The sequence below is a fragment of the Amphiura filiformis genome, chromosome 17 (genome assembly GCF_039555335.1).
Source record: "Amphiura filiformis chromosome 17, Afil_fr2py, whole genome shotgun sequence".
Taxonomy (NCBI): domain Eukaryota; kingdom Metazoa; phylum Echinodermata; class Ophiuroidea; order Amphilepidida; family Amphiuridae; genus Amphiura; species Amphiura filiformis.
The window spans coordinates 45,210,661-45,354,839 of NC_092644.1; the positions used below are offsets into that span (position 1 = coordinate 45,210,661).

The window sequence follows — 144,179 nt, forward strand, 5'->3', positions numbered from 1 at the left end:
TTTTGATTTTTGAAATTAGCAATTTAATACACATTTTATGGCAAATCATTAAAAATTGATATTTTTGATATTTAACAGTACTTGAAGTAAACTTTATAAATCTGATGATTTATACTTAAAGTGTATTTAGGTGGGATGAAAAGCCGACGATCAATTGAAAATTTTGACCTTTGGTATTGAAGATATGGATTTTTTTCCCAAAAATTAGGTCTTTTTGGGAAAAAAATCCATATCTTCAATATGAAAGGTCCAAATTTTCAATTGACCGTCGGCTTTTCCTCCCTGCTACATACACTTTAAGAATATATCATTAGATTTATATAATTTACTTCGAGGACTGTATTATATCAAAAATTTGAAAAATATCAAATTTTTATAATTTGTCATAAAATTTGTATTATATTGTGATTTTCCAAAAATGAAAATTATTTGATATCAGAAAGACATGCTACGTATTCAGAATGCAATTCGATAGGTCTGGGGTGCTCTCAGGTCCCACAAAAAATACTGTCGAAACCCAATAAACGCTCATTTTAGATCCCTTAATATACCAAAATTCAAATTTTCAGCCAAATGTAACACAAATTGTTTTAGATTTTTAACCAAAAATTTTGGCTTGCAGTGAGGCAAAATTGGGGCTAAGGACCCAGGTCATTTTGTAGTACTGAATACTCACCCCTTCCCCAGGCTGTATCCAAATTCATCAGAAAACTTAATCTAGATTTACTGTATGTATGGTACTGTACTACTGATCCAATTACATTCCCATGCTTTTCATTCTTCATAATGGCTGTATAATGTAAAGAATGGTGGGGTATGATGACTAGTAACTAGTGACTAGCATAATATAGACAAGTATCTTAGCACCTTAGCTTCATGTCAAGATTGAGCCTAATAGACTTTGAACAATGCTGGGAAAATATATCTAATATTCATCTTTTATTACAAGAACTGTTTGATTCTGGCAGATTTATATACATATATGACAAGTTATGTAATGTTATACTTAATACACACACTATGATGACTGTCCATCAAATGGCTCTATTAAAGTCGGCAAATTTAAAGTCATATTTGCGCACAGTTCAACCAACCAAAACGTCAAGAGATATTGTATATTGTATGAAGTTAAATGCCATACTATTTTAAAGCATGTGACATAGAGGTCAGTCGAGTGCAGATCCGTTGGAACATGCTTTTCAATACGGAATAAATGCTAACCTCATCGTGACATCATCCAAGCAGCAAAGTTCATTTCCCATTGAAAAAGTGTTATCCGACGGATCTGCAGTTGACCATTCTGCATATGTTTTAAATATGAAGTCAAAGAACATGGTGGCCGACTTTACAAGAGGTTTGTGATGGATGGTCATTATATTTTTGCAACACATAATAGCATAATAGTGTTCTGTCACATGGGGTCAAATCAAATTCACTCGCAGGTCTGTCATAAACACAAACATGTTTTAAGGTGGACATGCCAGATGCATGCATTAAATAGATATGCATTGACCTTATTGACAGCACTAGTTAAAAGCACTACTAGCCCAAGTACATGTGACATCAAAATGTATTTCTGCTTTGAAGTTCCAAAAACATAGCATCCAGGAAATATCATGTAATTTTGTAACACAAATATGGTGTTTCATAACCCTTGCAAGTAGTAATGAGGGAAAATTAAAAATATATATGTGAATGCATGGGAAAACTACATACATGTATATCAGAACACAGAAATTGACATACAATGTATATTAGAACACAGAAATTGACAAACTCGGGACTCTCAAAGGTGGGTGACTTGATTGATACATGTAGCTTCATTTCCCCACTTTACCCCATCAAAAATATTTTTCTCATTACCTCAGTAAAATTTTAGGCCTAAGATGTTTCCTGAAGCTGAACAATAATAGTAGAGTAGCGTACCACCCTATGGGCCACTGTATTACACATTTTTGATTCTAGTATCCAAACCATTGGAGCAGTTTAACTTGGAATATGCATGTTTAGGTGATGAAATAAAACGGCATATGATACAATCAGCCCACCAATAATTGTTAGAGTGTTTAAATTACATAATATTTTTCCATCCAACTTCCAAGTTTAAATATCTGACATTGTCCTTGTCAGATTGTTTTTATGATTGTCATTTGCAATGTTTTTATTACACATGTATGTGTGTTAAAAAATAAAAAACAGGTGGTTCTGGTATGATATCTCTGAAAGCACCTGTAATAAATAATATACAAGTGATATATCACTAGGGCTGTTGTCAACAGTATTGTCGATAAAGCAGTTTTCTTGATTGTCATCAAGCATGGAACAATTGTTGACAAAAAAATAGTCAGTAAAATATTAGAGATATGCTTAACATCGCCATTATTTACCATAAAATAACTGCATTAGTCTTCTATTTCATTTGTAAGTGGTGCAGATTATCTTTTCATTACAATCCCAATTTTCTGATGATGCTAGATGTGGAACTAGTATATTTTGAGGCAAATAAACGACGCACAATGTGGTTTCTGAACTTAATATTTTTACTTTATTACTTTGATGACAACTTGTCGATGGCGGGCCTTGAGATTTGACAATGTAAACAACAGCCCTATATATCATACTTACATTTAATGCAAACTTTCAGACCAGCAGTATCGCAGAAATAATATAAACATTTTGTGTAATTAAAAATATTGTGTATAGAAGACACAAAAGTCAAAACAGCCACTTTAAAAATATTCATGGATGTACATTCTGTGGGGTTAGCAATGCACTAAAATTTCAAAGCCTAGCTCTTACAAACATCAGTAACGCCTCTATCAATCATCGAGACTTTAAAGCAAAACTGCAAATATTTGAATTTCTATGTTTTTAGGCTATTTCAGTTCAATGGCAAATCACTGAATACTAGTGCTGTTGTCGAGATGATTTTCGACATGTCGGAATAACTCAAATCCAGATCATTCAAATTTCTTCACATTAATCACTAAATGAATGAAATCCATCATAATTTAGTTGAATATCCAATTGTATATTAAAGCTACGAGTCGGCAATTCACTCATGCAATGCTATATCCCACTCGTTCTGGCACTCATTAGCAGCAATATGCAGCACTACAGCCTGAGGTTTTTTGGCACTTCTTAGCTTACTCAACTTCTGCTCTTTTATGGCGGGATATTCTTTATAGCGACATATATCCACATAATACTGCATGTCGTCGACAACAGCACTACTGAATACATACTGTTATAGCTACTGCAAGCATGATGTTAACTTCCTCTTCTCACAAGTAAATGCTTCGGTGAGATTACAGGATTCCTGAAATACGACATCTTTTCTCGGGTGATTAAACATTGGGGTGTTCATCACATGCAGGTCAGCGGTCACATATTCATACACAGCCATAATTACAGGCCCCATGATGAAGGCTCATGTGCTGAGTTTTTCAGATGCAGCGTCACTGTAGTTCCTTGCAAGATTCAGGATGTCATCGGCAAGTTCTGGGACAGTTGTGTAGCGACACTTACGTAATGAGAACATATCTCTGGAGAAGCCTAACACATGATCCTGACAAAAGGTAAACAAATATATCAAAACACATGGTTAAAACTCACTTCACTTACCAGTGAGGTGACAGTGGTACTACAAACATTTTCTTTTACCCAGTCAATGAACAATTTCTACCTAAAACAAAGAAATCTTTACTCATGGCAAAGCACTGCATTAAACTTGTCACTATGGTCGCTTTGTGAAATGAATGAATGACAAAACAGTATAAAATGACTTTTGAGCTATTGAAACTTACTGGTATGAAATGGTGGCCATGCGCATATTTTGAGGGCGGCTTTGGGGATGCGGGTCCCCGGGGTAAAAGCAGGGGGTGGCAAAAATGAAAGGGCGGTGGAAGATTAAGGGGCGGCAAGAAGAATTATTAAATGGGCGTGACAGAAGGGGCGGCAAGAAGAATTATTAATGAAAAAATGAGGGAAAATTATGGAAAACTAATGTAACTATACCTTTGGCAATTTAGGTGGTGGTGGTAATTGTGTGGGGGGATTCTTTAATGAAAAAAATTGGTTAAAAAATTTTGTGCTAATACCCCCTCCTCCCTCCCTTTTTAGATTTTCGAGGGCCATCCTGGCTGGAAAAAATTGGTAGAGCCTATTTTAGCGCAGTAACATAGCTAAACATTTATCAAAGCAGTGTTTATGAATAATATTGTGAATATCGGTAGCCCACCATACGGTTCTTGGTGGAGTCCATGGGGCAAAGATTTGAGCTACTTTAGATACATGCCATATGCATGCTGGAAAAAATGATTCACATTGTTGATTCAACAGCCTCCCCACACACACACATGGAACTGTCCCTTTATCCACACCCCCCCCTCCCCATTTGAATATGCCACTGGATTAACAGGCTACAATGTGATGAAAAACTATTGAAATTGAAAATACAGTTCCTGACTCATGATTATCTTACAGAAAGTAAGTTGCAAAAAAAATAAGGCAATACAAATTAAAAGATACTAAAACCACTTTTGGTCATATATCTCAAAATCAAATTCAATGATAACTACCTCATGCTCGGGGAGCCAAGACCACTTTCTGTGCACTCCCCACAGGATCAAACCAAACGAACTTTTTTAGGTTCCTGAGATTACCCAAAAACATAATCAGGATGTTCCCAAAAATATAAACTGGCCTCAAGAGGGGTAAAAGGTCATCTAACTTTGCATAGGGTCAAAATTTTAAACTTGTTCAAATTGTGTTAAAAACCATTCCAATGTATTCCCCTAGTCGCAAGGATTCAGAAAATGTAGTTTGACCTATCTAGGACGTATTGTTCTTGAGTTATAACCAAAAAGGTCAAAGGTCACATTTTTGTCTCTATAGGGGTCGAAAACAACAAAGTGCTCCGATTTTGCCAAAAGAGGTGTCAAATTGTTCGTTTTGGTTAAACAAATCAAATAAGGATAGGATTGTAATATCTTGGATGCTTTGTTACCTAGGTAACACAGCAAAATAGGTCAAGTAGGCCCGTAATAGAATTCAAAGACTGGATAGTATACTTACTCTGAAGAAGTTCATTAGCTGTAGAAGATCTGGATCTGAGCCTAGAAACCCCCATGCTAATGCTGGTGTGACATGATACGATATATTGTACACTTTGGCCAGGAAGCCATTAGGATTCTGTAATTAAGCAAGAGATGGGATTATGTTATTAGAAAGTAATTTTCACCTTATCACCTAACAATGATGCACATATATGCACTGTAAACAAACTTACGGTGATAATAAGAAGTAGTGCTAAACATGTTCTCCAATTTGACACACACACACTATAAGTAAAAGTTTATTTGAAAGAGTAACATGTGTTTTACACATATGATAAGTTTGGTGAATTTTATGGTGTCAGAGTTGGCACTGACTTTCAATGTTATAATTTCATGAATATTCCATGTGTTTTGAAAGACCAACTTATCAATTCCAGATCAACAGATTATGGCAACTTACAAGTTTGAAATAAATCCGCTTCTGACAATCACTCATGATGCTGATATTCACTGCCTCCCACTTTATAGAACAAACAATGTATTTTTCTTTTCTGGCCCTTTTTCTTTTACACTCTTTGTTTACAATTTCTATCTCAACTCACACTAAGAATTTCATGGCTTTTCCAAGACATTTGACCTCTCTTTGGAATTTCCATGACCAATATTAACATTATAATAATGACTTTAATTCTGCAATTTCTCCACAAAATACAACGACCATTAAAGAGTATGTGGAAAACCTGCATAGTAATGTGTCCTTTGACCTTCCATACTGTTTAACTGTAAAATGCTAAATATGTGATTGAGGTATTGTATTGCTCCTTCTATTATGGAAACAGGTTTTCAAGTTGACACCCATACATTGCCTATGACATAACCTTAACCTTCCACACACAGAGTGAGTGTGAATTTCAAATAGTGTTACCTGAATGGGCAACTCCATTTGAAATTCACACCTCCTATGTGGGAGATTACAGTCTTATTATGGGGTTTATGGATTACAACTATAATAGCCCAATTGTGGTGATACCCAGCTTCAATATTTGAATCTCTAACATCTGCCTCAAAATTTGATTTACTAAAAAGAATCCAAATTCTAGTTATTTGGACAGACTTACTGACCTGTAACATTCTTCTCTTGGCTGCTAGCACTGACCACACAGCTGTTGATAAGGCCTGAGAAAAGAATATCAACAGCAAAATAGGTTTAAAAATCAAATTACAGATGCCGTATTGTTTGTAATAAACACCCCCAACGGTGTTGCATTTGAAGGGGGACATTTATTAGAAGTGAATTTCAGTGAGAAAAACTGCAAAATTGGGTTCAAATTCCTGATGATGCTCCTGTAGAGCGGAGGGATTTACAACTATATTAATACTACTTTCGATTGCGGCGCCCTCGTAATAGCGTGGAACATGATATCTTCATGGAAAATACAACGAAATTACATCCATTAATCAAGCAAGAATCTGATGAAATTAGTGAAATTCTACCATAATTATGCAACAAACTGGATGGTTATAGTTTCAGTCATAATAGGTTTTGTCTATGCAATTTAGCGATCGTCACTGACATGACTGATGAAAGATTTAAGCTTACTCACATGATATGGCATGAACATTTTTGTCTATTAAAGGTGGAGCATTTAATAGGAACAATACGGGAAGTGGGGTATGAGTATTTACATTAAATCACTTACCGTTTCTTTGACCCTGTTAGACAGCCATCTGTTCTGTGTAATACAAGTTACTGATGTAGGTGGTGATTCTAAATCATCAAAAGCATCCAGTAATAAGAAGTCTAATACAATGTCATAGAAAGACATGAACTGCACCTACATGAAATAAATATGGACAAAATGTTTTAATTGCTCCTTCATGACTTTTTAATCAAAAGACTTATAAAACTGGCTATATGAATGCTATGGCCAATGTTACTTACTATACTAATAAAAACAAGAAGCAGCATGTGGCCTTCACATGTGACATGATCTGATCTACTCAGACCACAGTCTGATATTGGCAATTCTTACCATTTCTAACAGTTACTTACTCAGTACCTACACTTACTGATGTTGAAATCCCCATATACCTGGCACACTTGGGTTATACAAAGTCATGATCTTTTATATCAGTTCATTCTCATTGTCAGAGAATGCACTTCACATTGATCTGCGTCAGATGAAATTGCACCACAGCTTTTAAACTGGTGTGCAAAAGTGCACCCCAATGTAAAAAATTCATTTGAAGACTGATTGCAATGCATACACCCTGTAGTGTGGCCCTCTATAGCAATACGCACATACGCATACTGTACAGAATAAAGCGTAGTATCAACCCGTCTGCCAGATAGCTTCAGATAGCTTCAGATTGAGCATGTTATGCTTATGTTTTATTGTATTTTGCTCCTTATTTTTGCCTATATTATATACATGTATCTCAATTTCAATATTGCCAACATTGGTCTGATTAATTCTGCATATATGTTTATATTAAAACAATTATTTCTGAGTCTATAAAATTAATATGTGGAACATGCACATGTCCTCTGATTGAGTATACACATACTTCCTCACTAACCAAGTGATCGATCCAACATCATTGGGGTTTCCTAAATTACCTCTCCTTCTCGTAGCTCCTAAAGGAATTTTAAAACTATGTTAAACTTGAAGTTAAAGTGCATGAGTCAATCTTGTGTCAATTATCAACTTACCCCTCTCCCTCTGAGCTCTGCTTCAATCTCTTGCCAACTCTCTGAAGCTCTACAGTATTTCATCAAATCATCAAATGTTTCCCCAAATTCTTCCGCATCCTGGGGATAAAAATAATGTTTGAATTAAGAATTGAAGTATTTGATGGATTGTTGTCAGTCAGTGCATCACTACTTATTCTAGACCAGGTGTCCAATGCATTTATTCCCGCAGGCAAATTTCAGCTTTAGATTAGGTCCTGGCAGGCCACACTTTTCATTAAAACACCACCTCAAAATGAGTAACATTTTATTTAATAAAATATAGGATTTTCCCCCAAAATACAGGTAAAAAGAAAGAAAAAGTATGAACACTCACAAAACAGATAAAATCACTGTTCAAATATTTGTTATGGTACATAAGTATTTGTTCAGCTTGAAAATATTATCAGTAAATTGGTAAGCTGAAATTTAAAGTAATATTATTCATTTTGGGGGCTCAGACACACTCAGCAGGGATGTGAGTGCAGTGAAATGAAAAAAGAGGAAAATGCGAAGCGTAGCTCCCGCCCATTGCGGCCGGGGGCCCAGGGGCCCGCTCAAGGGCCCCTGGCGGGGGTCGAGGGGGCGGAGCCCTCCGAAGCTCATGGGTTTTAGCAATATTAAAACCAATTTGATGATGTTGTGAGCTACTTTTTAGCAGAATTTTGTAATAAAGCATAATTAACAAAATCAATTCATCACTAGTTCTAAATGATACATGTAAAATATCACATCCAAAGATATCTACTTTCAAGTGGTTTACAACACGGCACTCACAAAAAAAAAATTATTAAAAAATAAATAAATAAAAAAAAAATAATTTTTTTTTATTATTATTTTTTTAACATTTCGAAGTGGATGATGATATTTCATCATAAAAAGAGCAAGAATTTTTTTTTAGTAGGACGGTACCCTCAAAGCCTATTCCCCAAGAATAGGCGCAAGAGCTTCGCTCGCTACGCTTCGCCTTCAATATTTTAACCAGTACTTTTTTGGTCCTGGTGACAACCCTGATCATGAAATTCAATTCAAAACACAAAGTCATGATACTGCACTACAGTACAAGAACATCGTATACATAAGGCACAAACATCGTGACGTACGCTTTATTACCTGGAAGTAATGTATTTGATGCTCTGAGTTTCAACACTTTCGTGTGCGCAACAGTCCAAGTTACTCGAACTATATAATACGTTCAGATTTACCTCGTTACGACAACCCACAACAATTCAGCAATGGCATCGTAAACAAAACATCGATCCCAACGGCAACGTTCGATGACCGCTGCCATTATGATATGATACTACACAATGCTACACATCCTACCACGGATCTCTATACATGCGGTCGTCTTTCGCAAATTAGTCTCATATGCAGGTTTAATACACGCAACGTAAGCAACGTAAGTTAGTCTCATACATTAAATTAATGGCAGACAGACGGACGGACAACGTATAATGTATAAATCATTGGGGAAAAGCAAAACGCGGATTTTTAGTTCGGGAAACATAAAAACGCGACGCAGGCAAGCTAAAAACACATGCCTGACTCAGGGCAGGCCTATCTGAATGCCAAGCCAGTTATATTGTGCACTCATATTCTATAGGCATCAGTAGTTATTTAAATTTCACATGAATTTAAGTTCAAATTTCTATTTGTATAAATTGTTTCTTTGGCCACTTACAACAACCAAATCTACAAATCCTCATATGTGATGTGATAATGCAAAATTGATATTATGCAAGAAATAACTCATTCAACTTGATTACATCAAATATGACCATCCATCACAAATAGGCTGTAATGTTGGCATTCTTCATTTTTGGGATATTAGACAGGCAACATTTCCTCAAAATATGTGTTACATTGATATACATGTATTACATGTCTCTCTTGCTTGTAAGCAAGGTTGTAAAAATCAGTAAGTGTTGGGAAATATTTTGTTTTCTGCTTTTTGAGAGGTTTAATGGACCACATCTCAAAACAAGTTCTACCAACATTATGACCCATTGGATGGGCATATGCTTGATGCATGTGAAACTTACATAATTTGCTTTAAATAGTACATCTCCTATAATTCCTTTGCCCATTGATATAAACCATTCTAGTATAGTAGCATCTTGTAGTAGTATAGCCATTGCTTGTCTAACACAATGTACTTTGGCTAGGAAGTCCTCATCACTACGGCATCGGAGCATCTTGGTCCTGTACAAATATAGATCCATTATAGATGGTGAAATATTTGATATTATACCAAATGTACAGAATTGTGATCTTATATTATCTCCAGGAGAGCACACATGCCTAAAGGAATCTACAAAGCACAGTATATTGTGATGCAAAACATCAACAATTTTCAAACAAACAAAACACTAAATATGATTCTAAAGACGAGTGTGGACTCGGCATAGGCCAATGAGTAACACCATGTGAAAATCCACCATATTTGATATGCATGGGTCCCAAAGTGTACCTCCAGTATTCATTAGCAAAGGTTCAGAATCAATATATTAAGCACTTTCAAGTATGAGTATTCTAAACATGTTTGTGCATGTAGCGCTTTGTATGCATGTATCAGCCCAACATATTACATGAAAATTGTAAAACAAGAAACACTTACAAATATGAAAGTTTACTAGGCACATGTATTATCACTCAGACAAAGGGGGCCCACTTCTCAAGTCAAGTGTATGAACCTCTCCTAGCTGATAAATACAACCGCTTCAGTCAGGATACATCCAACCGGAAGTACGGAACTAAGGAATAGCAATCATCATTGTGATGATGCCTATCAATCATGATAGGTGAAAACAGGGTTCCTGTTAAGGTTTTAAAAATGTGCGTCCGTAATGACGCAAGTTTGCTGACGAGGTTGCAAAAACTTGCGTCCAGACAGATTTTTAAAGCGCCCATCTGAAATTCACGATTATGACGATACACACGCATTCCCGGGTCTACACCTCATCAAATGTTGATTGTTAAAAAAAAATAAAAGTGCATTTTCGCCGTGATATTCCATCTCCATTCGCTATAATAATTTTTCACATTTCTGTGTCAGTTTTGGTGCGAAACGTGGTAAAAAACAGGTGCAAAAACATGAGCAAAGTCTGTCAATCTTGACCAATATTCGTTCGTACTTTCACTTCCGCGTTTCTATTTTTAAATTAACGTGCTGTTGATGCTACAAAAACTAAAACACGCGCTGCCACAAATAATACTGAAAAAGGGTTATCATTTAGATTTTGTCTTTAAAATTGCTTTTATTCATTGTAACAATAATACTAATAAAGGAAACCTAGATTATTAATAATGAGAAAAAAAACTTAAAATATTAAAAATTGAATATTGTCAGGTTGTGATAAATAATTAAATAAACACCGCACGTTAGCGGCACGTGCTAGTAAACAAATCAATCGGGACTCCCCAGGCCATGTGATCAAACAGCTGTACAGCGATCGCTCGAAAGCATGCAAAAGTGCACGATTTCCTGACGTTGCATTTACAAATATTGCAGAATTTACTTCAATTCTCAGCAGGTGGGTCAAAATTTTGGGGCTTTTATTATCTTAAAATATAAAAGAATAAAAATTTCTTATTTTTATCATCAATTAATGATACAATTTGAAGTTTTGTCTGCGTCCAAATGCATGTGACATGGACGCAAAATACTTGATTAGCCATGTGAATTTGCGTCCAAATTTGTAAAATACGCGTCTGGACGCAATGACGCACACTAACGGGAAGCCTGGGTGAAAAGTAGTGAATAAATGTTTTGACTTTTTTTCAGAAGAAATCTCTTGTAATGATGCTTGTGGTGACCGTTTCTAATTGTTCAATGATACATTTTCATGGAAGTTGCTTACCGTTTTCTCCTGCATTGAATACCACCTTCCTGTGCTGCCTGTAAAGCTCTCTCATACAGATCTTGTTTTCTATTCAGGGTAGGTGATTCCAATCCACTAGCCATTTCCTCCAATTCTGCAAGCTACACATATTGTAATAATAATAATACACGGAAAAATTATTTAGTTTGTCAATGTACAAAAACACCTGCCCTAACATACTGCTTCACTTATGCTGGTTTCAAACTTTCCTGCCGCTTGCCGCTTTGAAGATAATTTACTTCATTGCGCACTGGGCAGTCGCACCAGAATCACTAGCGGTGACCATCGGCAAGCCGATATATTGATCACTCCACCGCTTTGCTGCGGCGGCAGCACTGCTGGGAGTTGAATTCAAATCAACTCGGGATGTGCCGCTCTGATGTATGAGAACAGAATATGATTTAGGAGGCGTGCTGAGTGGCAAGAGAGGTTTTCAGAGTCACGCCGCTGCCGGTCAGTAGTGTGCCACTACGCTTGATGAAGCGTCACACCGCTCAGCAGCAAGCGGCAGAAAGTATGAAACCAGCATTAGTGTGTTTGTAACTATTATATATAATAACGTTTTTGTTGAGAGTGTCTGCCTCTTGTCTCTTGTGTCAAAAAAACCTCGTTTAGAGGCATATATATGCTTGTAGACGGAATTTTATGGTATAATATAAACAGAAATCCATACAACACCTATGGAAGACATGACCTTAATCTCCCACACAGGGGTGTAGATTTCAAATCAAATCATCCATTCAGGTAACCCCATTTGAAATTCACACACCCTGTATGGAAGACATGACCTTAATACTCAGCACAGGGGGTGTAGATTTCAAATGGAGTCACCCATTCAAGTAACCCCATTTGAAATTCCCACCCTTGAGTGAAAGATTAAGGTCATGTCTTCCATAGGGGATGTGTGGATTTGACCTGGAATAGCCCAATCTCTTGTACAACTTACCTCAGTTGCTGACACAAATGAATCCGTAGTTGAATCATTATCACTATCTGATAACCTCCTCTCTTTGTACAAGGACAGTTCACCACTCATCTCATTCAAATCTGATGAACTCAACACTGATACTGGCAAACTAAACACAGTCTCTTCATACTCAGCTTGCAGTGAGTATGCATCACTTAGGATTCTTTGCAATCTTTGCTCCATATCTAGTGGCATATTAGGGCTATTTCATTATAAATGACAACATTGAGTCCCAAAAGGGGTCAAAATTCAAACTCATTTATTTCATGCAAATTCATTATCATTTCAAAGTTCAGATGGTGTGTCAATAATTCTCAAAATATTAGAGCGTCAAACCCTCAGGAACCATTAAAAAATTAAATTGAATTTTTGCTGTGTAAAACATAGCTGCCGTCTGGAGGGACATTTTTTAAACAATTTAATACACAACTTTGAAAGAGTATATGTAACCAACATTGGGTTCATACTTATTCATATTTAGTCTGTAATAATTGTTGTATGTTCCTTTACACTTCAGTGTCTTAAATATGCCAGTTTCAATATAAAACAATTAGTAAATTGATACTAATCCAGATAAATGGTGCAAAATTACTACATATTTTAAGGATAAACTTTATCTTCAAATGAAAAATTCATGAAATAGTCATTTTGTCCTGCCCAATAGCTACACTGATGCATAAGTGAGTATTCTGCGTCAATCTGTTGTACTAGTCATGGAAAACCTAAAATAAAAGACCCTCCTGTGTCATTTGTTCTGGATAGGACACATTTTTTAACACATAATAAAGCATACTTTAACTTTAGAAATAGCTGCATCAATATTATTGCATCAATATTATTGCATAAAAGATCCCCAGCATTTAAAATCCACTACAAACAGGGTTAATATTCTGGTTAAATTAGGAATATTGCAATTTTTAGCTAACCGAAGTTCAATGCAGAATAATATCATATGTGTTCTCAACAACTGGACAATAATTTGAACACTAAAGTGGTTTGTAAGCATAATTTGCAATAAAATGCAAAAATTTCTTGTGGGTTTGGCTCTTTGAAATTTTTATTTTTTTAGTTTGTTTACCAATTCATGGAAATGACATAATTGTGCTGGAGAGGACATTTGTTAAATTGCAAACAGAATCGTGGATACAGGCTTGCAAAAATGCAACAAATACCAAATCATGTGCCACATTGGTAGAAGGAAGACCACTCTTCCTCTACAAATTTCACATTCTATGATATAATCCTTCTTATTTCAACAATTAGTAATTAACTTCAGTTCTGGAGAGGACAAATTTTTAACGCGGAACTGTGGTATCAAGAACAAGTGGTCTACTGTATGTAAAATAAATGAATTCCTCAATCAGTGCCCTGTCCCATCAATTGGTAATATAACACAGATTATACAGGTAGGGTAAGGGTTTATATTTCCTCTTTAATGTTAACAAAAATGGAGGCATGAATTGGAGAGGACACTCATTTTTTATTTAACGCAAAAATGCCAATTTTGCAAGAATCGACAGAATTTTAACATTTTTGCACCAATTTTCACCATTCAACTTGCATGATGTTCCACACATATCATATTTTCATTGCAACAAGCACATTGCCATAGAATGTACCTAATTTTTCAAAGAATTAATTCAGAATACATGGGCAAAATGAAATGGGACTCAAAAATTGGGTTAAAAATGTACCTTTTGGCAATTTTTTATACAAAAAATAGACAGAATTCTGTAAAAATGCTCATGTAGCTTGTAGTTTGTGGCATACTTAGAATTAAGTTAATAACACTGCATTATCACCCTAATTATATCAACCAGATATGATAAAAGCCATTTTTGTGAACGTGTCATTTATAATGAAATAGCCCATTATCCTGAAAAACACAATGAGAATTATTATCTGTACAAAGAAAGTATTGTTACACTACAGTAGGAATTCCAATTGATTGAACGCAGCTTTCAACAGCTGTACTCGATCCAACTGCGATCGTATATCACATATTTCAAACTACAACGCGAAACGCACGATCTTGGATACAATACTAACCAATCACAAGTGCGTTGGCATGGTTGGATTCACTTCCGCATTACTAACGCACACATTGGCGTACATCGCGCATTGTATGCAAAAAAAGTCACGCTATGTCAGGCTGTATTCATTGTAGAAGAGAACAAGTTCTTGATGAACAAATCAATACCAAAATTTGATACCAAGATTTGATACCAGACTAACAATGTGACTAATTAATTCCTGCAATTATTTTCCGATTCTTGCTCTAACTTATAAGAGATTAATTTCATTTGACAAAAAATGCCATGAAAATTTGGGAATTGCATTATTGCACAGTACTTTTTTCAAAATATACTCGCTGCAACTCCAACGTTATAGGGGGTTAACAATGACTTTGGAAAAGACATACAAAACAACAAGAAAGACAACAACAATAACAAAATGACATTTCTATTTGCTCCACCTTTCATTCCTTCCTATGTTTGACAACTAATTTTTTTATCATTTTTTACATTTTGGATTCAATATTGCTTCACTTACAGTTTCATCCAATCCATATTCCTCTGTACCATGCTGTAAATCATCTACAGCATGCTCCCAGTATGCAATTGCAGATTCAAATGACTCCACTCCTGCATTGTAAAATAAACACATAAATGGTAAATACTCGATAAATTATTAGATTCTTCCAGTAGAAACAACATGCAATAATTTCAACCAGCCCCTCCTAATACCACCAACCAAAATCGTTGTGTTAGTGCAAGAATCTGCATTTTTGTCATACAATTTACTTCGTTCCATGCGTGTGTATCAAGCATAAAATCAATAAATATGTTAGACATTCATGCAGGGCTCAATTTGGTACATATTTAATAATATTTATTTATCACCAGGGCTACATATGGATATTATTTGAATATTTCTGAACAGAACTAATATAGCCCTTACATTTCGCATGCCATGGTGGCAATCTAATAGAAATAGGGGACAACAACATTTTGCTATATTGTTACGACCTCTACATACATACATTATATCTAAGGACTGTATTACCTAACCGAAACAGCCTTTGGACGCTGACAGGCTCATTTGTTGGTGTGTGTTCTCCACTTCTTAAAGTTGATTCACTGGCTAGTGAGTTAACAGAGCCAGCTAAACTATTGTTGGCACTGGACTGGCCAGATTTTTTGGACAGCAATGACCTATTTGACCGTGAGAGTCTTGACATAGCTCTGGGTGAACCACCTTGTGGGCTGATTAGTGGTCTTCTGTAGGCAACCTGCATAGCTGTTGGTAAACAGTAACATATAAATAAAGTCAATGTGAGTAAAAGTAAAATGCAATACATTCAGAGTCTGTTGTAGTTTCCGTTTTTACACACATGTACAAATTTTGGGCATTTTCAATGTCATGAAAGGAATAACATTTTACACTGCACAATTTGCCGACACAAATATTTTCTTTACTTCAACATAATTTTCTATAGACTTGACTGGTTGAAACCTCATTTTAAGCCTAATTTTATATTCTTTCACTTCAGTGCAACTAAAATTTAGAACAATAGTGTTGTTGTAAATGAAAAATGCCACACGTGACCGTGTGGATGTGGTAACAGTACCTTGTGGTAATGTTTTTGAGTATGACCTAAACATAACCTTAATTTTTTTATAATATTCATATCGTTTCAAGAATACTCACGTCCATTAGAACTCCTGCAACTGAGACTACTATGTCTTGATAGACTGACATTCTTTCCTTTCTTTCTTTTCTTTCTCTTCAAGAAACTTGCTGCAATAATCAGACTGGCTACTGCTGATACAGCTACAGCAATAGCAATCCTAGCTCGAAATCCTAATGGCATTTTTCAGCTTTCCTGAAAACTGAATTTGTTTAAAATAAAAAAGTTCCATCAATTCAAACTTTTAGCATACCGTAATGTTAAATATTAAATTCCATACTAACTATGCCATTTTCACCCACATTAGGGTGACAAAATGGTAAAATTCTATGATCAGAGCTCTTTGTGTGTGTAGTGTACGGTACAAATGTACATGCACAGATGAGGTGACATCAAATACAAAGGCTGAGCTGTAGTCTATGCTTGAGAAAACGGCATGATCATTGATCACTGTACTTGTATGTGGATCCTGGGTTTCTCTAGTCATTGCTAGGCATTACATGAGAACGCATACTGTGCAATATGCTCATCAGGTGTGTGGTATGCATAATCACATATATTCAGTGTTCGAAATAAGCACTTATCCTCTTGTCCTCTTGTCCAAAAATCACTGGGGACAACCATATTGAGATATGTACTTATCCTCTGGACAACCACTATATTTTACCTCTTAAGTATGACACATTTTGGGGACAACCAAAATGTTTTGAGGACAAGCAGAATTTATGCTTTGGTTGTCCTCAGGACAACCTCTATATTTTATTTATTTCGGACACTGCATATATTGTATTGTGGGAAAGAATTTCCCTCAACCTGACTTCCGATAGAGAAACCCAAGATCCATGCCTTATTCTCCTTTAATCTGATTCAGCGTCAATTTTAAAAGCACAAGAAGTTCAAGAGCCACCCCAACCAAATATGTCAAAACAGACTTTCTAGTTTCTTTTCTAAATTTTTTAATAGTTCAAATCGAGATGAGCCATGTGTCAAGCATCACACACAGATGGCAGATGCAGAATTGATAAATAAATCATGCTAATCAACAATCATGGCAACAATCCTGCACCCCAAAAAATCCATGACGGTCCACTTCTAGCTATTTTCTCCAATAAAAGGTTCAAATTGAAAAGAAAATTGACAAAATATCCACTTTTTTTTGATATGGAATTCAAGAAGTCCTAAAAAGGTAATACATTATTTAATTGATTAAATGATCTACTGACATCATTTAGAATATTTTAATAATTGGTTTGCAGCATTGCTGAACTCACAATATGGACAATCATCACCCTGTTGTGTTGGCAGCTGTGTTCATTCAAATGACATGAATGAAATTGCTTCTCGATCAAATTATTAAATGATTTTAAAATATTTTTCAGCAAGGTAAACACCTGAAGTGGGGTTCCGATTGGCTAATTGAATCACTGTCATTAGTGTTGGCGATCCAGAATCAGTAGATTGGGGATTGGTGAATTGGGACTCAATTGGTCTTGATTCTAAATCGCGGACAAATCCCCTATGTTGCCAATCTTCATACTGATCCAGACCTGCCAACCTACTGTCAGAAAGAGGGACATTGAGGCCAAAACCTTGTGCATGTACAGTACGGTACCGACAATTTCCAAGACTTAAGGTGTTCAATACTTTCAGAATTCAGGGAAGGTTTTGCAGTTCTGAATTTATCACAAGAGACTAAAGAAAATGCTACCGTATAGCCAGGGTTCGATTTAACTTGTGTCATGGAGCAAAATGCTCCCCATTTTGGACAACCTGCTACACAAATTCCAGCTTGTATAGCAATTTTTTACAATGTAAACATACATGTAAATAAATGTAAAAACAGCAGAAAATGATGCAAATTTCACCTTGAAATTTTGCTACACGCAGGGTTCGATTTACTTTGAAAAATGTGCGTAGCAATTTTTTAGCGAAAACCTTATTTAGGTGATGTTCCATGTACCTCCATGTATGTAGTTACTCCATTTCCGGAGGTTCTGCGCCTGAGCGCAAAACCTCCAAAACCGGAGGTTCTGCGTGATAACGTCTTGAAACTCCGTTTTGGAGTTTTTTATACATCATAAAACCTCCGATATTGGAGTTTTTGTGCATCAAAACTAATGTTAAAAAATTGTTTAAACATGCTTAAGGTAGCTGCCTCGGATACAACACCCTTGCAGAAAAATAGCTCCTGTGTCTGATCAATCAGGTCTATCCATTTAAATCTTTTAAACATAACAAAGAAAAGTATTTTCCCCACCTATTTTAAGAGTCTTATAAGAATTGTAACAATTCTTATGTTTTTCTTTATTTTTTGAAAATTCCCTTAATTTTGACAGTTTTTGATTTTTTTTGCCCACTTTGGAAGGAGCTATGGTTACCAAACTTTCAGAGATGGTACCGTCAACCAGTGCTGTACGGTGCGACCAATTTAGGCGCATTGGCGACTAGATTTTTTCTAATGCGACTAAACCTTCAATTCCTGGCGCCAATGGCGACCAACTAAAAGCTTTTAATTGCCAGCAATTCTAGTATATCGGTCAAAAGTTTTGATTGTTTTTTAAGTACTCAAGATGGCGTCATAATCAAAAAGAACTTTGAATTTGATGAACTTTTTTGGAACAAGGAGAAGGAGGATGAAACAAAAAAAAGCAGGGAATCCAACAGCTATTAATGATGCAAGTTGTACTAGTGGTGCTATGTAAGGTCATGGAACTGGAAATGGAAGTAACTTGAACGTAGATTTAAACCATTGTGGCAGACTTCGAGCGGTTGGAATACGAGTTGGCGCCTCTTACTTAGGAGCAAAATTTGGGCGCCTAAATTTATCAAGTTAGGAGCCATTGGCTCCTCAATCAGTTTTGGCACCGTACAGCACTGTATATAAGCTTAATATCTAAATTCTCTCGTCAGTTTTTCTGGATAAAGTGTTTACTTTTTGAAAAAAATTATTTTTTCCATTTTTAATTTTAGGGAATGTTAGAAACACTGTAGCTTAAAATAGAAACACTTAATTGGAAAAAACTGACGAGAGAATTTAGATATTATTTACCACCCCTGAAAGTTTGGTAGCCATAGCACCCTTCCCTGTTGGCTAAAAAAATCCTAGAATTTAGGTAATTTAGTGTTTCTAGAAAAAATCAAAAAATCATAAAAAAGTACCAACATTCCTGTTAAATAAAGTAACACTAAGTTAGAAAATAAACTTGGTTTGAATTATTCTGTGATATATTGGCAGCAAAATGAAACTTAAAACTTTTATATACAACTGCTTTAAAGGAGAGAAAAATCAGTTTTAATAAAATCTTTGTTTTCAAAAATGTTGCTATTTTGAGAAATTGGCAAAGTGCCAAAAGCCCTTCCCTGTAGTAATTCAATGGGATTTTGAGATGACAAAAATTGCGGAACTGAAAAACGCTTTGTTGGAAAAAATTAAAACTTGGCAAGTAAGGTTTTCTCATCAAAACACACATCCTATATCATTTTCAAGGAGTTCTGAGCATGACACCATAGCCGATACAGCCACCTTAATCTTAATTACTTTTAGTATACGCAAAACTCCAAAATCGGAGTTTTTAGCCGTCACTGCAGAAAACCTCCGATATTGGAGTTTTTAGCATCAAAACTAATGTTATAAAATTGTTTAAACATGTTTAATCTTAATTACTTTTAGTGTGGATACGCAAAAACTCCAAACTCTGAGTTTTTGCGGCCGTCGCAAAACCTCCGATATTGGAGTTTCTGCGTATCAAGACTAATGTTATAAAAATTGTTTAAACATGCTTAACTTCATTACTTACACAAAAACTCCAAAATCGGAGTTTTTGCGCCCGTCGCAAAACCTCCGATATTGGAGTTTTTGTGCATCAAAACTAATGTTATAATAAATGTTTAAACATGCTTAAATTCTTCATTATACGCAAAAACTCCAAACTCTGAGTTTTTGCTCCCGTCGCAAAACCTCCGATATTGGAGTTTTTGCGCATTAAAACTAATGTTATAAAATTGTTTAAACATGCTTAATCTTAATTACTTTTAGTATGATACGCAAAAACTCCAAAAACGGAGTTTCTGCGAACGTTATACGCAGAACCTCCGGTTTTGGAGGTTTTGCTCGGCGCAGAACCTCCGGAAATGGAGTAACTACATACATGGAGGTACATGGAACATCACCTAAATAAGGTTTTCGCTAAAAAATTGCTACGCACATTTTTCAAAGTAAATCGAACCCTGCGTATAGCAAAATTTCAAGGTGAAATTTGCATCATTTTCTGCTGTTTTTACATTTAAATTTGCCTTCTTTGAAATTTTCAGAAAGCAGGACTGTCCCTCTTTTTCACTTTGGAAAACCCCAAATGAGGACCAGGCCCTCAAAATGAAGGGCATGGAAAATAATATTTTTTGTAGACTTCATCGAAATTTGAATGCGCCGCCAATCTTTCTGCATATCTTGCGTCCGTGTGGAATGACGCAATAATGTTTCCCATGGTAATTGGTGTGTTGTGCATAGTTGTTTACAGAATTCATGTGTTTGGAGATTAAGAGGCGATAGTTATCTGAATCAGGCCGATCTGTGAAAATTCATTGAAATCGGAGATTGGCACTGCCAATCTTGGGGTGAATCGGCCAACACTAACTGTCATCATCACATTCATATCGGCACCTCATTTTTGATGATCAAGCTGTGTAGCAACGTGTGACATATAATTCTTTTTATGCGATAATCAGGAAGAGTAGTAGGCAGTGTTGGACGTAAGACATTTTTATGCGTAGCATTATCAGCTTGCACTACTTGATTTTTGTTACATTTGCACACTTCACTGTACATATAAGTCTATGGCATATAGGCCTACATGTAATTGCTAGATACATTTCCAAAATTGTGTAGCAAAGTGATACGAGCTATGGCCCACGCTGGCAGTCAGGCAATCGTGCCGCCGTTTCCGTGTCGGTGCGCTCACCCCGCTCACTGTCTTTATGACTATCCACTATCGTCTTATAATGTATAGGTCATGCGAGCGCCCTGTTAATGAGCGACATACAGGGAGCTTTTGTGTTCCCTTTAACTTAAAGTTTAAGGACGCTGATCTGCACCGACCAACGACTTCACACACAATCAGCCAATCAGATTATTTTCTCGCCGGTCGGGGCCAAGTCACATGCATCCATTCATGCATTGGAGTGAAAACAACTTATCGCATATTTTTATTTGCAGTGCCAGAGAGTCGAACCTGGCACAATAGTGTGATAGCTTGTGATACACTCCAGTCCAGAGTTCAGTGAATGCGAATGTTGTTTTCACTCCAGTGCTATTGTCAGCGGTTCATGCCGGATGTCCGACCGACATAATTGGTCTGTTGCTAGTATGTCTAGTTTTGTCAGACGATTGATTCAGTCTTCTTCTTCTTCTTCCTTTGAAGTACAGTAATTGTCGTACTGTGTGCAGCATGGCAGTGCAAATGTGGTGAGCAGGAACACGACTTCCAGTGATGCTCTTGGAGAAACTATTTACAGTACAGAATAAATAGTTTCTCCAACAAGAGCATCAGCAGTCAATTCAGTACCCACTTCCGTGTTTACGCTCTGCATGCTCTCAAAATGTAAACAAGTGCCTTTTTAAAGTTTTTTCTCTGACAAAAACTTTGGGTGAAAAACCAATCAAATTGCGTGAATTCTTGACAAGAATTCATGTATTCACTGAATTCATTTACTGAATTCATTCAGACTGACTGAGATGAGTCATGCATCAATCAATGCATGCATGACTATGACATACATGAATTACCGTAATTAGAATTTACAATTGAAGGTTAATTTGTAGCTAACGTATAAACATCTTACCAAAATCCAAATGAAACATGCCTATCTATATTCACTACCGGTATTGTCTGATTACATTATAACAATGTTAGTACAGAAAATAATAGCCTAAATAGGTAAGCTTAAAATTTGTGTTACACCACCTGACGAATTAATCCACCTGCCGTTCCTGCACGTCGCGCGTCGTCTGCAATGACAAACATAACTTAGAAACACCAATTGGGACCAATTGAACAAATTCATATCTCAAATTTCACACATTTCACATAAGATTTAATACAGTCAATCATTTGAGCTACAGGTTACCACGGATTGATAATGCACTGTTTGTCAAAGTCTTTAAAAGACGTTGATAATGATACAGAAAGCTACATACAGGTGTGAACTTAGAAATAAAATGTTTTCAAAAGATTAAAAGCAGCTTGGGCAAAGTTTATACGCATGCGCACATTCACTATACGGCCCATGGCGGCCATATTGAAGGAAAACGGACGGGTTTGGACTACGCTGGTCATTTTCATCAAAATTTAACAGCTATTTGGAAGCGTCTGTGCATGTTTTGTAAATCTGTACGTTCTTCATAGAACCAGGTATATTGTGATGTAATTTGTGGGTTAAGGTTTGCCATGAATACATTTTTTTACACCTGTTAATATTACCGTTTTTGTCCGAAATGAGAAAGGTTGTCGAATTCTATGCCCTTGCACTTGCATTTCTCTGACAGTGACAGTAAAGTGTAAGCTTATAATATTATATACATGTAAATATGGAGGTGTCGTGATGAAGCTCAAACTACTGCTTCGGGCCATAGTATATGTATGTCCAAACCTGGGAAGTGTCAGGTTTGCTAAATCCATTAGCATTATCAGAATACAGAAACATTGTCGTTGTCGTTGTAAAATGCCGCGTGCCGGCCCATCGGTTGTTCTGACCACCATGCATGCATTGGCATGGGACAGCCACACGCATATCCAAGGTTGCCAAAACTTTTAGCCCAAGTTGCGGGTATTAGCCGTGAAATGTCGCCCAAATAGCCAAAAAATCACCGAAAATTTTAAGTCGATTTAGGGGGTTCTACACCCCCGTTTTATTTTGAAATTTTTGGAAAATGCTGAAATAAATTTAAAAAAAAAAAAAAACTGAAAAAAAAAAGTGGAAGAAAAATTTAAAATCGATTTGAGGGTTCTACACCCATCTTGGAATTTTAGGGAAAAGCTGAAATAAATTATAAAAACTAACAAAAAAGGAAAAAAGTTTTAAAAAAGAAATTAAAAAACGGCTCGGCCTCGGGGGGGGGTAAATTATAAAAAAACTAACAAAAACTGATTTTTTGTTATCTAGGCCTACTTTAAAAGAAAAATTTATATATTTGTGAATTTTTGTGGAATTTGTGGAAATATTGAAAGAAAGCACGCCCTTTTGTGATATTTTGGGGAAATAATGAAAAACTAACAAACATTTTCAAAAATTAAAGCAGGGTTCGCAGGTTTTTGCCGCAGGTGGAAAAACCGCGGTTTTAACCGTGGTTTTTTCCGCTTTCCAAAAACAGTTTTTGCTAGTTTTTGCCAACAAAAATGGCAAAAACTAAAAAAGTGATAAATAGTTCACTTTTTTCATCTCAAAACAAGTTATTAAGTTATAAAAATAATTTTCAGAGTGTAACAAAGCCATAACATACAGAATTTCATCTGATCAAGACCAGTCAAAACTTATGTTTTCTGGCGTTTCATCAACCATCGGTTGACTTCATCAGCAGTGTTGCTATTTTGAAGTACTGTGTGATATTGAACCAGTAACTCTAAATGTTAGACCAGCATCAACCCCTGTGTCAAAGTTCTTAAATGCACTTCAAAATAGCAACACTGCTGATGAATTCAACCGATGGTTGATGAAACGTCCAGAAAATGTAAGTTTGGAGTGGTCTTAAGGGCTGGGGTATGAACGTTTGGACAGTAGGGGAGATTGGGGTTAGTTGGAACGCGGGGTAAGTTGAAACATTGTATTTTTTTCTGACACAAACAATTAATTTGGTAAAATACTGGCACCTAGTAATAGGTATTAGTAAGGGTCATCCACCAAATTAGCAACAGCACTGATGCCCCACCAGTGTTGGCTTGGGAAAGGAATATCTGTTTTTTGACTTACTGACTAATTTTTATACCCCTCAGAAATGATGCGTTATCTCCATGTTGTTTGAAGATTCAGGAGATTATTTTTTGAGTATCATAAGCACTAGTAGTGAGTCCCAGAATAATGTTAAATAAAAGTTTTATTGTATTTCTTATTTTGTGTAATGAAGTTTGAAATGTAAAAATAGGCATCGGGGTTAGTTGAAACTTTTGAGGTGGGGTTAGTTGACACGTGAAAATCGCATAGAAAAATATGGTTAAAAATTTGACTTTTTAAAATTTGTAACATGTTTACCATTTCTTCAATATTGCTTTAATATGGTTAAAAAGCAATAATACAAGCAAAAAGTGCACACAGAAAGTACATTTTATAATATTTTAGGCTTCTCATATTTTGGTCCATGGTGACACTCGTCACCTTGTGTCCAAAGTATTGACCCGCACTCCCACATATTTATTTATTCATTTTTTCACACTGATTGTATGTTAAAGGGAAGCAGGGTTCGCAGGTTTTTGCCACAGGTGGAAAAAACCATGGTTTTAACTGCATGTTTTAACCGCTTAGCAAAAAACAGTTTTTGCCGGCAAATATGGCAAAAACTAAAAAAGTGATTTAAAGTTCCGATTTTTTTTTTTTATTCTAATTATTACATTCAAAAATTAATTTCCATTTACTGAAATGTGGTATATCACATTCAAAATATTTTCATTTTAAGGACTTGATGAGACAAAAAATAAGTTGAATGATTCATTAAAAGATATATGTTTACTGTTTATTAGCTTTCTGTGCACTTGTTAACATTTGAGTGACTATAAATGAGTTTTTGCCAGTTTTTGCCATTTTTGCCGGTTTAAACCAGGCAAAAACTGGCAAAACAGGTTTTTGCCAGTTATTGCCACTTTGTCGGCAAAAACAGGTTTTTGCCGGCAAAAACCGAACCCTGAAGGGAAGTATAACCCTAACAACACAATAATAATTATTCTGAAATTTTTACAAGCTGTGTTTCAACTAACCCCACCCTATGTTTCAACTTACCCCAGGGGTGGGGTTAGTTGAAACACTTTTTTTCAAATTTTCAAATTGGATTATATGAATAATCATAAGCAGGTCCAATAAAGTTTAAGGCTGTATTTGTAGCATGTATGTATATGTTTATACTGATATGGTTAGTGTTTCTTGAAAGTAATCGGTTTATGCGTTAAAAAAGACGATTTTGTGAAAAATGTTTCAACTAACCCCAATCCAAGGGTGAAAATAAGAGAGCTTGAACCAGGGGCCACTTCGGCAGAAAAAAGTGGCCCCTGGTTCACCAAGATTGGAAGAAACCAGGGGTTATTTCCAATTACCAAGGGGTCAATAAAAATAAAGATATGCTGATAATGCTGGATTGGTTAAATACGCACTATTTGGTTTAAAATTTGATATTTTTGGTTCACTATCAAGGGGGCAAGTTTTGTGAGAAAAGTGTCCCCTGGTCAACTACAAATGAGATGGAACCAGGGGCCATTGCAGAGTTTCTGGGGGTCAAACGGCTCCTGTCTCCCGCTTAATTTCACCCTTGCCCCAATCTCCCCTATTTATTGTGGGACATTAGAGCACATCAGACATATCGAATTGTATTCTGAATACGAAGAATGTCATTCTGATATCAAATAATTTTGATTTTTGAAATTAGCAATTTAATACACATTTTATGGCAAATCATTAAAATTGATATTTTGATATTTAACAGTACTTGAAGTAAACTTTATAAATCTGATGATTTATACTTAAAGTGTATGTAGGTGGGATGAAAAGCCGACGATCAATTGAAAATTTTGACCTTTAGTATTGAAGATATGGATTTTTTTCCCAAAACACACAAAAAAATTGGTCTTTTGGGAAAAAAATCCATATCTTCAATATGAAATGTCAAAATTTTCAATTGACCGTCGGCTTTTCCTCCCTGCTACATACACTTTAAGAATATGTCATTAGATTTATATAATTTACTTCGAGGACCGTTATATATCAAAAATTTGACAAATATCAATTTTTTATCATTTGTCATAAAATTTAATATTATATTGTGATTTTCAAAAATGAAAATTATTTGATATCAGAAAGACATGCTTCAGATTCAGAATGCAATCGATAGGTCTGAGGCAAGGTCTTAGCCAGCCATGCGTCCACCAGTCTTTAAGATGGCCTAATCTAATTTTAGACGGGTGGATTTAATGGATTTTACAGATGTGATAGCTCTAAAACAGATGATTTTAAGGTTGTATGAACTTGAGACTAATTCAGAGTGACATGTAAAGGCCAAATCAGGACATATTTGACCCTAGTGACCCTTCCATGGATATAGACAAGTTGTTTTATATTTGAGGGTCAAATTTTGGTATCTGCTTGGACGGGTGGTTTCTGATTTCTGGCTAAGACTCTGGTCTGAGGTGCTCTCATGTCCCACAAAAAATACTGTCGAAACGCAATAAACGCTCATTTTAGATCCCTTAACCAGATGAAATCCTACAGACCTGATGGAATTTATTCAAGGATGTAACAAAGCCGGATTTTATAATTATAAGTACCGTAACATATTAAGAAATTTAAGGCATGGGTTTTCAATTTTTTATTGCTCTCTAGTGCATTTAACTGAAATGTGGCATATCAAATTCAAAACTTTTTCATTTTAATTAAGGACTTGATGAGACAAAAAATATGTGGAATGATTCATTTTAAGATGTGTATTACTATTTATCAGCTTTCTGTGTTACTTTTTAATACTTGAATGACTTTACATGGGTTTTTGCCATTTTTGCTGGTTTAAACCAGGCAAAAACTGGCAAAAACAGGTTTTTGCCGGCAAAAACCGAACCCTGAATTAAAGAAAAAGATAAACTGCAAGGAAAATAAATTTCATTTGATTTTAGGGAAAGGCTAACTTTTTAGACCTTTTTGGTCTTCCAGCCTTTTCCTCCATATGTACATGTACCGTGTTTGTATATATTATTTTTTATGTAATGTCTTTGATTATTTTATGGAAATAAATATGTATGAATGAATAAAGAGTTGACTTTTGACAGGGTTCTGCACTACCTTCTTAATTTTGGGGAAATGCTGAAACAAATTATAAACAAACTACCGTAACAAAAACTATTTAAAAAAATGCTAAATATTTTTAATCAAACCCAAAACGGTCGGGTCCGACTGTCCGTGGATAATGACTGGTACTTATTTTTTGACTTGTTCGGCATGATTTGTACAGTTTGTCTTCGCTTTTGATCATCATGCCGTTTCAAAAGAAAATGTGCGGTAGGTGTTTGCACATTTTTATTTCAAAAGAACTGACAATGGAAAAAAACAAAAACTTATGTTGAAGTAGAAACTTGGCACCGTCCCCGCAGCGCTGACACTAAGAAGCTACTTTTACGTGCTTAAGACGACTTAAAAGTCGTCTTAATTGTTACAAACATGCTGAGGTCATGGTTGTGTCCTAAAAGTATACACACATGTGGAACCCTTGTTGTGAGGTTACATAATGTTGTGTGGAAAATTTTAATTGAAAAAGGACCACTCCTGGGCACACCTGTTATGAGGATGTTACAAGTAGTCTACCATGTCACATGTTTATATGTCTGGAGTAGGACCACTCTTTGGGTGGGTCTGTTTACTTTTTGAAGTTTATACTAGAGGGTTGGACATGTGACTCGTTATGTCTGGAGTGGGACATGTAGACAGAGTGGTACTACATGTACTACTAGGCAATAAAATCACCAAGTATGGTACAAAAAACATCGTGCAATTTTTTTTTTTTTAGATCAACCATGAATGATCCTATCATTTAGGTCTAGGTCCAGGACACTCCAAAACCAAAAAATAAATAACTTAAAAAAAAAAAAATTAAGTATAATCCCCTCAGAAATGGTGTCTCCTGTAGTGTAAAATGTGTAGAAACCCTCTGGCTTGACCCCCACCAGGGGCCCTTAAGCGGACCCCCGGCCGTATGACACAAGAGCTCCACTCGCTACACTTGTTACGCTTTGCCAATTTTCAGACTCAAAAAATTCACATCAGATTCAAAAAATTTGGTATTCAGAAGGGCTCTCAGATGAGTCTGAAACCCTGGAGCTCCAGGGCTCTGCCCCTGGATCCCGCCAGGGCCCTTAAGTGGGCCCCTGGACCCCAGCTGTAGTCATAAGCGCTTCGCTCGCTCCGCTCGCAAGTGTCCCTATTTCTAGTTTTTAAAAGTTACAGGTATGCCATTGCCTCTTCTTTGCACGGTTGTTTTTGTGATAGGTGCTATGGTACTACTTGTTGACTCTGCATAAATTGCATAAAATCTATTTCAGGCAGAAACTAACAATTGATTTTCAAGATTCAAAATCATTTTCTAGGTAAACAGACCCTGCTCTTTCAATCTGCAATACTTTTAGTGACAACAAGGTGATCTACTTTATCAGGCTCTCAATTGACGTTAAACTGAATTTTTTTAATGTTCATCATCACTAACTAATCTATCGTCGATCTAAGACCGAGTGTCCATTCATGTACTGTCCACCAGAGCTCTGTTAATGTTATAATATTTTGCAGATTTCCTTTTACAAATTAAGGGTACTGGTAACCGTCCATCGTGTATTATTGTGCACAAGCTCCTAGATGCACACACTTGACTAAAGGTTGGACTAAATCAATGTATCTAAAATTAAAAGAAAATGATCCTAAGGAAAATTAATCATCAATTGTTTCATTTATTTATTTTTGTCAACAGGTGGAGTATTAGAAGAAGTGAACCATGTCTGGTTTTGAAGAGGTTGGAATAGCCGGTAGTGATCACCTGAGAGAGGCATTGACTAACTGCACTGATCCACAGCAAGCCATAGAAGATTTTCAAGCTGAAAATGGGATTCTATTACCAACACTACAGCATGCTTTACCCTTGCTAGATCTACATAATATCAGGCGTCTAGAGTTTCACCAGTCCATTATGGAAGAGCTCAACGAAAGACTGATAAAAAGAACAGCTGAGCTAGCAGGAAGCGACGACAAGAAACGCTACAAGAAGATCGAAGATCTGCTCTCAAAATGTTTCCCGTTAATAAGGAACAAAGTTGTCCAACCAGTGGTGATGTCAGTTATGAAGTGCTTGCCAAAAGTACCAGAAAAGTACTTGTCTGTTCTTGTAGAAGATAGAGAGCTTTATGAAGTTGCAGCACCGGAAGTGAAGCGGCAGATCTGGGAACAGAATCCTTCTTTGTTTGGTGATGAAGTGTCTCCGCTGTTGTCAGAATACATCAAAAACAAAGAAGCTGTCTTGTTTGGTAATGACAGGGTGAACTCGCACATGTTCTTTTCAGTCCCACCAAAAACACGTCGTCAGGGAGACGTGGTGCAGAGACTGACACAGATGGTTGGGAAGAGCATCAAGTTGTACGACATGGTACTGCAGTTTCTCAGAACTCTCTTTCTTAGGACTAGGAATGTTCATTACTGTACTCTGAGAGCAGAGTTGCTCATGTCTCTGCATGATGTGGAGACAAATGAAATAGTTAATGAGGATCCTTGTCACAAGTTCACATGGTGCCTGGATGCTTGCATCAGGGAGAGGTTTATTGATGAGAAAAGATCAAGAGAACTGCAAGGGTTCTTGGATGGAGTAAAACGTGGACAGGAGCAAGTTTTAGGGTAGGTGTACTAGGGTATTGATATGTAGCATGATCTGATTCACTCGGACCAAAGTTGGTTATTAATTTTTAATCAATGTTGAAATCGGCAGGGAATTGGTATTTTTTGCTTCCATCAATTTCGTTATTGGCAACTTTCTTCTGATTTGATCAGATCTTGTCACACATTGCTCAATTTGTACCGGTTTCAGCCAGGATGTGATAACCAGTTTGGAGCATTTTTGGAGAAAGTCCCTGCTCATTATCATCACTGCATAGTTTCATTTGATCATCATAAATCGGGGGAGGAAACAAATGAAGTCATGACAACAAGAATAGAAAAGTCAAATTCAAGGGCAATATGGTAGGATGAATTCCCAGGCATGAGAATTTTCAGGTTAAAACCTGAATTCAGGTTTTTTTGTTGTCCAAATTTAAATGCAATTTCATTTATTTTTAACCCTTTAAGTATTTTGGGCCATTTTCATGCTACTTTACAATGTTCCAATTTTTTTTAGAATAGTTCATTCTCATGCCTGATTACTGCATCACTTGTGTGCATAAGTAGTACTATTTTAGGGTGGCAGATTTTGTCACTGTCAGCCATCATGGATGCATGAATAAACCAAGTTTTCTCTTTGTTTGTTGACAAAGATTCGACATTGGAGTCTAAATTTTGGTGATATGCATATAGCCAAAGAAAAATGAAACTACAACAATGCTAGTACTGAGAAGCTCAAACATAATTGTGTTCATAGTGAAACTTTCAAATAGTTACATTTTGGCAGCTACAACATTGTGTTTTTTATAAATTTCAAAACATTCAAGAAGCAAAACTTTTCAAAAGTGTTGTCTCCATGCATGTAATTCATATCACATTTTTCTTCATGTCACTTACAATGGCAAAACATTTGATCCTATTTTACAGGGACCTGTCTATGATCTTATGTGATCCATACGCAGTGCATACCGCAGGTCTTAGTACCATCAAACTTCTGGTGCATCTTGTCAGCCAAGAGAAACTACCAAGAGTAAGTCTTGTTGAGCTAAAGTAAGTGATTACTGTCAGTGTAACAATTTGAGTGAACAAGGTGAAGTAAATTATATTTAAAAATTCTTAAACATTTGAGATTGTTCCTGCAATCCTTTTGGTTCTTGACCATGTGATATGACACAATTATAAACATGATTCAACATGTGCATACTCATTATGTGAACCAATCGGAGGTGCATAGCATCAACGGGACTGATTGATTTTTAAGACCTAGGTAATTCCTTGTAAAATGTAGGGTTTCATTTGCTTAAAATTTGGCATACTTAAATACTTATAAGTGATATTTTTAATTGAAGTGTTTAAAAATGGCGTAAAACAACTTGGCTTTGCCTCATTGTTTTACTTAAAATAATGATGTCGCCTGTGTTATATGGTCATTTTCACGGTAAAGGGTGTAACTTTTGATTTTTAGGGTCAACATTTCAAACCACTTAAATATGTTTCTGTTTACTGAAATCATGCATAGAAACAACTTAAATTCCAGTAAAATAATGTTTCAAGGCTTAAACCTTTTGATTTCTAATAAAAATTTGACATTTGCATAACATTTTGGTTAAAATCTAAGAAAAAATGTATTTTACATAACCTCAGAAAATTTTGACATGAAAGCTGGAATACATGTGAAATTCCATTCCAAAGTAAGTCAACAGATATAAGTTAAATTTTATACCATGTTTTGCTATGTTTGTAATTGCAGTTTTGAAAATTTTAACATCAAGTGTCATTTACAATGGAAATTTCCAAACCTTAAACATATTTTTTAAGTTTTAATTGGGTTCCTAAAATAATTTGAATGTCTAACTTCATGTACAAATACTCAGGATTGAGTTTTAAGGCGTGCAGTGCGATTCTGCACGCGCCTTGCGCCTGAAAATACGCCGAGGGGTGCGATTTTTCGCACACCTAAAAAAAAATAAAAAAAAATAAATTTTTTTTTTTTTTTTTAAGTTTTATTTTTATTTAGAATGTCCCTGAACTTAAAAATGTCCCTGGAAATATTTTTAATTTTTTTTTTTAAACTTGAAAAAAAAATTACAAAAGATTAAAAAATTATAAATTCATGTTCAAAATAGGCAAATTTGTAATTGATGTTCACATTACAACCTATTTATGAAGTAAAGAAGCATATAAAACAAATGCATTTTAAAATCATTCATAGATTATTATGTGAACATAATTTACAAATTTGCCTATTTTAAACAAGAATTTATAATTTTTTAAATCTTTTTGTAATTTTTTTTTTTTAATTAAAAAAAATTCCATGGACATTCTAAAGTTCCTGGGACATTCTAGGGACATTCTAAATCCAAAAAAAAAACTAATTAAAAAAAAAAAAATTACAAATGACACTAGCAATAAGTCCAAAGTCCAGGGACATCTATGCAGTATACACCATTCATTACCCCAGAGCTTTTACCATGGCCATTAAAAAAAAGTACATGTATGTTGTCACAATTGCTAAGTTTTAGCTGAAAATGAAATCATAGTCATGTATACCAGTTTTGAAAAAAGCACACCTTGGTTTATTTAGGTGTGCGATTTGCAGCACACCTAAAAGCACACCTCGGGTTATCCAGGCGTGCGATTTACAGCACACCTGTCATATTGCAAAACTCAATGCCTGAATACTACTTGATGAAAGGAACCTCCCAGCCAAGTTTCACAGAAATTGGAGTTATTTTTTAGAATTGGCAATTCAAGCGATTTGTGTTTCGGAGGCTTCAGTTAACAACACAGGTGATCATAAAAGTAAAATATTTAGCTAACTACTACAAGTTGACATAAAAAATAGGTAAAAATATCACAATTACCAATTTTCATGCTTTGCTTCTAAGTATTGAATTTCAGTTGTGACAAAATTAAATTATCACAGCAAGTCATTTTTTTGTTTCGGAGGCTTCATGTTAACAATTGTTAAACATTGCAGAAGTAGTTGTTTTGAATACAACAGTGTTGGGATCATCTAAGCTGTTATTTTCTTGTGTGTATTGAATCAATGATTCTATGCGGCAGATATTGTAGATTTATCACACATTAATTTTTTCACCCATTTGTTAAGTATGGTGTTTTTTGCATGTGAAGCCTCCGAAACAGGCTTTTTAAGGTATCAATATATTTTTCAAACATTAACCATAATGTCAATTTTTTTTTAAATTTATGACATTCTGCACATATCAAGTAATAATTACAATGCAGATATCAGTATGAAACACACCAATTTAGATATGCATAGATGATAATTAAGTTTATTGTTGTTTCGGAGGCTTCATTTGTTTCGGAGGCTTCAGTTGTTAACGGAAAGTTTGTATTGGGTCCCATTTTCAAACGGTGATATATATCTCCACGATTTAAAAACATGTGACTTGAGGATCTACTTTGCTACATTTTGATAAATAGATTGGATGAGCTCTTTTATTTATATTTGCACAAGCTTGCTGAACAGTTTGTTTCGGAGGCTTCAAAAAGTTAACGGAAAAACGGCTATTTGAAGTCAAGATTTTATAAAAATTTTAAAAGCTTGCAAATCGGCTAATTTTTGTTACCCATTTCAAGTTAAGATAACAACTGTTATGAATCAAGAAGAAGTGAAGAAATAACCAAGAATTATGAACCAAAGCTACACCCACAAAGTTTGTTAACAATTGTTAACGGAAAATGAAGCCTCGAAACGACAAATATTGAAGTCCGGTTCTCAAAAATACAGGGCCGTTCACAATTAAATCTAATGTGGCAGTGTTTACTGAACATATGACTGTACTTTCAGGATAAGAAAAATTATCCATGAACTAACTGAAGAAAACACAGGGTTTTACAAAAATGTTACTGTTTTTTATAGTTTTTCAAAATGGCAATATTAAGTACATTTAAGCCTGCTAAAACTGAACGCAGTAACTCCCAAAGCTGATTATGCTACCCAAGGTAGCTGCTAACTAGATGACTTATGCGGCCAAAAATCATGGAATTCAGTGGCTTTATTAGAACACTACGGTTTAAAATGTTAAAAATCCAAAGTTACACCCTTTACCGTGAAAATGACCATATGAGACAATAGATGCAGGACAGCGGCTACAAACAATACCTTTATTCTCTAATTATAATAAAGGAAATGCTTGTCATTGTGTTTGGGAACAGCATTTCAGACTTATGGTACCGTACAAAAATGTATGTAAAATTTTAATGAATTTAAAAAATAAAAGTCATGATAGATTCTATATGTTTATTATCAGAGTTTGTAGTTCATCACAAAGTAATTGTAATTGTGAGAATTAACTTTGATTTACTCAACTCCATTCAGTTCACAGATTCTTGCCCAAATTGTAGTTATAGTACTTGGCATAGTAAGGAAAATCATGAGTTCGACAACAATAAGCTTACAAATACAATTGATATTTCTTGTTACTTTGTATATATTTGTAGAAAACATTTGATCTTTTATGAAATCAAATGTTGTTTGATCTCAATATATTAAATATCTTAAAACATAATAGATTGTGTTATTTTTCCTCCAATGTTTATAGGACAGTCAAGTTTTGATGCTACTTCTCAGAATGCTGACACTGGGCTTGGGAGCATGGGATATGATTGACAAACAACAATTCAGAGAACCAAAGTTGGTGAGTATTTTGAGATAAATAGGACAAGGTGGAAATTTGATATGGTGGAGAAAGCCTTCCAATATATGTTATCCCTATCTCTAGCAAATCCCAGACAATCCTGTACCCTGGGTGTTTCCACTGGAACAACGTGGGGCAGGGTAACAAACATTAAGATTTATATGTTCACAGCTTGTCACTTCTTCTTCTTGCTGCTGAGCAGCCAGTCTCGTGTGGAAACATCAACTTCAGAGAGTCCCTTGGCTCAATTTGGGGTCAATGAAGGTGACAAGCTTTGATGATGTGGTCTGCCGTCTGCTCTTCCTTTCCGCACTCACAAAGTGGGCTTTGGGTGAGGCCCCATCTATGCATACATCTAGATGCATACTGGACCTACTCCTGTTCGCAGGTGGTTGAGTTTCACCCATGCATGGCGTGGCAAATCCGAGCCAGGGCTTGTCACAATAATTATTAATAGAAACTTGTACTGGAGTGGTCACTGAGAATTGCATTGTTACACTTATATTTGGATAAGCTGCATGTCATGTGACACAATCTGGTCCATGGAGACCAACGGATGCATTTTTGAAAATTTTTGGCCTGCATGGATTAGATCGTGTCACATAATTCGTCGGTCGCAACACATAGTGGCGTACGTGAAGGACAAAATACGTCTCCGAGCAAAACGTTTTTGAAGGATATGCTACCAGTAACGGAGTCGATACTCCTCCACTGTTATCTCTCAGTGGCCCGATTCCATTTGAAATTAAAGTTAAAGGTTCAAACTATTAAACTGTATCTTAAATAGTTAACAAGGAATAACTATTATAGGATATTAGCTAGCTCTAAACCTATACGCCACTATGTGAAACGGAAAATTTGGAAAATGGCTATACGCCACTATGTGTTGCGACCAACGATATGTAGTGTGAAATGGTGTGGTACATCTGCTCATATGCATGGCGGTCTTCATTCTTTCTCAGTGGTAAGACTAATTTTTGTCTGTTTTTCAGGAAAATGACCTTATACTGAAATTCATTCCATCCTTGATGTCACTCCTGGTTGATGACAATATGCGCATCATCAACAGGCGTCTCAACGAGAACAACCTGGAAAACGAAGCATTCCAGCAATCTTGCCCAAATTCATCAAGAAAGATCGCATCGCAGCAACTCTGGTCCTGTACTACGTCCTACACGCGACCAAAATGCGCAACAGAGAGGCGCTGTGTCGCATCCTACCCAACATTGTAAGGACTGAAAGTAATTTGTCATACGATGACATCTTTCTGCATCCATTCCCATCCCAGCTTGTGCCCATGGTGGAGGATTTTACACAAGAACAGTTTTGTGAGGCATTGTTTGACCGGTTTCTTTTGGTGCATCTTGGTTCACAAGAGAATGTGACAAGACATACGTTGAAGCTGCTGGAGCATGTTTTCCCAAAGCTGCCATCTGAAAGACTGACCAAACTTCAGGGGATACTAGAACCAAAACCTGGGGTGAGTGTTGCTATCATACATCCACTATCAAATCATTGGCCCTATGATTTTCCCTCTCATTTCCCCATGACTCTGAAAGGAGTAAGTGGTGGCCAAAGAAAAAGGCAAAGAGCCAGAAGTAGCTATGTCCATAATTACATGTTACTCATTTCGGCAACAAATGGACGGTTAATTTTGCCCTCTATAAAATATAATGTAAGTCACTTTGGGGGTATGTATACATGGTCACTTGCGTCTAACTAACCATGCTAACTGTTTAAGTGACCATGCATACACCCCAAAGTCACTAGCATTTATTATGGAGAGCAGAATTAACCATCCATTTGTTGCCGAAATGAGTAACATGTAATTGTGGACATAGCTACTTCTGGCTCTAATCCAGTTTTTACAACGACAATATATTGTACTATTGCCAAAATCCATTTGAAGTCACTGTTTGCATTTTAATTTAGATTTTATTCTGTGATTTTGTGCAGGCAGTGTATTTTTGTAAAAGAATAAGGGCTCATTTTTTTCGTTTCTGTTTTTGTATTTTTACAGCACAGTCAAGATGTTCGTGAACTCTACACAGCCATCATGGACAAGATCAACTCATACACACCAAGTCCAAAGACCCCTGCAGCAGAGCCTATTGACTCCCCGCTCATAAGTGTCCCCACGCCTGCGCCATTATGACAAGTTTTGTCAGCTATTCATAGTTACCAGGTGTCAAATATGTTTTCATTTTTGCTATGTACATGAACAGTCAGCATTACTTTGAAGCGGAACCTGTTGCCTACCCTTTCAACAGTGTCTCTACACCATCATTCTAGCAGGCTTCGGGAGTGACAAATTTGCTAATGATCAAAGGCCAGAAGTGATTGTACAAAGCACACCATTGTTCAATCGTGGCTAGCAACTGCCACTACAGAGTTACCTTTGAAGTAAGCTTGTAGCATTTTTGACAATGGGGTAGGCTATCGACTTATGCTTGTTATATCAGCTATCGTAAACGTAAAATTTTCACAAACGCAACATGTTTTGCAACTGCTTAGGCCATCTTAATTAAATCCTGTGTCTCAAAGCTGCCGCGCGCGTTAGTAAAATCGTGCACATAGTCGTCTTTGAAAATCAAGAAATTCATTTTTTTATCTCTCTTTATTTATTTTTTAAACAAAAAGGCAAAAATAAAACTCAAAATTCGTATTTGATTTCAAGTTTTTGATTTGTTCGCAAACTTTGGACACAAAAAGAGAAGAATAATAGTTTGTAACAGTGACATTTTTGTCTGTTATTCCAACATTGGATATTATTTGCACAAAATGCTTGTCCGAAATCCTGTACTGACACATCAAAATTAAAATTTAAAAAAATACAGTAAAAAACACAGCATTCCGCATTAGGTTTTGACACAGGATTTAATTAAGATGGCCTTATACATTTTTCACTCGGGTGTGGCAGTGACATCAGTGAATATTTCATTGGGTGCAGCCTCAAATCAATAGCATTCACTTAAAGCGCTGGTGTACACACACACATACATGTTTGACGCTGCATTGATGCGCGAGCGAAACAGCTGCTTTAACACGTTGACATCACTGCCACATCAGGGTGAAAATTAGTATATGATGCAGGCATAATTAGTCTCATGTAATAGATGTGTTTGAACCTGTTGTTTGTAACATGTACGTTTTGTGGGAGTTGGTCACAATTGTTTTCAATTTTGAATGGTGATTTGCATGTGTGGGTTTCCTACAGGTTCTCATTAACCCATAATGCAGTACTTGGCCTTATATAGTCCATCAACTTAGAAGTGCAAAGTAAATAGGCTTCAGAAACTGGAGGTACGAGAATAATTATTTCAGTGCAATGCCTGCGAAATGCTTCTTTGGCGGGCCAACTGCTGCACGATTTGTACTAACTTGCCGAGCGCACCACGCTCTTTATGTGTCATGTTTTTTAACACGCAGTGCATGTGATGCAAAGCATCAACCCCCGATGCCACAGATTTGGTTTGTACTTCTAGGTTGAAGCAGTATATATGGGTTACTATCAGGGCTCAAATTTTTAATTTTTAGGGTACCCATTTTCAAGGTCACTGGGCAAAGACAAAGAAGGGCACCAAGGCCAACAAATGTTGAAGAATGCCTTGGACGTTAACAAAGATATGAGGCACCAAGGCCAAAACTGAAAAAGGGCAGGCAATGGCCTTGGTGGCCTCCCTGAAATTCAAGCCCTGGTAGTGTCATGATTAAAGTCACTAAATCATAGCAACAATTTGTCAGCATCATTAAAGCCAGTGAATGACATCTTTATTTTTGGAACAAATATTATTACATCAGAGAACAGTAAATGCAGCGTATATAACGAAGGAAACCTATTGTAAAAGCACTACCTACCTACCTACACTAGGAAGCCAGATTCAATTTCAAAAATATTGGCATACTTTTTATGCATCTTGTCTCCTAGTTTGTAAGTGCTAAGGGGGCGCGAGTGTACTCTGCCTGAAGACTTGCACAGTTTACTTGTTCTGAAGAGTAATATAACCAAATTTATGGATAGGACTGTGACTGTGAATTTATCTTCCTTGCGAGGTGAATACATATACATTGCTGGTAATTTTTAATATTTATAGCGAAAATTGTTTTTTTGTTTGTCAAGTATTAAATATTAGGTTAAAAACTGTATTACATTTACTTATGTGCTAGAAATTGAACAATGCACTTTGTGCCAGGATCTTAGCAAGGATTTGAAAAGTGCCAGTCATTTTCACCAAAATGCCTTTCCAAAATTTGACCCTGAAAATAAAAACCAGACCTCTGCCCATTCCAAGGATTCAGTCAGAACAAATATTTATTGCTAGAGCCTTGATTTATTCATCTGGTATTGTTTTGGTTCACAGAACTTATTCAAGCATTATTTTTAGAATTTAGCATTTGTCAGAGGTATTAAGTTTGCCTATCCCAGGAGCATTTCATGAGTGCAATTGATTTGTGACATTTTTTTTCTTCCTATAGACCTTTAAGTTAAAGGAAATGTACCAAATTTGTGCAAATGTCATGTTGCAGAAACTATGTCGGATTTGATTGGGGTATTGGTACATGTATTTCAAAATTATTTTACCTCAGCCAGTAGGTTTGTATATGTTAAGAATTTCAACTGCTATCAATAACCTTCTAATGGTTTGTATTGCATTGCCTTCATTTAAGTGCCAATGGATTTTAAATGTAGTCAGTTCCAACAGAAAAGACAAGTCCTACCTGTAAGCAATGTGTAAGTGTATAACTAAGTAATGTAAATCAGCATTCACATTTATGCAGCAATCCCTTCAAAAATCTTTGTATGAAGTGACAGCCATTATACGCTGGGCAATTACATACTGAGGGAAATAGCTTGGAAATAACATTTCTGGGGCGCAAAGAATCTTAAGTAGACTGGAGTGATAATTACCTACCGTGGTGACTATTTTATGTTGGCACATTCAATTTCATTATGTGTTCTTGGTCCTTGTTTCTCTAAAATACTCATTGAGAAGAGTTATCGCTGGAGGGAAATACCAGTTATTGCAATGTAAGAGAGGACCCATTGCTTATTGCTCTATAGACCTTTTTCTGATGACGTCACCTAATCGATATTGGGGTCTCAGATGTAAACAAACAACACGTGCATTGCCCACATGTCCTGCGTATATTTTCTCCTCTGTTTTGTCATCTTTCACATTAGCTATCATAAAATATTTTTTAAAGGGAGCTGTATATACTGGTTACCTTTCTTTCAGATTGTTTTGATAACACAAAATACAAAAGACACGGAAAAACCGCCATGCTATTTGAAAATTAAAATTTGTTTTGTTTCACATTTTTGTTTACTTTTTACACCATGATGAACAAAAGCAGCGTACTGCGAGCTGGCAATTCAGCGCGGGGCGCCTAGCGTGGCGCAAAGTTGATCGTGCGCGCCGGTGCGGCATTTGCGTTTGGGTGCTGATGACTCAAATGCTGGACCCCAATATCGATTGATTGGTGACGTCTGAGAAAAAGGTCTATATACAACAGTGTACTGTCGGAATATTGATGTTAAATGGTAATTTGCTTCACCCAAGGTGGAAGGTTAAGACAATGCCAGACATAAAAATGTAAAATTAATGATGCATTTCTAAGAAATAATATATGAAAGAAATTAATTTCTCAGGTATGCATCCTTTATTGTACAATGATTTAATCCTTGCATATATTATATTGACCATTACTGTCTATATTGATGGCTCAGTGGCACAAAGACATGGCCATTAGCTACTGTATGTATAATTTCCTGTGGTATACTGTGCTTGCCTTGTGTAATTAAGAGTGTTTGTACTATGCATGAGGGAACTTAACGTTTTTCACAGGATATCGTAAATACAGCTGTGAGGGATATATGTCTTTGTGGCACTGAGCAATCTAACCTACTAGATGAAACTTATACAAGCTGTCTGTAATGTGTAATGAGATGTATCACAAACCAAGACCTGTATGGTACAATGGTAAGATCAAACCTAAAGAATGCACTGGTTTAAGTGTCTTTAAGGTTAGCAACTACTAGTATCTTAAACTGTTGCGATTTGGTAGTTCACAGCATCTTGCGAATAGTAGTGAACTTTGGCAAAAATTGCATTGATCATATCATAGCAAGCGTGTAGAACAATTCAAATATCACAGAATACTTTTGTAGGTCCTGTGGTTCTTGAGTTATGTTGTAAAGAGGGCTGAAATAACACTTATAAAACGTACATAACTCATTAATAACAATAAATCAAGCACATTTTCAAAGTATATGATTTGTAGATGAACTTTTGCAAAACAGCAAAGTGTTATTTTTCAATATTGATTTAAATAATGAAATTTTTTTTGGCTGCTTCGACCAATAATACGTCATGTACCCTTAACCAAATAGATTCTGGCGTCCTTTTCTTTCTTTTCATTACTACAATCTACATGCAGACATGTGTCAGTCTCTCCCAAGTATCAAAATGTATGCTAATGTCTTGAATATAGGCCAGCTTTAGAACAAATATTAACAAAAATACCTGGTTACTCAATATTATTGTAACTGAAAACTACTATATATTATGTATTATAGTTTTTGTAAGAAATAAATCTATTATGTATATTGCAAGTGGTATGTCAGCTAGTCATTCTTTGTTAAGGATGTTGTGTAAAACAGGGGTGTGGGAATTCAGATTAAAATCTGAAGTCAGATTTTTTTATCTTGATTTAAAAATTATCTCTTTTTCTTCACTTCTTCTGTACAAAAGTATAGGAGGTTTCCAAATTTCAGACTTTTTCAGATTTTTTCATCTGTGGTCACTCACACCCCTGGTAAAAACATATGATATACAGTAAGCAAAAGAATTAAGGTAGCAGTTGTGTTCACCCCTGTATATCCTAAGACAAATGTGTCAACATTAAAACAAGCAGCCGATGCCTGTACCCTTAAGCTCTGATTTAAGACCTTATTTGTTGGAATTGGTTGAGAATTAAAGAAACAGTACTTTTGTGATCTAATCAATGAAAGCACAAAGCTAGTTTTTCGTGCTAATCAATAACAGCACAGCGCTAGTTCTCTTGTTTGCGAACGCATTGTGTACAAATCAATAGGGCATGCAATGTGGCAAACTGCCAACTTTTAAATTTGAATCTTTCTTAAACAATTTCAACGAATGAGGTCTTAAATTCGAGCTAAAAGATGCAGCTATTGGCTGTTGGTTCCAATTATGACATATCTGCCTTTGTTTAGGATATACAAGGGGTGAACGTAACTGGTGGTACCTTAATTATTTGGCTTACTGTATGTATCCTTCACATGTCCAAATAAGGTTCTCAAAATTAAAGCCATATTGTAACATTTCCGTAAGAAGTAGATTTGCTTTTACACCAAAGTGGTCCTCCAAGGGACTAACTTTTGGCTTTTGCATACTTGTGGGTTTTTTTTAACATCCTTTGAATGAGTAGGAATTTAAGATAGGTTGCACAGCATTCTACTTCCATTAGGAAAAGAGAGCATTGAGTGTTGATATAGCTGACCCTTAATTGGTAAATATGTTGATGACTGTGGATACTAAAAATCCACACTTTATAAATGGTTTAATTAACAGGAAGCCATCATTTTGTTCTATCCTGTTTTTTTATGTTAATTTAATACTTTGGCTAGAGGGGCGATGTGGGTCAACATGTTGTTTATTGGTGAAAAGGAGACTAGCTGATTTTACAGAAATAAAGTGCTGGGGCTTAGCAAACATGCATTCATAGTTCATTGAATAGAAAATAAGGAATAAAAATTAATTTTGAGCATTCCAGTTGAATAACACACATGATTTGTGTGGGAGCTTTGAGACAAACAATTGGCCTTAGTGGCAGTGGTGTCAGGAGATGTTAGCATTCAGATTGTTGACTCAGTGCAGCAAATTAGAACAGTTTCATTTATATGTTCTTCAGAGACTTGGAAGTTTTCAGTGATTTTGTGATGATAATCATGAAATAGCTCATGATAATCATGAAATAGCTCACAGGCAATATAGACTGGTTCTATTTTGGAAATATGTGCATATCAAATGTCAAGCTGCAAGTTTGCTTAAAAAATGGCAAATAAATTATTTTTGTTAATTTGGATATAATATGATGAATTCAAATATTTTGTTTGCCAAGCTGTATTTGAACCCGAAGGACTCCCAAAACCGCTAGAGTACAGGATCTTACATGGTAAAAAGATAACATGCTCCAAGTTAACTAAAACATATAGGACATATAGTTACCAAGTTATGAGGCTCAACAGGTCCAAGGTCTTTGCATATTGTACAGGGGGTTAAAAATTCCAAGTTACTCTGATTTTTGTAAAAATTGAAGCAAATTGTTCCTCAAGTTCAAGGAATTTAGAAAAAGAATAAATACTATGCAATATGTGAAGTTCAAAAGATAGGTGATAAATAAATACAGTGATTATTGAAGTCTATTGAATCCAACATATCTTGTTATATCTTGTATAATATATTAACTAGACATTGCACATAGTGCCAACTATTCTTTTTCTGAAAACTTAAGTTAGACAAACTGCCTATACATTTTTACAAAAATTGGAGCAATGTTGATATTTGACCCATTATACAAGCAAACTGACCTTGCACCTTAAGTGCCGTATAATATCTTGACTAATAGGTCATACGCACACAAACTTTACAAATCTGGGATTCATAGGATCAAAGGAATATTTTGACATGTTTGAAAGTGATTTTATGCCCCAAACAAAAAGGTTCAAGAGCCATTTAAAGAAGAGAGCTATTTTGAAAGAATCGTGTTCCAAGTAAGTTTCTGTAAAAGTGGACAACCAGCTCATTTTTAATAAATTGGGTATGCTGAACTCGATTCTCTTGTCTACTAAGCAATATTTTGAGACAGTGACCCTGAAAAAGACCCCAAAAATGGCCCACAGGATCGTATAGCTTAAATTTGGATGCCATTAATGAAAATTGTTGATTATTATCATCCAGAATTTGGATTCCTGGGATTTGTCAAGTACAGATCTTGGTGACTACATGCTCTAGATGGCCTTTCTTATATGACTGGAAACGCATACAATAAATAAATCACACATCAACAAAATTATTTTCAGTGTGCTCTTGTTAAAATATAATTTTCACATAATACAAAATCTAATATCCATGAATATCATCCAGCAATAATACAAAATGTTAATAGAAATACACAAACATAGGTAACTATTTATTGTTACTGCACTTACCAACTGATTTGGACAAATCATATTTGAACAGAAAGCGATGGACAACAGAGTTTTTGTACATTCTACTATACTTCTAGACCAGACTTTAATACACAAAAATGGATGTACTTCATAATTAATTGTAAACCCGCCCATTCATTCAGCTTGGTGTTAAGGGCTCTGATATGAACATTTCGACAGTATTTGTTGTGGGACATAAGAGCACATAAGACATCGAATTGAATTCTGAATACAAGGAATGTCCTTCTGGTATCAAATAATTTTGATTTCTTTTTTAAATTCGCGATATAAAAGAAATTTTATGACAAATTATTATTATTATTATAATTTATTTTTGATATTTAACAGTCCTCGAAGTAAACTTTTAAATCTAATGATATGAACTTAAAGTGTATGTAGCTGGCATGAAAAGCAGATGATCAATTGAAAATTTTGACCTTTTATATTGAAGATATACATTTTCCCAAAAAGACCTAATTTATTTTGGTGCTTTTGGGGGAAAAATCCATATCTTCAATACGAAAGTCGGCTTTTCATCCCAGCTACATACGCTTTAAGTACATATCATTAGATTTAGAAAGTTTACTTCGAGGACTGTAAAATGTCAAAAATATCAAATTTTAATCATTTGCCATAAAATGTGTATTATATCAGGAATTTCAAAAAATCAAAATTATTTGATATCAGAAGGACGTTCTTCGTATTCAGAATGCAATTCGATATGTCTGATGTGTTCTCATGTCCCACAAAAAATACTGTCCAAACGTTCATACCCCACCCCTTTTTCTGTTGTGCTAAAAGAAAATCCCACAGTGATTTCAATGCATATGGCATATCCACAATGCCACTACACAATACAGCCTGTTGCTGAACACCCACACCATAAACTTTCGCAGTCATGGTCAGCTATATGTACTCAGGTTTTATAAAAGTACACTGATACAAGGCTATTCCAGTTGAAATCCATATGGATGACATGACCTTAATCTTCCACACATAGAGTGTGAATTTCAAATGGGGTTCTCTGAACAAGTGACTCCATCTGAAATCTACACCATCTATGTGGGAGATTAAGTTTATGTCTTCTGTAGAAAGGTGTATGGATTTCAACTGGAATAGCCAAATATTGCATATTAAAATACTATTAGCTGTTCTTTCTTTAGGAAAATTTTAAACTAGCTCATTTCTCTTTCATGAGAGCATACACTTGCAGGTCTCAAACTAGCTATATAGAGTCTAAAATACATTTCCTTATTGTTCAGAGTTTATAGTGAGCGGATACGAGCATAAACACTTTGTGATAAACAATCACGCTAATTAGCTCCAAGCTGATCAATAATCCTGACAACCAGATGGTTGGTCTATTGTCATTGAGCGCATGATCGACTATCATTGGAACTCTGAAGAATTAGGAAATTTACTTTAGCTCCTTTATAGCGATTAATTGAGCTAGATCAACTGCTAGGTGGTTTGAATATAAATTGTACACATCGTTTTGAAATGAGGACATGGTGTACACCAATTTACGTAAAAATATGATACGTCCAATATGTTCAAAATCAAATTACGTCAAAATTAATTCAGGTTTTATACAAATGAATTTGGTTTGGATGGAATCCTAAATGGAATGCTATACAGTGAATACAAAGTGAATAACAGACAAGCCAAGAAAAGAGATCTGAGCACAACAAGAATAACAAGAAGCTACAGTTGTTTACAAGAAGCCACAGGTTGTCTCTAGTTGCAGAGCTGCCAACTCTCCCTCTTTTCGCAGGAGACTCCCTACTTTTAACCCTTCAGAACCCTTAACTTTTGGTCATCTCCCTGAAAAGGAAATAGTTTCGCCCATTAAGATGTACACATTTTGACAAATCTCCCTGATTGCAACAGGAAATCTCCCTTTTTTCAAGATTCAAATGTTGGCAGCTCTGTAGTTGTTACACTGGGTTTCAGAGAAGAAAGACAGTCCCTTGCCCAGATTGATGCGAGCGCCCTGTTAATGAGCGACGTACACGGAGCTTTGTGTTCACTTTAAGGGCGCCCATCAACGATTTGATGCACAATCGGCCAATCAGATTATCGGTCTGTTGCTATGATTGTCAGATGATTGATTCATCCAATCAGAGCCCCATTCCATGTTTACGCTCTGCACGCTCTCAAAATGTAAACAAGTGCCATTCTTCTCTGACAAAAACTGTAGCATTGTGTAACCCTTTACCTTGTGGGATACAGTCATACAAAACCACTACTGTATGGCAAAGAAGAAGATTTGTGACTTGTAAACAGCATGCTAGTCAGGGTACCATGGTGTATATGCATCATAACTAGTGTCACATACTGCAGTTACCGTATATGAACAAATACACCCACCTTGCATACAAGGTATTGCAGCAAAATAAATCTGTAGCAAAGTTTTAAGAAAAGTTTCTTGAGATGTCTTAACTATATGTGACACGATATGGTCCATGGAGGTCAAAGGCGGCAAATTTGATATAAAATTGGATCGTTGAGCCCATATTTATTGGTCGAGCTATGAATTTTAAAATATTGGACGAGACGTAGTCGAGTCCAATATTTTATAACTCATAGCGAGACCAATAAATAAATATTGGGCGTAAAGCATCCAACTTTATCATTATTATGTGTTGTATCCAATATTTTCACACACTTGAATCCATCAAAACATAATAATGAAGTGGACCTTTGGTGTTTTCAGTATATGATAGCCTAATGTTTTGAAAAGGTAATAATTACAGTAACTCAATTTTCAAAAATGCGTCCTTTGGCCTTGATGGACCAGATCGTGTCCCATATTTTTATGAATATAACAGTAAAAGCATAGATTTTGTACCATTTTGTACACCCTTAGCCATTGAAAAAGTCCAATAATTGCATATTTTTGGAAGATTGAGTAATACCAAAAGCTCAATCATTCATTTCAATTAAAATTACTTAAAGCATTTTTTTTCAGTTCAATTTTAATCAGTACTGCATTTAACTGTGGTTACACATAGTACTATCAATATTATATATATACACATCTTTAAGAGTACTATGTTATTAGTTTATCATTTCATTTAGTACATATAGGTATTTTTCTAGAACCTGAATTAGCAGCTTTATACAATGTATACTATACCTTGCACACTAGTTTATCCCATCTGTTCCCAATTCAAAGCCATAATATACAATTTTGGTCAAATTTTTATTTTGCTATTCTTTGCCAAAAAGTATGCAATAATAATTATTAGTAACACCTGTCAGGATTTTGGGGCATTTTAAGCTGAAATAATGAGATAAATTTAAGAAAACTTGCTTACCACTAACTTTGGCTGATTAACTGTGGTGTCCCACAGGGGATTGAATCTCTTAAGACATTCATTCAAAATTACCCTTTTTGTCCTACACACACATAATTTATATGCGACCATCCACACAAGCCCAGTGTAAAATCGACAGTGCTTAATCAGAGATATATGGACCAATAATCATCATTACAGATATCAGAAGAAAACAAAAGAATTTCAAGAGCAAAATTAATTGTTAAGCACCTATTTTCTGAGCAGTTATGAAAAAGTGATATATCATTTTAAAGCTTGTTTAATGAAGATATCAACTGTTTAATAACCTAAGATACTCAAAAGTGTGACTTTACACTGGTTTCGTCGTGGCTGGTCACATATGCCAAAAAAATCAGGTTTGAAAATGAATAACCAAATTCATTTAAAAAGATCGTATATTATGGCTTTAACTGTACATTGTTACTGTCAATAAATCATAGAAAAAAAATGCCATATGTGACATTCAGGAATTATTTCAACCCACTATCACCCATGTGCATGTTTAATAATAATGACTGGCATTAAAATATACCGAATAGTAGGAAATCTGTGTAATGGGTTTTGTTTCATTAGTTTTTTGTGGTCAATTTCAAACTCTAGATTTCATTAAAAATCCTGACTAATAGGGTTTAATATATAGGAGGTCTTTGAAAAACAAACAGTAAAAATATTCAGGTCATTGAAAAATTCATGATAATACCCCTAAGATGTCCTGCTATACAGTATGACAATCTTGGGATATACAAGTACCAACTGCTTTAAACATCACATTAAAAGTAAGGGAAAAACATTGACATTCTGTATTAAGAAGTAACCCATTATAGAGTGCCATATATAGTCAACTAATCGGATAAATATTAGGTTATATTTCTTACTAACTAGAGTCTTTAGTCTACAATAATATAACAATGATATAATAGAAATCAACCCTGCAACCCTCAATCATAGTAACAATAAAACAACATTACAATGTTTTATTTGGTACCATCTTACTACACATCACATGTGCTAAAACATACATACATTATATATCGACATAACAACTTATTTGGTTTAACCATTATAGCAAATATCAAAAATCAATCAATTACAAAACAAGGCACCAACTCACAGACACTTATTATAATCATCAAAAGGCATATTCCCTTCCCACTCCCCCATTCCCAAACCTTTTAGTTACTTTCAATTTCCCTATTCCATTATTATGAATACATTTTACTCCTTTCCTCTATTTCACATATAAAGCAGTATTATGCTTTGTGTTAAAATTTACAAATATGTCAAGATTTCAATTTCCACACAACAGCTTTAACATGTAGCCTAAGCTGCATAATCCATCATTCAAAGTTTTTTGTTATGCTTTCTAACACAGAGGACATGCAAACGTGAAACTTCAGTTCCACTCCAGTTATGGTTTATATGGATGGTGGAAGGAAAAACTTGGTTTTATGGAATCTGCAAATTGCATTTTAATTGAACAAATGAATCAAGTCATATTAATTATAATTTCATTGACTGATACAGGGCATAATATAACTGGTATCAAATAGCCAAATCCTCCACCTTTTGAACAAAGTGCTACACAATTTGTTGATATTTTGAACATGCAAAATGATACAATTGTTATACAAATTCTAAAATTTGTTAGTTTTTGTTACACTAAGTTCCCACACTATACATTATGCTCTGATAGGAAATCACAGCACATGCTCTGCCTATTATGGATACCAATGAAAGCATCTACAGGTGCTTTTAAGATTCCAAATGTCTGCTCAAATATCACACCCGGGCCTATCACATTTCCCTTATGAAACCGTATCAATACAAACTGTTAACACTCATCATATTTTTAAAATACATTTTTCTACAGTAAAAATCTGAGTGATCATTGGGTAAAATGCAATATTCATATATTTACAAAATATGTGGCTATAAAAATTGAATGGAAACTTTCAAATTCATTTTGTGCAAAAATAATATTTAATTTGTGAGAATAGATAAATGTAATTCATGGCAAATTAGAATACATATGATATCACTCTCAGAGTTGATCATTTATTTAAAAAAAAACCTCCAAAACATCTGGAAACCAATTCAACAGTGGTGCCCATTATGGATACACTCTCCAACTTGGACAAAACTGCTGTTCACTTGTAATAAATTTAACCCTTGAGACTGATGAGATACAGTTAGGAATACAGACATCTCTGTACCCAATGCCCATTTTACAAAGACATTAGTACATGTACTTTAATAAATACCATATAGATGAACCTCATAAAAACATGGATTGGCATTAATATCTATTAGATTAAGTTTTGCACAGAATGACTGCACCTGTAGAATTGAGATGATCATATGATGTGTGTTAGGTTCTCTCATTCTTCATGCAAAACAAATTTGAAGGATATCACTTATGTATCAAGGGCTCAGTGCAACACTGCCTCATCTCCATTTTGACCATTTAGGGCTCATGTTCTACTCGAGTCTATGATACACTGACAACTTTGAACTTATGCCTGTTGCAGATAAATGTTTCACTGGTCTCTGGCTTCATTCACCTTTTGCACAGATCCACCATCTTGCTACCAAAATGAGGTTGTAACTGCAAAAAGCATGCACAAAAAGTGCATTTTTGTTTCTTGTGCTTTTCTAGCAACGTGCCAAAGGTTTTTGCAAAGCAAACACGGCAATTAAAGCACACATTTGTCTGGTACTGCCAAAAATGTAGACGAGGCTATGTAACACTGAGCCCTTGATATGTCCATAATAATATCAAGTGGCTACAATCAAAATATGATTTAACTGTAAGCTCTTTGAGAATACGGACAACACACTGGTTAACATCCTCGGGTTGCCATGTTAGTTTGCCAATACACTTTCAATAAGTCCACAGGTGTCCTTATTTCAACAATATCTACTTTAGTAGAAGATAGTTTGCCTTTCCATACATATATACAATATTAAGCAACTACTGTTTTCATTAGTAATGATTGTCTCCAACACCGTGTACACAAATCTTTATGCTAAGACAATTTACCTTCAACAGAGATTGTTAACTCTAGTATAGTATCATTTCAACATACAAGCATAAGCAATCACTTACAAACCCTTGAAATTCATTATTTTTTAAACTAGAGGTACTATGAAGATTACAGGTGCTACTATTATCTTACAACAGAATACAATCTATATTTCATCCAATTTGAAGAATGAAATTCTTCCTTTCCTATGTACAGATCTATGTACTTTTGGTAGTGTTTGAATAAATATTGAATTGGTAGACTATAATAGGAATTCCAATTGAATGAACACAGCTTTCAACAGATGTATTTGATCCAACCACGATTGTATATCGCGTATTTCAAACTACAACTCGAACGCACGTCCTTGGATACAGTGCTAACCAATCACGATTACGTTGGCATGGTTGGATTCACTTCCACGTTACTCACGCACAGTCGCACACGCTTGGGTACATCGTGCAGTGTACAAACGTCACGCTATTGAAAGCTGCATTCGTTCAATTAGAATTCCTACTATAGTGTAAAATTGTATCAAAATTTAATTGACACTGTGTGTAGATATATTACGTATCATGTCACTCATATATAAATTCTTATCAGTTCATTACTATCATTCATGTTGATACTGTCAAGTGTTTGATAGAACCCTAATCACACTTATGACATGCAATCTGTAATGCTTTCCATGTCCTAGCTAGCCATACACAGTATCAGAAAAAAAACTGCTGCTTTACGCTTGCCTTACCTCTGAGGTACATTGACGTAGCAAATTATCGGAAATTTGCATGTTTTTAGTGCTACATGTACTATCTATTCTTATGTATGAGTGATATAAAACAAATATCAACTTGATCCATGAATAATTTTTGTTGAAAACATAATCACTGGGTGTGTGTGATATCACTTGATTTAATATGAATACAAAATGAATACATATTTAGGTCAAAGGAATGGATTTCTACTCAACAGGTAGATTATCTACATAAGGCTGCGATCACATAGAAGTATACGGTATTCGCTATACGAAATACGCTCATTCGATCAGGCCTTAGGAATGACTAATGGATGGACTAACTCTGGAATGCCTAAATGACTAATTCTGGAATGACTAATCATTATTTGCTAAACATCTGTCCTTGGGCAGGAAAAGCCTCCTATATACTTGTGGCCCTTGAACATGTGTAAAACAAACTTGCCAAGAGGTTACATAGGAGGTTTTGCTTTAAACGTGTTCAAACGTGACACATACAAGGTTTTTCCTGCCCAACGACAAAATTCTGAATCTATATTCATGCCACTTAAATTGTTACAAACAAAAGAAATCACTTCTTATTACTGTTATTAATAATGCACCACTGAATTACAATGGAAACTTTCAGTCATGTAACTCTTTGTTTCTTTTACACCCATACAATTTCTGATTCCTGACACCCTGGTCATATGTCACAACTGCTAATAATTTACTAAAATATATATATATGTGCTTGTGTGTTTTTGGTGTATTAAAAAAGTGCTATTTTATATTGCAAATATTAAGTTGAATCATTAGATTGATAGGAAGTTAATACAGGTGGTTCCGTTCATTCATAACTCAGTCAAACATGCCATGTCATATCTAAATATCTTGCAAATTGTGCCGATTCTTGCCCAAAATGGCATAGTATTAAGGCAAACTAGTTGAACAAAATATTTTAAATTACTGTGTACTTGAAATTATGCATTTATTGTTTTGGTACTGTACATACAATTTCCAATCTTTTAAAATGAGCAATAAAATGTGACCAATTTGAAATGTACAATATTTTGGACTTTAACCGTAAAAGCAATAAAATATGACCAATTTAAAATTTACAATATTTTGGACTTTAACCGTAATTCTGTACATAAAACATTGCCATTTATATAAATAACAGGTACAGCATGCACCTTTATATTAAACATTCAATTATCTTCGGGCAAAAAGTTAAAACATTTGACTCTAAAATATTTTACAGATTTAGTTAGATTTGTGCATAAAAACATTTAAAATTTAATTTCCTTTAATTAAATAAAACACTACAACTCACACCTTATGTAGGTGGATGTAGGAAAAATTCATACAACAACACAAACAGCTTTGTTAAATCTCAACTGATGACCACAAGATCAAAATGTCAGCCTGCAACAAATATGACAGGCAACTGATTCCATACAAGGGACCGTCTTTTAAAAGAGAGTGGAGCACTGCTAGCTCTCCGAGAGTGAATTTTAGCTTCTCTCAACAAATTGCTTCTTAGTGGTCAATGGTCTTAACTCTTCTAAACCTATCTTAAGGTACTTTAGGAGAGCTTTTTACAGAGCTCTCTCTCTTGTTTCAAAAGAGGGTCCCTGTCAAACTGTTGCAATATGCCAGTACCAGTACCACCCCTTACACTTGTGAATTACAACAGACATATAATTTCTACCAAAATTGGGAATGTTATATTACAATAGGCCGTTCCAGTTGAAATCCACACACCCCCTGTACAAGACAGGGGTATGAATTTCAAACTACTTATATGGGTGACTCCATTTCAAATCTACACCCTGTGTGAGAGATTAAGGTCATGTCGTCCATAGGGGTGTGCATGGATTTCAACTAGAATAGCCTAGTATTACATATTAAAATACTATGTTTCATTCTACAACATTCATTTGTGACACTGTCACTGTCTTTATCTGGATATTTCAGACAAAATATTATATATGATACACGTTTTTGGCAAACTCAAGATAAGAACACTTGTACAATTTGGATGGAAGTAGTGTTCAGACCTGAACCTTTATAATAAAATACACAGAATATCTAGCTGTGCCACAAGTATTTGTGACACATGCGCACATGCTATAAGATTTGAAAATATCAAATCACCAAGGTTATACTTATACAGGCATTTTAATGGTTTTCAAGTTGATTTAGATATCACTGAGATCGGGAAGATATTCTTTCTTCATTAAAGGCACTCTTGTTTGTTTTGACTCTTCCCAAAGATATTTGGTATTCCAAATTACATCAGTTCTTCATGCACACATAGTTTTAGTAATTTGTGTTGAAATACTAATTCAGCTTGGGGCTTTATCTTGATGCTGGTCACTTTTGCTCATACAAATTAATTGAATTGCAACTTTGCAGCAGTTAGAGCAAGACCATCCTAGACCATCCCACCTACAATACAATGGTACTTATTTTTGTTTATTTCTTCTAGTCCAGGGGATGCTCATGTGGTCCTTAAATGAGCCACTTTTAGTGATAGTTATAAGCTATGGAAGGGGCCTTTGTGACCAGCATAAGAATATATTTCCTAGAAAACAGTACAATACTTAATAGCATGGTTCTATTTCCCCCAAAAAACAGTACAAAAATACTTAAGTCACATGGGTCTACACACTAATAGCCAATAAATATTTTTAAAATGCAACCCAGGCTCCATATTTTCATATAAGACGTTCCTCTGGAGGCAGTTTCAACACATTGTCCATCTCCACTCTGGAGCCAGTAATCTCCTGCCTGCTAGGACTATAGGTACCTTGAGTTGCTCTCTTGTTCTTGACAACCACAATGAATGCTATGATGATGATGATGAGAATCAGTGCTGCTACCACACCTATGATGGAGCCAATGACTGGCCAGTTGATTGGTGCTGCAATAACCTGAAGGAAACAACAAAATTTGTGACATGGTGAAACTTTGTGTACAGAAAACAATGGTGGGATGATGATGCTTTTGACATCCATCTCTTTGTTCTGTAACTCCTCTTATTTTAAACTCACTTCGGATATGTGAAATTCAAATACAGGAATGATGGACCTAGAAACAATAAATAGCATTTTTTTAGACATTTTACCTAAAATATAGGCCTAACCATCCGAGGCCCACCCCTCTTGTAAATGTCCACAAAGATTTGGAGGCCAAAATATATGGCACTTAATATTATGTGTGCCCTCAAATTTGAACCATATGCATGTTGTCACATTTATGTGCCATCAACGTCAAGTGTTCAAACTTAAAAGCTCCTTTTCTCGACACAGCGATTTTCAAGTTAGATCATTTTACCAAATCAGGACCGCAGGGCACTTGATCACAGCTGTCAATCACAATGTTGAATACGCCACAAATGGGCCAGTCTTCACATAATCAATGGCAGAAATAAATCTGACATCAGGGCAGCGGCGCACTATGCTTGGTTCCGATTGAGAAGACATCAAACGCAACAATCCAATTTCATCTCTAACAGCGATTATAGGAATTGTATACGTCTGCTACATCCTATAACCCTCTGTGTAGACTTTGTCATGGTTAAGCTGCAGGAACACTTGTCATGTTGTGTTCATGCAGTCCACTTTCGGAATATATACCGTATTTTGTCAAATAGTTGCACCCCCCTCAAATAAATGCCCCCCACCACTTTTTTCAACCAAGATGTTTCAAAATGCCGATATTGTCATGCTATCTTGTGTAGTAAGCTTGTACCAGCTTATGGCGAAAATCTGGATTGGAAACCCGGAAGTGAACCAGAAGTCAGTGTTATAGTTCATATTTCGTCATTTTAGCGTTTTTTGTCGTTCTAAAATTGACCTTGAATAAACGCCTCCCCTTGGGAAAATGTAACACCCCAGTGGGCGTTTATTTGACGAAATACGGTACTCAATTTCTAGTATTGATTCAAAATTTCCAAGATAAGATGAAGTAAATACAATACCTGTGAACACTTGTCTCCTTTGTATCCTTCGTTACATTTACACCTTGGCAATGCTAAGGTCTCATTCTGAAACACTGGCTCACACTGCCCATTCTTGCAAGGCTCCTCAGCACATGGATCTTTAGCTTGGCAGAAGTCACCAATGTAGCCAAAATCACATTCACATTTGAAGGACCCTCAGAGTTTTCACAAGTGCCTCCATTCTCACAGGGTTCCTGCAAGCATTCGTCGACGTCAGATTCGCAGTTGGTACCTTCGTAACCTATAAACATTGATTAAATATAGGGGAAATCAATAATCTGACATTAATATCCTTTCAATGACACTGTTGAGATCTGTGCCTTTGTGATGCAATACAGCAAAGCAAGTCATTTGTTGCTGATATTAATTTTAAGATTTAACTAAAGAAATGATGAATTTCTCAGCAGTTTTATTTTTATGGTTTTTCTTTTCTTTGTTTTCTTCCTTCTGTTTCCCTGGCATGATACAGGTATGTGAACATGAATTCTGTAATATCAATGGTTAAATACTACTTGGATAAAAATCTATATTACAAATATAAAACTACAGCACCTCAAGTCTTGATTTTTGCAGGGTATGTTTAATACAGGGTGAGTCAAAAAAAGTGCAATAGTGAAAAGAATCCATTTTTATTTAAGAACCGATTTGAACCTTTTAGGTTTTAAAACATTTTATCAATGATATATCCATTAGTGACCTTTTGTGAAAAAACCAAGGAATTAGCATTTACCGTTTTGTTTTTATGATCCATTTTATAGCGATACCCAATTTTAATGTTTATCCAAGAAACGTCTAAAATTTGAATGTCAGCCCACTCTGTGTAAGGTAGATTTGGAACAACTGCTATTTTCTTAACCTCATTGGCATTGAAATAAAATGGAGCACCCGAATTGTTATTGTCCTTGGTCTTGTTTAAGAAAAAGAAACATTTGTTGTTATTTTCATTTTACCTTTACTTTAAAGATGATTATTCTCTATCAAAAACAAATACATTTTGTAGGCGGATTTTTTCAAATGTCGAAATGAAGTGGAGTGAATTATAAAACATCCAGTAGTTGGACATATTGGGATTTAAAAAGCTGGAGTTGGAGTCGAGTGAGGTATGAAGGACTTATAAGTAATGTTAGAAAGTTTGTTTGAACAGAAAAAAGAAATTGAAATAACGCAAAAATCAACCTTATTAAGGTAAAGTCAGTTTCAGAGCTGGTGCCTTTATCGTGCATTGCAATTGTGTGCTCCCATTCAAAATACATGGTACCTCGTGGACAAATAATGAAATTGGGTATCGTAGCAAAAGGACTCATAAAAATTAAACGGTAGATGTGATTGACTTCATTTTTGCACAACATGTGACTATTGAGTGTGGCATTTATAGAAACTTTTAATAATTGGAAAGTTCAACGTGGTTCTTACACAAATATCGATTCTTTGCTCTATTGCACTTTTTTTGACTCACCCTGTAGTTTACTAAAGTACATAACAATCATGTAAAAAACATGTATAACCCAGAGTCCTCATTTGATCTGTTATTTTTGCCTTTTCATCCTCTATTACAGGCTTTTACAAACACACATACTCAGCCACCCCCTCTTGTACCGTTATCGTTTGGGGACACTTGCCTAAAACTGCAAAAAGAGGACACATACTTCTAGCCAAAAACCCACCAATTGGAGACATTTGTGTGTCAATTGGGGACATTTGTGTCTGTCAATTGGAGACACTTGCCTAAAACCTACAATCAGGTACATGTCCCGACACCCCTGACAACTGGGGACTTCTTAATTAATGCAATTTTTGCCACTTTTAGCAATAGGGGGTGCAGGGGGAGAAGTTTCTACAACAGGGAATGTCCCCGTTCGTCAGATGTCCTCCATTGGTGGGTTTTAGACCAGAAAATGTCCCTATTACAAGCCCAACCCACCCTTCATGTGGACACAACCCAACACATAACACACTAGCACTCCTTACCTGTTCCAGCGCAATCACACATGTACTCGTTCACCAGATCCTTGCATACCCCGCCATTACGACATGGTTCACTAGCACACTCATTAATGTTAATCTCGCATAAGGTTCCATCAAAACCTGGTACACATTGGCACTCATAGCTGAAGTCATAATCTATACAAGTAGCATTATTCTGGCACAGGCCACTTGCACAGTCAGGTAGTTTGTTCTCGCAGAATGTCCCTGTAGGAAAATTTGGTTCAAGTCTTAGCGGTTAACATCGTATCAAGTATGTACAGAACAACAGGTGCCATATTTAAACTAACTAGTGTCCCTGGTGTTTATGGCAATTATTTTAAGGGGCATCTTTATTGAAATCTTATCAAGTCAAAAAAATCTATGTCAAGCAACTTTCAAAGAAAAGTGCTGTGAACAACTTTATACTAACAAAAGTGATGTGAACATGGACCAGGGCCACCAGAATACAGTATGACGGTCTCTAACCAGTAACAAGCATCAATCACCAGACATCAACCAAGTGAACAAGGTATAGTGATACATTCCGAAAGCTCTCAGTTGAGCAACGTATGCTTAACTTTCTTCAACACAACTTTACACTATACTTGACTTTTGCCATATCGCCATAAATTGGTGACACCAAATAGCTGTGGTTGTCACTGTTAACATCAACGGTTTTGTTGCAATTTTGTGAAGATTTGTGACAGGGTTTTTATGATAAAGTTACATCCAAATTAAAGGGGCACTTAGACAGGTGGAGATGTTTGTAAGGGAGTGTCAATTATTAGGGTAGGGACACTAATTAGGCCAAATATGATCATATGTTGCAATGATCTAAACAATCTTAAAGTTAGATGGAGGCAAAATGTAAACATGGTAGAAATTGGAATAATAGTATTATATTTGTATAACAGTGCAAGTCCATATGAAGAAATGGTTATTAGGCATATTTGATATAATATTCAGGTACATGATATGTGGATCAGGGGACTACTGCTCTGTAAATAATAGATGAAGATATGTATGGATGATATTCATGCACTGCATGCTGTATATCAGAGCTGAAAATGTGGCAAGGAAATAGGGTGGGGCAAGAGGGTATAAACACGTAACACAGAGAGTTTAAAGAAATTGTTTAAGAACTTTGATAAAACACACATTAAAACAGTCATATAACATTACAGGGTTACACAATTGGGGAAAAAAGTGTGACTTGTTGCAAAGTATTTGGTCAAAAGAGGTAATTGGTATGGGAAAGAAGTCCCTGTACCTTATGGAAGAACAGAGGATTACTAATTATTCAGGTTAATGAAGTAATAAAACAACTAAAAAAAAATAGGATATGCATTTGGCCATCTTCAACTTTCTTTCCAATGCAACCTGCCCCTTAAGTGTCAAGCTAGTAAGTATAAGTCACTGGTTCGATTCTGGTACATGGGTGATTTGTCCTGCTCACTGATACTCTTAAGGAGAAGAAATTGTTGAAATGTTAAGCGTACTTACCATCATAGCCAGGTGCACAAGTACAATTCAAACCAAACCTGTCACTATTGCACGTACTACCGTATTGACATGGGTTACTTGCGCACCAGTCAATCTCGTTCTCACAGTGGGTGCCGTTGAATCCAATCCGGCAGTTGCATTTGTACTCAAATTCTCCATCCCCAATCAAGTTTTGTTCGCAGGTGCCTCCATTTTGGCATGGATCATTGAGGCATGGACCATCCCACTGGCAAAGATCACCTGAATTATGAGGTTTAAAAGGTGTCAAATATTATGAGAATATGCACATGTGTTAAATATTGTCAGGCACAAGAAACACGAAAATAGCTCAAGTAAAAAAAGTGATGTCAAGATATGAATGTATGTGTGTGACCCAGCCGTAGTAAATGAGACTTTTGCATTACCCAAATACTGGTCTCACTGGTCTGACATTTTCCTTGCCCTTTACACTTCACTTTGTATAAATTTGGAAATAAAGTTGATTTGATGGATTTGATTTATAAATAAAATACATATTTCATATAAGACATTCAAATTTTGTTTAAAGTCAACACCAATGAATATTTATACTTTCAAAAAACTTCAGTCAGGACTACAGAATCAAAAGTTCATATAATTTGATCAATAGATAAAATGGCTGGGCTATAAATTACAATTACTGCCATCAGCCTCATTTACTTGTGTCAGGTCACAAAAGTTTTTGGTATCATCGATTTAGGTCAGAAGCAGTTCATTTTAACTCAATTCACATTACATTAAACTGTCATAATGAACTTGTTGAATGACATACAAATACACAATGAACTTTGCATGTGCTCAGTGTTGCTTGATACAAAAACAGGCATTTTATGTTGCAATGATTAAAAAACTGTTCATTTCAAAACAAAACTTCACTAATATAAACTGATTCAATTACTTCCATAATGTTTTAATCATTTACAGGGGTGTGAGTGACCACATTTAAAAGTCTGAAATTTGGAAAGCTCCTATACTTTTGTACAGAGGAAGTGCAGAAAAAGAGATACAAATCAAGATCCAAAAGTCTAAATTCAGATTTTAATCTGAACTCTCACTCTCATACCCCTGCATTTGGGGAAAAATCAAACTTTTCAGATTTTCTCTCTTTTTCACTTGTCCTAAACAATTGCTATATTTAATCAATCTACTTTACAATGATTAAAACAAAATTTCATTTCAAATGGTCTACAGAAATGATTATAATTAATACTCACAAAATGAAAAAATACCCACTTGACAACATGAACAAAACACAACTTGTTTGACTTCAAAAACAACTTCAAATTACATAAATACAGTGGAATAAACATATCAGTATGTCATACATGTAATGCAGTTGGAATCAACCATTGTGTTTAAGACATGGGATAATAATGTGATAGAAGACAACATACCAGGGATACCACAGTGGGAGCCATCTTGTTCAAAATTTGTGAAAATGTATATGACAATAACAACAAACAATGACACCAAAGTGTAATTTGCTTGCCAACACCAAATCACTGTGCTTGGAATGGAGTGGAATGGAAATGAAGGGACATATAATCTTCATACTGATAGTCCTATAATTTAATTACAACCAAGATAACTGTAACATGTGAATTGGTCAGGAATATGCGACCAAGCTACATTAGAAAAAATAAATACTAGTAAATCAGACGTCACTGAAAATTCACAAACTATAAACATTGATACACAAATTAACACAAAACCAAAATTTGTCAAATTTGCAATTATTCAAATTTTTCTATTCAGTGTGGTGTCTACAATAGCCTCAAGAATTTTGAAGTCCGAAAACTAAAATGATCATTTTGACAGAATTAAAAACCTGGTGCACATTTTGCACTCTAATACTTGAATCGATTGTAGGGTATCCATAGGATATAACAGAAAATATTAGTATAAAAACAAAAATACACACAATATTATCAACTGTTATGGTTCCATAAATATATTACCATTCGGTCATTTTATCATTAAATTAATACCATATTACGGTGATACTCGGAATAACCCTGAAGTCGGAAGGTGTTAGAATAATTCCATTACACACATTAAATTAGGTAATTTATTTGCATGTTTTCCCACCTTTCTATGCATTCACCCATGATTATTGTACACAAAGGTCAATTCATAGGAGGACAAAGTGCCCCCTTATGAGACCAATCATAATTACCTCGGGCAATTGAATTTTAGCACCCACAATAATATTTTCAAAACTAGAGATTTTGTTGTGATATTGAACGAAACTATTTGAGCATAATAAATACTACATATTTGGCATTTTATACTATATGTGATAAAAGTGTAATATATTAGATGTGTGATCAGTTTTGGTGACAAATTTAGATATATCGGACCTAAGCTAGCACACTAACTTTTTTAAATATATATCTTTAAAAGTTCAAGGTGAACTTGTGATTTCAACATTCTGTGCAAAAATAGTACAACTATTATTACCCTAATATATGTAGGAAGAGAAAAAAGTTAAATGGGGTGAAATTGATATCTACAGTAGAACATCTAAAAAGATCTATACGGAAAGAAGAGAGAATGAGTATAATTTTTTTTATCAATTATTTTAGTTCTGGAAATGAAAAACCCAACAGCTTACAAAGTATTTTTCTTTTTACCATATTTCTTTCTTTCTTATTCATTCACTTGTCACATAAAAAGTAGTGAAGCTTCAAGGTTTGTTGAAATTTAAATTGTTTGTACACACAGAATACCAAAGTAAGCAAGGATGGTGCTCATTAAATGCCTAAAAAACAGAAAAACTTAAACAAGTATGTGTTGATTGAAATGACCATCTTCCAAATAATTGAATAACCACAACAACTTAGGGCATTATCATATAATGCTCCATAGTCTATACACCTACACGTATCACACAATTTACTGGTTTGATTTTTGCATTAAATGTTTGGATATTGTACTGTCAAGATCCCCCACGGAGCACATCACTGCAATCAGGCAATTTGCAATGGAGAGATTTTGCCTAATTTAGGACCAAATTTTAAGATATGTTTATTTTCTATCATAATACATATATATAGGCCAGTTAAGTTCAAAACTTGAATTGATTTAGTTTTCGGTTTGATTTTTGAAATTCCATTGAACGTGATTGGCAGCTTATGCAAGATCAGATCAACTCTTTCAGAATTACTTCACATTTGGAGAACACTTCTGTAAATCTGGTCATCCTTCTCTTGAATAATGTCAATTTTCAAATCTAGGCAGGAATTTGGAGTTTTATTTGCAGATGACTTTCACATCAACTCCAAAACTAGTGCAACAGCCACAACTCCCTGGATTAATATTTTATTTTGTAATTGTGTTGAAAATTGAAGACTTGAACAGACCAATAAGAAGACTATCATCAACTCCTATATGATAGTATCTTTCAATTTAATTACAACATTAAAACAAATAACTCAAAATCTACTCTACATTACATTCTCCAATTATTTTTGATACCTTTGTCAGTTAAAATGTGTAATTATTTAATGTTATTAGTTAATTAATCACCTGAAATTGAAATTTAGGCAATTGCTAAGCATGAAAGAAATTTGCTTTAAATACTCTAATTATTCAAAGAGATTAAGAAGATGATACTTTGCAGAATTTTAAAAGCAATGATTTGATAAGCGAGGCATCTTGTTACAATTGTCATTATTTATTTAGTGGCCCTAGCAAAAGCCCGGCAAAATCTCCCCTGCAGCTTGTATAATACACATAGTCTGTTGTTAGTACAGAAAACCAACAAAATATAACAGACATACAAAGACACTCTTATTCACAACAGATGTACTACTCCATATTCCACAACAATACAGCACTCATTTTTTGGAATTAAAAATATATTTTCTTGTTTTGCCAATTGAAACAATGCTAATCCTTATCCTTCAGTTAGTTCTACCTGCAGTAAAAGTCAAATTTTAACATTTTTGCAGTTTCAGGTAAAATGGACCAAAACATCAGTACAATTTTGCATGTTTTCTTACAATTGTAGTCACAAAATTCGTATCTTAAGGGATAGGGTATGAACGTTTGGACAGTATTTATTGTGGGACATTAGAGCACATCAGACATATCGAATTGCATTCTGAATAGGAAGAATGTCTTTCTGATATCAAATAATTTTCATTTTTTGAAATTCACGATATAATACAAATTTTATGACAAATTATTAATAATTGATATTTTTGATATTTAACAGTACTCGAAGTAAACTTTATAAATCTGATGATTTATACTTAAAGTGTATGTAGGTGGGATGAAAAGCTGACGATCAATTGAAAATTTTGACCTTTCGTATTGAAGGGAAAAAATCCATATCTTTAATATGAAAGGTCAAAATTTTCAATTGATTGCCGGCTTTTACTCCCAGCTACATACACTTTAAGAATATATCATTAGATTGATCAAATTTACTTCGAGGACTGCTATATATCAAAAATGTGAAAAATATCAAATTTTAATAATTTGTCATAAAATTTGTATTAGGCTATATCGTGAATTTCAAAAAATGAAAATTATTTGATATCAGAAAGACATTCTTCATATTCAGAATGCAATTCGATATGTCTGATGTGCTCTCATGTCCCACAAAAAATAATGACAAAACACTCATTCCAGATCCCTTAAGCATTCAAAATCTTGAGTGTGGGCTAAGAGTTAGCTCATAAGTTTAATTATATTATTTTTGATAATTGGTTATGAAATAGATCAGAAAATGTGTTTTCCAAAAATTAGAATGCATAACTTGATATTAGTCTTTATACAAGACTTTGGGCTTGATTGTCAAAGCATATGAAAAATGTCCTAAAACACAGATTTTTGATCCAAATGTCCAAAAATTGACACAAAAATTAAAATTTGACTGTCATTGCCAGAACTAACTGAAGGATTAAGGTATAGCTATGTTTCATTGGGCAAACCAGGATATTATTTTTTTCAATCCAAAATAATTAGTGCTGTATTTTTCTGGAATAGGGAATGAATGCACTTCATAGGGAAACAGACCATTTTTTTTATAATTGACACAATTTGGACATAAATGGTTCTTGGGGTTACATGCACAAGGTTTCAACACTGACTTGATTCACACAAAGGTTCTTATAATAGTCACTTTGCAAAAGGTTAATTCTCCCAAACCATCACAGAAAACACACATCAAATTGGTTTTTTATCATATTCCTTTCAGTGTGCAGTGACATTTAACATGAGTGAATATAGGATGGTATGCTCAGACCGGATCACTGCAAGCCCCACAGTTGTTGATACCTTGCATGCAAGGCTGTAAATTTTACAGTACTCCCCCTCCCAAGCTCACTACCTCACACGGTCCCCCTACCCTTTTATGTCTTCAAATTATGTCAAAAATAAGAATGGTTTATACTAGACAAAACGTTATATGGTGGACAAGGATCAAATACCTTCAAAAAATTGTGGACACAAACACTCCCATGACGACTTGTCAGCAGCTTCAGAGCATGTAGCAGAATTTTGGCACTCCACCCCAGAGCAACTAGCCACAGAGCATACACGGCCTTGGTAACCAAGGGTGCAATTGCATATAAAGTCCCCTGGCGGTTGGGTATCGCAAGACGCGCCATTGGAGCAAGGGCTAGGGGCACAGGGGGTCACATCACACAGTTTGCCATAGGCATTGGGTGTGCAGTGACAAGTGAAATCGCCGACTGAGTTTTCGCATCTGGCATTGTTTTGGCATGGATCGGACAAACATTCGTTTGTATCGGACTGACATAAAGTTCCTGAATAAAGTGGGGTTAAGTGGTGGAGATTCGGTGAAAATAGGAAAAAAATATCAACAACGATTTTGTTCAATTAATAATCAAATCACTGCATGATCTTTATCAGTCATGAATGCAACATGTGATCATGTTTTTTACAATTTTGTCCGCAAGTTTCTTTTTTTAAATGTCCATATCGTTGGGTTCATCACAGAGTGACCAGATACATGTGCAATCAGATCTGTGCAATCAGATAAAATCCATAGTGACGGGTGATGAGATTTAACACACCAAAGAATTTCACATAGTGACGGATAACTTTGGCCATCTATTACATAATTATTTGAGATGTACAATTTTACCATTTTGCCAATCTATTACATATGTGAGATGTAAAGCTTTAACATTTTGGAAGTACCTTTCAAAGTTCTACTTTTAAGAGACACATGACTGAACATTATTATCATTGATGAGCTTATAATCTATAATTTATGCCCAATACAAATCATCTTCTCAACATTTTGCTGTTTTTCATTTCTTGATCAATTTGCAATCACCATCCCAATGTGATACACCCTGCAATGTTCACATCCATCAGAATGTGATTATTCCATCCATCACTTTATGATTCACCCAACGATAATGACATTTTATTGTTTTGAAAAGAATTCGACAAAAATATATTGCATTCATGACAAATGAAGAACTACATCATCAAAGGTAACAATTCTGTTCAATTTTGCATTTTGATCAAATAATGTTAGTAGTAGTTCACTTTGAGTGAGTAAATTTATTTTCACGGCAGTACATTAAAGTTAGTATTATCCCTGATATTTCAGGTAACAGCAGGACACAACAGGTTGGTTTGTTTGGGATTAATTTAAGCCAATTATAATGCAGGTTATAAATAAAGCATTTTGTTTATGAAGGTTGCATTGAATTCATAGCAGGCACATGGGAATTGATATAACTTGCTCTACATGGCAAACTCATTTTATGACACTGTAAATCAAATTTCATATCATATTTGTTTTTTGGTTATGTAACTTGTAAGATCAGAACAGAAAGCCATTATTCAATTATAAGTTGACATTGGATTCCTTGTAAAAAATTGGAAAACATTGTTTTTTTTCTATCAAAATTTGAAGCACACTAAAATAGATCTAGGCTTTCTGTTCTTACCCTGATATAGTTAGTTTTTTGTTTTGTTTTGTTTTGTTTCTTTACTTATTCAATTTTAATAAAATACTTCAAAAACACTGCAAACCCAAATGACTTAATGTGCATTGATTATTAACTTTAAACCCAAATATCTGGATAAATTAAGTGAACAGTGCATGTTACATTTAGTGATTCAACGACTAACACCAATTTAGTTAAAGACCCATTATTAGACCCCAGTTACACACTAACACTGACTGTAAAGGGTTTGCAAACTCTAGATCAGATATCCCAACAACAAGAGAACCACACCCAACTTTTATATTTAACCAAAGCTTTCATAGAGAGAATTTAGAAAAAGCTAAGAAAAGAAAAGTGTCTTGTTACTAATCTTCTAGTTCTACAGAAAGAAAGTAGTCGAATTATCCCTTTTCATTTCTCAGTTTTGTGTAAAAAGATAACAATTGATGCTTATGCTCTTTTAAAGTTTTAAGCTGACAATATCATGCAAGACCTATAAAGCCATTTTATACCAGAAAAGGTTGGTTACTTTAACATTTATAATTATAACAAAAAGGCTAACACAAAACAATTAATACAACTGGTAGGAGTCTTGGATTGGAAAGGTTTTCATGCAACTGATCTGGTATGGGTGAGAAGTCTGTTTTGTTATAAATTCACTGAATCATATGTTGACAGAGGATTTTGGGTTTGATGAAGACATAGCAGATCAACAATGTGATGAAGTTTAGTTGTATACAGTGAAAGCTACCAATAAATATGCAAAACCATGCCTATTGGGGTACTCTCAGCCAATTTCAGCAAGTCAACTGAATCGAGGGAAAGATTAAATAATTATGATTATACCATTGAGTACTCTAAATCAATTTAGCCCTTTGCTATAGGCAAAATAACGAATTCTCGATCATGAGAGGATGTACCTTCTGCATCAGCGTACTTTTCATAGAATAACACGATCGCACGACCTGCATGACTGAACCTGGACCTTGCCTAGCAACAACCGTGGGATTGGTCAATTCTCAAAAGCTGTGTTTGCGCCATAAGCGCCGGTCTTTGCGTGGTACGCTAAACGCAAATAACTGTGCGTACCCAAGATGACTCTCATGATCAAGAATTTAATATTTTGACTATAGTTTGACAGTGTTTCAAATGCTGGGTGTGCCGGTGATGTAAATAAAAGTTCAATAGCTAAACATAATCAATTTATTGATCTGCTCTGTGATCATTCTTTAAGTTTTATGTGTCTTTCAAACTGAACAATTGAGGGACTGCAAATTGCATAAATGTATCCACATGTTGAAAACTGTTTAGAGAAAGCTTATGAAAAACACATAGAACTGTAATAAATGAATGTGGTGGGGTATACAATGAGATTTCATTGCAAACAGATCAATACCATGCAAATTAGACATAGATTATGATATGACATGCACAAGGCGAAATTGGTGAAAATAATTTGCATACAGATTATGATGTGACATGCAAAGGCAAAATAGGTGAAATTTTCTTTTGGATGTAATGACATGCACGTGCATATGTGTGCGCATGCACTAATAAATGTGTGCCAATGTACTGTGAACATAAAGAACAAATTAGTACCAATTTCTTGAACAATATTGAGAATACTTCTTTCTTTTCATTATTTAATAGCACATGTCACCAAACATTTGGATTGTAGACAAGATTTAAGTTAATTGTCATAATAAAAGCTTTCATTACTGCATACTTTAAAATGCCATCATCAGTACTATGTATCCTTTATATTGTTCAAGAAATTGAAACATGTAATGGTTAGAACTATGTTTGCAAAAATCTAAATGTAAGAATATATTTTGATTTGAACATGAAAAGATAATTAAATAGTTATAATTATATAATAGATGTGCTTGAACTTTGCACACACTTGATGCTCGTGAAGTGATTTTTAAGCACGTTGCAATTTGATTACAAAGTTATAATGGTATAAACTCAGTTCAAGAAAAAGTATTTTTGCTGAATTATTGTAAGCAAAAGTGTGATGATCAAAATTGTTAACTGATTTATTAGACTAAAAACAAGATTGTTTCCTGCAAGGTGCACAGATTTCAATTTTTGGAAGAAAATTTTACCGCATTTAGATCTCTTTTTATCCAGAAAAAACGCCCAAAATTTTATACATATTTTTTCTCATACGTTTGGTCGTTTAATGGCATTATGAAATCAATAAAATTTGTGAATTTAAGCATAATGTTACAATAAATATCGACTCCAAAATAATTTGAAGTAAATAAACAGTAAAAAATAATGCATAAATTTCGTATTTTGGTTTTCAGGCCATCTACAGGAATCAAAATTGCTTTTTTAGCCTTAGACTGCATTATTTGATATGATAAATAATAAGAATTTACTAACATAAATGAAATTTACTGATTTGATTCTAGCAGATCACAGAAATATGATCAATCATTTAGCTTATCTTCATAGTTTGGCAACTTTTGCAAAGCAGTTATGATTTGAGTATGAAAGTGTTTTTACAACATTCAAAGAATCACTTTTATACAGCATATTAGAATACCAATAATGCATCAAGTTACATAGACCAGTCAGAGAAGAAATCTTACACTTCCCACAATGCATTTCTTCCATTTCAATTTTCTGCACTGATTTGAAATCAAGTGCAACATGGGTCGATAGTCACAAAAAGTACCACAATGAACAGAGTACATCAAGATCTTACAACAAAATGTTTCTTTCTTCACTATCGACCCATGCTTGGCCAGTCTATTCTCAACATGGAACAAATGGAACCTGTACAAAGCAATAAGAGTCTCATTTGATATGAGGTGATGCATCATGTCGCAGAGGATTCTGGGAAGGGTTAGATATCTTCTCTGGAGCAAAATAAGATACATGTAATAATAGAGCTATTCAAGAGCACAGATAGCAGAATCATGTTATATAGCAGCACCTACCTTCATAGCCATCTTGACAATAACATATGAACCCATTGAGTATATCTTGACATGTTGCTGCATTCTGGCATGGGTTTGAGGCACACTCATCTATCTGTCGCTCACAATGATCACCTTCATAACCTGTAATGAAATTAACGCATTATAGCAATCCTTGAAACCTGAACATATAGCCTAATCCTTAGGAATAACGTTCAACGGATCAACATTGAACTCATAAAATTGAGGTATTAGTGTAGTTTTTCCCTGGGCCTCAAGGAAGAACAGATGATTAATTGTGTTTTCAACTGATTGAGTGTCCCAGGTTAAAGAAGAAATAAATCAAACAAACAAAAAACAAATTGTTTTGACTAATCACTGACAAAGAAATCTTCACAGCGACTTTTTGGCATTAAGTTAAGAAGCAAAAAACACTGATGGATTGAAACAAACAAACAAAAAACTTACATTTCCCAAAAATATTTTAGGGAACAGACCAAGAGATTGATAGAGGGCTAGCCCAACAAACCAAAAGATTAGCAAGCTCTATAAATGAAACTATTTTCATTAGGGAGAGGTTAAACATCTTGATTGATTTTCTCTTATTCTCTCAAAATAAATACACAAATGTGATTTCGATCATTATTCCTGTGCACTGTGCACTGTCGTTGATTTAGACTTTGGACATGTTGAGCATTGATTTTGCTGTAGTTAAATATGCGTGTGACACCAGTTAATGGATAATCTCAAGTGTCCACTTGTGAGATGCTTATTAAAAAATTAATGTAAACTAGGCAAAGCTCACCTGGTACACAATTGCATTCATAGTCATTGATCATGTCTTCACAAGTTCCTCCATTTTCACAAAGCACGCCCTCACACTCGTCAATGTCGACCTCACAGAATCGTCCATCAAAGCCAGGGAGACAGTGACATATGTAGTCCAGCAGTTCCAAAGAGGAATTACAGGTAGCACCATTCATGCAGGTGTTGTTGACACAGTAGTCTATCTCGTATGCACAGTTGTCTCCCTCATAGCCTGGCACACATTCACATATGTACGCATTCTGTAATGAAAAAGGGATTCTTACTTTAAATCATTATGAAAGATGTCTGTACCATAGTTGCCTGGATGAGCTTGTTGAAAATCATGGATGGATCCTAGTGGCTGCAGAGAGGGTGCTTGTGCGCAGTCTATTTCTGGTTACTATAAATAATAATGCAGATTTGAAGTGCCAAATGAAGCTCCTGTACTGAACTAGATGTGTAAAGAATATTACTAATAGGATTCACTTGATTGAAATTAGTGTATAAACTATGTAATGGAAGGATGACCACATGAGATTTTCAACATGTCAGCAATCACCAGATATTACCTGCAACCCCTCTGGTTGAGTGCATTTACAATTGCTTCCTGATGAGAATGCCACTTGTGTACCTTTTTAGCACATACACTGCGTTTATACAGAAGTGGGGCTATGATTGGCTAATAAATCACATCACGAAAAATTATGATACATTTAACACCTCAATCGCTGAAAATAGTGAACTAAGCTGCACATTATTGTGTAATCCTGGTGGGCCCAGTCCTTTTTATGTGATAAACAGGGCGTGTGCATCAATCAGTACACAAGAGTGAGTACTGTTCTCCTCTGACAGCTGCTTTAAGATCATACTCTCATCTAAAATTGGATCTTACCTCTCCTGGCATTGTGTCATTCAGTGAAAGACAGGTAGCTCCATTCTTACACGGTTCATCATCACATGTTTGAGAAACCTGGTCAAAGAAAAACACAAAACATTTTCAAATAAATCAATAATCCAAGGTACTAAATCTACGATCCAATTTAAACTCTTTAATTTAATTTAATTATTTTAATTTAATTAATCCAATTTAAAATCAAATCAGTGGATGACCATGTTCATAATATATCACCTAGCAATTTGCCTAAATGAACACAGTACTTATACTTCATACCAGATTGTAGAGAAATAGCGGTGTCACTCCTACCATTCTACATTATATTTAGTGAACCTAGATGGTAATCTGTCTACAAGACACTTAGATCTAGCGCTACTTTTGGGCTCTGTCGCCAAGTCCGTGAGGGCCACAGACTGCGGCTAACATGTAATGACATAGATCATGTAATGACATACATAGCATTTTACATCCACTTCTTGTCTGTTAGCTGGTTACAATGCATATTATCTAGCATGTTTGGGTATTGCGGCATGATGACATGGTCACATAGCCTCTTTCTTTGTACTTGTTAGCTTTACAATAATCTGATCATTATAATTACGGTTTCAAGTCATGTGCTATTATAATACCGTAAAATTCCGTCTACAAGCATATATATGCCTCTAAACGAGGTTTTTTTGACACAAAAGACAAGAGGCAGACACTCTCAACAAAAACGTTATTTGGAGTTTGAACAACTATATTACTGATAAAGGCGGCTGTACAAACATGTATATTTGTAAGACCAATCTATTGCAATGTTTTTGAGAAGGGTATTGGCCTTTCATATCTTTCGTGAAAAAGACCCCTCGTTTAGAGGCATGTATGCTTCTAGACGGAATTCTACGGTATGTGACACCATCTGGTCCATGGGGACCAAAGGTGGCAAATTTGAAACTGAGATAAAGGTAAAAATATGGAGTAAAAAAAACAATAAAAGAAAAAAGAAAATTGACATAAAAACTCCATAACTTTTGAATCAAGTATGCTAGACCTTTGGTGTTTTCAGTAAATGATAGCCTATTGTAAGTATAATGTAATAATTACAGTAACTCAATTTTCAAAAATGCCTCCTTTGGCCCCCATGGACCAGATTGTGTCACATATTATGTTATTTTGATTTGATTTGATTTGATTTGTTCGGGTTTTGACAACCCTGGATAACCCAAGAAAGCCTCTATTGAAGCTTATTTCCATTGGGGTCCATTTGAACACCGGACGGGTTGGGAACAGTCAGGCATTAACACCCTACTCTTTTCAAACTGGCTGCGAGATACATGTACAGGTATGGCTCTCTGTACACGGGACCGACGGCTTAACATCCCCTCCGAAGAACGGAGTACTTTAATGATTCATTTACCCAATTCTAAATGAACCATGGGGTGAGCGGAAGTCTGAATTTAATCTACAGAAGTTGCCAATTAATTTCAGACTTTTTTTTTTCCAAGTCAATATCCCAGCAAATCGCCACCGCCGGGAATCGAACCCGGGACCTCATGCACTAAAGGCAAGTACCCTAACCATTGCGCCACGCTCTCCCTATGAACTGATAAACAAATAATGTTACTTACTGGGTATTCACATCTCATACCAGTGTAATTTATGCGTTACAGATGCACTCGTATCCATTCTCCTCATCTATACAGCCAGTGGCATTGTTTAGGCATGGATTGCTAGCACATTCATCAATATCAATATCACAGAGCCGACCTTCAAATCCAGGCTTACAGCTACAGGTGAAATTATTGATTCCATCCTCACATGTAGAACCCTTCAAACATGGATTGCTGGCACACTCATCAATATTGATCTCGCAAAAGGTGCCCTCAAAGCCAGGAAGACACTGGCATTCATACGCGTTCCACAGATCCGTACAAGCGCCCCCATTTTGGCATGGGTTTGAGTCGCAGACTGCATCACCTGTACAGTATATGCTCACATCTGTGATTGTCGCATAAAAGTTTTCAATGCTAGTGCTGTTGTATGTTGTTTCATTGAAGAATGGAAGAAGAATCTCTCCTATACGGACTTCATCCATACAGCCATCGAAACCGTTGTAATTTCTGAAGTACGTATTGTCGGTGAAGTCTGTATCAGCAAGGTAGACATCAGAACTACCATCTTCAGTGATGATACTTGCCAATGGTGCTTGTGTACTGGTACTCACAGTAACATTGTAAGACCTATCAATCACACCGGTAGTTTGATCACTTTCAACTATCAGTTCAATATAATGCCATTCACCATCATTTATAGGATAGTCCATGATCAGAGTGCTCTCAGTTCCAAGATCGAAACGGAATTGAGGCTTTCCTTCAAAGACTTCTAAAGTGAAGAAGTATCCCAGTTGTTTGTTGTTGGAATGCAGAATGATGCCATCATCTTGCCTGGTCCTCAGCTGTAATGTAATGGTATCTATAGGACGACTGTCATTGATGCTGTTGTGATAACGGATGAGGCTGTCTCCACTAAAAGTCGCTTCTGTTACACCTGTTGAACAAACAATACCCAAATAAGATGTTTAAAGCCACTAGCTGGAAACAACAGAATGTGGAAATGGGAGTATAAATTGACCAGTTGTAATCCTACTAATTCATGGCACATTGGATGGCCCAGGGAAAAGTTTCACACATATGTGCAAGACTATCCATGTCTTCAAGGTGAAACAAACCTATTTCGTCAAATAAACGCCCCCGGGGGGCGTTACATTTTCCCAAGGGGGGCGTTTATTCAAGGTCAATTTTAGAACGATAAAAAACGCTAAAATGATGAAATATGAACTAGAAACACTGACTTCTGGCTCACTTCCGGGTTTCCAATTCAGATTTTGGCCAATTATTGACGCTATTATCGACCATGTGGGGAACTTGGTAACCTTACTACACAAGATGGCATGGAAATATCAGCAGTTTTGAAACATCTTGGTTGAAAAAAGTGGTGGGGGCGTTTATTTGAGGGGGGGGGGCGACTATTTGACAAAATACGGTACTCAAGTTACCATCTGGCCATGGTCTCGCCTGCTGTCTAATCTTTCCCTGAAAAATGAGGTTTTCTATTTTGGACTTTTACAGGAAAATTTGCTGTTAAGATTTTTAAATAAAAGGGATTAAGCTCCTGATTCAAGGCCTACAATATAAAAAGAACACTCCACTTAAAAGGGCATTTTGTGATCCCCACCACCTTTCTTTAAAAAAGTTGAGATTTTTATACCACTGGAAACCTCTGGCTACATAATGTTAATGTACCAAAATATTTCTTGCAGATTAATTTGTTTAGCAAAGATATTGTGAAATTTGAATTACGTTCTGGTACACCAGAATGAAATAACAACACGCATTGTCTATGGAGCTGTGAAATACACATACTCATCTCACAAAATCGGAATCAACTGAAATTTTGGGAACAAGCTTTTTTGTGGATATCTAATGAAAAATGTCATAAAAAGATGATACTAGCATCACGAAATCCTCCCTATAAGATATGAAAGTTAACAGGCTCCCCAAGCTGGTCATGAGAACCTATATCTTAACTCAAATAAAGCATTTTAAGACAACCCCAAAAACGTATCAGAATATTCTTCCTCAGATACTCACAATCATAACCACCATCATCCCTATCCCAGCAGTCCACTCCAAATGGGCATGGATCCTCCGCACAGATGGTAAGCTCCGAACAGTTCTTGCCTCCGAATCCATTGGGACAATCACACACAAAGTCATTCCAAGTAACCTCGCATGTGCCGCTGTTTTCACACGGGTCAGTACGGCACACATCATCACTCTGACAGTCTTCCAAGACGCTCTCGTTGCGAGATATGGGGAAGTTGTCAATGATGAATCCAGGGATATCCAAGGGGAAGAATTCTAGAGAGTAGCCATTGTATTTCACATCTGTGAGACAGCCTTTGAAAGCAATATCTGATGTAACTGAATTCGGAATCGGTACAGAGTTGAAATCCATACCACCCACGTAGAAATCGGTAAAGTCTGGAAGAGTCCCGTTGGCAAATGGTTTGATTACCGCTTCCACCCTGTTCACTTGTAATGAAAGTTCATCTCCTATTCTTTCTAGAGTAACTTGATGATACCTGGCATTGGCAAAGTCTTCTCCTACTTCTATATCTGTCATGCCATCACTGAAATCGGCCCTTGCAACTAGTTTACCATTGATAAGCTCAAGAGTGATGTAACTACTGCTGTCTGTGGTGTAGAAGATGAGGCCATTTTTCTCTCTGGTACGGAAGATGAGACGGATAATGTTTTCGTCCAGATTGAGAGCTGCGTTGGCTGTGAATGTGGCATAACTTGTAGTGTCCTCAAAACTGAATGTTCCGGGTACAAAACCTGGTGAAATAACAATAAACATTATGAAATGTTAAAATGTTTTATGCATTATTTTAATTCCAGCCCACTATGGGCTAGTATGGCATGGCATAATTGCCTGGCAATCAAAGCTTTTGATTGTAACAATAAAAGGAAGAAAATTACAACGCATACAAGGCAGAATTAAAATCAATGAACACATTTTATATAAACTCCTCAACAAAAGTTTGGAAAGTTTTTTCAAGCGTCTGTATCTCCAATTATTTGTGACATATTCATATCGTGTTGCATATCACTGGATAGCTACAATACTCCCCTTTACAATGACACCCTATTTGAAACAACAACATTTTTCACGGCTGAGTACACGCCTTGTGAATGTAGTGGGGTCTCAAAATGAATTTGCCAAATTGACCATTATTCTGTGCTCAAACAAAGCTAGCCACTAACCTCAATAGCGGGTGGGAAAACCACAGGCAGCCACAATAGTCAGGCACCTTCTCCTCATGCTGCTCACCGACCTGGTTACACGTTACTGTGGGATGGAATTCCATTCTTCCACAAGGATTCGTTGCAGGTCATTCAATGTGGCTGCCTATGGGCTTCTTTGGCACGCACAGCACGATCAAGCTGGTCCCACAAGTGTTCAATCGGGTTGAGGTCTGGCCTGATGGCAGGCCATTTTGACTCTAGGCCCCTACTCCCATATTCTGTAGGTAGTCGTTGACTACCGTGGTTATGTGGGGCGAGCGGTGTCATCTTGGAGGATTGCATTAGGTCCCAGATTGTGAAGCTATGGGATTGCAGCTTGCTGCACAGAATAATGGTCAATTTGGCAAATTCATTTTGAGACCCCACTACATTCACAAGGCATGTACTCAGCCGTGAAAAATGTTATGGTTTCAAATGGGGTGTCATTGTAAAGGGGAGTATTGTAGCTATCCAGTGATATGCAACACGATATGAATATGTCACAAATAATTGGAGATACAGATGCTTGAAAAAACTTTTGTTGAGGAGTTTATGTACAATTGTACATACTTAATACTACAAGCTGGCAACAAACCATTCTCTTATGTTTTGTCAATCTACAATAAACAAACTTCATTAATTTTTCAAAAATATACTCTTGAAAGTTCACTTGAATCGGCAGTACTGACAATGCAGGTTCTACTGTTCCAGGAACATTAAAATATAACAAAAACTAAGCCACAATCAAAGAGCAACCATGCTTACATCCTGCAATTAATTTGAAATGATCTGAAACTTGAGGATAAAAATAAAATTAATAATATTTTTGAACTTACTGTAACTGCAGTTAGGACCAGTCCAACCCAGCTCACATTCACAATCATACTCCCACCATAGGTCAGTGCACTCTCCTTTCCCAGAGCATGGATCTGGACTGCATTGTTCTTTCCTGGCACAGCCTCCTTCAGCATCTCCTGCAGCCGTTATATCACCTGTCTTCCCAGTGACTCCTGCCGGCAGCACATAGTTGCCATCATTGGTGATATCATGCATACAACCAGTGAACAATAACTTAGATCTCGTCAAGGCGATTTTACTGCTGTGACTGCTATCTAGCCCACCGATGTATAGACTGTCTAGAACAACAGTATTGGTATTCCTTGAAATAGTTTCGGAACATCTTCCATCTGAGCAAAGGCTACTTAAATCATTTCCATCACTTGAACCAGTAACTGATAATGTGATGTCTGTATCTGTGATGGTTAATTCAACATTGTGCCACTCTGCATCTGCTAAATTACTGCCAAGTTGCCTGATTTCTAATGCTTCAAAAAGTGAGTTACTGTCCCTGTATGTGAAGTACAGTTGACCTTCAAACAACTCCAAAAGGATGTAGTCTGCAGAGTCACCACTATATAGAAGCAGTCCAGATGGCAGAGTCGTTGCAAATGAGAAGGAATAGCGCAGGGTTTCCATGTTGTTGGTACCTGAATCAATCATATGTGAACCATCTTTGAACGAAGCTGATGTTGAAACTTCGCAGAACTCGCCTGTAAACCCAGCCACGCAAGAACAGGTAAAGAAATGTGAATCCTCATCAGTGTCATAAAATGGTATACAAGTGGCACCATTTAAACACTGTTCATTATCCATGCAAGCAGTTAACAACACTTGACAACTCAGTCCACCGTATTCCGCAGTACACTCGCAAGTATAGCCATCCACTATATCAGTGCAAGACCCACCATTCAGGCATGGTGCTGAATCACATTCATTGATTTCATTTCCACAATTTGTTCCTTCCCATCCAGAGGCACATACGCACCTGTAACTGTTGATCAAGTCTTCACACGTCGCACCATTCAAACAAGGATCCGATTCACATTCATTGATATTAGTTTCGCATTCAATGCCTTTAAATCCATCTGCACAGACGCATACATATCCGCTGGCATTGGCGTATGAGAAAGTATCAGGGAATAGGTCACGATGCTCAAAATCATCTTCATAATTTGCTTCATCAGACATCTGTAAGCACAAGGCTCCATTTTGACAAGGCCCACTTTCACATTCATTCACATCCACCTCGCAGTTTTTTCCAGTGTAACCTTCATAGCAATTACAGTCATAGTCTTTGATTTTATCTGAGCAGGTGGCGCCATTCTTACAAGGTAATGGATCACAATCATCAATGTTGATATTACAAGAGGGCCCAGTAAATCCAGTGTCTGTACAGTTGCATACATACCTGTCATAAATGACAAATCATAAGGAATATTGTTAGAAGCAAATAAATATATTTGCCAATCTTTGGCAATGATTTTGATGAAAAAGTTTGTTGGTAAATTAGCTTTGTTAGTAAGAGACGAAAAAGTTAACATCAATTAAGTGTAACATCAATCATTTTACTATATATTTAACACTGGCAGGCAATTTTCTTTTCATAACAACAAGTAGGATAATAACAATATGTATGATACTCCAAGATAATTTTACACCTTGTAACCAAAATCAAAACACAGAATAGCATTATATACCCTAGTGCATTAAATAAAGTCATTCATTTGAATTGTTACAAACAGGTATCCATTTAGTGTTCTATTTCTGGTATCCCTTCAGTGAATAACTTGAAATGAATAGAGGTAAATTGTACTGACCAACAGACCTTATGCTACAGCAATCAAAAGGAATTGTGTTTTAAAATATTCAATTAAGTGAAAGTAAACTAGCTTTCATAGCTTTTTTTTCTTCTTTTTTTTGCATCCATTACAGTTGTTACATTGCAAGGAGGGAAACTGTAAAGTAATAATAATTAGGCCTATATAAAGTTCCCCAATATTTGGTAGGGGAAATGGTACATGCAGCCATATACCTCCTCTCCCTAGGTTATATGTATCTGACTATATTTGATCATTCTAGCATTACAAATTACAAATGAATAGAGCCATTTTTACCAAGAGAGTTTATTCTGGGAGCAAACAAAAGACATTACTTTCACTCTGCTTAATGGATTTTACACCAACCTCCATCCCCCAATCAATAGCATAAAAGAAATGTGTGGTAACTGGTCACAGTGGTGTTAATGATAATAAACATATTTCCTATTCTATTGAATATCACACAAAAATTCAAAGAGTAAAATACATGTAACATTAATACAAAGCATGCATATTGGGCTATTCCATTTAAAATCCACCTTCCCCTGTGCAAGATTTAGCTAAAGTCTGCCACAGAGGGAGTATCAATTTTGAATAGAATAGACAATTGGGTAACTTCCTTTTGTAATACTCACTCCAGTTGTGGAAGCTATAGGTAAAGCCATAATACAGGGGGAGTATGGGTGTTTCAAAATGATTACCTCTGACGAATTACATTTGAAAAACATACTCCCACTGTGGAAGATATTTCCAAAATCTTCCACAGGGGTAGTGTGGATTTCAACTAGAATAGCCCATGTTTGTGTAATGAAACAAACCAAACACTCAATGAAACCATCAACATAAAAACATGATGTAGTTCCATTCATTCACCTTTTGGTATGTTTCTAATCATTACAAAGAAATATGTACATGTACAGTCCAACATTATCCATCTGTAGAATACAATACTCATCATGCATTATGTACATAATAACCACATCACAGATGACTTTATACTCATAATTGTACATCAAATAAAATACTTCCACAATTCCATTATACTGTCAAGGCTTTGTACAAACTGTCCAAGGACTCGAAGGTTTAAGGGGAACAATTTATAACTCTCCTACAAATTCCCTGAGGGTAATTTATGATTCATCTTAAATGATGCTCTATAGGCCTACATAAGTTATCATGAGCACAATTTGCCTGACAACTACAATACCAGATAGTGACTACATTTTACATGAAGTGGGTATCTTATCATTTTGTCAAACTCAAGTCTTGCATTCAATTACTGCAACATGTACCGATAGTATACCATCATTTTCCAAATTTAAAATGATTTTCTGATTTGGTCGGTCAACTTTGCCTGACCTGTTCCAGTATCAATTGATGCTCAATTGTTCACTTTAATTGTTCACTTTAAATGTAGACCAACATGATCAATGTCTTTGATAAAACCTTGACAATTTCATGGCAGATGGGGGAAAAGGGTGTTATATAATTACAAAACAACAAATTGTGTCTGTACATGCTGAAATGTGAAGCTATCAAGATGACTTGTTACAAGTGATTAGGCTGTACTTGTATATATGTGTATCTCAGAAACTCTACACGTCCAATTTTATCTTTGTTTTGGGCTTTTTTTTTTTCCATGTTGTAGCCTGTTATAATGCGCAAAAATCTTGCTACACAATTTCACACAAATGACTCATTATTCTTAATTGCATCACATTAATGTATTTCACCATACAATGAACATTGTACAGAACAAAATATCCTCAATAAAGGCCATATCATACTAAGCAATCGCATTGAGTGTATCATTTTTTGTGATGCAACCCTTTCCCTTATCGGAAAAGCAATTGCCAATATCTGATCCATATGTCGCTAGCATAGTCTAGCATCAAGTTTCTAGCAGTTGACTTAATTACGATTGAAATTACTTGGTACTCTAGGTTGGTAAACATGAGTTATGAGTAAGGTTTGATCTTTCCCTAGATTTAAATTCCTTTTCAGAGGGCTGAGCTTTCGGAACTCTAGCGAATGCCATCTTCAGAGCAATTCTTGTGGCTCTGAAGATGGCACTCACTAGAATTACGAAAGCTCAACCCTCTGAAAAGGACTTCTCTAGGGTAAGATCAAACCTTACTCAGTTGACTTAATTGAAGATAACTTTGTTGCTATGTCGCTAGCTATGACTAAACGCTGGTAGTGATTGTACACATGCTACAAGCCTTTGATCAGTCACTAGTGAGATTTGAACCACACGCTGCGACTACTGGTATATAGCCTTTAAAGCAAGTTGTAAATTTCACAAATCAAATAGGTGAAAAATACAACAGGGTGCCAAGCATAATTACCATAAATTATCTTTTAAAAATTTAACTTTTATAATACAAGAACACAATCAATTCATGCAATTATCATTTTATAACATCAGTTGAATACAAGAAGATTGTAAGTACATGTATAGTAATAACAAAGCAATCTTTTCGCATTCAAGCATCAATTATGAAATACAATCAAACAAAACGAGTCATTTCATACTAAAATAATCTGATTTTGAGATCTACCAGATTTAGTCAAATAAACGCCCCCCAGGGCGTTACATTTTCCAAAGGGGGCCTTTATTCAAGGTCAATTTTAGAACGATAATTCCTGTTAAAATCATTCTAAGGTAAACTAAAAACACACGCTAAAATGACGAATTATGAACTTTTTTTTTTTAGAAACACTGACTTCTGGCTCACTTCCGGGTTTCTGATCCAGATTTTTGCCAATTATTGACGCTATTCTCGACCATGTGCGGAACTTGGTAAGCTACTACACAAGATAGCATGGAAATATCGGCATTTTCGAAACATCTTGGTTGGAAAAAGTGGTGGGGGGCGTTTATTTGAGGGGGAGACTATTTGACGAAATACGGTATATGTGTATCATTGTTTCTGTAATATGGTAACAGTATTCCATAGATCAGTTGTCAAAAGAATTTTGAACAAAAACATGGTAGTTTAGTGGGTACCACCATGGAAGTAATGTACTGTTCTATGGATCACTAACAAATTTGCTTTCATAATTCAATCTTTGCTGGAGCAATAAACTCAAAACTGGGAATAAGAGTGTTGGGTGATGGGCCCAATATGAAATAGAAAACGTCCAATGTAGGTGTGACAATCAGACCACACACCTTTACGACTTGGAATGGACAAAAAATTGTAGGAATTATTTGGGATGAAATGACACAAATTATTTGATAAACTCACACAATAAACAGCATGACATATACAGGCTGTATCAAAATGATTGTTACACAAATATTAGTTGTGATTTTAAATGACCAGAATTAATAGTTTTATAACCTGTCGTTCTACAAATTAGGTGGATCGTATGTTGCATTTTGATGAAGTAATTGTACATATTCACTGGAAACTGTTGGGTAACCATCATTTTGATACAGCCTGTACATTGTAAAGATATTGACATAAACCTCATTTGGTTCACTTCTGCTCAACAGAGAATTGTTTTAACTTTGATGTTACATTATGCAGCCAAACAGGTGTATTCAACTGACACTATCCAATTTATAATCTAAGAAACTCTTATCAACCCTTTTTTGCAAACAGAATTTCAATGCGATATTCACACAATTTGTCCTGTTCTCCCCCAAAATGGAGCCACTTCAAACAGGTGGTTGCTGAATGAAAATGATGTCAAGAGTGGTCAAATGAATGTATCACATAATTTGGATTATAATTATCATTTGTGACCGTACAGCACGAATGAGCCATAAATTCCCTAAATTGTATTCTGAATTACAGTGTAAAACATGTATGAAGGTCGTATTCATCGGTAATTCAAGCTGGTGCGACATCTATCTCATTTTGATAGTCAAACACCAATCAATAATCCTAAATTGTTGAAGAGGATAAGCTTCTAGCTTAGATGGTTATAGAATTTTGAATAGCTCTGGTCTTTGTTTGCTTTGGCTAAATCCTGTTCAAGTGGTGGGTTACCAGGCATTGTATTTTGTATTGACCTCATTGACTTGGGGATGATTTGAAATGACCGCCAATTATGACTGGTTGATATTTATTGCCAGCAATGTGCAAAAATGACACATGTAGAAACAAAAAAGCTACCATTTTGGATATCGTTTGAAGTCAAATGATATACCATTTTAAAGCTTATGATGTATATTTTCTAAACACGAAATAAAACAAAATTAACCGGGGAGGAATTTACGGCTCATTCGCCGTGTACGGTCACATTTATGATAATAGTGGATTGGAAATTGTCAATGTTAGCGCAATAACACATATAGCACAAAATTTGATAAAACCTTGTGTTTTGACATGTGAACAGCTTTGTTTGGAAATTAGACTTCACTCATCCCTATGTCAAAAAATGCCAATATTGACTCACTAAGGCTGTTGTGAATAATATATTATTGATATCTCCAAATTTAGCATGACTGACTATTATAGCAAGCATTATTATATTTGCAAATATATTTTTCAACTCATATGTTAGCTTTCTATCAGGAACAATATTAGTTAAATTAGTAGTAATACTTATCAGTAGAATACCTATTCCTACATGCATGTATGTGAATGTTTTGTATTAATCATTTCATTTAAAAAAAAACATGAACTCAATGTGGTATCTGGGGAATTTAACCTGCACAAATAAGTGAAACTATTTTAAGATGGTTTTATGTAAATCATATTGTACTTATAATATGTTCTATATGTTGTATTTATGTCCACAGACCACAGCCCTAAGGAAGAAAAATTTTGTTGATTTGGGCTCCCATTGTGAAATAACGCTTCTATCCTATACTTAAAAAATCCTCTGACCCACCTCAAATGAATCTCTAACCCCTCAAATACAAGGAAATTTGCCTTCATATTCATTTAATTTGAAATTCATTACCCTCCCAATTTATTTAAAGACCACACTGTATGAACTTAATTTAAATCTGATCTTGTTTCTGAATTGTAAACTTCATAGTACTGGCAATTCACACAATCAAATGTTGCCATTATTTCTTTGTTATTTCACAGTTGTGAACCACTTTGGATTATTAGTTATACCGCACACTTTAATAAATCATTGTAAGTTTGATAATATCTTCTTAGAGAAAAAAACATAAAAAAACCCAGTACATTAACATTAGAGCCTGGATAAATTCATAAATCCCACAAATCAGCTGCTTTGGTGTACAAACATATAACTCACCAACAGGGACAAGTGAAAAGTCTGGACCTGGGTTGGTTGGGAAATCATAAAGTTGGAAAATGGAGTGAGAAAATAAAGTCAAAATAAAGTAAAAATACTACATGTACTCTACTCTGCTCACAATAGACAACAATGGTGAACATTTGTGCCAATTTGTACATGTGGTGAACATCTTACAACTACATTATGATAAACAGCTCTCTGACATACTACATGAACCATATTCAACCAAATTTACCATCTAAAAACTTGCTTAGAATTATGATAATTTTGACTTCAGATACACTGTATTTTTAATATTTATGTGAGTCAATTATGAGTTATGACTTTTGTTTCATCATTTTAATAAGCTCAAAAAAGTGATAAGAACTGGTGCACTAATTAGGATGAATATGGTTATTGATATGTTGATCAAAACTAATATAAAGATGTGTAATATAATATTATTATATAGTCCTAAAGTCCTGAATAAATATTATCCTGAGATACTTGGAGTTTGTGTGTATGTTCACATATGGAATTGGTTCAAATGCCAATACAAACTTGAGCAACAGATTATTAAAAACAAAACAAAAAGAGACACCGGCAAATAACAACACACACATGTGAAATCGGTATAACAAAAAACACATGAGAATCTTGGATGCCCACAAAATTCTAGAGAGCATTAGTTTGAAAATAGAGTAAAAAAAATGCATTTTAAATACACAATGAGTGCAGGTGTGAAGCGAATCCAAGGTACTGTGAATAAAACTTAAAATATTTTCACAGTTCACACCTGATCAACACTGCAACTCATCTACAAACTTGAAAACAAACATTTCAGTCATAGCAAAAAAACTAGCCATGAATCTGCATGAGATATAATAATTATTGTTTAAATAAAAGAATGCACAACTCAGCAAATATTTTAACATCTTTGAATTAAAGAATGATTCAGCAGCTCATAAAATCATCACAAATGAAATTTAAATTATCCCTTGCTTAATTATTAAAGTCCTGTCCTCCCAAAATCTAGAATTCAATGAATTTTTCACTCCAATTTCTAATTCAGTTGTATACCTACATAAAATCTGATTCTTAGTTTACTGCTTGAACTGAATTGTGCCCAGATGTTGAACAATCACAAAGTTACATATAAATAAAAATTCACAACAGAGAATGAATTTATTCATTTCAAAATATCGTCATCGTGCATACAAGGAATACATGGCAAAACTGTAAATAAAATCGCATGCAACGAAAGTCTCAAATGGAAAAATTAATCACAACAGAATGGAATTTTGTATGAACACTCACTCACCCTGTTTCTGGTAAACTTTCTCTATTAAAAGGTAAACCAGCATAGAATTGTAATTAATCACAGATTTCCTAAATATTATGTTTTGTCTTCTAAGGGTATATACTAGTGCGAAGTGTGAGTAAGTGGAAACAAACCCGGAAGATCTTTGATTTTGCCCTCTTATATTTTTTTATATTTTTTTAAGGTCAAGAAGGGCTCTCCTTGAATGTAGTCAGTATGTTTCATCTTATTTCACAAGAAACGCAGAGTTTAGCAGACTTAGCTGGACCAATACCAGTGATCACAATATACTAAGTACTTGAAAGCATACCTACTGACATTGTTCATGTACCCAAGCAACTTTCGAGTGAATCATTATAGCATCAACTACAAGATGAAACCATCAGGGATGTAGCTATATGGCAGGCGGTGACAGGCAACAGACCCCGGCACTCAGATTTAGAGCCCACCACTGAGAAACTATTTAAGCTCTAGCACCCAGCACTCAAGTGTCAAAAATTGCAAAATCACATAGAATTTGGCCAAATTCAGGCAATTTTCAATAAAATTGTCAATTTCGCGAAAAATTCCCTCAAATACCACCGGCACTAAAAATTCTCTAGCTACAACTTCAAACCATATTCACTATTTTATTTAAAAGACCGCCCTCACAACCGAGAGCGAAAAAGAAGCCAGAAATCTATGAAACTACAAACTACATTTCTATCAGCATGGGCTTGGATAAGGTTGAGCAGAGAAAGCAAAGATATGCCAAAGGCAATTAACAATACTGAAATAAAGCATAAATTCTGTGGCAAGACTGCTTTTTGATCCTACTGTAAACGAAAATTATGCGGTTTTAAATGTACACTGTAAATCTACTAAAAATAAGAATAATCAAAGAGTAGGCAACATAAGGGTTTCCCCACTGTATGTGGCTTACAGCAACAGTTTGGATGGGAGGAAGGGTGAATTCTGATATGCCGCACAAGGATCAAAAGAAAAGAAGCTGAAAGAATCATACCAACTTTTACTAAGTCACTATCTATGCAGGCCCTTTGCACAAATACCAATTTAAAGGTAGAGTAAGATGGGGATCCTGTGCAGAGAAGCACCTAGTCTATACTAAAATGGGGATATGTCACAGATTTAACATAACATCTTTACTTGGGAGAGAAGAGCTGTTTTCATAGCATTCTGAACTGCTTCTTTTGCTTTTCTAGTTTTCTTTCTCCAACTTACCCATTTATTTCATCCATGCAATATCCACCATTGAGACACGGCATACTCAGACATTCATCAATTTCAATCTCACACTCTGTCCCATTGAATCCTGGTTGACACTGGCAGATGTAGCCATTGATCTCATCATTACAAGTCCCATCGTTCTGACATGGGTTGGAAAGGCACTCATCGATGTCATTTTCACAGTTTACACCTTCAAATCCAGGAGCACATTGACATTTATATCTGCATAAGTGGAGATGAAAATTTGCAAAGACACACTTCTAAAAGCTTACTTTAAAAAAAAATTTTATGTCTGAACCATGCAATGGGCGAGGCATTAACAGCTGCTATCGCTGCGATAACGCTGATGGGTCGGCGCTTATCGGATAACGCTTTTTTAATGGGAAATGAACTTTGCTGCTTGGACGATGTCACGATGAGGTTAGCATTTATTCCATACTGAAAAGCGTGTTCCGATGGATCTGCACTCGACCGGCCTAATTTACAAAATTTACAAAATATATTAATTCATATATCCATACCCAAAGGTGGAAGGTTAATCAGGAGGGTTTTAAAAGGTGTCCAGTGAAATTTCTTTATTGATCCACATTTTTTGCTTTCAAGAGTAATTCAGTGTTTAGTAAATAGCCAATCATAAAAACCAACAATTGATGTTACCCTTTACAAAAAATCTTCAAGGCTATAACATTATGCAGCAACATCATCATATATCTTTGCATTTCAATGATGTTTATCACAATCTTGCATTTTAGTCATGATGATATATAATCAGAGATATAATGTCAGTCGCAACACATAGTGGCGTACGTGTGGGACAAAATTCATTTCCGAACAAAACGTGTTTGAAGGATATGCTACTAATAATGGAGTCAATCTCCTCTACTGTTATCTCTGAGTGGCCCAATTCCATTTGAAATTGAAGTTTAAGGTTCAAACTATTAAACTGTATATAGGATATAGTTAGCTCTAAACCTCTACGCCACTTTGTGAAACTGAAAATATTAAAACATATTTGCTCCTTCACGTACACCACTATGTGTTGCGACCAACGATATGTACAATTTCTTACTTTAACGCCTCATCAATACATGTAGCTCCATTTAAGCATGGATCACTGTTACATTCTAGCACCTCAATTTCACAGTTGTAACCAGTATATGCCGGATTACAGTAACACATATATCCTGGAGGTACAGGTGGGTCAATCTCTTGACAGATGCCACCATTCTGGCATGGAATTGGGGTACAGAAATCAATGTCATTTTCACAGTTGATGCCATCATACCCATAGGTGCAGTTGCAGGTGTAATTCCCTGTCATGGATGAAAAAAATGGGAATTAGTTATTACATTTTTTAAAATTGCACTAAATTACAACTTTTGTCATTTGTGCAATTCCAAACTCATTCCATATATCCTGCAGAAGAAAATACTGAAATTGATGGTAAACTTAGTGCTCCACTGGAAATAAATGCAAGGGCATTTGCACAGATGTTACTTATTTGGTCTTCATACACTCTCAGATATTAATGAGAGCAAAACGTTCAAAAATATGCGAACTATGCATTGTGTATAATTCAAGGGCGCAGATTCTGTATACTACACACAGTGCTTTCGGACGAGTTCACTTTTCTTGTGGTTCAATGCATTTATATTTGCTTGTATTTTCCAACATTTTCAGTGACAACATTTTCAATGACAATTTTGTTATAATGCATATTTTTGAGTTTCATATCAATTGTTCAGGTGGTGCCTAGTACTGACTACTGTGCTAGCTATACCAAATGTTTCTGTTATGTCTGATACTCTTTGGTACAGGAACCATTGCAATAGAGTTAGTATGTCTCTATACATGACAAAAACCTAAAGTGCTCCTGCCTTGTAACAATTAGGACTCGACTTTCTCCTTTACTTCTGCATTTATATAAATTATATATTATTACGGAAAGGTCTTGAACAGTACAATATTGTTTGGTTTAATATCACATGAATTAAAACATTAACAATTTTTTCAAGAAAATGTGTATTGTTTATCCAGTAATAAATGGGGATTCTATATCACAAAGTGCTAAATACATTACCTACATGCATACTAAATGTACGCCTCTGAAGCTTCACCAACCATTTGACCCATCTAAGGGCCTCTAGTATAAGAAGATTGATTGGCTGGACCCCAGAATTTCAACACTTTCCATTTTGTTCATTTCCTCATTACTGATAGCATGCAGGGTAAATGGAATTATTATTATCATTATTTTTCATCAACAGAAATATTATTTGCTACTCATCAATCTATGTTGCGGTGAAGTTACTATAATGTTTTATTTACATAATTGTTATTATCAAAATTCTTTAGTTTAAATTATCGTACCTATATTGTCAATGCACTCTCCATTCTGGCAAGGACTGCTAGCACATTCATCAATCTCTGTTTCACACTGGTCACCGTCGTACCCAACGCGACATGCACAATAGTAATCATTGATTAAGTCATAACAGATCTGGCCAACTGGGCATGTCACACCGGCACAATCATCAATGTTGTTCTCACAGTTTTGTCCATCATATCCAGGTACACATACACATGTATAGTCAGGTGATGGTGGTGTGCTGGAACAAGTTGAGTTGTTTACACAAGGATCCAGATCGATGCAAGGATCATATGTTTCGGTGCAGTCTTTACCCATCCACTCTGGAGTGCAGTCACAGTCATAATCATTTATCAAGTCATTGCAGGTGGCGCCATTTTGGCATGGTAGTGACAAACACTCATCTGTGGCCGTCTCACAGTTATCCCCTTCATATCCAGACACACAGGCACAGTGATAACCACCAGATATATCAGTGCATGTCCCTCCGTTGAGGCAAGGGTTATTGCGATCGCATTCATCTATATCCGTTTCACATCGTAGACCTAAAACAAAGGCACAACAACAAATAGTCAAAAACCATACTACACTACGCAAAAAAAGTTTCTTTATGGTTAGGAAATTTACCCACTATTAAAATCTAGCGACTAATTTTGTACGTTTGCTAAACAATCGCATGCGGATGATTGTCCTGCGTATTTTGACACCTCAATCACTACTCTACGTCACTCCTGAGAAAAGATATGAATGTTTAAGTAACACGAGGTCGAAATATGAAAATTGCAAAAAGGCCTATTCAAGTTTTCAGCATAAAAGAACACAAAAAACAACAAACATGCAGATAACATTTTTTGTTTAATTGCTGAGCACATTTCAGGCATCATACTGCCGCTTCCAACTTCACTTGAGATTAATCTCTTTCTTTACCAGTCTTTCAATACTTTGTGTGTCCACCGTTGTCTTCCCTTCCAGCAGCCACGCGGCGTCTCATGCTCCTAATGAGGCGTCGAATGTTACCTTGCTCAACCCCGTTCCACTCGTTGATAACGATGCGACACAATCCCACCAGAGTTGTATCTGCCTTTATCTTCTTCTTGACTCGTCTCTTGTGCTGATCCCAAAGGTTCACCAAGGGGGTTAAGATCAGGGCTTCTGGAGGGCCACTCAAGTGTCTCAATTCCTTCTGCTTCCAGGAATGCAGCTGTAATCATGACCTATTTTGAATCCCTTTTCCAAATCCATCTCTCAAAACGTAAATGTCTTAGTACCCACTCACCTTTGTCTTTGATCATTTATCTGCACATTTATCCAACATGCATCAATTAAAATGCTTTAAATTAAAATTGAAAAGGCGGGAATAATGAAACGGTCTTGGATCAGTGAATCAGCTCTAAAACCATTGAATAGGCTTCTTTGCAATTTTCATTTTCGACCTCGCGTTACTTAAACATTCATATCTTTTCTCAGGAGTGTCGTAGGGTAGTGATTGAGGTGTCAAAATGCGCAGAACAATATATCCCGCATGCGATTATTTAGCAAACGTACAAAATTGGTCGCTAGATTTTAAAAGTGGGTAAATTTCCTAACCATAAAGAAACTTTTTTTGCGTAGTTTATATTAAGATGCAGAACATCATTATACTATGACTGACTGGGACAGCTACATGTATAGGGCCCAAACTTTATTTCAAAACTCACTGCAAGTTAGATTGTGATTCATTTATTTTATTGCTCATTGCTATTAGAGTGTACCAAGGGGCTGCACTCAAAATACATGGGGCGAAGGGCAATTTGACCCTAAATCCTACTACAAGTACTAATATCCCTGGTCAAAATCAGAGATTTCATCATTTTATGTCACCATTATTAAATCAAACAATTACACATGCTTACAAAATATAGACCCTGAAAAAAAAATGATTTTGACCCCTGCCCCATGGTAATCACAATCCGATTTAAAATAAATGGATGTTTCCCTCAGTCCAATACTATACACTACCCAGGCATGGTTTGAATCATACAATAAGAACCAATGTTGATTCTTGTTTAAGTGTTCTTGCAAATTATTAGGCTCAGAAGACTTGTACAATCACCACCAACTCACATTAGCAATGAAACTTAATTAGCAGATGATTCTTGCCAACATTACAACCCTGCTGCAAACTGAACCCAAAATGTGGCATAAAAAAGTCAAATAATTTCCTACAATGTACATTACCTTCATATCCTGTTCCATTACAGTTGCAGGTGTATTCATTGATGCCATCCACACAGACACCAGCATTTAAGCAAGGACTGGAGCCACATTCATCTATGTTGATATGACACTCATTGCCACTCCAACCTGTAATATTACATTCAATTCAACAATAAATAAAGAAAAACATGTAGTTACAAATAGATGTGGTTTTCATCCATTAGGCAAAAAAAAGATTGTTTGCTTGTCCTTGTTCGTTAATCTAATTTCCTCATTGAAGACATTTGAAGATGGGTTACAATTCAATTTTTCTGCCTCATCTGGATCTGGAGTATTGTAATGTTGTTTGCGGAAATTGTAGTATTTCTGTAGCAAAACGTCTGTAATCAAAATATTTGAAACGTTACCCAAAAATTTGGGGAAAAGTTGTGAAAACTTTTTGTGTTAAATTTGGATGAAAAATATGACTTTCGGATTATCAATGGGTCCAATATTCTTGCAAAATTGGTATATCAATTGGTCCACTTTCACATTCTAAGTGGCACACCCCTACCCTTACCCAGTCCATGGCCTCACCCACATTGGGTCTAGGGAAAACAAAGGGGGAAGAAGATTTATCCTCAGCAGAGGCCAACCTTAGTGTGACTGTGAAGTCATCAACCTCTATATGACCAGTCAGTGGCAATCAATTTAATTACAGCCAATATGACAGATTATTATGGATGTCTACATGAACCTTACTACCTCAAATAAATCACTGTATAAGTAGTGTTATTTAAAAGTATAACAGAATGAAAGATACTGTAAAATATGAAAAATTTCTATTTTAAAAATAAATTTGTCAATTACAACCAATACACATAAATGGGAACAACTAATGCACAAAATACTAGTAATTGAAACCCAAAATCTATAAGGCCAAAAAAAAATTTTTTATTTCAAAAAAAAAAAATTTTATATTTTTTTCCAGAAAAAAATCGCCAAAAATCATACCATGGAAAAAAGTCGGGAATAAAAAAAAAAAAAAAAAATTGCATTTCGCATTTGTTTTTAAATTTCTTGTGACAGACCTTTTTTTTTTTTTGCCTAATCTTTTAGAATTGGGGTATCAAGCAACTCTGTACTGAAGTATGTAAATATTTGAAAGGATACTTGAAAAATTAACACTTGCAGTCATAGACCCCGTTTACACAGAGAGAAGTCGACTTCAATTTCGACATCAAATTCAGATTGCGACTAAGGATTAGCATAAATTATTTCTTGCCGGGGTGTTTACACGGTAGGTGACTTCAAAACAAATTATGAATTCACATTTTATGCCATCACTTGCTCATGTTTCTAATTACCATTATGAAGTCGACTTCTAATTACGTGTTCGTTTACACTGCAAAAGTCGAGTTTGAAGTCGACTTTGAATTCGACAAATGTTGCTCAGGGTCATCATTCGAAGTCGACTTCTGAAGTCAAGTTCAAAATGCGCCGACCCTGTTTACACACAAATGAAGTCGAGTTCAAAGTCGTAGTCGACTTCAGGCTCTGTGTAAACGGGGTCATTTTACAATACTTCACTCATTACATATTAGATGTAGACAGAATAGTTGAGGGTCTTGAGTGATTACAGGAAGCTGAATAATGCAATATGCACCCAAACAAGCATACATAAACACAGATTGGCATTTAAGTTCAGCCAAAATTGCAAAGAAAAGGGTTCTCAATTTCCTTGATTTTTTTCAGCATAAGTGCAGCAAAGGGTGTTTCAGCCTTGTCCCCTCAGGACACTCAGGATCCAAACGTGTTCCTAGATCCTCACAGAAAGGTAAGACACATTCCCCCAGGTGTCATCAATGTTCAAAATATCTACTAAGTCTTGTCCTTAAAAGAGACAAGAGTAGTGAAATCTATTATACATTTGGTGTCAATTTATCAATCGAACAGATTTATTAAATTGACTTATCAATAAATTGTGGAATTGATCAATTAGGGAACAAACCAAAAGATCGACGATTTCCTATCAATGGAACTAGTTTTATTAGGGAGGGAGGTGATTAAAAATTCCGGTTACATTTCTCCTAGATGCTCTTATAAAACATTTAAATATTCTAACCCACTTTCAATTTTGTTAGACAGGTAGAGAGGGAGTCGGCTATGAAAAAAAACTATTTAGGACATCATCAGCTTTTTGGTTTGTTCCCTTAATCAGTCAATCCCGATGTCCTGCAAAATAATTCAGAATACTTAGATTTAAAATTCCAACTTCTATTTTCATTTGATTAAGTCTGATTTGTGATTCACAACCTACTTTATTGATGCTCTAAGGTCACTGACAAGCAAATTAGGCATGACCATAGCATTAAACAAAATCAGCTTACTAGAGCAGCATAGAATACAATTATGCTCATCTATATCGGCTTTTCACTGGACAAAATTGACAAAACTATTATACCGTATTTCGTCGAATAGTCGCCCCCCCCTCAAATAAACGCCCCCACCACTTTTTTCAACCAAGATGTTTCAAAAATTCCGATATTTCCATGCTATCTTGTGTAGTAAGCTTACCAAGTTGCTCACATGGTCGCGAGTAGCAGCAATAAATGGCGAAAATCTGCATCCGAACCCGGAAGTGAACCAAAAGTCAGTGTCAAAAGGTCATAGTTCGTCATTTTAGCGTGACTTTTAAGCTTACCTAATGATTTTAACGGGAATTTTCGTGCTAAAAATGACCTCTAATAAACGCCCCCCCTTGGGAAAATGTAACGCCCCCGGGGGCGTTTATTCGACGAAATACGGTACTCAGCATGAGGTAAGTAAGCACCTAATTAATGCAGGCTCCTAAAATCTATATTTCTATGAAAATCAACATGGGCCTGCGGCCTGCATGACACCCATCATGCTTTTCCAGATCTGTCTTTCACTTCCATCAATCCTCTTAAAACACAGGAACTTCACCCTTTATCCTGACATTCCTGATGTTGATCTGAAGTTAAATATGTTAAATGCAGCCACTTACAGTTCAGACCAGTGAAAATTAACACACAGCTATTAAGCAAAAGTTCTGACCAATTTGCCTAAACAGACATTGAACAATTTTAGTTTACTATGAATGCTACAAAAGCCGATTGCTTATTTGTTAGTGCAGCTAAATGCCACTCTACTATATTTTTGCTCTGCAACACATAACTTTAAAGTATAGGGCAAGAATGGTACATACATGAATGGCTATAGTGTGTCTTGTCTCAAGTAAAGAGTAACGTCATGTTGGATTTCGCAGTGGTAGATTCAAATTGCGAGCTAACCTAATCCACGAGGCGTATACACACATGTAGACTTTGTCCGTATGCTGGCGACGCAACCAAGTAAACGCACTGATTTCAGTCTGCCACTACAAAATCCAATATGGTGTTGCTCTCAACGGTATAGATTTGCTTTGAAAAACAAATTGTCACATATTGTGGCCTTGATTATATCCAAGTTGCTCCTGGTAGGAACACAAGAACCACTACCCTCAGAGAGTCAGACTTGATGAATAGTGATACAGTGTTTACAAAAACCAACCTTTGGAGATGAACCTATATTTTTTGGGGGATGAACATTTCTTTTAAATTCTAAACTCGCTTGCTTTTGCACAAAATGTTGTTTCACTTTTCCCTTGCATTTTTTATAGCTCCTTTTCACTTTTCTGAAAATTTTCAGATTTTATCTCCTTCCACCCAAAAAAAATATTAGTCCCCACCTTGCATTCCCCCTCTGGTATTATGTACTTACCTGGTAAACAGTCACACCTGTAGCCATTGTTACCATTATTGGTGTAACATATCCCACCGTTCTGACATGGATTAGAAGCGCAATAATTGGCTGGTCTCTCACACAGTTCTCCTTCCCATTCTGGCGGACACTGACAGAAAGTATAGTTGCCTGTTGAGTCTTCTGTACAGAAACCACCGTTTTGACAATCTTTTTTGTATTTGGGTTTCTCACATAATAGACCTGTTTGTCAAAGTCACAAATCATTGTTAGTTATCTTTAATTGTTGGGGGTATTGCACATTGTGTTTTCTACCATACATGGAAGCCCAATGGCCAAACATTCTTGTTAAAAAAAAATCAAAAAAGAATTGTCAGTAGCAGCACCAGGAATTGTTTCTTAGGGAGGGGGGTCAAGGTAAAATATGTTTTGGCCAAAAAGTTGGATTTTCTTTGGTTTTTAGTTACAATTAGGGAAAAGCTCAATTTGGAGGGAGAAATGCCCCACGCCACCCCTGACAACTATTGCTCAACAGTTAAGATATTGTAAGCGGTATGTACATGTATCACCCTGTTACCGCTTTCTGCTTACAGCGTCTAAACAAAAAAATATTTCTGATCTAATATATTTTCTACCAGTATTAGGTACAAAATTATAAGGAGCTTTAAATTTTCTTTTATTCAGATGCCAAATTCGAAATTTTGCTGGGGTACAATGAGGGATGATGCTGTCTAAAGGAAATGCGCCCACCTGGTACGTTAAATATTTACAAGAACATTAATTGTTCCACTCTCCAAGTTTAATACAATGACATAAATGTTTCCATATAAAATATAAAAATAAAATGCTGCAAACGGATAATACTTAATGCACACCAAACCTTCAACATATAAAAACATATATTCATAAAGTGGTGTTTGCTTTCAGGATAACTCTCAATTTCAGATTAAATAGAATATGTACATTAAAAGGTTGGTCAAAGTGTAAGTGTACATTATGATTCACTTTACTATGACAGCAGTATTTGCTACAAATGTATATTATTACATTATGAGAGTGTAATATTTCTGTCTACATTGTATGTATCTAGGTTTTGCAGCACTATAAACAAGAGTAACAGTCGATAGAAAAAATGCCAAGTTACGACTTTCCACAATTTATCCTGCAACTATTCACTCATACCATTACCATCAAACTTCAAGGAACCACAATAGATTTAAAAAGAATTCCATCATGTTACAAACATGTAATGATTTATGATTGTTCCCATATTAATGTTGACACTGTGACTTTTCCTATAGCTGTTGTTAGGTAATACATATGTTGACAGTGATGCATGATATGTGATACCAACACTGCAACATAATGCTTACCAGAATTATTTGTCATGAATTGTGATTGATTAGGCCTCCACAATTATCTTTGTATTCTTTTGATTTGTTGAAATTGAAGAAAATAATGCAAAGCAGGAAATAGAACTTTTAAAATATTTTTTCTTTACTAAATATACAATGTTCAGCTATTAAACTTGTTATTGTCAGTTCACAAAATTGTTAGGCCATGCAAGCAATAAAGCATATTTAAATCTACAGGTATATATGAAATACAGTATTTGACAAGGGAGTACACAACTAATTTTATATTTTGTATTAGGAAAATTAGTAACATGGCTTAGTCACAGAGCACTAGCAGTTTTGACTATATTTGAAAATGTTGTATGTTACAAAACAAAAATTTGACTTAATTTTGTTAGCAACATGTAGGCTTTGATTAGTGGTAGGCAGCATTTGTAAGCAGCTTGTAACTTTTAACATTATATGCCACTCATGTCAAGTTAGAGATGAGTGCGGCATCCCACAAGCCTAACAATTTTCCAAATCGATAATTGGGACAGGTTGGCGGGAGAATCTGTCACCGGGTTGGGATTGGTTCAGTTTTGAAAGCCAAATCTTAACTTGATTCTGTTGGCTTGTTCCTTTTAATTATCTAGCCCAACTTACCATTTCAGCTGCCTTTGAGCTGTTAACCTTCTAAATGAAATGATCAGTGATGGTGGAATGAATGAATACAGTTTTATTGATGATATTTTGTGGAACTTGGCGATTAAATGAATTGGTAAAATATGGGTGAAGACATGTATGTGCATTGTGTAAATGATGTTTCATTCTTATGTATGACAGAATAATTCCCTCAACATGATATGGTGATAATGATGGAAACCTATATGGTCATTTTCACAGTAAAGGGTGTAACTTTTGATTTTAGGGTCAAAATTTCAAACCACTTAAATATGTTTCTGTTTACTGTAATCATGCATAGAAGCAACTTAAATTCCAGTAAAATAGTGTTTCAAGGCTTAAACCTTTTGATTTCTGATAAAAAATTTGACATTTCCATAACATTTTGGTTAAAATCTAAGAAAAAATGTATTTTACATAAGCTCAGAAAATTATGACATGAAAGCTGGAATACATGTGAAATCCCATTCCAAAGTAAGTCAACAGATATAAGTTAAATTTTATACCATGTTTTGCTATGTTTGTAATTGCAATTTTGAAAATTTTTAACATCAAGGGTCATTTGCAATGGAAATTTCCCAACCTTAAACATATTTTTAAAGTTTTAATTGGGTTCCCAAAATAATTTAAATGTCTAACTTCATGTACAAATGCTACTTGATGAAAGGAACCTCCCAGCCAAGTTTCACAGAAATTGGAGTTATTTTTAGAATTGGCAATTCAAGCGATTTGTGTTTCGGAGGCTTCAGTTAACAACACAGGTGATCATAAAAGTAAAATATTTGGCTAACTACTACAAGTTGACATGAAAAAATAGGTAAAAAATATCACAATTACCAATTTTCATGCTTTGCTTCTAAGTATTGAATTTCAGTTGTGACAAAAATTAAATTATCACAGCAAGTCATTTTTTGTTTCGGAGGCTTCATGTTTACAATGGTTAAACATGGCAGAAGTAGTTTTTTGAAAACAACACTGTTGGGATCATCTAAGCTGTTATTTTCTTGTGTGTATTGAATCAATGATTCTATGCGGCAGATATTGCAGATTTATAACATGATAATTTTTTCACCCATTTGTTAAGTATGGTGTTATTTGCATGTGAAGCCTCCAAACGGGCTTTCTTGGATATCAGTATATTTTTCAAGCATTAACCATAATATCAATTTTTTTTTAATTTATGACATTCTGCACATATCATGCAACAATTACAATGCAGATATCAATATGGAACATACCAATTTAGATATGCATAGATGATAATTAAGTTTACTGTTGTTTCGGAGGCTTCATTTGTTTCGGAGGCTTCAATTGTTAACGGAAAGTTTGTATTGGGTCCCATTTTCAAACGGTGATATATATCTCCATGATTTAAAAACAAGTGACTTGAGGATCTACTTTGCTACATTTTGATCAATAGATTGGATGAGCTCTTTTATTTATATTTGCCCAAGCTTGCTGAACAGTTTGTTTCGAGGCTTCAAAAAGTTAACGGAAAATCGGCTCTTTGAAGTCAAGATTTTATAAAAATTTTAAAAGCTTGCAAATCAACTAATTTTTGTTACCCATTTCAAGTTAAGATATCAACTGTTATGAATCAAGAAGAAGTGAAGAAATAACCAAGAATTATGAACCAAAGCTATACCCACAAAGTTTGTTAACAATTGTTAACGGAAAATGAAGCCTCGAAGCGACAAATATCGAAGTCCGGTTCTCAAAAATACAGGGCTGTTCACAATTAAATCTAATGTGGCAGTGTTTACTGAACATATGACCGTACTTTCAGGATAAGAAAAATTATCCATGAACTAACTGAAGAAAACACAGGGTTTTACAAAAATGTTACTGTTTTTTACAGTTTTTCAAAATGGCAATATTAGGTACATTTAAGCCTACTAAAACTGAACGCAGTAACTCCCGAAGATGATTATGCTACCCAAGGTAGCTGCTAACTAGATGACTTATGTGGCCAAAAATCATGGAATTCTGTGGCTTTATTAGAAAACTACGGATCAAAATGTTAAAAATCCAAAGTTACACCCTTTACCGTGAAAATGACCATATGCAATGAATGGGATGGGAAGATGCATGGAATGAAGTGGCTATGGATTTTGTAGAACATTCACAACCCAATGTCAAAATTGTGTCACCTGAACCACTAACATAACTCCAGTGACAAATGTAATGCACCAGCATAGCCTTTTATGGTAAGAGATGGGGCATTTGCATTAAGGTGTATTTACCACTGCCACTTCTATTGTTGTCCAGAGACAAATGAGAATGAACTAGGCCCATAGTAAATTGCTGAAAACTTTTGACGAGAGTGTACTTTACTATTGTACATGTATGACACATATTCACTGTGTTAAATGCATTTTTCTCTGATTAGCTGCTAACACGATCTGTTAATTCACATACTACTCGTCATATGCGTTATTATTTCCACCTTTTTTCAACATTGTGGAAATATCGTCAAAAGTTTACAACAATTTACAATACCAGCAGTACTATGGTCTAGTGGTTAATAGATAGGAAAGAAGGTATTAAGTTGCATTAATTAATTACCTGTATCTGTCTCACATTGTGAGCCATTGTAGCGCGCTGTGCATTCGCAAGTGTAGCTGTCGCCAAGGTTTGTGCAAATGCCACCGTGCTGGCAAGGTATGCTATAGCAAGGGTCAATTATGGGTGCACCTGATAAACATAGAACACAAAAACAATGTGTTCAGGGCTCATGACACTACAAATTCTTGCGCAAGAAAATTATGTTTTGATTTTTGTCAAAATCTCAGCTTTTATTCCGAAAAAGCACAACGTTAATTGAGCTATGCCCAACAGTTTCAATTTGGTTCAATTTTGTTCTACCAAAAGTGGCACTTATGGTATGTACATAGAAAACACTCATGTAATACCATGGCAATGTAAAGGCTACATGGCTATATACTATTCAAAGCTCATCATGCACTTGACATTGTTTTAGCAGTCAGTACTTTTTTGAAGAACTTTGTTACTACATACAACCAACCCTTACTGCGCAAGCAACATCATCAAGTGCCGCAGGTTGACTATCAAGAGCTTGGTTAGTATGTGCCACTTCGGGAACAGTTAAAAGCCAGCATAGACTTTCCAATCAACGGCTCTTTAATATATCTAAAAATGCCTAACATATTTTTTTAATCTCTTCTGATTGCACACAACAACCAAAACTTACTTTGTTGGTTGGTTGGGTTGCAAAACAAACCATGCAGATTTTAAAATATGACTGTAGATATGTGTCATGAGCCCTGTACAAAGTTCACATTCATGTATTATGCAATTGAAACAGTGTCACAAAATTAAAATAATTGATGGGCAAAACTTCAAGGCAAAACATCAAGTAAATATATTGTTTTTATAGTTATGTACATGAATACATCTATGTACGGGTACAGGAAATGCAGTCCACTCAGTATTGCACTCATGCTAAATGTAAATTCCAAATTATATCTGCCCACTTTATAGCTCAATGAAGACAATTTTGCAATAACAAAATATACAAAACATTTGCTGCTTTAAAATTACAGCTAAATAGCTTTTCATAATTTGCATTATGATGCAAAAACAACTGTAATTCCAAAATATCATGGAGCAAAATTAGCGTGGCCAGGCTATCTAAGGACTAGCAAATGGAGAAGAAAAAAAGAATTCATAATAATACATCCTTTTCATCAGCACTGCTTGGGTTGCAAAAGTTACTATTTTCAACTTATTTGCAAGAAGGAAAGCTCTGGATTATTTGGAGTACAAATTATTTCTATGCTTGGGAACCAATTATTAGTATGATCAAGTATCAAGATTTTAATTACATGCATGGAATGTTAACAATTAGTCAATTAGTATAATTAAAATAATGAAGCCAGCTCAGTACAGGAAAACTTTTATAGGAACTTCAAAAAAATAAAGTTTTGTTGACATCCCGATGAGGCTTTTGCTTACATCGCTCATGACAATGTCAAATTAAAGCCAACAAGACCATTTTGAATTAGACTGAAGTACATAACATGCATGCAAATTGATACAATTAATGTTTGTGTTATTTTAAAATAGCAGGAAAGAGAGGGGGATTTAAGTTAAGGAATAGCTGGGAATGAGTAGTACTACACATAACACATAAAAATTTATTGTGTTTTAAATAGTGATGTCCAGATAAAAAGCTATGACAACTGCTTTATCATTTTTCAATATAATATCATTTTCAATTGAATCACATCCAGGCCATTAAGACCCTCAAGAGAGAAACTGTGGTGGGCTAACATTTTTTTGCACTACATGCATAACACCACATTATAACACTTCAAAAAAAGTAAGTTCCCCTTTCTATTATTATTCTGTACATCAATTAAAATGGGTCTTGGCACACATCAAGCGCATCATACCAACACCACTGAAAATTATAACCTAATAAGTGCTTTATTGCATGTGTGAGCTCATATTGAATCAGGGTTGGTGATTTATTTGATTTAAATCAGAATTTTTTTATTTAAATCAATTTTTTTGATTTTTTTATCCCAAGAACTGCTATACCACATGATAAAGTCTAAAGAGACCAGTGGAATTGATATGCACAATGTGAAAATTTCAAAGAAAAAATTTTGTAAAATCATGGGAAAAAACCTGTTGAATTCTGCACCTTGAAAATGATTTTTTAGCAATAGATAAAATGATATCATAGAGGTATTTAATTGTATCCAATAGGTGTAGAAACATTACAAATGAAGTAAAACAGGCAATTCAAGATAGAAATTAACTTAAATTGATCAAAAACTGCAAAAAACTGAAAAAGTTGATTTTAGAGATAAGGTTTTTTAAAAAAATCATTTGATTTAAATCGTGATTTAAATCAATTGATTTAAATCACGCCAACCCTGTATTGAATGATGGAAGGCCCATTTCAAAACTTGTACAATAGTGGAATACAGTATGTATTGATTTTAATAGCATGTGCCCCCCCCCCCCTCCCACCACCCCACCACATGATGCTGTATCACTTGACAGCATTGATAGAATTTTGTATAGTGTTGATGAGGCCTGCCACTCGATGATGCGGAATGGCATCCCACTCTTGTTGTACTCATCAACTTTACAATCCATGGTCTGCTTCAGCTGAGCCCACAGATGCGCCAGGGGTTCAGGTCTGGGGAGTTCACTAGCCAAAGCATGCGCTCGATACATTGATCAAGTTGATCCTCCAAGAACTCATTACACGGATTGAGGATAAAATAACTTCACACACGCAAATTAAAGCCCCAGACAATGAGAGTCACACTGCTTAAATCATCCTCCATCACAAGACATGTTTAGTAACTTCTGAAGTGGGTCATTTCATCATTCAATATGAGCACACTTGTGTAAGAAAGTACTTTTAGGATTCAAATTCTCAGTCATTCTTATTCAATGGGTGCATCTTGTAAAGAATTCACATAATTTGATTGGTTTTCTGGTGTATAATATCTCACAATAGATAGTGATATTAGTCAGGCTGCGCCGCCACGCAACGGCGGCACGCTTGTTGCTCTAGTGGATCCACTACTCAAAATATTGGCCAGCCCATCCATTATGACACAATATTGGATAGGCAAAAGACAAAATCCTATCTTTTATTCTCTAAGTGTTGGTATGATCTGCTTAATAATATGTGCCAAGATCCATTTCAATTGAAGTATTAGTTTTGAAGATATAGGGCCAAATAGAAATGGGAACTTACTTTTTATCAAGTGTTTATACCAACTCTTCACAAAACAATGCTAACTGAATACTTTAGTGTTCTAGCTAGACACCACCAGTTACCACAGAAACTTTAAGTTCACAGGTCATAACATGCATTAACTTTGTTTTTAAAATGTGTGCATCTGTGTTCAGACATACTTTCAAATTGGACAATAAATATAGAATGTGTTATGTGCAATTGAATGATATATAAGTACACCCCACATTATTACAATGATGCAAAAAAAAACATGACTGGGAAGGCATACATGATAGTGTTTGTGTGTGTGGGGTGTGTTTGTACTTTTTAATTTCAGAAATTGACAATTATACAGTGGTCAATCAATTGATTGATCGACTTGATCATCAAGTTGTAACTTACCACATCCTTGCCTATCAGCTAAGGGACAAAGTCCCCACACAACATTTGTAGACTGATTAGCAGAATCCATGCTTAAACCTTTCACTTCCTCTATGCATCCATCAAATGTTCTTCCTATTAATAAATTACCACCGCTCAAAGAAATACCTGAACCAATGTTTAAATGTGTGGAATTATCGCCCACAGTAAGTACTAGCTGTCCAAGCGGGTCTTCTACTTTTGCTAATGTCCCCATATTTGTGGCATAATCTTCATCAATGGTTGCTGAGTCTGAGACACTATTGACTGTCCATTGCACTAGGAATGCCCCTGTTGAAGGGTCTACCCGAAATTTAATAGAGTCACCATTGGCTCCAGTTTGGGAGAGGAGTTCTCCCCCATTACAAGTCCTAAAACTAAAAACAATATCATTTTGCAAATCCAACACTGTGTTTACGGTTGCCTGTGCAGTGCCATTGAAGTAAGCTAGTGTGTCTGGCTGATTTGTTGGATCTTGTGCAAAAGTTTGGCTTGACTGGAGCAGCACCCCTGCATGGAATAGAAAAAAAAATACAAATATCAAATTATTAGCATTATTTTATTACAAATATATGTCCACTCAACAATTATCTATCAAAATAATTAATTCACTATTTTTGAAATCACATGCATCATTTTGCATTCCTGATACACATAACAATGACCAAGCCTCAAAATAAAGGTTTCAGGACCATGCAAAGCCACCCCATGGTCATTCTTAAAAATTAATCTTAAAATACCATGAGCATATAGCGGCAATGTCTTGATAGAATTTGCCTCACAGATTATTATGACTGAGCCTGGAGCAAACAACCACAAAAATCACGGCATGATTCCACAGAATCAATTCTCTCAAAGATTCTTGCCAACAATATTAGTGTAATGAACTGTAAATTGTCCAAATCTGCACAGTGTATTTGCAAGAAACTCAAAGGCAGAGTTTGAGTTTCACATTTTTTTCATAATGACCAAAACATACTATATTAGGCACCGGAGTTTTGCGCGATTTAAAACAGCAAAATGCGCTGGCCACTTTTCAAAATGCGCGAAAATGCGCCAAAAAATAGGTCAAAATGCGCTAAAATGCGTGATCCCCTGTTATCAATGCAAAACATCGGTAAAACGATGGCATGTCAATCAATTACGACCGATTTCCAGTTCATTTCGGGTTCATTTCAGTTTCTGGAAAAATAAAAAATAAAGATGGCGACCATCACAAATCGTCGATCGAAATGTCGAAAGCAAGGGTAAATTTCCCACATTATGCTTGGTTTAATGATCGTTTTTGTATTTTGATGTACATAAGTGAAGTTAGAACCAATATTATGTGAATTTTCTTGTAAATGCTGCCGATTTGGGGCATAAAATCGTAAGTTTTAACTTTAAGCTTATCGATGGGTCATAATCGTGAACATTCTCGATGGAACCCAAAATGCGCTTTGGACACCCAAATGCGCGAAAATGTGCGCTTTTGCGCGAACCACGCAAAACTCCGGTGCCTATACTATATATTGTATTTCAAAATTTAAAGATGATAAAAAAAACATTTTGGCATGTCACATGGATCGCTTTTGTCATTTTAATAATTTAATAATAACAATGTACCGGTACATTTCTATCATGCACAAATCCGCAAATTTTACAGTTATTTTATTTAACGTCAGAATATTATCTTGCAACATAATGTTTACAGAAAATAGCCCAGACCCAATCACAGATCACCATACACCTAGAGCCACAAGTTCTGCTTATCCTGGGCAAGTTGGTTCTCAGTTCTATAGTTTGTGGAGGGCATAAAGGGGCATAGTACATGTAGTAGGGCTATGACTGTCATTACATGCACACAATTTAAAAATGGGCAAATACAAAAAAATGAATGAAAATATTTTTGAAAACAAGATTTATAAAACCTTATCTCTAAACTCGATCCATATCAACAAAAAACATCTGGGTTTGTAGGTTACAAAACTTTAAACCATATGTTTTTAGCCAAAATAGCCAGAGCATAATGGGTCAGGATTAGATTGACAAGTAGGATAAGAGATGTGTACAATTAGCACCTTTAGGGCAACAGAATGACAGGTCTCAAAAGGAAAGGTTATTGTACTTTACTCTCCCAGCTAATTCTAGAATCTGTGATCAAATCCCGGGGGGGTTCACTCCCATTGTGGCCTGTACACCATCCGCGATAATGAAAACGCGTAAAAGGGTCAAGTTGGGTAGGGTAGGCACGACACGCTGGCAGATTGCGTTTAGGGTGTCAAAACATGAAAAATTGGGGAAAAGGGTAGCAAAATTGCAATTTCTAAATCGCGAAATGAAATTTAGGGTATGAAATTTGATGTTAGGAATGAAATCCCTGTTTAGGGTGTCGTTTTAGCCAAGGGTTAAATCCTTGTTTAGGGTGCTTTTCAAAAGTTGATTATCGCGGATGGTGTACAGGCCACAATGGGAGTGACCCCCGGGATCAAATCCCAATTTTTGAAGGTACGGTACTTTTTTTAAAAACTGGGTGCAGCTAGAGCTGGGACACTGATACCTGTGCAATATGATCAATCTAAGCAGGGAAGTGAGATCTTCCCCTGATCTAAGATATTCAAACAAATTAATACAATCGCTATTTGAGGGGCTTTGTGCTTTGCGAACGGGGCTGGTGCTAGAAATTCCATTTCTAATAGGGAGCTATTTAAGGTTTTTGGTTTTAATGATGTTTTTGATGTTCATGATCTAATTTTGTATTACCGGTATATGTCGAAGTATGCTGAAGACATAAATTTCTGACTGCACATTTAGTTTTTAGGCCTAAACAAAATTGTTTGATTGGCGTAACCTGACCTACCCTAAAATTAAACCCCACCCTAGACTTTTTTTTCTTTTCTTTTTAAAGAAAAAAGATCCAAGACTTTTATTAAACTTAATTTACAGCTTTAAAAGTTGTGCATCAATTGGTAACTTTTTATCACAAAAAATTTCCTTGAATAGGGGGTCTATACTAATTTTTTTTTTAATCCCTACCTACCTACCTACAATTTGTAACTACCCAGGGTTCCCGTTAAGGGTTTTAAAATGTGCGTCATGTGTGACGCAAGTTTGCTGACAAGATTGAAAAAACTTGCGTCCCAGACAGATTTTTGTGCGTCCATCTGAAATTCACGATCAATCATACCGGGAAACGCAACGCAACGGCAACCCCTCGTTGCAAACACACGTACCCCGGGTCTACCTCATCAAATGTTGATTGTTAAAATAAAATTTTCGCTGTGATATTCCATCTCCAGTCGCTATGATAATTTTTCTCATTTCTGCATCAGTTTTGGTCCGAAACATGGTCAAAAACAGCTGCAAAAACATGCGCAAAGTCTGTCAATCTTTAGCAAATTTTCGTACTTTTACTTCCGGTTTTACTTTTACTTGATCCATGTGTTGTTGATGCTATAAAAGCTAAAACACACGCTGCCACCAAATAATACAAAAAAAGGTTATCGTTTGGATTTTGTCTTTAAAATTGCTTTTATTCATCGTAATAATAATACTAATAAAGGAAACGTAGATTATTTATGAAAAATAAACTTAAAATATTAAAAACTGAATATTGTCAGGTTGTGATAAATAACTAAATAAACATTAACTGCATGTATTTCAATTTTTTATGTGATATTTTGGAGATTGCCTCTAATTGTTCTGGGCCATGGTGCAGCGATAGTACAAGATTGCTCTATCTGACAAGGACCCCCCCCCACAAGAACAACAATTAAATTAGGCCCTACCTAAAGTTTGATTCCGACTCCACTTCGCAGAGTGATACAATGCTTTTTCATACTCGGCAGTCCACGCTTTTTAATGCGTGCCGGTTCGAAATTCTGAAAATTGGTAAAAGCGTGGAGGTTTAAACTTTTTGGGTAAAAAGCGTGGAATGGTATAAAGCGTGGGAATAAAATAAAAAGCGTGGGCTTGTTTCAGCTTACAGTATATTTTTATTGAATGTTAAAACAATCATAATTCCAAGAAAAATCGCCAAACCTGCGCAAGATAAAATTCCATTTGATGCAGGCCCAGCGCCTGTTTACGTGAGTCCAGACCAGCACAATATCCTCCCAAGAAGCCCTTCCGTGATATGCAAATGTCCGATTTTTTCCATGACGTGTTACGATGTGTGGTAGTTAATTCTTTACATCGATCGTACGTATCAGTGACGTCATTAATCATGCATAATTGATTGAGCGAAGAAGGGTAGGATATAAGTCACTGAACACAGCGCACGCGAGATGCGAATCAGTTCATGACAAGAACAGAACAACATTTGGACGCCAAAAAAGTACAGTTATGCATTAAAATGTTTATTGTACAGTACAGTAGTAGCTTTTCACATAAAATTTGCATTGTTCACATAATGTATCAACTTCATGGAGAGAAAAACATCGGACTTGCACATGTGAAATAGGTGCAGAATTCGCATACTTGATTTACTTCAATTGCGTGTGACTTCATCAATGGATACAAAAGTGGTGGGGTCAGGAATTTTCAGTATAAAGGGTGCCTCAGTAAAAAGCGTGGGGGTCAGGAATTTTCAGTATTAAAGGGTGCCTCAGTAAAAAGGGTGGGGGTAAAATAAAAAGGGTGGGGGTCAAACCCCACTGCCGAGTATGTTTTTAACATTGCAGCATCGCGCAATTAAATTAAAATGTACATAAATTTCAATTTCATCACGCGATGCTGCGATGCGGGTCTGCATGGTCAATCTGCCGACCTTTATTTCCAAGCAGCGCAATGCGAAGAAAGTTGAACAAAGTCTTAGATTGATCATATTGGCATTAAAGGGGCATTATCTGATTTTTAAAGATATTTTTCATGGAAGAATATACAGACAGAACATTTGTGATGTTTGCTTATACAGTGTACATAAAATGGCACATGTACCCATACTACATGTAGGGCTCGAATTAGGAATTTTGAAGGACACCCATTTATCAACATTAATAATAATAATAATATAGCCAGGCTTATAATTAGCACAATGCACAATTAAGTCTCAAAGCGCTACAAAAAAACACTGTATAAAATTTTAAAACAAGTATGTTTTCACAGAACATTTGAATTGATTTACAGTCTTAAAGGTTTTAATAGGAAGATTGTTCCAATACTCAGCTGCAGCAGAAGTAAATGAACGATGACCATAAGTCTGTGTTGACACTGAAGGAGTTGCAAGAAAAAATTGAGAAGTAGAGCGAAGATTGCGCATAGGCTTGTATTCATGAATAAGTTCCTTTGCAAAGGCACCAAGGCCATTTAGTGCTGACAGTTCTTCTGAGGCATCAATTCCAAGTCTAAGGGCAATGGAGGCCATGGCCTAGGTGGTTTTCAGTTAATTTGAGCCCTGACCCATACATGTAAACATGATCAGAGTTGTACTATCAGCCTAAGGATTGTAAACACTGAAACTCATTCCATAGATCTCACTTCCCTGATTTCACAGATAAGAATTGCCATACATTTCTGTAAAATGGACTTTGAACTTGATAAATAAATAAATAAATAAATGTAGCTCAAAATTCAAGTAGAATTCTACAGGAAGTTTAATATACTAGAATTTTATATTTGCACTGAAGTGAAACTGGATTGCTTTGTGATTGTTGATTCATGTGAAGCATTTTATGTGGCAATGACATGGAACTGTATAATGCTTCTGTGCTTGGAAATTATGACTTCCATGTCCTATGCTATCCTGTGTCATTTTAAAACAAAATATTATTAGGGATGTACGTATTGTTGCTCACAAGAGTCATGCAGTGTTACAGAATAACCACCTGAAGATTTTTTATACCAGTACGGGTAACTAATCTTTTACAAGTTTTGACATTCATAAACAGCGTTCGAAATTTTGGGTGTCCGGTTGCGCGGGACAACTAAAAAAAGGCGCCGGACAACCAAAAATACTGATTCGGTTGTCCGCCAGAAATTGTAATCTGGTTGTCTGTGGGACAACCATTTATTTTTCCTTAATTCGAACACTGTTCATAAAACATATAGCACTGAAAGGTCCTTGACTCAATCGACAGCCTCATCATCAAAACTGAGATTTAGCCTCATATAGGTATCAAAAGAACACTCATATTTTCTCATTATCCCAGTACAATTTAACGTCCGAGATATTTTTCGATTTTTGTTTAAAAGTTGTGAACAAAAACGTGGTGAATTGTGCTATATACCACCACAACCGGACGTATCCTATGAGGCATTAATTTGTCAGAAAGGGTGATTTTAGGGGGTCATACTTTTGCAATACCACTATGGGGCAGCATTTTGTTATATCGTACATGTTTTGTTTCTCTTATCAAGGTCAGAAATCCGCAACCAAGTGTGAGAATCCGTTTGAATTCTCCCAGTGGAATTTTGCAAGAATCCATGGATTCTCGCCATATAACTTTGTATGATAAACCATGGATAAACAGATAAACTGAAATATTTACAAGAATCTGAATTCTTGCAATTTTGTTGACGAGAATCTTTGTGCGAATGGATTCTCGGATTCTTGCCAAATTTCTGACCCTGCTTATTAAAAAACCGCTGGAGCAATACATCTCAAAATTTGGAAATATAAATTGTCTTAATGGTAGGCCTCCATGTTAAAACAAACAATATATATTACACAAATTGGACCACGCCTTACTGAAATTATCATGAGAAAATAATGACTCAATATCTTGTGCTACACCTTGCGGTGTACATTACAAACAATACACCAGCTCTGTTTTAAAGTTTGTTCTGCTTATAATTGGCAAAATTATTTGTTTTTTGTTACTTTGCACATCAATAAAGTTACAATTTATGCATAAATTAGCATAAGTGCACACATTACCAACATGTAACTAGCGCCAACTGCATACAATCTATACACAATGTTATACATTGTATGAGTCACATTATTTTTTGCCTATGAGCCAAACAAACTAAACAATTATGTACACAGTCTAGTTCTTGTTTTCGATTTCTTTTTTTTTTCATTTCAACTGGGGAAATTGGCACTACTTTTTGCTAATTCAACAAAATACTGCAGGTTTCATGTAAAATTGACATTGCTAGCAGTTTTCAGCATCTGCCAGGAAAACAACGTGGCCCTCTTTTATTTAAGATTATGAGGGTTGAGATCCACAAAAAACTTGCAAGTGATTCATGCTGACTAATAATAAACTTGTTTATCAGTGCAACATTTTAAAATAAAATTTATGGACTGTTCCCAGAAAGTACGGAGGGAGGCGGACAAAACAATTTGGCCTTATCCAACTAATAGATGGCGCTAAACTACTAACTGCTAAGGCGCTATCCCCGAGAACCACTTTCCCCAAATTAAAATAACAAAAAGAGAATTTCAAAAAATCTAGACTGTGAAGCAGTCTACTACACTATCAGCGCTCTCCAATAAATAATGTTCAATGTGGTTAACCCTTCACCTTTTTATTGTTCAAAAATGTCTTGAATTGTTGATTTCTGATGTACTGATTGTACTCATGATTAATAAAACATGGCCCAGTGTGTGTAGTCAATCTACATTGTATGCAGGGGCATATGATTATAGATGCTACACAAAAACTTTCAAACCATGCTCATGACTCTAAATGTGTAGCTAGTCCAACATCTTCAAACAAAGTTAACCAAAATACTTCCTTTGCTCACTTGTTTTGAAACTCCATTTACATACATTTACTGCAAGGATAGACATGAAAGCAATAACTTCATAAATCGGGGGTTTATCGTCAATCTAGGTTCAATTGAAATTCCCTATTATATCCACCTTTGTTTGAATTAGTACACCTGAACTTTTGAGCCACCAATGTGAAAGTTCTCTTTTTCAACCAGTTGAGTTCCGATTCTAATAATTTAGCCTTAGGGGTCATTTCACTTCTAGGGGATTTTCCCCCTTATCAATAGACCCTTATTACCAGCATATTGTGACAAATTCTTTTTTTGACTGGGAATGCTTGACTGGACTGAGTAATTCCACGCACACTTTCCCATTTCATAATGTAGGTGTTGTTATCTTTGAAATATTTTTAAACTTCTTGTGTGAAATGGAAGGCAGGTTATCACAATAAATATTATCATAAGAGGCACGGCCATTTGATTTTCATCACCCACTATAGAAAAATTATTTAATTTGTGTACATCATGGAACATTCAACTACGCTTGTTACTCCATGACTAATCATGCTAATACATGAGCGCATAACGCGCCCATATTAGCAAGGTTATCTCATGTACACCAGCTTACCACACACACAGCCACACAAAGAGTATGTTCCACGATGTACATAAATTCAATTAATTTTCTATAGTGAGATAAAACAAATTTGCCCACTGTGAGATGGAAAAAAAATTGCCTCCCTGATGAGTGCATGTAAAAAAAAGGGAAAAAAAGAAGTGGACCAGTAAAAAATACATTTTCATTTCTCATGGTCCAAATCAACACTAATCACAAGCATAGATACTTATTTTTAGTATCTATGTCACAAGTAAGCAATACTGTAGATGTAGAGCCCAGATATCTGAATTGATCACTTCCTGTATTGCAATAGGCCGGATAAATAAACTGTCAATTATTGCCTAGTGCTGATGTATGAATGGTTGCAAGGACTAACTAAATGAGGACAATGGGAGTTCGATTGGGATAAGACAAATGGCTGTGGCGTACATGGATTCAAGTGTCTGATACCATCCAAAAGTCTAAGATTTTCATTTGTTTACATTATGTGCATAAATGACCATTTAGATTTACAATTGGTATTTTTCAAGTAGGTCCCTACTTCTGACTGAGATATGATTGCATGTGATAAAAATGTTGTGCCCGACTTGAGAAGGGTTCTGTGTACCCAAATATCGTGAAATTATACACAGCATACATGCCCGAATATCGTGAAATTATGCAAATGTGCATAAATATTGTGAAATTGTGTCCGGATATCGTGAAATTATGATGCTACTTCTGTGGAACTTCCATTGATATGCAGAGGATGATTTAAGGAAGCCCCATCATGCACTGTAAATGTGTTATCACTAGAGTTTCAACTGCCACTTTACTTTTCAAATCCCATTGAACTCTGTGCAAAAGATGTTGTTTTAGAATTGCCCGTGTGTCGTCATTATTTGGTCGATTTCAGATCTAAAGTGATGTATGCATGAATGATAATTCACACCTTCTGTAGATAAAATAAAATGTGAAATCGACCAACTATTTGAAGGTGTATTTATTGTAAATGTATCTGTCCAAATTCAAATTTAACCATGCACGTGTGTATGCAGTGGGCGGGCAGTGGTGTCATGTTTACGCACACACCTGTGCTAACCGCACGACTTGCTGGGAAGTGCTTAAATCATCCTCTGATTGATATGAATGTACATATGCATGCTACGGTAGTGGAATTCGACAGGTTTCGCTGACGAAATCCAAACTTCAGATGACTAACTATTTTCCTTTATTGTGTAACAGTTGGACTTGACATACCCTGGAATATGTATTGATATATGTCGTTTTCTACTGAATAATAAAAACATTTCATGGTTCTCGACCATGATTTTTTCTAATTGCGATCCCGTTTCGGCCATTGTCGGCATGCATGGACTGGTAAACACTGGCCCAGGCCTTGAAATAAGAATAAAAATCCAAGCGTCCTACTGACCCTTGCCTTTGAAATTTCAAGAGAGAGAATTGGCTACGGCGATCACGGTATATAGATTGTAGAATATTGAAAACCCGGGTTGAAAACTTGATGGGGAACAAAAAGAAAGTGCAGGAGCTGGACGATAATGTGAATCAGATTTTTCCAGTGAAACAACAAATCTAGGATTTTATGCTCTTTGCTTTGTTCAATTTGTACGGGTCACGCAGACCCGTACTGTAGGAAATTTGCGGTCCTCACCTACTTTCACGGGTATTTGATTTAAGGACGCCTTTATTTCGAAAGCGCTGAAACACAAGGTAAACAATAACACCCTAACCTTCAAATTCTGCCTAAGACCCTGACCTCAAACCAATTTAAAATGAACGTGTCTAAAGGCAGCGGAAAAACCTGACGTCACCAAGCCATATTTGGCAATATTGACCCCTGTTTATTTTCTTACACGGAATAAATCGTATATACCCGAACCAGCGAAAAGGCATGTGACGTCAGGTTTTTCTGCTGCCTTAAGTAGGTTTCATTTAAAATGGACCTGGGCACATCACAAAAAGTACAGAATGACCCCTTACAGACAAAATTTCAGTTTCTCCTGCATGATAAGGTCTGACTGACACCCCATAGTGCCCCCAAATCTGGACTGGAACAAACATTGGAGGTACGTACTACATGAAAGTGAAACCAATTTCAAATAGGCACATCCCACAGACTGGCCCCTGACTTACAAATTTTATCTGCTGCAAAGGGCCTGACAGACACCACCCAAATGTAGCCCCTATGCCCACTATAAAAATTGACCCTAGTTCAAAATATAGAAAGCATATACATGTATTACACCATACATCCATATGATAACCTTTGGCAGTTATAGATTTTCCATTTGTGCACATGTAATGTATGTAAATGATTTTAGGCCTATCAAAATGTAAGTATCATCATCATCAGTCGGCTGTGGAGCAGGGGACTAAAAGCTTTCTCCAACTATTGCCATCTTGGGCAAGCGAAACAATTTTGTTTGGCTGCACCATCCCTTCATCGGTATCTTCCAGGAGGTGCTAGACATAAAATGTATTGTAAGTATATACAGGTAGGCCCTATATATTTTGTACTATTGTACATTATACATCTGCTCTATCGCTTCTACCCTATGACGTTAGCCCGAAACATCATGGGCCCATGGCCCTACATGTAGTTCAGTGGTTGTTCCTTCCTCACCATAGGGCCATGAACGAGTGCCATTTTACAAATTCGGGCAACCTGAACTTGTGTCCCAGTGATGACATCAGTCACACTGACGGCCTCTATTTTATCATGTTTATCGGAAGAATTCAAAACATGGCAACAATCACGGTCACAAGTCTGTTCATTTTACATCCTCAAATGTGCAAAAAATTTTACAAACATGCACTCAAATATGTTTTGTTTAAAAACTTGTCTCATCTTCATCTCATCTCATCTGTTACAGTATAGTCAGCAAGACATAGATCATTACTCGACGCATCACGCTAACTGTGTAAAAACCTACAAATGATGCTTGGATTTTAATTTTTACTTTTGGTTTGGTAGTGATCTTTTATTAACTATCTTAAAACTATCAAGGCTATTGCAGCTAGTTTACTGCCGATGGAGGGAGCTCATTCCATTCGTTGGGAAGAAGGAGTCTCACACATCTTCATATGTGAGGAATGGCAGGAAGTGGTATTTATGTGAAAAAGTGGTATTTTGTGTACTAAGTACACCCTGGATAGGGGTACATACAGTATGTAAGGTAGTTAGGCCTAAAAAAAAATTGTTTGATTGGCGTAACCCGACCTACCCTAAAATTAGGCCCGACCCTAACTTTTTTTTTTTTTTTTTGCCAAAAAATAATAAAATTTTAAAAATAAATAAAAATAAAAACAATTTTAAAAAAAAGAAAAAAAAAAGTTCCAAGGCCTTTATCAAACGAAATTTACAGCAAAAAAAGTAAAAAAAAAAATTTTTTTAAAAAGAATCCTGACCTACACAGCCGTTTTACCAAACGTTTGTCAAACAATTGCCGAGCACAAACGTTTGTCAAACATTTTCGTAAACGCCCGTAAACGTTTTGATCGCTAAATGTTTGTCAAACGTTTGGCAACCGGCTATGTACCTACCCTAAAAAAATTTTTGTTACGCCAATCAAACAATTTTTTTAGGCCTTAGGTAGACATCTCAGACCTGCATGCAGAGAATTTAGTGGAAATTAAATTGTAGTGACAGAGCTGGAGGCGTGAGCAGTGCCAGTGAGTAGGGCCTACCTCGGGCTACTATTACGTATCCACCCGATGCTTAAACAAGTTCATACTCATTGTTGTATTGTCCTCGCACCTGCTGGCATCTGCATTTTTGTTGTCAAGCTGAATTTATACTCGCTGAGCGATGCACCGCTTTTGGAAAGTGATGGGCAACCGCCACAGAATTAAAACCAGAGAACCAGGACTCGACCGCCATCTTGATACAGGCATGGAGCAAAAATTGGGGGTAGTCGGTTTCCCGCGGAATGCGCTCGAGGCATTCGTTGTCATGCAAGCGTGACATGGATAATGGGCGCATTTGAGAGACGCACTTGATGCGACCTGCACGCGAGTATCAAGACGCTTCAGTGAGACGCAGAAAGTGTTTTCGTTTGTCTCCGCGCACCGTCGGCAAGGACCCGAATACCCCCAATTTTCTCCCCATAGCTGACGGCGCGATTGTATGTGGCCGTGTAGGGAGTCCCGGTTCTCCTTCTCTAATTCTGTGGCAATCGCCGAATTTTGCGATGCATCGCTCATTGTGTTGCTATTGAATACTAATCAGCGATAGCAATTGCAGATACAGGATTTGCCATTTGAAATTTGCAGGGGAGCTTTTAATTGCTTTCTTGAGTGTTACAGGAGAGCACTAGGAGAGCACCAGAACGAAATTCAAATTTCACGATATCTTTGCTAGACATGTCCACATTGCTTATTATAGAGGGCGACATTTAATCCAAAAGTTGTGTCCACAGTAGCTCACAGTCAATGGCTTAACTGTGTAATCCCCATAGGGAAATACAAAATTTGAAATTTGGACACCAGAAACTTGACGACGTAGTCTAAAAAGTGCTGGTACTTTATCCTTGATACAGAAGTCAGCATGCAGTGAAAGTTAGATTTCATAAAATAAAATCGCCTTTGTTTAAAATGGATCATCTGGTAGAAAATGATGCATTACATGCTTTTTTTGTACAGTAAGTCATTGTAAGGCACTGTCAATGATGGCCGCAGAAAAGTGCAGTTTTTTAAAAACAGACATTTGCCCATAACTTCGCTAGTTTTTGACCTACAGACATGGTTGACCCCTCATTTTTTAAGTTAAATAATCACCTTTTTAAACAAAATAATTTCCATGTGAAATATCCTACTTGAAAATTTTGTGAACATGCCTATCTTTGCTAAACGAATAATCTGCAAGAAATATTTGGTACATAAACATTATGTAGCCAGAGGTATCCAGTGGTGTAAAAATCTCAACTTTTTTGGGAAAAGTGGGGGATGAGGCTGTGGATCACGAAATGCCCCTTTAATATATACCATGTATTATTGTATACTGTATTATAGGCCCTACACATACTAGGAACTGATGAGGCAGGTCATGCAGGTAAGCTTATAAAATAATGATTCATGAATTCATTTTCACTTACCAAAGTAACAGCTTAGCACCACCAAAATAAAATCCATTCGGCGGTTTGGTATGTGTAACATATTGTAGAAAATGAGTTGCATCTTAAACATATATTTTTTCCTCAGAATCATTTGAAATGTGTCATCTTTTTGCCATACTTTTTGCCATCTCGCCTTTCCGAATTCCTTTCTCTCGGCTCACCATTCGCAGTTTACTACCGCATTCCAGACAGTGTTGCCAAAACTTTTCAGCGTCAAGGCGCGGCGCATTGACTCGCCAGGCCGCGGTAAAGGATTCTCAAGTAGCCCAATTTTTTAAGCTTCCAAAAAAGCGTCCAATACCGGATATTTGGGCGGATTTACCAAAATTTAGAACGCAAAACACCCAATTGGGCGGAAAAGCACTTGACTTTGAAACTTCCGGTACTTACTGGGAAGTCACTGACCGATCAATAAATGGTCACAAAACCCATTGTAATTTCAATTTGTAGCTTCAAAGACTCAAAACCTTATAAATCGGCTAAATTGAAAGGTAAATACATCAAATTAGTGCCGCATGCCTGAGACTGGCAAAAGTAGCCCAATTTTAGACAAGTAGCGGCATGCTTTTTTGAGTAGCGGCAAGTGATCGCTAAGTAGCCCAATTGTGCGCCTAAGGCGCGGCGTTGGCATCACTGATTCCAGAGCCGCTACTGAATGCACTATTGTTTTCTTCAGTACATGGCCATGCGTTTTGAATTGGGCCAGTAAATAGGTGGAGATGTTACATGCGCGCGACATTTTAGGGTTCATCTTTTTAATTTTCTCAGTTAATATGCAGCCTATGTAGTTAAATTTGGTGTCAAATTAAAGCTTGTGATGAGACCAATACAGTAAACCTTTAAAAAGTTGTAAAAAGTTATTAACATTTGAATAATTTGCATATAATTAGCATAATGTGCGGGGTGGAGGAGGATCAGGAGGAGGAGGATCAGGAGGAGCAAATTTAATAAAAGTGACCCCAGGGGTCATATGATGCTAGAGGTCCATTTCTTTTTTTCACATTTTTACAATTCACTTTAAACTGCATACTATAACACCAAACAATCATATTCCAGGTAATTTAATTTGCTTTGAGAAGCAATTTTTCATTTTTATTTTCCGTTCGGGTTACACATTGAAGTCAATGGGAAAATATGCCTTGAAAGAGGCTGGCGCAAAATCATTTTAATTTTATTGAACCCTATGATGTTTTATATGTATTTAAAGCTCTGACTGAGAGGAATTCAAATATGGAACTTTTAAATATGTGGGGTGAAGCTAACTTTTTTTTTTAATTTGTCAAATTTTAGATTTTTTCCCTAAAATATTTGGTATTTTCACTTTCATAACTCCTTAGTGTTACACCCTGTGCCATTTTAAAGTGCATTTTTGGATTCCTTGGTTTATTTGCAGCAAGAAAATGTATACTTTTATATATGTTGGGTATAATATGTGAAGATATGCATATCTAAACGAAAAAACATGCAATTTTCATCTCGCGAAAACATGTAACGCATTACCGGCCCAACTCAAAACGCATGGCCACATGCATCGATTATTCAACGACTGATTGATTGGCAGCGAAAATGCTAGAAATAACAAGGTGTAAATCCACTTTTTCTTGATTTTGTACATTTTTATCTCAACATTATTTAAATTCAATATTAAAAATTGCTTTTTTTATTATCAAGAATTGAATATAAAATGTTGTTTTATAACAAATATGAAAATAATTTATTGTATACAAATACTTAATTATAGCTTGGTGAGTGTCAATTTGATAACACACTTTATCGATAAATTTAAAGATAGGATTGGTATGTGGATGATCATGATAATGCATGAATGACAACATACAAACCGCAAAAAAGCTCTCAAAACCACTTGACGCGTATTAAAAACCATTGTATTATCTGTGTTTGCATAGACCTACGCCTAAGTAAAAAAAAAGAAAACAAAACAAATAGGTCTGGCAGTGGAAAGGGAAAAAACAGAGAAGGGGAAAGGAAAGGAAAGGAAAGGGAAAGGAAAGGAAAGGAAAGGAAAGGAAAGGAAAGGAAAGGAATTAAGGAAAGGAAAGGAGAGGGAGGAGAGGAGAGGAGAGGAGCATAGAGGAGAGGAGAGGAGAAAAAAGGAATATAATTTGATTTTGTTTATTCACTTTGGCTACTGTATAGACTATGCCATAGTCGATTGTTGATAAATAAAAATGTTATTAAGGCCGTATAAAATTAATGTTTTGGTTCTCGTCCAGAGGATTTTCATGAATTGATGAGGGAGGGAGGTTTTTTTTTTTTTTTTTTTTCAATGTAAAATTAGCATTGTCAGTAGTTTTCGGTCTTCTCCAACAGTGCTCGAGGAAACGATGAGGCCCTTTTTTTTTTTTTTTTCAAATGTGAGATTCTGAGGATAAACCCCTAGAGTAGGCCTACCACAAAAAGACTTGGAAGTGATGCTTGTTCTCTAATAAACTTATTTATATGTATGAAGATTTCATAAATCATTCCAAAGTCTAAAAAATTGAAAAATTCTAAAAAAAAAAAAAAAATCTGACAAATCCCAGAAATTGAGGAGGAGGGACGAGAACCAAAATATTAATTTTACACGGCCTAATCATGATGAACGCATTCAGTTGAACTCGAAATTATCCTGATATTTATTACATCAAATTAAAATACTAGTATAAAATGGTTATGAAAAAGTTTATATAATTGTCCCGGATAATTATATTTTGACAGTAAAAGTCAAGTATACTGGCATAATTATAATAATGCACTTCAATACTGAACAATTCTAATTTTAGAATCTGCCAGTTTATTAAGGGATCTAAAATGAGCGTTTATTGCGTTTCGACAGTATTTTTTGTGCATTAAAGGGGCATTATCTGATTTTTAAAGATATTTTTCATGGAAGAATATACAGACAGAACATTTGTGATGTTTGCTTATACAGTGTACATAAAATGGCACATGTACCCATACTACATGTAGGGCTCGAATTAGGAATTTTGAAGGACACCCATTTATCAACATTAATAATAATAATAATATAGCCAGGCTTATAATTAGCACAATGCACAATTAAGTCTCAAAGCGCTACAAAAAAAAACACTGTATAAAATTTTAAAACAAGTATGTTTTCACAGAACATTTGAATTGATTTACAGTCTTAAAGGTTTTAATAGGAAGATTGTTCCAATACTCAGCTGCAGCAGAAGTAAATGAACGATGACCATAAGTCTGTGTTGACACTGAAGGAGTTGCAAGAAAAAAAAATTGAGAAGTAGAGCGAAGATTGTGTATAGCTTGTATTCATGAATAAGTTCCTTTGCAAAGGCACCAAGGCCATTTAGTGCTGACAGTTCTTCTGAGGCATCAATTCCTAGTCTAAGGGCAATGGAGGCCATGGCCTAGGTGGTTTTCAGTTAATTTGAGCCCTGACCCATACATGTAAACATGATCAGAGTTGTACTATCAGCCTAAGGATTGTAAACACTGAAACTCATTCCATAGATCTCACTTCCCTGATTTCACAGATAAGAATTGCCATACATTTCTGTAAAATGGACTTTGAACTTGATAAATAAATAAATAAATAAATGTAGCTCAAAATTCAAGTAGAATTCTACAGGAAGTTTAATATACTAGAATTTTATATTTGCACTGAAGTGAAACTGGATTGCTTTGTGATTGTTGATTCATGTGAAGCATTTTATGTGGCAATGACATGGAACTGTATAATGCTTCTGTGCTTGGAAATTATGACTTCCATGTCCTATGCTATCCTGTGTCATTTTAAAACAAAATATTATTAGGGATGTACGTATTGTTGCTCACAAGAGTCATGCAGTGTTACAGAATAACCACCTGAAGATTTTTTATACCAGTACGGGTAACTAATCTTTTACAAGTTTTGACATTCATAAACAGCGTTCGAAATTTTGGTTGTCCGGTTGCCCGGGACAACTAAAAAAGTCGCCGGACAACCAAAAATACTGATTCGGTTGTCCGCCAGAAATTGTAATCTGGTTGTCTGTGGGACAACCATTTATTTTTCCTTAATTCGAACACTGTTCATAAAACATATAGCACTGAAAGGTCCTTGACTCAATCGACAGCCTCATCATCAAAACTGAGATTTAGCCTCATATAGGTATCAAAAGAACACTCATATTTTTCTCATTATCCCAGTACAATTTAACGTCCGAGATATTTTTCGATTTTTGTTTAAAAGTTGTGAACAAAAAACGTGGTGAATTGTGCTATATACCACCACAACCGGACGTATCCTATGAGGCATTAATTTGTCAGAAAGGGTGATTTTAGGGGGTCATACTTTTGCAATACCACTATGGGGCAGCATTTTGTTATATCGCACATGTTTTGTTTCTCTTATCAAGGTCAGAAATCATGAACCAAGTGTGAGAATCCGCTTTGAATTCTCCCAGTGGAATTTTGCAAGAATCCATGGATTCTCGCCATATAACTTTGTATGATAAACCATGGATAAACAGATAAACTGAAATATTTACAAGAATCTGAATTCTTGCAATTTTGTTGACGAGAATCTTTGTGCGAATGGATTCTCGGATTCTTGCCAAATTTCTGACCCTGCTTATTAAAACCGCTGGAGCAATACATCTCAAAATTTGGAAATATAAATTGTCTTAATGGTAGGCCTCCATGTTAAAACAAACAATATATATTACACAAATTGGACCACGCCTTACTGAAATTATCATGAGAAAATAATGACTCAATATCTTGTGCTACACCTTGCGGTGTACATTACAAACAATACACCAGCTCTGTTTTAAAGTTTGTTCTGCTTATAATTGGCAAAATTATTTGTTTTTTGTTACTTTGCACATCAATAAAGTTACAATTTATGCATAAATTAGCATAAGTGCACACATTACCAACATGTAACTAGCGCCCAACTGCATACAATCTATACACAATGTTATACATTGTATGAGTCACATTATTTTTTGCCTATGAGCCAAACAAACTAAACAATTATGTACACAGTCTAGTTCTTGTTTTCGATTTCTTTTTTTTTTCATTTCAACTGGGGAAATTGGCACTACTTTTTGCTAATTCAACAAAATACTGCAGGTTTCATGTAAAATTGACATTGCTAGCAGTTTTCAGCATCTGCCAGGAAAACAACGTGGCCCTCTTTTTATTTAAGATTATGAGGGGTTGAGATCCACAAAAAAACTTGCAAGTGATTCATGCTGACTAATAATAAACTTGTTTATCAGTGCAACATTTTTAAAATAAAATTTATGGACTGTTCCCAGAAAGTACGGAGGGAGGCGGACAAAACAATTTGGCCTTATCCAACTAATAGATGGCGCTAAACTACTAACTGCTAAGGCGCTATCCCCGAGAACCACTTTCCCCAAATTAAAATAACAAAAAGAGAATTTCAAAAAATCTAGACTGTGAAGCAGTCTACTACACTATCAGCGCTCTCCAATAAATAATGTTCAATGTGGTTAACCCTTCACCTTTTTATTGTTCAAAAATGTCTTGAATTGTTGATTTCTGATGTACTGATTGTACTCATGATTAATAAAACATGGCCCAGTGTGTGTAGTCAATCTACATTGTATGCAGGGGCATATGATTATAGATGCTACACAAAAACTTTCAAACCATGCTCATGACTCTAAATGTGTAGCTAGCTAGTCCAACATCTTCAAACAAAGTTAACCAAAATACTTCCTTTGCTCACTTGTTTTGAAACTCCATTTACATACATTTACTGCAAGGATAGACATGAAAGCAATAACTTCATAAATCGGGGGTTTATCGTCAATCTAGGTTCAATTGAAATTCCCTATTATATCCACCTTTGTTTGAATTAGTACACCTGAACTTTTGAGCCACCAATGTGAAAGTTCTCTTTTTCAACCAGTTGAGTTCCGATTCTAATAATTTAGCCTTAGGGGTCATTTCACTTCTAGGGGATTTTCCCCTTATCAATAGACCCTTATTACCAGCATATTGTGACAAATTCTTTTTTTGACTGGGAATGCTTGACTGGACTGAGTAATTCCACGCACTTTCCCATTTCATAATGTAGGTGTTGTTATCTTTGAAATATTTTTAAACTTCTTGTGTGAAATGGAAGGCAGGTTATCACAATAAATATTATCATAAGAGGCACGGCCATTTGATTTTCATCACCCACTATAGAAAAATTATTTAATTTGTGTACATCATGGAACATTCAACTACGCTTGTTACTCCGCGACTAATCATGCTAATACATGAGCGTACAACGCGCCCATATTAGCAAGGTTATCTGCGTACACCAGCTTACCACACACAGCCACACAAAGAGTATGTTCCACGATGTACATAAATTCAATTAATTTTCTATAGTGAGATAAAACAAATTTGCCCACTGTGAGATGGAAAAAAAAATTGCCTCCCTGATGAGTGCATGTAAAAAAAAGGGAAAAAAAGAAGTGGACCAGTAAAAAATACATTTTCATTTCTCATGGTCCAAATCAACACTAATCACAAGCATAGATACTTATTTTTAGTATCTATGTCACAAGTAAGCAATACTGTAGATGTAGAGCCCAGATATCTGAATTGATCACTTCCTGTATTGCAATAGGCCGGATAAATAAACTGTCAATTATTGCCTAGTGCTGATGTATGAATGGTTGCAAGGACTAACTAAATGAGGACAATGGGAGTTCGATTGGGATAAGACAAATGGCTGTGGCGTACATGGATTCAAGTGTCTGATACCATCCAAAAGTCTAAGATTTTCATTTGTTTACATTATGTGCATAAATGACCATTTAGATTTACAATTGGTATTTTTCAAGTAGGTCCCTACTTCTGACTGAGATATGATTGCATGTGATAAAAATGTTGTGCCCGACTTGAGAAGGGTTCTGTGTACCCAAATATCGTGAAATTATACACAGCATACATGCCCGAATATCGTGAAATTATGCAAATGTGCATAAATATTGTGAAATTGTGTCCGGATATCGTGAAATTATGATGCTACTTCTGTGGAACTTCCATTGATATGCAGAGGATGATTTAAGGAAGCCCCATCATGCACTGTAAATGTGTTATCACTAGAGTTTCAACTGCCACTTTACTTTTCAAATCCCATTGAACTCTGTGCAAAAGATGTTGTTTTAGAATTGCCCGTGTGTCGTCATTATTTGGTCGATTTCAGATCTAAAGTGATGTATGCATGAATGATAATTCACACCTTCTGTAGATAAAATAAAATGTGAAATCGACCAACTATTTGAAGGTGTATTTATTGTAAATGTATCTGTCCAAATTCAAATTTAACCATGCACGTGTGTATGCAGTGGGCGGGCAGTGGTGTCATGTTTACGCACACAGCTGTGCTAACCGCAAGACTTGCTGGGAAGTGCTTAAATCATCCTCTGATTGATATGAATGTACATATGCATGCTACGGTAGTGGAATTCGACAGGTTTCGCTGACGAAATCCAAACTTCAGATGACTAACTATTTTCCTTTATTGTGTAACAGTTGGACTTGACATACCCTGGAATATGTATTGATATATGTCGTTTTCTACTGAATAATAAAAACATTTCATGGTTCTCGACCATGATTTTTTCTAATTGCGATCCCGTTTCGGCCATTGTCGGCATGCATGGACTGGTAAACACTGGCCCAGGCCTTGAAATAAGAATAAAAATCCAAGCGTCCTACTGACCCTTGCCTTTGAAATTTCAAGAGAGAGAATTGGCTACGGCGATCACGGTATATAGATTGTAGAATATTGAAAACCCGGGTTGAAAACTTGATGGGGAACAAAAAGAAAGTGCAGGGAGCTGGACGTATAATGTGAATCAGATTTTTCCAGTGAAACAACAAATCTAGGATTTTATGCTCTTTGCTTTGTTCAATTTGTACGGGTCACGCAGACCCGTACTGTAGGAAATTTGCGGGTCCTCACCTACTTTCACGGGTATTTGACGCAAGGACGCGCCTTATTTCGAGCGCTGAAACACAAGGTAAACAATAACACCCTAACCTTCAAATTCTGCCTAAGACCCTGACCTCAAACCAATTTAAAATGAACGTGTCTAAAGGCAGCGGAAAAACCTGACGTCACCAAGCCATATTTGGCAATATTGACCCCTGTTTATTTTCTTACACGGAATAAATCGTATATACCCGAACCAGCGAAAAGGCATGTGACGTCAGGTTTTTCTGCTGCCTTAAGTAGGTTTCATTTAAAATGGACCTGGGCACATCACAAAAAGTACAGAATGACCCCTTACAGACAAAATTTCAGTTTCTCCTGCATGATAAGGTCTGACTGACACCCCATAGTGCCCCCAAATCTGGACTGGAACAAACATTGGAGGTACGTGCACTACATGAAAGTGAAACCAATTTCAAATAGGCACATCCCACAGACTGGCCCCTGACTTACAAATTTTATCTGCTGCAAAGGGCCTGACAGACACCACCCAAATGTAGCCCCTATGCCCACTATAAAAATTGACCCTAGTTCAAAATATAGAAAGCATATACATGTATTACACCATACATCCATATGATAACCTTTGGCAGTTATAGATTTTCCATTTGTGCACATGTAATGTATGTAAATGATTTTAGGCCTATCAAAATGTAAGTATCATCATCATCAGTCGGCTGTGGAGCAGGGGACTAAAAGCTTTCTCCAACTATTGCCATCTTGGGCAAGCGAAACAATTTTGTTTGGCTGCACCATCCCTTCATCGGTATCTTCCAGGAGGTGCTAGACATAAAATGTAATGTAAGTATATACCGGTAGGCCCTATATATTTTGTACTATTGTACATTATACATCTGCTCTATCGTTTCTACCCTATGACGTTAGCCCGAAACATCATGGGCCCATGGCCCTACATGTAGTTCAGTGGTTGTTCCTTCCTCACCATAGGGCCATGAACGCAGTGCCATTTTACAAATTCGGGCAACCTGAACTTGTGTCCCAGTGATGACATCAGTCACACTGACGGCCTCTATTTTATCATGTTTATCGGAAGAATTCAAAACATGGCAACAATCACGGTCACAAGTCTGTTCATTTTACATCCTCAAATGTGCAAAAAATTTTACAAACATGCACTCAAATATGTTTTGTTTAAAAACTTGTCTCATCTTCATCTCATCTCATCTGTTACAGTATAGTCAGCAAGACATAGATCATTACTCGACGCATCACGCTAACTGTGTAAAAACCTACAAATGATGCTTGGATTTTAATTTTTACTTTTGGTTTGGTAGTGATCTTTTATTAACTATCTTAAAACTATCAAGGCTATTGCAGCTAGTTTACTGCCGATGGAGGGAGCTCATTCCATTCGTTGGGAAGAAGGAGTCTCACACATCTTCATATGTGAGGAATGGCAGGAAGTGGTATTTATGTGAAAAGTGGTATTTTGTGTACTAAGTACACCCTGGATAGGGGTACATACAGTATGTAAGGTAGTTAGGCCTAAAAAAATTGTTTGATTGGCGTAATCCGACCTACCCTAAAATTAGGCCTGACCCTAACTTTTTTTTTTTTTTTTTGCCAAAAAAATAATAAAATTTTAAAAATAAATAAAAATAAAAACAATTTTAAAAAAAGAAAAAAAAAAAAGTTCCAAGGCCTTTATCAAACGAAATTTACAGCAAAAAAGTAAAAAAAATTTTTTAAAAAGAATCCTGACCTACACAGCCGTTTTTAAAACGCTTGTCAAACAATTGCGAGCACAAACGTTGTCAAACATTTTCAGAACGCCGTAAACGCTTTTGATCGCTAAATGTTTGTCAAACGCTTGGCAACCGGGTATGTACCTACCCTAAAAAATTTTTGTTACGCCAATCAAACAATTTTTTAGGCCTTAGGTAGACATCTCAGACCTGCATGCAGAGAATTTAGTGGAAATTAAATTGTAGTGACAGAGCTGGAGGCGTGAGCAGTGCCAGTGAGTAGGGCCTACCTCGGGCTACTATTACGTATCCACCCGATGCTTAAACAAGTTCATACTCATTGTTGTATTGTCCTCGCACCTGCTGGCATCTGCATTTTTGTTGTCAAGCTGAATTTATACTCGCTGAGCGATGCACCGCTTTTGGAAAGTGATGGGCAACCGCCACAGAATTAAAACCAGAGAACCAGGACTCGACCGCCATCTTGATACAGGCATGGAGCAAAAATTGGGGGTATTCGGTTTCCCTCGGAATGCGCTCGAGGCATTCGTTGTCATGCAAGCGTGACATGGATAATGGGCGCATTTGAGAGACGCACTTGATGCGACCTGCACGCGAGTATCAAGACGCTTCAGTGAGACGCAGAAAGTGTTTTCGTTTGTCTCCGCGCACCGTCGGCAAGGACCCGAATACCCCCCAATTTTCTCCCCTTAGCTGACGGCGCGATTGTATGTGGCGGTATAGGGAGTCCCGGTTCTCCTTCTCTAATTCTGTGGCAATCGCCCGAATTTTATGATGCATCGCTCATTGTGTTGCTATTGAATACTAATCAGCGATAGCAATTGCAGATACAGGATTTGCCATTTGAAATTTGCAGGGGAGCTTTTAATTGCTTTCTTGAGTGTTACAGGAGAGCACTAGGAGAGCACCAGAACGAAATTCAAATTTCACGATATCTTTGCTAGACATGTCCACATTGCTTATTATAGAGGGCGACATTTAATCCAAAAAGTTGTGTCCACAGTAGCTCACAGTCAATGGCTTAACTGTGTAATCCCCATAGGGAAATACAAAAATTTGAAATTTGGACACCAGAAACTTGACGACGTAGTCTAAAAAGTGCTGGTACTTTATCCTTGATACAGAAGTCAGCATGCAGTGAAAGTTAGATTTCATAAAATAAAATCGCCTTTGTTTAAAATGGATCATCTGGTAGAAAATGATGCATTACATGCTTTTTTTGTACAGTAAGTCATTGTAAGGCACTGTCAATGATGGCCGCAGAAAAGTGCAGTTTTTTAAAAACAGACATTTGCCCATAACTTCGCTAGTTTTTGACCTACAGACATGGTTGACCCCTCATTTTTTAAGTTAAATAATCACCTTTTTAAACAAAATAATTTCCATGTGAAATATCCTACTTGAAAATTTTGTGAACATGCCTATCTTTGCTAAACTAATTAAGGCCAAGTAAAAAATAAAACATGTTTCACGTCCGGTTTTCAAAAAAAGGAGGAAGAGGGGCTTTTTATTTTCTATTTTTATCGCAAAATTGGTGTAAATACCCATACTTAGAGCTATTTTAGCGTATACAATAATGCATGGAAAAAGGAGGAGGCCCTTTTTTATTTGTTGTTCTGAGAGTTACACCCCCTCTAAAGATCACAAAACCTTCCCAAAATGTTTCTTGTATCTTAACAAGGCTATAGAAAGCATCCCAACTTCCTAGACATATTTTTTTGAAAAGTTATAACTGAATTTCAAAAAAAAAAGGAGGAAACCTCAAAAAAGGAAGCGGGAGGGGACGTGAAACATGTTTATTTTTTTATTTGGCCTAATCTGCAAGAAATATTTGGTACATAAACATTATGTAGCCAGAGGTATCCAGTGGTGTAAAAATCTCAACTTTTTTTGGGAAAAGTGGGGGGATGAGGCTGTGGATCACGAAATGCCCCTTTAATATATACCATGTATTATTGTATACTGTATTATAGGCCCTACACATACTAGGAACTGATGAGGCAGGTCATGCAGGTAAGCTTATAAAATAATGATTCATGAATTCATTTTCACTTACCAAAGTAACAGCTTAGCACCACCAAAATAAAATCCATTCGGCGGTTTGGTATGTGTAACATATTGTAGAAAATGAGTTGCATCTTAAACATATATTTTTTCCTCAGAATCATTTGAAATGTGTCATCTTTTTGCCATACTTTTTGCCATCTCGCCTTTCCGAATTCCTTTCTCTCGGCTCACCATTCGCAGTTTACTACCGCATTCCAGTCTAAAGAGCCGCTACTGAATGCACTATTGTTTTCTTCAGTACATGCATCGATTATTCAACGACTGATTGATTGGCAGCGAAAATGCTAGAAATAACAAGGTGTAAATCCACTTTTTCTTGATTTTGTACATTTTTATCTCAACATTATTTAAATTCAATATTAAAAATTGCTTTTTTTATTATCAAGAATTGAATATAAAATGTTGTTTTATAACAAATATGAAAATAATTTATTGTATACAAATACTTAATTATAGCTTGGTGAGTGTCAATTTGATAACACACTTTATCGATAAATTTAAAGATAGGATTGGTATGTGGATGATCATGATAATGCATGAATGACAACATACAAACCGCAAAAGCTCTCAAAACCACTTGACGCGTATTAAAAACCATTGTATTATCTGTGTTTGCATAGACCTACGCCTAAGTAAAAAAAAAGAAAACAAAACAAATAGGTCTGGCAGTGGAAAGGGAAAAAACAGAGAAGGGGAAAGGAAAGGAAAGGAAAGGAAAGGAAAGGAAAGGAAAGGAAAGGAAAGGAAAGGAAAGGAAAGGAATTAAGGAAAGGAAAGGAGAGGGAGGAGAGGAGAGGAGAGGAGCATAGAGGACGGGATAGAGGAGAGGAGAGGAGAAAAAAGGAATATAATTTGATTTTGTTTATTCACTTTGGCTACTGTATAGACTATGCCATAGTCGATTGTTGATAAATAAAAATGTTATTAAGGCCGTATAAAATTAATGTTTTGGTTCTCGTCCAGAGGATTTTCATGAATTGATGAGGAGGGAGGTTTTTTTTTTTTTTTTTTCAATGTAAAATTAGCATTGTCAGTAGTTTTCGGTCTTCTCCAACAGTGCTCGAGGAAACGATGAGGCCCTTTTTTTTTTTTCAAATGTGAGATTGTGAGGGATAAACCCCCTAGAGTAGGCCCTACCACAAAAAGACTTGGAAGTGATGCTTGTTCTCTAATAAACTTATTTATATGTATGAAGATTTCATAAATCATTCCAAAGTCTAAAAAATTGAAAAATTCTAAAAAAAAAAAAAAAAAATCTGACAAATCCCAGAAATTGAGGAGGGAGGGACGAGAACCAAAATATTAATTTTACACGGCCTAATCATGATGAACGCATTCAGTTGAACTCGAAATTATCCTGATATTTATTACATCAAATTAAAATACTAGTATAAAATGGTTATGAAAAAGTTTATATAATTGTCCCGGATAATTATATTTTGACAGTAAAAGTCAAGTATACTGGCATAATTATAATAATGCACTTCAATACTGAACAATTCTAATTTTAGAATCTGCCAGTTTATTAAGGGATCTAAAATGAGCGTTTATTGCGTTTCGACAGTATTTTTTGTGCGACATGAGAGCACCTCAGACCTATCGAATTGCATTCTGAATACGAACCATGTCTTTCTGATATCAAATAATTTTCATTTTTGAAAAGTGACAATATAATACAAATTTTATGAAATGATATATTCTTAAAGTGTATGTAGCAGGGAGGAAAAGCCGACGGTCAATTGAAAATTTTGACCTTTCATATTGAAGATATGGATTTTTTCCTCTCTCTCTCTGCATCTGTGTCAGGTGGCGCTGTGTAGCGCTGCTGTGGTCTTCACAAGACTGGTACGCCATCTCACTCGATGCCAAGTGCGTTGCACCTTGCATTCCCTGGTTAGAAACCAGCTTCACGTCATTAGTCCAAGATGTTGGTGGACGTCCTCTTCCTCGTTTGCCTTCCATAGCCCCTTGCAAAATCTGTTTTTCTACACCTCCATGTTTCCTGACAATATGGCCAAAGTACTTCAGCTTTCTCTCCATTATGCCGCTTCTGATGGTTAGACTTGCACCAATCTTGTCGAGGATCCAGGAATTTGTTCTCCTGTCTTTCCATGTCACTCGTAGAAGCCTCCTGTAACACCACATCTCAAAAGCATCTACTCTTTTCCTATCATTCTTGGTCATAGCCCAAGACTCGCATCGATAAGTGGCAATGGAAAACACAGTTGCACGAAGTAGGCGTACCTTGAGGTCAATGGATAGGCCTCTGCTTTTCCATATGCTTGACATGCCCTGCACAGTTGTCCTTGCAATAGCCAGTCTTCTCTTAATTTCAGTTGTGCTGTCACCACTGTTGTTAATCATTGAACCCAGATATTCAAATTGCTTCACCTCCTCAATCTGCTGTCCATCTATCACAAACTCATCACTTTTCCGCTCTCTGTCTACAACCATTATTTTTGTCTTCTTTGTGTTCAGGAGAAGGTGTTTTTTCTTCGCTGGCCTCTTTGATGCGCTTCAAATGATCAATCAGCTCTACTCTGCTGCTACAAATAAGAGTGGTATCATCGGCGTACCTCAGGTTAGTAATTCTTGTACCGCCAAACTTCACTCCACCTTCAAACCCCTCCAAAGCTGTTCTCATTATGTCAGAGTAGATGTTAAATAGGTTTGGTGATAGCACACAGCCCTGTCGTAAGCCTCTTCCAATCTTGAACCAATCTGTGTCTCCACTACTTGTTCTGACTGCCGATTCTTGGTCTTCATATAAGCAGCTGATCAGATCCACAAGATGACTTGGGAAACCCATCTTTTCATAGTTTCCCACATCTGAGGGTGGCTAACACAGTCAAAAGCTTTACTGTAATCTATGAAGCACATGTAAAGAGGAAGTCTATGCTCTCTGCATTTCTCAATCACATTCCTGATATTGACAATTTGGTCCCTAGTACCCCTTCCTTCACGAAATCCTGCCTGCTCATGCATCAGATATTTCTTGCTCCATTTTGTTCTTCATTCTCTTGATGATGATCTTCAGAAGCACTTTACTTGCATGACAAATCAGGCTGATGGTCCGGTGATTGGCACACTCTTTCAAATTTCCCTTCTTTGGCAATGGAATAAATACTGCCCTGCACCAGTCTCTCGGCCATTTCTTCTTTTCCAGATGATACCACATAGACGCCACATTAGGTCTATCCCTTCTTTCCCAGTTGCCTTCCACAACTCAGAAGCTACATTATCAATGACAGGTGACTTAGCATTTTTCATTTGTTCCATGGCAAGCTCAACTTCAGATCTCAATGGTGGAGGTTCTTCCTCACTCGTTTCACACTGTACATACACCTTGTCATCTTGTGCCTCAAACAGCTGGGAACTATACTGAACCCATCGCCTTTTGATGTCTACACTTTCGGTAAGAGTGTTACCTTTCTCATCATTTATAACATCCATCCTGGGGGTCCACTTCTTGGTAAGTTCTTTGGCAATACCAAAAGCTATTTTTGAGTCACCCTTACATCTTTCCATTTCCACACATTTCCTTTCGATGTAGTTTCTTTTGTCCTCCTTAACACTTTTGGAGACCTCTTTGTTTAAGCGTGCCCATTCTTCCTTTCCTCCATCTGCCTTTGCTCTCTTCCTGTCATCAGCTATAGGTTTAAGGTCTGCTGAGAGATCCACGGCTGTTTCCGTTTCATCTTTCTAGGGATGTACTTCTTTGCTGTGCTCTGGACTGTTTCTTTCATGTCTTCCCACAATTCATTTGGGGTCTGCTCTTCTTCATTAACTTTCATTAACTCGTCAAACCTGTTCTTCACATCCACTGAATATTGAGTGGGAATGTTGTCAACATCATACCTGGTAGGTGGTGCATTTCCTCTCTTAGCTCTCAGTTTTAGTTTTACTTTGGCAACAAGTAGCTGATGGTCACTACCACAGTCAGCGCCTGGTCGTGTCCTGACATTTTGGAGTGATGTTCTCCACCTCTTCCTGACCATGATGTAATCGATCTGGTTTCTTGTTCTATCTCCTGGGCTCATCCAAGTCCACAGTCTCCGTGGATGATGCTGAAATAACGTGTTCCCAATGACTAGGTTATTAGCTTCACAAAATTCCTCCAGTCTGTCTCCACGTTCATTTCTGATCCCAAGTCCATATTGGCCTATACACCCAGTTTTCTCCTTCATTTTGCCAATCTTAGCATTCCAATCCCCAGTACGATGAGTAAGTCTCTTCTAGGTATACTATCCATAACTCCTTGTACCATCTCATAGAAGTCTGTCATCTCGCTCTCTGATGCATCTGATGTTGGTGCATACACTTGTATGATAGATACATTTAAAGGATGTCCTTGCAGTCTTACAGTCATCACTCTTTCATTTATTGGATTATATCCCAAAACACACTTGGCTGTGGTTCTTTCTATTATGAAACCCACACCTCCTCGTTTCCTTCCAGTATCTTTTCCAGAATAGATGAACATACTTCCATCATCTGTAGTGAACCTCCCTTGACCAAGCCACCACAACTCTGTTACTCCTAGGATCTTAATATTGTTTGCAACCATCTCCTTCTCCACAACTTCAATCTTTCCTCCTGACATACTGCGTACATTCCATGTAGCAATATTTATTGGCTTCCTTAAAGGGGTGCTGTTCCTTTCCTTCCTGGGACCGTCAAGAACAGGACTTCCTGTAGCAGGCTTTAATCCTGATCTGTCATCACCAACAGGTGTACTCTGAGCAGCATCTCTCTCTTCCCCAGTAGCCATTGACGTATCTTCCGGCCTGCGGGTCGCACCTTCCGATACCATCGTTTTCTTTTGACTTTGTACTCTCATGCTTACATTCAAGGCCAAATAGTACGGTGGGTGGCCAGGTCCTTCCGTACCAACAGTAGAGGGCCATTCCTGAGTTCTTACAGTACTAGCCTCCTCTTGACACAAACCATCTCCCTGGATGCCAGATATGAGCTTTGTGTAATTGTGTTTTGTCGTTGACCATACGGTTGATTCCTCCGGCGCAACACATACATCAATGCTGTTGACCATTGACGACTATTTAAACCATAGCTAGTATTCGCTATTTACCCATAGCTGGATTACAGAAGGTTCACCCTACAAAAGTGTCCCTTCCTTCTGCCTACTCATACCACACTGGCGAGGTAACATGGTAGAGGCTGGATGAGCTCCGAGTTGGAAGAGAGGAGTTCTTGAAGTCAGCTCTTGCTGTTATACTGACAGGGGTCTCAGCGCCCCTGAGAATCCACATCCTACACAAACACTATGATTGGGACAGCAAGAAAGAAAGATGAAGAGAAGAAGTAAAAGTCACAACACAAGCTGGCACCCACACTAGCTTTTACCCGACAAAAGGAAATGGATGATGTTGTCCGTCTGTGGACAACCTTTTAGTCCACAGTCCGGATTTAATTTGACAGTATCGCCCATTTCCTGATGCCCGTGTGGGGTTACGCCGTCACCTTCACTTTACCCTAGTATGTGGAATAAGAACTCCCATCCTCTACGAAACTTAGGACGAAAGCTCCAATCCAAAAACAACACCAGACAAAAAACAAACTACCAAGCCAACTAAATTGGCTCACCTTTCCTAACCAGCTGTGTTGCGAAAGGAAGTTTTAAGGCAGAGAAGGTGGACAGATTGAAGGATGAAAAAATAGAAAAGGATGAAATATAGAGTAGTGTAGGTAGGAGCATCCAAAATTGGACAAGGTGTAAGTACCCAATTGGAGAAAATCCAGCATAGATGGAAAGAGTTGGCACAAGTGCCAATGCTGGCAAAAGGTAGTTTTAAGCTCCTCGACACTGGGATAAGGTGTCTCCCTTCTCATTTTTTTCCCAAAAAGACCTTATTTTTTTTTTGGTGTTTTGGGGAAAAAAACTCCATATCTTCAATACGAAAGGTCCAAATTTTCAATTGATCGTCGGCTTTTCATCCCACCTACATACACTTTAAGAATAAATCATCAGATTTATAAAGTTCACTTCAAGTACTGTTAAATATCAAAATATCAATTTTAATGATTTGCCATAAAATGTGTATTAAATTGCGAATTTCAAAAATCAAAATTATTTGATATCAGAATGACATTCTTCGTATTCAGAATGCAATTCGATATGTCTGATGTGCTCTGATGTCCCAAAATAAATACCGTCCAAACGTTCATACCCCAGCCCTTAACAAGCTTTAACAAACCATAGGCCTTCACTGAAAAGATCAGTTGTGAAAATCTATATATCAATTGTGCACATAAATCAGAGTTTTAAGCTTAAATGTAGGCCATGATGCAGTCATGTCTACAGTAGAATTCATCTCGACCTTTGCAGGACTTAACCCCATTAAAAGCTATTAAACCAAGATAACACTCATTGAAACAGCTCAACTGATTAAATCGGATCTTCTCTGGTTGTGCACAAGTGTCTGTTTTACATGTGCGATATCGCAATAAAGCTGGTATTATAGCTTCAGTTGGGTAACCGAATTATAAAGGAAACGAAAGGAAACAATGGTATGTGTACCTTTGTTCACGAAATGAGACAATGGCCTGCTTTTTGTAAACCAGCATTCTTGAAAATGAGCAACATAATGATTGTTGACTTAACACGGTTTGGAAATAATTTCTTCATATTTTTGGTGTTATCTGTCGTTTACATATCCTTCCTAAAACACAAAAGTGCGACCCTCTCCAAACACCTAAATTAGCTAAAAATTTAGGACATGTTACAAAACTATATTTTCTAGAATTTCATAGAATAGTTTAAATGTAGCTTGTACCGTTGTGGCATCCTTCAGAACGGAGCGGTCCGTTACCAATATAGCTCAATATTTTCGGTCAAATCCATTCAATTAACACGGGGAGTTGGCTAGCTATGAGCTAGCTATGCTTTGCCCTCACTCATATTCTACGAAAGTGCGACCCCTTCTGAACATCTAACCTCAGGGGCGGATCCAGGAATTTTCAATAGAGGGGGCGCCGAGCCACCGTCGCTGCCGCGGCGGCTCGGCGCCCACACAAAGTCAGGCGCCGCTCTGCAAAAATGCATTAAGTCGGGCGCCGCTTTGCAAAAAATAGAGGGGGCGCGCGCCGGGTGCGCCCCCTCTAAATCCGCCCCTGAACCTAGCTGTAATTTTAGGTCATGTTAGAGAAATATATTTGCTAGAAGTTTGGAGAATAGTTTAAATATTGGCTGGTTATTTTTCACACAGTGATGTTAACTGTGCCCATACCTATAACATACACTGTTTGTAGAGGTCACGCGTCAATGGTGAGAGCACTGTGTATTGTAGGAAAACGGACAGTAACTGCAGTATGCCCTACTAATAGCCAGAGTATGTACAATTGGCAAGTGGACTGGTCTAGCTACTGTACGTGTATGACCGGGATCGGGACTGTATGTAGGCCTAGTTGCTTTTTCAGTATCTCTTTGACGTTTTATGGTTTTGATTATCTAGGCCTAATCTACAGCCTAGTCTTTGAAATGCCGTGAAGATAAGTATATTCCTTTTGCTTATGATTCAGGTTTTAAATGTTTCCTGATTTGTTTGAATATTTGTTGTCAGTGAAGTTTGTAATGTTTCCTTTTTATAAGGCTTTTGATATAAGAACTAGAGTTTGGTTCCAAAAGGCATTAAGTCCAAAGGCTGCTTGTGGAATTTTTATTTGAAGATATTCCTAAGAGTAGCACTAACATTGGCAATCTAACATTAGTATAGAGCAGCGGCAGTAGAATTAATCATAACAAATTTTTGGTTACCTTTAAGGGATGGGGTATGGACGTTTGGACAGTATTTATTGTGGGACATTAGAGCACATCAGACATATCGAATTGCATTCTGAATACGAAGAATGTCCTTCTGATATCAAATAATTTTGATTTTTGAAATTCGCAATGTAATACACATTTTATGGCAAATGATTAAAATTGATATTTTTTATATTTAATAGTAGGCCTACTCGAAGTAAACTTTATAAATCTGATGATTTATACTTAAAGTGTATGTAGGTTGGATAAAAAGCCGACGATCAATTCAAAATTCTGACCTTTCGTATTGAAGATATGGATTTTTTCCCAAAACACCAAAAAAAAAAAATTAGGTCTTTTGGGGAAAAAATCCATATCTTCAATATGAAAGGTCAAAATTTTCAATTGATCGTCGGCTTTTCCTCCCAGCTACATACACTTTAAGAATATATCATTAGATTTGTAAAATTTACTTCGAGGACTGTTATATATCAAAAATGTGAAAAATATCAAATAATAATTTGTCATAAAATTTGTATTATATCGTGAATTTCAAAAATGAAAATTATTTGATATCAGAAAGACATTCTTCGTATTCAGAATGCAACTCGATATGTCTGATGTGCTCTCATGTCCAAAAAAATACTGTCGAAACGCTCAAAACATTCAAGTTCCAGATCCCTTTAAAAAAATAATAAATCTCTTTAACCTCCCATGCGAAGAAGATAACGATAAATGTAAAAGAAAAAAGTGGGCCATAACCCCGGCCCCTATTAACCTCCCCCCCAATGTTTTGGTTCGGCCTGGTTCGCCATTTGAACCCCCCCCCCCGCCCATGAGGGGGCTTATTAATATTATTGCACACCCCCTGAAGCTCCCTGATTTTGTGCATGACGTCACTTCATTAGTATTAATTTAAAAAAATCTACTTCGGGTCCACCGATCTACCAGGTCTTCCACACCTATTCTTCGTGGTGTCTAGACTGCTGCCCTCATTCGTCAACCTTGAATACAAAACTTAGTTGGTAAAAAAAGTTCATTCTTTTCTGACGGTTAAACACCCTAAACACTAACCATTTATCTGTTTATTTTTCAATTTGTTTATTTGTCTGTTTGATTTTATTGATTTACTTTTAAAAGACATAATTCTCATGAAAAGATTAAAATAATAATGTAAATTTAAATTTAAAAAATAGCACTTTGTAAACAAGTTAAAATCCTCTTTTGAAAACATGATCATGCTCGATGCTTCCTTTTTTAATGAATTTATTATTTGTGTATTGACTAATTAATAATTAATTTCTTTGTTTAGTTAGTTAGTAAGTTAGTTACACAGATCCTATTTATATATCTGAATTACTTTAATTCGTTCATTAATAACATTACTAATAATTAATAGGCCTATAATAAATCAGGCCTATAGCCTTCTTACCAGTGGCGTAGGGATTTTTGCCAAGGGACTAGTCGAGCATAATGAGCTGGGCCTTACTTCCTCAAAACAGACAAAATAGTCACAGCAACTTTTAAATACAATATTACATGATTTCTATACACCCTATTCACTCCATATCAACTTATAGTGTGCAAGCGCTCTTTAACAAAGTCATAGTTCATTGAATTTACAACCGTATGACAAAACAGGCGAAAATGGTAACTTTTTGCACAAGATTTGCAATTTAAAGAGAATTGGCCATTGCTCATTCTAATGAGGCTAGTATATGGACAATATAGGTGTGCTCTTTCATTAAAATGACATGAAATTTGAAAATATATTGTAAGGAACACTTGCGGTTTTGAATTTTAAAACCTACATTTTGGTCAAAAATTGTGCTGGGACAGGTCGTTTTCAAGATATTTACCACATTCGCCTTGCTATAAACATTGAATTGCGTTATCTGTTGACCTAATGAGAAACAGTGTTTTTAGGAGGAAGTGTTAGCTTTCGTTTGATATAAAATATTTCGAATTGAATGAAGGGAACACTTGATGTTTTGACAAAAAACAATCACAGAGGCATAATTTTCCAACTAGATGCTCACACAGCTCTTATGATGCTATGCACTCAACCGTGTAGTTTAAGTAATCAAAGACTGTGTAGAGACAATTCACTGCTTGCTTGGAAGCTCTTGGACGAAAATGTGTGCTAAGGTGTATCGAGGTGGAAACTGTGCATAGATGGTTTATAAGAGGATCGTTTTTGTATACAAACCTTTCCATATGTAACAAGCAACCACTCATTCATACCTCACTCATTACCAATCAATCATTCAAGTATTCAATAATTCAATCATATTTTATTCCATCAATTTTTATCAATCAAACAATCTAATAACCAATAAATCAGTCACTCACCAATTCAGTTATTCTTATTCATTAGCTTACTCACTTATTCGTCCACTCATCCCTCACTTCATTTCACACATTTTACTGAACTCATCTCAAGTACTCGACCACTCACCCCATTAATCAATCACTCCCGGCAATCACTTGATTACTATATAGCTCTGAGTCGAAAATGCCCGAAGTGACATCTTGGGACCCTGACTCACTCCGAGCCCAAGATAGTAACTCGGGGCCCATACAGTACTTTAGGCCCGGGGGGGGCACTTCAATATGGAATGGATATAGGTGTAGGGCTGGCACTTTCGCACTAAGGGGCATTCGGTGAGAGCAAAATGTAAAAAATATGGGGTCATTGGGTGAGAGCATGATTTTTGGCATTCGGTGAGAGCAAAATGCAAACATATGGGGTCATTGGGTGAGAACATCCCAGCAAACACAAAAACGTTTTAAAAACGTTTTAAATAAGTTATATTTTGGCTTTTGGTTTAGGTAAAAACGTTTTAATAACATTAAAATGTCGGGTTATATAAAGGTCATTATAACGTTTTAAAACGTTTTGTATGAAAACACACTACAACAATATTTTTAAATGTTTTCAAAAAATGGTATTGTAAACTATTTTTGCAAACATTTTTGCCAAATATTGTGTCAATACTTAAATAACATTATCTGAAAATATTTGAACCCAGCAAACACAGAAATGTTCTTAAAATGTTTTTTCAAAACCTTTTAATAACATTTAAATGTCGGGTTATATAAAGGTCATGAAAACGTTTTAAAACGTTATTGAAAATATTTTGGGCAAACATTTTTCGCAAAATATTTTTTCAACTCCCAAAATAACATTCTGTTTAGAATGTTTTGTATCAAGTTTTCAAGAATGTTTTTGGAATGTTATTAAAACGTTTTTATACCCTTTATATAACCCGACATTTAAACGTTTTCTGTAAAACATTTTTGTTTGCTGAGCAGGAGATTATCATAAAATGTTTTTTAAGGTAAAGAAAACGTTTTATAGTCTTAATATACCCTTTATATAACCCGACATTTAAACGTTTTCTGACAACCTTTTATAACCTTTTGCGAATGATGTCGAAAACGTTTTGTGTTTGCTGGGATGACCTTTTTTTTTAAATGGAATCTTTAGGTGAGAGCCGAAACAGCGCCACAAAAACCTCGAAAATCGAATTTCTAGTTCTAAATGGCTTAAAATTTCATTGTTTTTTCAAAATAAGTAACATATTCAGTGATAAATGAAAGTTGCTGTTCAAATTGAACTTGTAAGGGTCTTTGGGTGACAGATCAAATTGAAAAATAGGGGGTCTTTGGGTGACAGAGCATGTGTTTGTAAAAAAATATGGGGTCTTTGGGTGACAGCGATGCTGAAAAAGGGGGTCTTAACAGCCCTACATACGCGTCACCTCCAAAGTTGGAGTGCCCCCCCGGGACTTTAGGCCCAGACTTAATAACCAAATATGGTAAACTCGGGGCCCCAATTTAGTAAATCGGGCCCGGAGATAGTAACTCAGGCTGATATGGAGGCTGCTCGGGGCCCTGAATTACTATCACCGTTTTCATCACGAGCCCCAACTTTAATACTTCGGTAGCCTGACCGCCAAGTTACTATTTAAGTCGGGGCCCAAGTTGATAGTTACTATATTGAGGCCTCAATCTACAATCTCGTGGCCCCGAGATACCAACTCGTGGCCCGAGTTACTATCTTTGGGCTTTGAGCAAGTGAGTGATTGATTGATTGAGTCATCTTGTGACTCCCTACATTTTGGTCATCAAAAAGTTTATGACCCCCCCCCTATTTTTCTTTTCAAAATTTATGACCCCCAGTTTATTTGGGACCCCCCCCTCCCTTCCGAAGAAAATGCCAGCCCCCTAAGCCCGTGCGACATTATTCAAAATTGAGGAATGCTCCGGCCCCTTAAAAGAACATGGTGCAATAATTATGTGTAGCCGGGGCAAAGATATTTTGGCAGGCCAAAGGGAGGGGGGGGGGCAAGCATTTTTTGGCAGGTCGAAAGGGGGGTCGAGCAATTGTTGGCAGGTCGAAAGGAGGGAAAGCGATTTTTGGCACAGATAATTTGGGCACCGTTTCTATATTATGCCCTATAAAGGTGTAGGAAAACATAAGGAACACGGATCAGCTATGCCAAACTTCCTGCTCGCCGCTCGCATTATGATAAGGCAATCTAAGGTTTTAAATTCGGGTTCCCCAAAATGTTTAGTGTGTAAGGGGGGCAAAGAGTTTTGGTACGGCCAAAGGGGGGGTGATTTTGGCAGACCACTATGAGAAATCACCACGGGGGAGGCACACATAATTATTGCACAGCCCCTAAGTTAGACTATGCCATAGTCGATTTTTGATCAATAAAAATACGTTATTAATCATGATGAACGCATTCAGTTGAACTCGAAATTATACTGATATTTATTACATCAAAATACAAAGTATAAAATAGTTATGAAAAAGTTTATATAATTATATTTGTGACAGTAAAAGTAAAGTATACGTAGGCTTATATTATTGAATGCAACATATCATAATGGCATAACTATAATGGCACTTCAATACTGAACAATTCTAATTTTAGAATCCGCCAGTTTATTACGAGTTAAAAATCGACTATGGACTTTCACTTTTAAGCAGAACTTTACCCAGGGACTTCGTTCTCTAAAACACACTGTCAATCATACTTGTTTATCAATCAAATCTAACCACAAGACTAAGCATGGTGGTACAATACGCGCTAGATCTGAGATGCGTACGTTCATCCACCAACTTTCGCGCCAGCACAAAAGCGCCGCATTCCAAAGATATATGTGTACCATGTATAGTTAATGGTAATGGTACGTGTCGGGAGGATTTAAACAATAACGAGATCTGGGCGACCAATCACAAGCCAGATTCATTTAAAGATGCATTACATCATGACCAATTTTAGTTAGGCCAGATATTGGCCTAACTCTCCATAGAGTCCCATGTTAAAAATGTTAACCGCAATCTAAAGTCAGTAGTCCACTTGGGAAGCTAACATACAGAGGGAGTACGGTGACTAAAAAGATGATCAGTTGTGAAAATCTATCAATTGTGCACAAATTAATTAAATCGGAGTTTTAAGCTTAAATGCAATATCCAGAGTATGCACAATCATGACAATGGGCAAGTGGACTACGGAGTAGTCTACCCCTAAGTATAAACCAGGGTTGTGCAATAATTATACATACTCGACTAACGAACTAATTAATTAAATAAAACAAACAAATAAATAGCCTAAATAAATAAGTAAAAAAATAATAGAAAATACATAAAGCAATCTAGCTAGTAAGTTAATAACTTTTTAATGAAAAAGGTAAAAACAATAAATAAATAAATAAATAAATAAATAAATAAATAATGAATAAATAAATAAATAAATAAATAAATAAATAAATAAATAAATAAATAAATAAATAAATAAATAAATAAATAATGAATAAATAAATAAATAAATAAATAAATAAATAAATAAATAAATAAATAAATAAATAAATAAATAAATAAATAAAATGAGCAGTTTTTGAGAAAAGCGCCAAAATTTATTTTCCATGTCAATTTTTTTCGGTCCGTCCACAGACTGAGGTGGTTCCGCCATAACAACTTACCCAAAATATCAAAATGGATGAAAATTGCATATTTGTGTTCTAAAGACACACATCTAAAAAGAGTTTTCTTAAATTTTCTAATTTTTCCTTCGTTTAAAACATATGGGTCAAAAAGGATCAAAATTTCACTTTTTTTAAATTTTGACCAAATTTTGAGATAATTGAAGGTATATTTTCAAAACGAAGAAAAAATTCAAAAATTTGAGGAAACACTTTCTAGATTTGTATCTTTAGAACAGTACAGATATGCAATTTTCGTCAATTTTGATATCTAGGGTAAGCTGATATGACGGACCGGAAAAAAATGGCATGGAAAATCAATTTTGGCACTTTTCTCAAAAAGTGCTCATTTTTGCAGAAATCTGCTGTGCTAGTTGGATTCCTTGCATCATTTCCTTTCTGAAAATGTATACTTTTATGTTGGCCCTACTTATCATCATTACTTTTAAAGATACAATACAAAACAATGTCTAAAATTTCCCACTTTGAGTGATCCTGCGTGCCACCTTAAAAGTTAAAGCGGCCCCATTTTGCCTCCATTTTTTTTCAGTAAAATTCTTTTATGATCCTTAATTTCTTGTTTAATTCAAATATTACTTTAATAATTTATACATGTAGGCCTACCGACTACAAAGTTAGCTAAAGTTCCGCTATTTTAGGGATTGTTTATAAATACTTTTGGTGGGGGGTTGAAAAATATGGGGGATCAAAAAAAAATTTAGGTCCTAAAGGGGGATCAAAAAAATGCAGTCCATAATTTTTTTTTTGGGGTGGATCAAAAAATTTGAGGGTAAAATAAAATTCCGGGGTAAAATCAACAAAATGTGTCCACTTTACAATTTGGGTGTAACACTATGACTCCAATGAGTAATAACTCCAAACGGTATTTTTTTAAAGCTAAAAAGTAATGAGGTAGGGGTAGATCCCCCCAATATAATATAGGGGGGGATGGTCCATACAATCATCCCCCAATGTTGACGCCTGAATATGGATTCAACTCAAAATTATCCCCATATTTGGTCATTTTAAAATAAAAAGTACCAATTTTTTTGGCGCTTCGAACAAATTAATTCCATTTTTTTACTGTATTTCACCAGTTTAGCTTCAATATGGCAAATTTTTTGAGCGTTTCGCGCGCATTTGTACCATATTTTGTCAGCAAAAGGTGCTGGATTCACTGGACTTCAAGAAATTTTCTCCAACCCCAGTGTAAAAAATAAATCTATGCCACATCATGATAATGATGTATATTTTTGGTTTCTTTTTTAGGACATGAAGGGGGGGGGTGCAAAAAATAAAAGTATTTATGAACACTCCCTAAAATCCACAACACGAAAAACTGTACATGACGTCACTTCATTAATATTTATAAACTGCTCTACGTGGTACCGAAAAGTGCTGATTGAATGGCAAAATCAACAAAAGCTGTAATTGACTAATTGTGCATTATTTTTAAAGACTGCAAAAGTGCAACCAACGCAAGAACGTGGCCATTGGTAACTTTCTACGTAAGAGTAGCTTCAAGAAAGTGTGGTGTGAATTTATAGCTTGATTTTAAACGTAGTCATTCATTGAATAAAATTTATAAAGTTGTACTGTAATTTTTTTAGTACGGTAAGCTTAAACTTTTCAGTCCCTCCCTTCGAGTCGAGGGCCCAGTACATCCTATCATGCTAAGGCATGCCCCAGTCATGCAGCATGCAGTAAAGTTGTTTTCTTAAAACTTCCGTGGTCCGGGTACGCGCTGGTGAATTGCGATCGCGTAGAAGTGACAAGGTCGCCTACTACGCGCCGCGCCGAAGACCAATGGGTAGGTATCCTAGGTGAATTCAAATTTGCCATCAAATTGCATCGCTTTATATATCAAATTAAAGCCCTTGAGTAAACTAAGCCAAAACTGAAAACCTTTTTTTCATAGCACTTTCCTTAGCAAAGTTACATCTTGTCAAAGATTGACTTTCATCAAAAAGATTCAGCTAGCAAAATTCCCCAAAACAGCATTTCGGGGGTGTTTCTAGATCTTAGTCTCATGGCGATGGCAGCTTTTTTTTAATGGAACTGCTATCAAAATCTCTCTAAAATTCTATGTGCGACTTGATTATCACCATAAAAAATCATATATTTGGGTCAAGTGAAGTATAGAAAACATATTTATGTAGGTTTCCTTCACCCACCTATTCTCGAAAAAAATTCAAATTTCTATGTAAATATGCATTGTGTTGGGGCCCCGGTCTTGGCGAATTCGCTGACTAGTAAATGTGTTAACTAAGGTTTGCCTAGGTTACCTACAATGGGTCAGCCGGCTTGTTGTCAAGTTCATTGATCAGCCAATCAGCGTGATTGTTTATTGCTTTTGCGTTTACGCTCGTGTACGCGATACGCACAGGCACGACCACGGAAGTTTTAAAAAAACCAACTTTAGCTCGAGATACCCTAGCTATTGTGTCCGCTGGGCCAGCATGTGCCGGTGCCTTAACTTATAAGTTATAACACTTTAATTGAGCCGTGGAGATGTTTGTTTTGGTCGCGTGATTGATATAGCATTAGTAATAGTACTAGTAGAAAGTTACTCGAGAACTCTAGCTTAACTCTAGCTTTGAATTTGCAGTTGCACATTTAGTTACGCATTCGATGCTAGAGTCCTTTGCTATGGTTTTCGGTCGGACAACAGTGCAATTTTTGCACCGGATGCGGAGGTTTATTCTGTTTGTTTAAATTTGGATGGAAGTTATTTTGATGAGTCAACTGTATGTTTTGAGCAAGATTTGCCTATTTTGGACAGTCTAAAATTTTGCTGAAGTGCAATTTTAGCAACATTTTTATGCAATCACCAGTCGTGATCGGCTGTGTTTACTTATGAACTTCCATTGCTGCCTTTGCTTTGCATGGTGTCATGCTTCAGCGAATCAGACTAGATTTTGAATGCAATGGTCTCTAGCCTAGAATGTGAAGCTATCGGTGAGCAAATTCTTGGCTAGATATCTCGAGCAAGTAGAAAGTTAACTAATCTCTGTTAAAATATCTGGTGATGAACTGCGAAAAAATTGGATACAGTATGTCGATCTGAGAATACACAATAACCGTCTCAACCGTTTAACTTCCAATCGGCAGCAGTGGTTGCAGATGAAGTGGAGGCGTATTTAGGAGCACACTAGCAAAATTTCCATAAAATTTGCAAGAAAAAAACTGACATTTTTGATCCATGTTCAAAAAAGATATATATATACCAGGTATGCTAAATTATCCTTGAATCCCCATATAACCGTGCACAATTTTGTTCTATCTATTGCAGACAGGGAATTAATTACAAGTGATCAATGAGAGGTTTTTGCACATTATTTTAATGGGATGCGTAATGGTGGTATATATAGGCCCCTTATAGGCCTAATGTACGTTACATAAACATAGTTGGCAGTGGTGATACAAAACAAACCCACCCTTTTTATTTGAAACCCACCCTTTTTATTTGAAACCCACCCTTTTTATTTTATACCCTTTATACCAAAACTTCAAAACCCACCCTTTCTAAGCGTGGTTACTGAACATAGATTAGTGGTTATGGTGGTCC

General features: G+C 35.9%; 3 protein-coding genes across 3 annotated transcripts; 1 reads left to right on the forward strand and 2 right to left on the reverse strand.

Moving 5' to 3' along the window:
- Nucleotides 1-3,030: 3,030 nt before the first annotated feature.
- Nucleotides 3,031-22,349, reverse strand: LOC140137866 (mitoguardin 2-like). Its single transcript, XM_072159668.1, has 12 exons — nt 22,169-22,349; nt 16,351-16,532; nt 15,706-15,939; nt 15,165-15,284; nt 12,619-12,824; nt 11,652-11,773; nt 9,834-9,993; nt 7,771-7,869; nt 6,758-6,892; nt 6,180-6,233; nt 5,077-5,193; nt 3,031-3,568 (listed from the first exon to the last, which is right to left on the reverse strand). The coding sequence occupies exons 2-12, from the start codon at nt 16,511-16,513 to the stop codon at nt 3,431-3,433; spliced, it is 1,548 nt and encodes a 515-aa protein (XP_072015769.1). The 5' UTR covers nt 16,514-16,532; nt 22,169-22,349; the 3' UTR covers nt 3,031-3,430.
- A 239-nt stretch (nt 22,350-22,588) lies between these two features.
- LOC140137867 (negative elongation factor B-like) lies at nt 22,589-37,404 on the forward strand. The gene is given in 7 exon segments (XM_072159669.1): nt 22,589-22,737; nt 29,028-29,941; nt 30,848-30,950; nt 34,492-34,587; nt 35,580-35,679; nt 35,682-36,067; nt 36,608-37,404. Coding segments are annotated over 6 exon segments (1,710 nt in total). The 5' UTR covers nt 22,589-22,737; nt 29,028-29,051; the 3' UTR covers nt 36,743-37,404.
- A 13,836-nt stretch (nt 37,405-51,240) lies between these two features.
- LOC140137233 (uncharacterized) lies at nt 51,241-115,251 on the reverse strand. The gene is given in 22 exon segments (XM_072158882.1): nt 51,241-53,855; nt 54,905-55,083; nt 55,086-55,166; nt 56,894-57,115; nt 58,394-58,633; nt 63,850-64,188; nt 68,301-68,423; nt 69,085-69,346; nt 69,979-70,056; nt 71,592-71,621; nt 71,624-72,510; nt 73,614-74,363; nt 75,650-77,061; nt 84,000-84,020; nt 85,221-85,448; nt 86,296-86,539; nt 87,597-88,139; nt 89,812-89,937; nt 93,553-93,774; nt 98,115-98,243; nt 101,677-102,204; nt 115,048-115,251. Coding segments are annotated over 22 exon segments (6,897 nt in total). The 5' UTR covers nt 115,085-115,251; the 3' UTR covers nt 51,241-53,639.
- Between the last annotated feature and the right edge of the window lie 28,928 nt (nt 115,252-144,179).

Excerpts from the sequence above, each read along its gene's own strand:
- LOC140137866 (XM_072159668.1), bottom strand. The coding sequence starts at position 16,513 with ATGCCATTAGGATTTCGAGCTAGGATTGCTATTGCTGTAGCTGTATCA. Across the intron at positions 15,940-16,350 it reads TTGCAGGAGTTCTAATGGAC|CTATGCAGGTTGCCTACAGA; the intron begins GTGAGTATTCTT and ends GTTTACCAACAG. Across the intron at positions 3,569-5,076 it reads AGCTAATGAACTTCTTCAGA|GATCATGTGTTAGGCTTCTC; the intron begins GTAAGTATACTA and ends ACCTTTTGTCAG.